Here is a 144,179-nt window from a genome sequence, read left to right on the forward strand (position 1 = left end):
TTTTGGCTTCTTTCTTTTTCTTTTTTTTTAAAAGAATTTTTAAAAATGTTTATTTATTTTTGAGAGAGAGACAGAGAGACAGAGTGCGAGTGGGGAGGGACAGAGAGAGAGGGAGACACAGAATCCGAAGCGGGCTCCGGGCTCTGAGCTGTCAGCACCGAGCCCGACACGGGGCTCGAACCCATGAACCATGAGATCGTGACCTGAGCTGAAGTTGGACACTTAACTGACTGAGCCACCCAGGTGCCCCGGCTTCTTTCTTTTTCTGATCATTTTTCGTCATATGTGTCAGGAAGCTCTCTTGGCTCTTCGTGTGCTCTGTGTGCTCCATATGCACAGCAATGCTCTTGGCCAGAACCTTGTGCTTCACTCGCTTTGTCTACAACGATGCCAAGAGCATGCTGGGTGCGGCTGCACACTTCCTGTTTTGCCCTGGTAACATTTGTGGGGACCACATCAACTTTCTTGTAGATTCACATGTATGTGGCCAAGGAGCAGCTCAGTGTTTTCTGAGAGGCCCAGAGAACGATCAGTGTTGCCTCAGCTCTGCCCCTTTGTGTTGGCCATGTTGGCCTGTTACTGAAAGACAGTGAGTCAAGAAGGCAAGTTTTGGTATTTAAGAAAAGATTTCTCACTGTGGTGATCAATGGTGGGTAGGGGAAGCTCTGGGAGGCTGGTGACCGTGCGGTGACAATAGTGGCAGGGGACGGAAGGGGAGAAAATGGTGAGAGATTTGTAACCGAAAGTCGGTGAGGCGTGGCTATTATGTCTGGTGGGAAGAGGGGGAACTATTAGGTGTCTGGTTTTTTTCTTTCTCTGTTAACAAGGATTTGCTGAGTTACAGGTACTCCAATCAACTCCTGTCTTGCTAACACCCTCCAGGTTACTGCTTGTATCCTGGCTGCCATTTGTATCCTGGACCACCTCCTCTGTGCCTTGCACAGCCTGGGCGGCTGCTGGGAGCCCCCAGACCCATGCATTTGGAGACATTTCACCTTCCTGGTCTCTGTCCAAGTCTCGACAGGTCTACAATCTTGTGCTCTTTTCACTAGTTTCCCTGCCACATTCTCCATGGCAGGTTTTATTTATTTTTTTAAAGTCTCTTCTCTTAAACCCCCTCCCACCATACTTCCCGCTCCCCGTTCACAGGTGACAACCTTGCCTTTGGCTTCACATTGAAATTCAAGTCAATGCATGAAAAATCCTTCAGTTGCTTGCCACCAAGTTCCCAAACTTCACAGCAGCTGTTACTTTATTCCTTCTGTCTTATCCATAAACGGTTGTCTCTTTTCCTCTCTAATGTTAGTATCTGTTACCTGCTTTCTTTCCCTGCTTCAGAGATTCTCGATCCTGATTCTTCCACGTTTCCCTGGCTATTGACTCCTCAAGGCTTGGTTTATTTATTTATTTGGCCCCATGAAAGAAGGAATAGAAACCAGAAAGCGTGAGCCTCTTCTCGAACTGGCTAACTGAAACGCTTTGGAATGAACACTGGACAGCCACGCTGGAGAGAGGCCTTAGACCAGCCCCAGAGTTGAAAGCACCAGAGAAAATCAAATGCTTTCGACTCAGCGAGAGCTAACCCTTCATGTGTGCCCTGACCCCTCCCCTCCTACAGGACCCACATCATAACATGCTTCTTCCTCCTCTCACGATAGTGATACGTATACTTTTTTTTTTTTTTTTGCTTTTATGTAATCTCTACATCCAATATGGGGCTCAAACTCCCAACCCAGAGATCAGGAGTCACCCCCAATGATACTCAGTCCACCGACTGAGCCAGTCAGGCACCCCCAGTGATATTGTGGTAGGGTCCCCTCCCTAAGGAAAGAAAAAAAAAAAAGGAAGAAAGAAAACCTCAAGGCAACCTGGTTATACACATATGTGATAACATCCCTCATGACCTTGTAACATGAGACCACTTCATCAGACTACATGTTTGTATGTTACCATATATGGCAGACAAAGTAGTAAAAAATACATAAAAAACTACACCACATGGCATTTGGGGCTCACTTTTTCGGGTACAAACCCAACTGAGCGATGCTGGCAGGAATAAAGTTGCTTCTTGGAAAGAAGAGCCTCGGTGTCACGACTTTCTGTGTGATTATCCTGCTAACGATATGTATTCTTAATTTCATTATTTTCATTTGATTGAAATGACACTATATAAAATTTCCATTGGAAAGTTTCTCTGTCGTTTCTAGTTACACAGCACAGTTTAGAAACTTGTCTGAGACTGACCTGATGAATAATCTAATCGTCAGTGATCATATCAACATGTATGTAGTCATGCATTTTGTTTTACTGGGCTCACCTGGGACCATTTCAAGGATGCAAATTGTGTCTCTGGTTTAGGTGAAACAATCCTAGGCTTCTCAGAAACCTTGATAAAGTATTCGACAGTTCCATACACTGGACATTTTAGGAATTACAAATTTTGAGAGATACATCGGTTCCTTATCTATTTTATTTTTATTTTGTTTAATGCAGCAGGGCTTAAACAAATGGACTGTGGTCTTTGTTTTAAAGATTATTACAATGTTGAGGTGTATATACATATAGCTCTCCTCAAGGCTCACGACTTTGCCACACTGCAGGGTGGGATCTCCCATGAACACATATAAAACTACGGGTTGATTTTTCTGGAGTGCTTTATACTGATAATTTTTTTTTTTTTTTAATTTTAGACAGAGATAGAGAGAGAGAGAGAGCACAGGGGAGCAGGGTAGAGGGGCACAGAAAGAGAGGCTCTGAAGCAGGCACCATGCTCAGTGTGGACCCGACGCGGGCTTGATCCCCCCACCCTGGGATCATGACCTGAGCTGAAATCAAGAGTCAGACGCTCCACTGACTGAGCCACCCAGGCGCCCCTGTACTGATAACTTAAAATCTTGAACATTCTTCCCTGGAATTCACATTTACTTTCACTGGCCAGTCTCTCTCTCCCCTTGCACAGCCTAATTCAAAAAACTGTCTGGATTTTCTGTCATTAGCGCTTTACTTACTGCTGTCTCACATCCACTCCTACTGCTCCAACGAAACTGCTCTAATCAAGGAAGTCGGTGTCCCTTTATTGCTGAATTCGAGAAATGCCTTCACTCCTTAGCTTAACCTCTCTGAGGCACCTGAAGAGGCTGCCTACTCCCTTTTCCCTGAAACAGTTTCTTCCCTTGGTTTCCATGACAACGCACTCTCCTGGTTTTTTTTTTTTTTTTTCTTTCAACCCCTTCTAATGCTTCCCAGCCACTCTCTCCCCATGTCTCCCGTCCCCTGCTGCCAACTCTGGGAGACACGAGAGAGAAATGACACAGCAGTCTGACAACTCTGTGTCAAGACAGCCTCACCCACTAGTGTTTCCTTTCTTTATTATTCCAATTTTCTCAAATATAGACTACAGACAGTTGCCAGACTGCTGATGGTCGTTTGAGGCCACCTCCTAAGAAAGTTCTGCAAAGACAGTCCAGATGCAAGATTGTTGGGGGTGTCTGGATGGCTCAGTCGGTTAAGCGTCCAACTCTTGATTTCGGCTCAGATCATGATCCCATAGTTTTGGGAGTTTGGGCCCTGCACTGGGCTCGTGCTGACAGGTGCCTGCTTGAGATTCTCCCTCTCCTCTCTCTCTGCCCATTCCCTGATGGTACTCTCTCTCTGTCTCTCCCAAAATAAATAAACTAAAACAAACAAACAAACAAACAAACCCAAAAAACTTAAAAAAAAGAGAATATTGTGGGGCACTTTATCACTTGTACTCCATCTTGGGACTTTAGTTGAAATTGGGGCAACAGGAAGAAAAATCTCATTTAGTGTCTTTTTTTTTTTTTTAGAGGCAGAGAGAGAGAGGGCGCAAGTGAGTGAGAGGCATAGAGAAAGAGGGAGAGAGAGAGAGAAGCGTGGCTCGTGCTCACCCCAAGCAGGGCTCAAGCTCAGCCGATGTGGGACTTGAACTCATGAACCATGAAGTCATGACATGGGCTGAAGTCATGGCTTAACTGAGTGAGCCACCTAGGCGCCCCTCATTTAATATCCTGTTAGATATCTGATCATCTGAAAAACAGTCTCTTCGAAGTCTTCCTTTTTATTCCAAACTGTTCTTTTCTCTAAACTTTTAAGTGCAACTCTCTATGCTGTTTGACAAGCTAGACAGTTTGCTGAAACAAAATTTTCATTAATATCTCAGTTATAAAAATTCTTCTTGATGGACACGGGAATGTGTCCTTGACTGAATTACTAAGTGAGGCATGAGTATTAAATAGTTCCAAGAATCAGGATAAGTTCAAGAAAAAAAAAAATCAGGGTAGATTGATCTCATTACATTTTTTAAAAGGTTGTTAGGTATTTCGGGCAGTGTTTACGGATCCTGTGAACACGTGCTTCGACCAGAGGTGTGACAAGAACTCTTGTGAAATTCTTGAGAACGTGATAAAGACATTGTCTCAGAAGCAAGGACAATTGGGATTGAATGCCAGTGTGCCAAATGTAGATTAATCACTGATGTCGATGGGGAAGAGCTTTTCTCGTGTTGTTCTGTGTGTGTGAGTGTGTGTGTGTGTGTGTGTGTGTGTGTACGTGCACACATATGTATATGAATGTGTTTCCCCATTGCAGAAGGCAGTCCAGTCAAGTGAATGTGAGCAGTGGATCTGGTTATCCTGGGTGTAGATCAGGATGGGGATATAGAGCGCTGGTGTGCACAGCACAGCTCTTGGCACTTAGAAAGCCCTCAGTGAATGTTAGCTACATTTTTACTAACACATCATTAGCTGGGTTTTGGAAAGATGTAGCAAGTAGGCTCAGCCAACTTCCAGGTGACAGAGCATGAGAGACCCCAAATACTCTGAGTGACAAAATCATATTGGGAATGATTTTAAGAGATTGGAATGATCATCAAGTGACCTCATCAAAGATAGATGTAAAATAAACTTAGAGATCTCCAAAACCAGGGGCGCCTGTGTGGCTCAGTTGGTTAAGCGTCTGACTTCGGCTCAGGTCATGTTCTCACAATTTGTGGGTTTGAGTCCCATGTCAGGCTCTGTGCTGACAGCTCAGAGCCTGGAGCCTGCTTCGGATTCTGTGTCTCCCTCTCTCTCTCTCTGACCCTCCCTTGCTCATGCTTAGTCTCTGTCTCTCTCAAAAATAAAATAAACATTAAAAAGAGAGAGAGAGAGAGAGATCTCAAAAGCCAACTGAGTATTATAGGATGGGGATGGCGTACTTATTGAGAACATTCAGTTCAACATGGGTCAGGATGTGATCTAGAAATACAGAATCATGAACTACGTTCTCTACTATGTGTCCACTAAAAATGATAGTAGTTCAATGAAATAAAATAAAAATGTAGTTCCTCAGATGTAGTAACCACATTTCCAGCACTAAATAGCTAAGGGTGGCTAGTGGCTCCTGAGTGGGACATTCCTGAGTAGGACAGTGAAACCATAGAACAGTTCTCTCGTTGCAGAAGGTCGTGTTGGACGGTGCTGGTGTAGAATGCTGAGGTCACGCTTTCTTTCTTTCTTTCTTTTTTTTTTTTTTTTACAATTTAATGTTTTTTTAATTTTTATTTTTGAGACAGAGAGACAGAGCATGAACAGGGGAGGGTCAGAGAGAGGGAGACACAGAATCTGAAACAGGCTCCAGGCTCTGAGCTGTCAGCACAGAGCCCGACGCGGGGCTTGAACTCACGGACTGCGAAATCATGACCTGAGCCAAAGTCGGCCGCTCAACCGACTGGGCCACCCAGGCGCCCCTGAAGTCACGCTTTCAACACTGCACTGGTGAAGCCACGTCAAGGGGATGGTCATGTTAGGATCTGAGTAACACGTTTGGAGGGAAGTACACCAAAAGGAGCATGTCAGATCAGAGGGCCCGGAGAAAGAGAGAAATTAAAACCATATCGTATGAGGCCTTTTGAAGGACCTGTGTGCTCAGCTGGGAGAAGAGGGAGAACCTCTTGTATGCTAAGCACCCAGGCTGTCGTGTGGAGGAGAAATTAGTTGCTCCTGTGGCCCAAGGGGGTAGACCAAGGACCATTAGTAGAAATTCAAGGAGGCGGGAATCATTATGGCATGCAGACTCCATCATTTAATGAGCTTCTGGAGTCAGACTACCTGTGTTCAAATCTTGCACCGTCTCTTCCATGTTGGATGACCCTGGGCAGGTTACTTGACCTCTCTAAGCCCCAGTTCCTCATCTGCAGAACAGGATAATATTCATGATCTTCCTCATGGCGTTATTGAGGAGGATAAACTATTGTATATACAAAACAAAGTATCTAACATCAGATGGCATGATTACATCACATCCTGGCTGATATAAAGAAGAACCATCTAAACATTGAATGAGCTGCTTTGGAGTGAGTAAGTTCTCATCACTGAAGTGTTTAAAAGTGTTGATGACCTCTTGGCAGTGAGTATAGAGGGCACCAAAGCCCTGAATAAGATCAGAGATTGAACTGGAGTTTTAAGGTTCCTTCCCATATCAGGATCTAAGATTATTTTATTTTGTTGCATTCCCTGTTTATTTTCACCAAAGCCATACCCAAGCCTTGAGCTTTTTTGCCTTGGTCAGGTGACATTGGATAGCTTCTTGCTGACTGTGTGGGACAGGCAGGAGGGAGAGGAATGGAGGGAAGAAGAGATGAATGAAAGTCTAGGATGAGCCTCTGTGCCCTGCCCAGGGCTTCCCGGTCACTGTACCTTGAAAACAGACTACATAAACTGTGAGGCCTGTCCTCAGAACAGTATTCTGGCAAGAATGAAGGTTGCAGGGGACTTTTCTAGAGGGTTCTGAGAGATGTCCAAGGAGGCGTGTGCCTACCATCTAAATGTGAATTTGTAGCAGCCAGCAGCAGCTCTAGGAGCCCCCTTTGAACTGAATTATGGGAATTAAGGAGTAAGGCATGTGAGAAAAGTCCGTCAGGTCAGCAGCGGGATGACCGGATGCGTGGGAAATATGTCAATTATGTACGGGTGAAACAGGTGCTGACGTAAATACTTAACACATAAACACATATTATGTATTCACAAGTAAGATCCTAGTAGAACACCAGAAACTTTAGCCGGGCCTCAAATATAATTCTCACAGTAGTAGCTTAAGAAATTTTAGTTTGTGATTATTGCATTCTGCCTTAAATCTGTGCGTCTTGCATCCAACGTGACGCCTCTTTGCCCATTTCCTATCATTTGTATTTACCTGCTCTCCTCTTGATGGAGGAAGCAAACATGTACAGCTCATTAGAATCTGCTTGGTGGTGGCCGGCCACACAACGGCTGAAGCCCCGTAGTCTCTCAGCGGGGGGAGGGCTCCCCTCGGGGTGTTCAGGTTCTGTTGCCAGGGGTGCCCGCTGTATGTTGGGTTCTTGACTTACTAGGGTGTTTACTTACTAACTTACATAAGTATGCATGTATGTATTTCAAGTAGGATGTCATTAGATACTAAAAATATTGACAAATGGGGCACCTGGATGGCTCCGTTGGTTGAGTGTCTCTCTTTCACTCAGGTCATGATCCCAGAGTGGTGGGATGGAGCCCTGTGTCAGGCTGTGTGCACTGAGCAGGGAGCTTGCTTCGATTCTCTCTCGTCCCCCTTCTCCCCCTCTCTGCCCCCCCCCCCCACCACAAGGATGCTTTCTCTCTATCGAAAATAAATAAATAAATAAATAAATAAATAAATAAAGTAATGACCACTCCTAAAAAAAATATCGACAAATGTACTTTATTGATCATGGTCAGAAATGTCCTATTAACACACGTAGCAGAGTTTGTGAATACAGGGAAAAGATCTAGCACTTTGAGAGTTGTCCTGGAAAGGTTTTATGAGAGCAGGCCAAGAGGATGTTTAGGACATCTGCAAAGCAGCTATTTTGAGCACAAATCCTAAATATGTCATTTGTTAATTGGTGACTAAAAAAAGAAAAAAAAGCCCAACAACAATAAAGAAGTGATCATAACTTCTTTTTTTTTTTTTAAGTATTTATTTATTTATGGGAGAGCACAAGTGGGGGAGGGGCAGAGAGAAGGCCACAGAGGATTCAAAGCGGCTCGGTGCTGACAGGCTGACAGCAGCAAGCCCAGTGTGGGGCTTGAACTCACGAACCACGAACCACGAGATCATGACCTGAGCCAACAGTGGACCCTCAACCGACTGAGCCACCCAAGTGCCCGGATGACTTCTTAACCTTAAGCTTATGGACAGTGGCAATAGACCTCAGGGAAAAATGGAAAATTCAGATACCCCAAATTCCGTTCTCTGTGGAATAAATCCTGGCTGGGTTTCTTGAGTGTATTTTGTCAGCTCTGGATATAGGTTCTTCCTCTTTCCACTGTTTGCCTTGGGTAGGCCATTCATACTTCTAGCCCTAGTGCCTCGCCCAGTGTCCCGTACAGAGCAGGGAATAACCGTGTTCTACGTTCAACTCTGCACCTGGTGGCTTGCCCACTTCTCACGTAAGTGGAATACAGCCTGGGTCCCAACTGCAGCTTGGTTTCGTTTGGTCGGAGCAGAATAAACTTCCTTGAGACCTTTTCAGCCTAACTGTGGTAAACAGTCACTAAATTGGCAGAAGGCCTGCCTGATCGCGGCACAAAGGTGGTTTTCAGGCCCGTTGCTGGGTGACCAGCAGGCCCGGGGAAGGCTGGGCCGCCGGCTACGTCCCCAGTGCTCCAGTAGGTGGCACTCGTGTTCTCTGAGTGCTGAAGCTGGCGGCAGCGGCGCGGAGGCTGTGGGTTTGGGCAGGCAGGAATGCAAATCGTCGACTCAAAGCAGCTCTTGGGCAAGCGGCTGTACAAACCCATTATCAGTGCGGTGGCAGCTGCTGCTGTCGGTCCCTGCTTGCGGGCGGTTTCAGAGTAAAGGCCTTTGGAATCTGACTGGGACGCTGGAGACGCTGGGAAGCAAACCACCGTCTAAAATAAGCTGGTTGGGAGGCATTTATCTGCTTCCCTGCAGATGGTCCGGGAGCAGCTTGGAGGCGGAGGCCAGACCCCGGGCAGCCCCTTCCCTCTTGTGACTCTGGTCTGGAAAATCTCTCAAAAATGGCCAAACTTTAAAGCCCCCTAACTTGGAACCAAGTTGGTGAAAATCGAGGGGATCTTGAACCAGTGACAGAATTGTCTTTTTTTATACCTTTGTGCTGGGTTCTCCTGGTCAGTCTTGATTTCTAATGTTCTGTCTTACTGCTGATACAAGAATATTAGCCCTTGACAGACAGTGCCTCTACCTGGGGTCTAGAAAATACGGCCACCATAGTTACCTCCATTTTCTGACAGCTGAATTTCAACCAGTGTGATGGACTGACTGTGTTCCCTGAGCATTCATATGTGAATTCCTTTTTTTTAAAAAAAATGTTTATCTATTTTTGAGAGACAGAGAGAGAGAGAGAGCATGAGCAGGGGAGGGGCAGAGAGAGAGGGAGACACAGAATCCGAAGCAGGCTCCAGGCTCTGAGCTGTCAGCACAGAGCCGGACGTGGGGCTTGAACTCATGGACCATGAGATCATAACCTGAGCCGCAGTTGTAAGCTTAACTGACTGAGCCACCCAGGCGCCCCACATATGTGAAATCCTAACACTCAGTGTGATGGTATTAGGAGGTGGAGTCTTTGGGAGGTAAGTAGGTTGTAAGGGTGGAGCCCTCATGAATGTAGTCCTGCTCTTATAAAAGGCTCCAGAGAGCCTTCTGCCATATGAAGACACAGTGAGAAGATGGCTACCTATGAACCAAGAACTAGGTTCTCAGCAAACACCGAATCTGCCAGCACCTTGATCTTAGACTTCCCAGCCTCCAGAAGTGTGAGAACTAGATTTCTGTTGTTTATAAGCCACTCAGTCTATGATAATTTTTTATAGCAGCCTGAATGGACTAAGACAACAAACAGGATGTCCCCTCTTTTCTAATTCAAACCTATTTTTTAAGGATTATTTTTATTTGAGAGAGAAAGAGACAGAGAGCAAGTGGGGGAGGGGCAGAGAGCGAGGAGAGAGAATCCCAAGCAGTCTCCCCACTGTCCACACAGAGTCCAATGCAGGGCTCGAACTCATGAATGGTGAGATCGTGACCTGAGCTGAAATCAAGAGTCAGATGCTTAACTGAGCCATTCAGGCGCCCCTCTAATTCAAATGCTTATACAAAGTGATGGGAACCCATGAGCCCTTGGGATTTGGTTGTCGCTGCTCTCTCAGTTTATGGGAGGAATACCTTTCGTGTTAGCAAATCCTTACCCACCTTTAAGAGGGAGGCACTAGCTGTTGTGTCTCTTTAAAATTTAAGTGGATACAAAGCAACTTCTCAGATGAATTCATCTTGTGGATCGTCTCTTCTGTGGACCGTCTCTTCTGTGGATCGTCTCTTCTGTGTCTGACAAATGCTTGGCACATAGGCTTGCCACCACGCCTCTCCAGGATAGGCATTGTTAATTTCTCAGGCACACTTGCCTGCTGGACTAGTTGTGGCCTCCAAGTTTTTTGGCACATAGGATAAAACTTATTTTTCTCATTTCAAACCATGGTTCATCTTTAGTATTTTCACTATATAAGAACAAAGGACAAAATATTAGCTAAAACAGCAAAAAGGATCCCTCATGGTTGGTTTTTACACGAAACAGAAACTCGAAGGAGGCAAAGTCATAGGGAATCATTTAATTTAAAATTTTTTAAGTTTATTTATTTATTTTGAGAGAGACAGAGATAGTGTGGGCAGGAGAGGGGCAGAGAGAGAGGGTGAGAGAGAGAATCCCAAGTAGGCTCTGCACTGTTGGCCCAGAGCCTGATGTGGGGCTCAAATTCATGAAATCGTGAGACCATGACCTGAGCTGAAACTGAGAGTCAGACACTTAGCCGTCTGAGCCACACAGGTGCCCCCGGGGATCATTTAATTTTGGAGCTCAAAGGAAATACAATGAAACTCCAGAATCTCAAGATAATGAAGTTGATGCTCAAAAGACAAGATGAGTGGGAATTCCACTTTTGGTAGAGGTGGAATCACGTGTTGTAGGGGTAACTTTCTGTCCAAGAACAATTAGAAAGGCTGGAGAAAATACATACAACATCTATTTAAAAGCATTGGAAAGCTACCCGGGCAGCAAGATTGTGAAGGGATAAAGTCCTCAAGAAAGAGGAAAACAACAACCAAACTCCCCCCACGGAGAAATGAAGTGACATTCAGACTGGTTTTCCCCTCCAGGAATTTGCAAATATCCAAGCTGTGGCTGAGAGGCTGAGCAGCTAAGCAAAGTTTCTTACAGTTTTACAGGGTATCAGAAAAATTAAAGTTTAGAGTCAGCCAGTGATTTAGGGTCCTGTCAAACACTGCAGGTTTGGGGTTGGGACCCTCAAATGACTACACAGTAAGAAACAGATGACTCTTTAAAAAGGAAAAGCTTAACTTCAAATCACTTCAATTTATGGTTGGATGAGGTAACCTGCTCCACCTTAACTGCCTGTTAGAAGCAACAATATACTCCCTTCAGGAAGATAACACTGTCCAGAGCTATATATCTCAAAAAATTTTAATAGAAAATGCCCTGTATTCAAACAAAAATCATCTAGTATATCTCAAGGCAAAATAACTGAAAACTGAGGAGAGGAAACCCTTAAGAGGTCCAGGTATTGCAATGATCAGGCATAGACATTGAAATAATTGTGACTAGGATGTTCAATAATTTAAGTGATGAGATAGAGAAGTGCACAGGAAACTATGTCTGGAAACTAAAAAATCAAATGGAACATCTAAACTCGAAAATTAATATCTAATATCAATAATTAAGAACTCAGTGGATTGGTTTAACATGGCTTAGATATAGTTGAAGAGAGAGATCATAAACTGGAGGATGAATCAGAGGAGGAAGAAAGAGATTGGATGGAGTTAAACATACTAAGGTTTTGCTTTGACCAGGAAATGGTAAGTGTATTAATAGTAATTAATAGTTAACAGAGGGGAAATATAATACAAATAATAAATATTCATAGTCCAAAAGAAGATATGAAAAGAAGGGTAGGGGGAGAAAAAGAAACACAAAGCAGATGGAACAAATTTTAAACAAATACCAAGATAGTGAGTTTAAATTTATATATACCAGTTATAACATTATATGTAAGTGAATAAAAATTCTCATTAAAAAACAAAAATGGTCAGACTGGACAAGACAAAATAAACAGACAAAAAAAAAAAAAACCCCAAACCAAACTGAAACTCAATTCAATGTTGTACACAGTGCATGGTGGACATTACAAGAATTCAGAAAAGTTGAAAATAAAAGGATGGAAAATGACATAACATGTATATATTAGCTGAGTCAAAGCTCAGTTACCTATATATCAGACAAAGTCGACTTTAAGGCAACAAGCATTACTAAGAATCAAGAGAGATGTTTCATAAAAAGAAATGGTCATTCCAACATAAGGATATCGCAATTATATACCTAGTAAGATGTAAGGCAATACCGAAGAACAAACTGGAAAAATATAAAAATATGCAGTTATATTAACTAAAAATTTAAGAAATTAATATGCAATTATAGTAGGATATTTTAACACCCTTACTTCAGTAACTGACAGAACTAGTGACCAAAAACCATTAAGTTAATCAAACAGGATGAAGATTTGAACATAATCAATAAAACTGACCTCTTTGATATACATAGAGCATTGCACTCAACAATTGCGCATGGAACTCTTACCAAAACTGACCATATACTGGGCGATAAAGTTTCAAGAAATTTCAGATAAATTAAATCATACAGAATATGGTTTATGATCATAGCAGAATTAAGCTATTAATTCAAAGCTAAAGATAAATAGAATATTTTCTGCTTAGAAATGGATCAAATAAAATATATTTAAATGCATGTCAAAGAAAAACTAGTGGAAATTAGAAAATATGTTGAATGGTGATAAATAGAACAGGTCAAAGCTTGTGGGATGCAGTTAAAAAGCCATTCGTAGGTAGTTTTAAATACATATGTTAGAAAAGAAGAAAGGAAGGAAATTGGTGATCTAACCATCCATCTCAGGGAGTTAGAAAAAAAACAGCCAATTAAACGTGAAGACATTAACACAAATCAATGAAACAGAAAACAAAATGTACAACAGAGAAAATAAAATAGATAAAACCAAAGACAGTAGTTGGTTCTGTAAATAATGCACCGTAATTGATAACACTTGGGTAAGACTAATGAAAGACATGGACGAAGGTATAAATGACCACTATCAGGAGTGAAAAATGCTACAGATACTGCAGAATTTTAAAAACTTTTAAAAAGATATCATGAACAATTTGTGCCAACAAATTGGAAAATTTAGATGCAATCAATTAATTTCTTGAAAAATACAGCACCCAGTAACTGATACAAAACAATGGGAAAGTCTATTGAAGAAAAATTAAATCCCTAACTTAAATCTCAGATAGCTTACCCAAATAGTTCTTTTAAACATTTCAGGAGGGAAGAAGATTTACCATACCAATGCACTGGTGGTTGAAACAATCTGTACGATCGTTTTGGGAAACTATTTGGTAGTATCTCCTATAGCAGAATGGACCCATGCCATATAACCCAACAGTTTCTCTAAGTTTATACTTAGGAGATGTCACAGCAACGTTATTTATAGTGGCCAATAATTGGAAACAGTTTAAATGTCAGTCCACATTAGAATGGATAGATTGTGGTATAGTCATACAATAGATTACTATATGACAATGAAGATGAATAAACTACTCCTACAAGCCCCAATGTGGATGAATCTCACACATAGAGTTTGAACAAAAAGAAGGCAGACACAAAAAGATACTTTTTTTTTATAAAGTAAATGAAACACACACACACACGCAAACTCACACACCACACAGAGGCAAAACAAATCCATGTTGTTATTCATCAGCAAAGTGGTTTCCTCTGGAAAGGAGGGAGGGGGTAGTGATGCACAAGGGAAGGGGGGGGAGGGTTTCTGAAATGCTGGGCTGTGTTCTATTTCCTGACCTGAGTGGTGGGTTACAGGAAAGAATTTACATTATACGAATTCATCATTTTTACAATAAAAAGCTTCTAAAGGGAAGTTGAAAAATTAAAGTGAGAAATGAGATTTAAAAAAAAAAAATTAATGTTTATTTGTTTTTAAGAGAGAGAGAAAAAGACAGAGCTCGAGCAGGGGAGGGGCAGACAGAGAGGGAGACACAGAATCCGAAGCAGGCTCCAGGCTCCGAGCTGTCAGCACGGAGCCCCACATGGGCTCGAACCCACAAACCGCAAGATCATGACCTGAGCCGAAGTCGGACGTTTAACCGACTGAGCCAGTCAGGTGCCCCAAGAGATGAGATTTTTTAAAACACTCTAATATACACTCAGTTATTACAATTTTAAACTCTTCTTTTTGGTGTGCCATACTTCAGCTATTTGCGCGTCTCATCTTCCTTGCTCAGAGTTCTTTGGATGCAGTAGACTAGATTGGACCCTTGGTGGTAAAGTTTAGGCATGCTGGATTGGAGGGGCTTCAAATGCCCACAGACCCCAAGGTAACACAGGAGTAAAAACAGTGTGGTTGCCTTGAAGCAAATGCAACTTCAAGACAAGTCAAATAGCCTCCTGCCCTTCTTTCAAGCAGATTGTAGTCCAGAAGCTTCTCAGTGGGAATCCTGGAGCGGGCGCTGTCTGAACTAAATACACTATCAAATGTTGCGCTGCTTTAGGCCCAGCCCTGAGGCCAGGACTGGCTGAGGGGGTTAGGACTCTACTGATGATCCCTTCCAGGCTACAGGTATCGAGGGCAGAGTGCTTCCTCCAAGGAAAAGATGTGGGTAGGCGAGAGCCGTATGTCTGTTCTTTGCCAAATGTTTATTTTTGCACATTAGGAAAATTTAGTACATACTGCCAAATTGCCCGTCAGAAGAACTCCTACAAATGGACAAGAAGAAGACAGATGACTTAATATTATACCAACAGTTTTTGAGCGTATCTATTTGGTCTCACCCTTGCTAATATTGGATATTATGAATATTTAAGTTTTTGTCAGTCCAAAAGTGACTTCTATCCAGAAGTGATAGAATATCTCCTTATTGTAAATTGGCCCGATATGTTTTGGTCATTTGCGTTTCTTCTTCTGCGAACTACCCATCATATCTCATGCCAGTGGTACGCAAATGGGGGACACATAGTGGGAGTGATCATCTCTGGCAGGGAGGACAATTTTACCACTGGTCTTATTCAGGGTTGCTGTGCATGATGGTCGTAAAAAGCAGACTGTCTTGTAGTTGATTTTATTACTGTTTTTAAATTCTGTAGAGACAATGCCCCTGCCCCTCATCACCTGCTCCAGGTAGGCTACACTCCCTGCCTCTCTCACTTTCTTCTGTGTTGTTTGTCTTTTCTTATTGCTTTCTGTGATTTCTGTTGTATCCTGGATATTAATGCTCTATTGTATTTGTTGTGACTGTTTTCTCCCATTCTGTTCTTGTGTCAAATATGCTTTATGTTTAGTTGCTTTGTTTCCTTTAACTTTTGAAGATCATTAGTTAACTTGTATGGCAGGCAACTAATTTGTTATAAAAAGCTTTCACTCTCCTTCCTTTGGGTATTGCTTTAAATTACTCCCAGACTGATTTGGAGGACTTCTGGATCAGTTTTCTAATAATGGGCAAGGGAGAAGCCAGATGGTCCAGCTATGACAGCATAGCTAGTCAGTACTAGATATTTTTGGGAGATGAATTGCGTCACAGCAAATAATCTCCCTGCACAAAGGATGAGTCATGGTCATGACTGATTGGCTGGTAGCATCTGTAGTTAACTCTGGTTTGCTACCTTCTGACTCACGATTTAAGCGTCAATGGATTGGGCACTTTCTCTCTGGTTTTTAATTCAGAGAAACATTCATAACATTCATAATATTCAGGGGTTTGGTTTCAGCTGGATGATAGTGTATATATATATATATGTATATAGTGTATATATATATATATGTATATAGTGTATATATATGTATATAGTGTATATATATGTATAGAGTATATATATATATTCTCTGCTCAAGCTGTGACTGGTCTATGTGAAGAATAGTCCTGAGAATTTCTCAAGACATAGCCTTGCCTTGCCTGAAGATGACAGCTGTGTGTCAGCAGGGGCCATCACCTTGGCCTTGTAGTGTGTACAATTATTTCATGAAGAGCTGTCGCTGTATCTGCAACCTCACCCACCTGCCTGTTTGCTTAGAAGGCAGATTGTCAGCCAGAAAAGAATGGGCTCTATGCGCTGTAGGCAAAAGAGGATTAGTTGTGCAAACGAAGTCTGCAACAAGACCTGATCTTATGAAAAACAAGCTGGCCACGTGACTAAAATCACATCTGTGGTGTTCAGGTTTTCAGTTCCCAGTCTTATCATACACATGTCATAAACTCACACACAACTACACACACTTACACATAGGCTCATGTTGATTTATTATGCATAAATACTGACACATATAATTACAAACACTCACACAGAACTGTATGCATACGATGGGGCGCCTGGGTGGCTCAGTTGGTTAAGCGCCCAACTTCGGCTCAGGTCATGATCTCACGGTTCCGGAGTTCAAGCCCCGTGTCGGGCTCTGTGCTGACAGCTCAGAGCCTGGAGACTGCTTCACGTTCTGTGTCTCCCTCTCTCTCTCTGCCACTCCCCCGTTCATGCTGTCTTTCTCTCTCTCTCAAAAACAAATAAACATTAAAATTTTTTTTTTTAAAAAGAACTGTATGCATAAGACACACACAAAAGTACACATATATACTGGCACATATTACACATATATGCTCATACATATCCTCACAAGTATGCACTCATATATATTCACATAAATAACTACATACATATTTCATAAAACCCTCCTATTCGGGGCACCTAGGTGGCTCAGTCGGTTGAGAGTCTGACTCCTGCTCAGATCATGATCTTGTGGTTAGTGAGTTCGAGCCCCGCATTGGGCTCTGTGCTTGGGATTCTGTCTCTCTCACTTTCTCTCTGCCCCTCCCCTGCTCATGAGCTTTCTCTCTCTCAAAATAAATGAACACACACACACACACACACACACACACACACACACACACACACACAAAACCTCCTTCTCTGCAAGGAACACAGCTTTTCCACTTGGAGATCTGGGTACCATTTGTGATGAAAATGCTGCTGGAGTTCACCATCCTGCTGTTTGGTTGTGGAACTTTTGGGGGCAGGTGGGGTCTCTCAGCACCTTTTGCAGCCCCTTCCTTTGGTACTGAGTCCCCAGGGATCCTCGGGCCCAACCATGCCCTCTGGCGCTGAGCAGATCGAGTCAAGATATGGGTGGTTCTAAGCTCCTTTGTTCAGGCTTGTAACCACTGTCATCTCAGGTGCTGGCACAGAACCTCACACACAGAAAGTCTTCAGTATTTGTTGAAGAAATCCAAGAATTTGTGATTTCCTTCTTCATACTTCTAATTTTTAAAATTAAAACATTTTTTTTAATTTGGGTAATATCTTGTCTCTTTCCCCTTGCCTGGCTTTTAATAGAAGTGCCCAAAGTGATGTGTAGATTTCTTAGAATAAATCTCTCCCTGGGGAGGGGACAGTCCTACATAACTTCTTAAGTCTCTTGAGGATTTAGCCAGAGATGCCAAAACGCTCAGACATCATTTATAGGTGAACTATTTTATAGGTTCCCATTTTATAGGTGAACTAACTGAGGCCCAGAGATGTTAAGTGATTTCTCCAAAATCACCCAGTTAGTTAGCAGCAGAACCAGGACTAAGGGCTCAAATGGCCTGATCCTAGGACTAGTGCTATCCCCCACTTTTCACCTTGATTAGACTCCAGCGACTTTTATTCCAGGGAATAACTCCCTGGGAAAAATGTTAAGAAAACAAGAGAATTGAACATGAATTCTTTACCCAGAGCATTACAATAGTCTGTGAGGGATTATACTGGTTTGGCCAGAGCTTTGCAGTGTCCTAATAAATCTAGTCTATGCGGTCACATGGGTTGTGCTCCCATCCGACATATTTTCAACTTCATGACTTTGGGCACGATGAAAGGCATCCTTATTACCCTATTCCTATAAATTCAAGACCTGACTTTCAAATTTTTTTAGCATATAGGATCTCTGAATGGTCCACGGCTGGTTGCCTCTGCCTGGTGGATGCCAGAGCAGTCTCAGGTTCGCGCTGGTTCTCAGCCTTGCCCTACTTGTTGTGTTGTAGCTAATGTTGGTGACCACCATTTCATTAGAACAACCAAAGCTCTGTCTCATTCATTTTGAAGAGTTTAGATTTATTTCAGAACACTGACCTTTATTTAGCCAAGGCTGTGATTTATGGTAATACCGTATGTTTCTTGTCACTTCATAAACCCGAGTTTGACTCTTTCTGTTGTTTGTTTTCTTAGTTACTGTGTTTGTTATCACTCTTGCATTGGCTATTTATTTATCGAGCTGAGTTAACTCTAGCTATGTCCAGGTTTACTTGGAAACTTGGTATATGTGCGGTGGAGCATTTAAGTGCAGTGCGTGGCATAAACTTTCCAAACAACATGTAAGAATGCTGTGTATTTGTATTTGCATAGTCGTGTTTATTCTATAAATAACATAATATGCTTCCATGTTTATATGGTAAAGTGCATCAAATTTGAATACATGGTGTAAACAGTCAAATCTGGCAGCTGTTAATAGCTATGACTCTCAGTTCAACTACTGTTCCCTTCCCCAAAGACAAACTAACATGTTAAATACAAATGGTAGATAAGATAAAAATGGATAGGACGCAGTGAACACTGATAGCGGTTAAGTTAGGGTGATGGAATTAACACTCATTTTCTCTCTTCTCTGTTTTCTGCATGTTCCATGATGTAATTTTATTTATTTTTTATTGAAAAGAATGCATTTATTATTTTAAACGAAAGGCAAACAAGAAGAAAGACAAGAAAACAACAACGCTGAGAAACATGTTTGTAAGAATCCCCCAGGTGGAGGGTGTTGTGTGGGAGTGTATTAATGTCATTGTGGCTTTTGTCGTCTGTTGGCATCCTGCTTTCACAAAAAGGTCCCACCCATTTATGTTCCTCTTCCTTTTATTGCTCTTAAGGTTTTATCTTTTTGTTTTTCATTTTTGTAATGGCTGTCAGATTGAAAGTCTCTTTTTCTCTCTCCTGTCCCTCTCTTAACACAATATCTTCTTACTTGGCTTCCATTGTGGTTTCGTGTTCTTTGACATAAAATGTCACATTGACTGTCCGCACTGAAATGATGAGTTTTATGCCCAGGTATGTTTTAATTATGACATGGAGTAATTGAATGTCATGATATATCATTTTGTCAAAAAATCATTATAAAATGGGATAGACGTTGCTGGTCGTGGAGGCTTTAAAATCCAGCAGGAAGAAGGACTTGCACTTGGCTGTTGCCAACTCGATTGTGTTGTTGGTGATTTATCTCATCTCTTATCTCCTGGAAGAGTGAATCAGCTTCTGTGAATAATTTTTGTGCCATGGATCAATGAGCCTGTAGGCTTATTTTGTGAGTTAAGTGTTTCTATCAAATATCCTTATTTATACAGGAAATGATTTCTTTTTATAGTTTGTCCTTGTCAGGAAAGATAATAGGAATATCCTTTGAAAATATAGGTGTAAAGGCCCACCAACAGGAACAGCATTAAATCTAGGACAAATTTTATACATGTGCGTTTATGTGCGTGCATATGTGTGTATGTGGGAACATTCACACACATGTACAGCAGCAATTGGCATTTGCACAACTCTCAGGATACCACCGAGGAGACTTCACTTCGAGTGTGGAAGGTACAACTTAACAAGATTGGGGGAGATCTTTATCACTATCATTTATGAATGCTTCTATTCAAATGGAATGCCCTTATGGTTGATCTAATGATAACTTTAACTTTTAGGTTATAAAGTACAGAAATATAAATGGTTTAAACCTTGTGAAGATTTACCCAGATACTTGACTCGAATCCTAAATCTTACTTGCCAGTTTATGGTGGCAACAAATTTTAGAGGCCAGAGTCATCATTTTTATTTCGTATCTTCTTTTAGGAGATTCTTTACGTTTTGTCTAAGCGCCATACCCAGCGTGGGGCTTGAACTCATGACCCCGAGATCAGGAGGAGCATGCTCTTCTGACTGATTCAGCCAGGTGCCCCAATTCTTTACATTTTAAATTACTTTTATGTATCCTAAGTACTGGATTTAACTACTGGTTGGAGGGGAAGGAGCTGAGGATGTTTTCCTGAAATGATTTCTCCCCTAATGATATCTTAGTCTTATTGAAAAGCAGCTTCAGTTTTGCAACGAACACATAATACTTTATTAGCTTAAAAAAAAAAAAGAGCTGTTTAAAAATGTGTATTGGGGCACCTGGGTGGCTCAGTCGGTTAAGTGTCCGACTTCGGCTCAGGTCACGATCTCATGGTTCTTGAGTTCGAGCCCCTCATTGGGCTCTGTGCTGACAGCTCGGAGCCTGGAGCCTGCTTTGGAATCTGTGTTTCTCTCTCTCTCTGCCCCTCCCCTGCTCACGCTCTGTCTGTCTGTCTCTCTCTCTCAAAAATAAGTAAACATTAAAACAATTTTTTAAGTATTAAAAAATGCATATCTATACCATGCAAAAAGGAGCAAAAACAGCCTTAAGGGCAGGGTTTAATTTTTTTCCCAATTTTAGCTAACTAGTTCTCTTCTCCAAGCATACTAGGAAATGCTTTGTTCAAGAAGCCTCTCCTGGTTGAAGATAGACTGGGAAGAGAGAATAAGTGAAAGGCAGAATAGTTGGGCCTCTTTGGCTCCTACTAGGGAGAATTCTTGGAGTAGTTAGAAGGACTGGGTGGAAATGTCCATCAACTGATGAATGGATAAAGAAATTGTGGTGTATATACACAATGGAGTACTACGTGGCAATGAGAAAGAATGAAATATGGCCCTTTGTAGCAACATGGATGGAACTGGAGAGTGTGATGCTAAGTGAAATAAGCCATACAGAGAAAGACAGATACCATATGTTTTCACTCTTATGTGGATCCTGAGAAACTTAACAGAAACCCATGGGGGAGGGGAAGGAAAAAAAAAAAAAAAAGAGGTTAGAGTGGAAGAGAGCCAAAGCATAAGAGACTCTTAAAAACTGAGAACAAACTGAGAGTTGATGGGGGGTGGGAGGGAGGGGAGGGTGGGTGATGGGAATTGAGGAGGGCACCTTTTGGGATGAGCACTGGGTGTTGTATGGAAACCAATTTGACAATAAACTTCATATATTGAAAAAAAAAAAAAAAAGAAGGACTGGGTGGAGGTAAAATATGCTGACACGTTCTACATCTGCCCCTTTACTCCTCAGAGTATTTCTGAAAGCTCCCATGGCAGAGAAACCTATGGAAATGGTCTCATTGGAGACCGGCACTGAAGGGAGACATTGGTCATGGGATAACTGTGCCAGAAGCTGAGGACTGGGCAGGGGAGCCGGGGTTTTGCTTTCTCATTAGTTCCAGGCAATCGTGTTCTGTCTCTTTCCCTTGTTTCCCTCCTTCTCTCTCTCACACACACCACACACACACACACACACACACACACACACACGCACGCACACACACACACACACGCACCCAAGATGTTCACAGTGTTCATTATATGTACATTCTACTCAGAGACCAGAAATTTAACGAACAACAAAATAAAACCATAATCTTTGTTAGGTATTATTGAAACATAGAAGTAACAAAAGTAAGCATGTGGGAAGAGAAGTAACTTTAATAGATACATAAATTATAGTTATTTAATTAAGAAAACACAAACAATACTGGTGTTTCTGGAAAAGTAGACTTGGCATCTCTAGAAATAGTTACACGAACTTGATAAAGAACAGAAATTCCTTACTCTTTCAGGTCGTATGAATTATTGTGATAATTAGCAAGGCCGAATTCTAACACAGACTATAATAAAACATTCTTTGAATATTAAAATAATCCTTCCAAAGTCTAAATTAAGCTTTGCAAATTTTAGGTAAGGTGTTGTATTGAAATTCTGCCCAAGATATACACAGTAGTGAGTAATGTGTTGCTGTGAAAGCTTTTTGGATGAAAAAAATGAACTTTGGGTATTAGAATACTTGATTTACCAGATTTTGGCTCCTCTCCTGCCTGTTTCTCTTGCTAAACATTCAGACTGAGACTTTACTATGATTATCTAATCTTACTCCATTCTTGGAAGTTTACCTTCTGTAAACAGAAGGAGACCCTCCTGGATTGTTATGGTGAGTATTTAGCTCTGAATTAAATGAATGTTTAAATCTCTAAGATTTCCAGTAATGTTGAATTTGGCTGGATAGTCTGTGGTTATAATATTGCAAGCCTTCAAAAATACATGGAAAAAAATAAATAAAAATACATTGGTTCTTCAATAGGGATATGCTTTTTCTCCTGATTAGCATTTCGTTATTACCCTCACTGTCGACTTCAAACAAATTTTATGCAGTTTACAATTCTTGTAGCATATGGTTGCTGCCTACAAGCATTTTGTGTTCCTTGGCAGACAGCCACATGCAACACTGAAGAATGATTTTCTGGATGAATAGTAGAGAATCTTGCTTTTATCCATTTTTCTACTTGAATTCAACTTTTGAGGTAGGGCTGGGTTAGACCTTTTTTTTTTTTTTCCTTTTCTCCCTCCTCTCCCTTTCCCCGTTCCTTCCCTCCCTTCCTTCCTATTTCTTTGTTCCAGTCTCCCTTTACCAGATTTACTGGATTTACTGGGTGTTGGTAAATCTGGTAGAGTAATTTATGCTGTCAGTTGTATTAGAGGTTCTTGTCCAATAATAATGTAATACTCCTGTAGACCATCTAACTTTTGCCTCCTGCTGAATCCTCACCTGTTTTTCAAGCCGTTTGTACTTCTGGTTGTAAAGAATTCCCCAAAGCAGATAATATATTGTTTGGTGCACCTCATCACTCATCTTGAGACCCTATGTGGACTTCTGTCTTGTAAAAATAATAGCTTTTACTTATCAGTTATTGAGATGAGGACGGGGTATAATTTCCTGTAAAGGGTGTGAAGGTTGGAAAAAATGTGAAGATGCTTTGAGAATATAGATTGAGGCAGTGACAGCAAGAAATGGTGGGAAACTCTCTGGAGAGAGCAGAAGATGACAGCGAGAGAACTGAGGACGTGGCCGGGCCAGGCGAACATTCCTTTTCAAGACTTCCATAGCACAAGAGCCAGGGGACGAGAGCATAGCCTCGTATCAGTCCCTGGGCACTCAATCCCTCCATGCCCTTGCTTGCTCTCCCACTTCCCACCCTTTCCTTGCAGGTAGCCATGAGTGGGCTGCCCCACCACGTGGGGTGGCAAGGCAATGGGCCGAGCTGTGTTGGAGAGGCCGCTGGCAGAGATGAGCCATCGAGGGCTGTGATTGTTCCCCTATTGTGTCTATTGCCCCTTGTGGCACCTTTGTGTCTATGTGTTCTGCAGACTTAGAATCTAACCCAACTGCTGTTCTATCTTTGGACCAACTGATTGAATTTATTGACTTACCATTTGGTTACTTGTTTTTGCCCTACATTACATGGCCTAAATGCTCGTATTTTGAACCTACTTCTGATTCATAGAGCATTAATCTACTGTCATCCCAAGCAAGTAAGAGATAATTTTTTTGATTACTGTCTAAATATTTTGCATGAGAGAATTCCAAAGAGGGATGAAATGTATGTGTAATATATATTAGTATATAATATATTTGTATATATATACACACACATATATAATACACACACGTACATATAGGTGCATAAACTCGGATAGGTATATATTCGCACACATACGTATACATTCACACATGTATACATATATATACACATCTACACATATGCACATATTATGTAAATGTTGCTTAAATGAAACCTGGACATCCATAATTTACTATAGAACTTATTAAAATATATAGGGAAATAAATAACAATCACTTTTTATGCATTTACATATTGTAGGAGAAGTCTTTAAACACCAAATCCTACTGTTGATTAAAAAATTGAAATAAATACCATCTCAGTGGAAAATTCGTATGAATTTGCTATTTGTATGTTTTGTTGCCATTTGGGAAAATTGTACTGTCAACCAACGTTAAATAGAAAAGCTCCAAATCAGTTATAAATTGAGAACAAATAGCACAGGCTGAATGTGCTCTGCATAACATTTAAAAATGTCTTGATTCTAATTAAGTCTCTTCCCTTAGACATCCCTGGCCCTTAATGCCTCTTTCAGAAGACAATCTGTCGCGATGAAGACGTGAAGCTGGGAAGGCACTAAGCTCGGAAGGCACCACGACGAGGCTTAGTCTACTGCTTCCAGGTTGGTGTCAGCCACCTGGGGCAGCTGGGGCTCCACCGAGACCCCTGTTGGTGGTCTCAATGCTGCTGCTTCCAGTGGGGGTGGCTGCCTACTGGGCCCACATCTGAGCTCCCCAACTAGAATTTGCTCACCTGCTGTGGGTGGTGGAGCAGGACCATTTGCCTCCATCACTGGTAGGGAAGCCTCTGCCGGGGACTGTGGGGCCTGACTCGAAGCTTCTGCCTCTGGCTTCTGGGGCTGCTGATCAGCCTGGGCTGCTGGAAGGAGACCCTGGTCTTGGGCCTCTGCTGCCGACCCCGCGGGGGGATTGCTGGGCCTGGGGGGCGGTTCTGCCTCATTGCCTCCTTCGGCCTCAGCCTGAGGAGTTGGGGGAGGCAGGGAAATCTCTGAGTGGCATAAAGGGCTCAGAGGGGATTGTTCTGGCTCCTTGAGGGCCGAGTCACCAACCCCTTGAGGACTGCCGGATTCTGGTGGGATTTCTTTGGGCTGCTCGAAGGTCGACTCCGGATGACGGATGACCATGAAGGCTGTGGCCAGATTTTTCACAGCATTGTGAACACTGTCGGCTTCCTCTGCATCAACCTCGCCGCCCACAGAAACGGCAGACTCTAGCTCCTCGTCGTCGGAGGTGTGCTGACTTTGGTCATCTTTTTCAGGCATTTTTGCTTCTCTGATTTTTTTGTAGAGCTCGTTTCTCTCTTCTTGTAAAGCTCGACAGAGGTTCTCCAGCCTCCCAATTTTCATCACGAAGCACTCATATTCCTTGGCTCTCAATGCTTTCTGTGAGTTGAAAACACACACACGTAAAACACCAGAGCAAAATTGCCAGGATGCCCTCTGGAGACAAGCAAAACCATTTGCCCAGGAATTTGTCTGCCAGACTCTGGAGCCACCGCAGACTGGTGGCTGAACAGACTCCTGGTCAGGGGGAATCACTTCCGTTTTTTTGCCTTGTGGGTGAGACCCTGGTAGAATTTTAATCCCTGTATCCTTTTCTGTGGGAAAGAAAGATGGCAAAGCATCTCTCTGCTTCAGTCCAAGGCCTCCGGAATCTTAAAGTAGATGCATTTTCTGCTTTTAAGTCTTCCAATGGCACAATGAATGCGATGGACTGGGACCTGGCTGTCAGCAGAGCCTTATCTAGTCTATAGATAAACTGCTGTATGCTAATCTGGCAACTGGTTGATTTATGTCAGTGAATAATAAGCCCATCTCTTTGGAATTGGTTGCTATTTGGGATGAATTGCTAGAACAGTAATTATAACGACAGAAACTCCCCACACACTAATTCATGATGCTGCCTGCTCAAACTGTTCAGTTCTTCTCCATTTCTGCGGAAATGTTGGTGTGTTTGTGCATGAAATCGTTCCTAATCGTCTCACTCCTTGCCCCCACCTTTGTGCCACTCTGTACCCTTTGAGGGTTTTTCTGTTGCTCGTGCACATGGGGAGACCTTCACCTGTAAGCTCTGCCTCTCAGGTCAAGGGCTATATATCTTTGCCTTTATTGTCTCAACACCTACAGAGCCTGACATAATATCAGTAATTAAATGCCTGTTGGAAGAATTAGACAATACATCTCCATATCTGTCTATACAGTAGTACATACCCTGGGTGCTGGGGCTGGTGTCTTCTCTCAGTATGTTCAGATTAACTCATTAATTTATTCTGCACCTGCTCTGTGCTAGGCACTGGGGAAATTCAAAGACAAGTAAGACACTTGTCTTTCCTTTACAGAATGAAGTTGCGCAGGCATGATGCTGATTTGGCATCAGCTGTGGACTCAGCACGTAGGCATGTGACTCAGGGTCACAAAGCTCTTTGTGAGTCTGGATCCAATTCTCTTTTGCTCTAAATATTTTTATTACAATTTCACATATCACACCTCAGAAAAAAAAAATCAACTCTTTTTCCAAGATAATAATTCGCACTATTAGGTTATAATTACTTTCGGAATATGAATATTTGGACTAGGTAGGGGAAAATAAGCTAGCGGCTAGGCTTCCTTACCTCTTCAATCATGTCCAACAGAGCTTTGTTACAGTTCTCAAACCGGGCTTTCCACGTGGCTGTGTCCTTCTCCAACTTCTTCATTTTCTTGGTTGTCTACAGAAATTAGAGTATTTTAATGTTAATCCTGAAAACTTAACATATCAAAAAAACTACTAGTTCCATATGTGATGCCAAGAAAAGTCTCTTTGTCACTAGCTGCTGAAACAAACAGAAGTTTGATGTCACGGAATGAAGACTGAGTGGGAAGAGTCCTATTTATTCCTGAATCATCTAGGTTCGTGGTGAACAAACTTACTTGCACCAATTCAGGAAAAAGGAAACTACTTAGAGTTACCCTGTTTTGTCATTGCTTATTCTTTAAAGTAAAAGTAGCTTTATTTAGTCCCAAGAATAAGCTTGCAATTTAGATTCTTTACTGAATAGAAACTGCAAGCGAGAAAGCTGGTCTGGCTTTTTAGCCATTAACATATTGGGACTATCTGGGCACATCTGAGAAGTAGCTACACAAAGCTACAGCTTTCTATTTTCTCAGTCTACATTTTTTTTTTTTAAAGTTTTAATTTAAAGACTAGCTAGTTATCATACAGTGTAGTATTAGTTTCAGGTGTTCCATATAGTGACTCAACACTTCCGTGCATCACTGGTACTCTTCACAAGTGCACTGCTTAGTCCGCATCGTCTCTTTAACCCATCCCCCCATCCACCTCCCCTCTGGTAACCATCAGTTTGCTCTCTATAGTTGAGTCTGTTTCTTGGTTTGCCTCTCTCTCTCTTTTTTTCCCTTTGCTCGTTTGTTTTCTTTCTTAAATTTGACATATGAGTGAAATCGTATGGTATTTGTCTTTGATTGACTTCTTTCACTTAGCATAATACTCTCTCGATCCATCCATGTCATCGCAAATGGCAAGATCTCATTCTTTTTTATGGCGGGTAATATGATATTCATATATATATGTATATATACATGTATGTGTATATATACACACCACATCTTTACTCATTCGTCAGTCAGTGGACAGTTGGGCTGTTTTCCATTATTTGGCTGTTGTAGATAATGCTGCTATAAACATTGGGGTGCATGTATCCCTTTGAATCAGTACTTCTTACTTTTGTATTCTTTGGGTGAATACCTTGTAGTGCGGTTGCTGGATCATACGGTAGTTCTACTTTTAACTTTTTGAGGAACCTCCAGACTGTTTTCTACAGTGGCTACACCAGTTTTCATTCCCACCAACAGTGCAAGAGGGATCCCCTTTCTCCACATCCTCGCCAACACATATTTCTTGTGTTGTCGATTTTAGCCATTTTCACGGGTACGAGGTGATATCTCACTGCAGTTTTGATTTGGATTTTCCTTATAATGAATGATATTGAGCATGTTTTCATGTGTCTGTTGTCCATCTGTATGTCTTCTGTAGAAAAATGTCTGTTCATGTCTTCTGCCCACTTTTAATTGGATTATTCATTTTTTTGAGTGTTGAGTTTGATAAGTTCCTTATATATTTTGTATACTAACCCTTTATCAGATATGTCATTTGCAAATATCTTCTCCTATTCCATAGGTTGCCTTTTAGTTTTGTTGATTGTTTCCTTTGCAGAAGCTTTTTATTTTGATGTAGTTCCAATAGTTTATTTTTGCTTTTGTTTCCCTTGCCTCAGGAAACATACTTAAGAAGTTGTCACAGCCAGTATCAAAAAGTTACTGCCTGTGTTCTCTTCAAGAATTTTTATGGTTTCAGGTCTCACATTTAGGTCTTTAACCCATTTTGAAGTTATTTTTGTGTATGGTTTAAGAAAGTGGTCCAGCTTCATTCTTCTGCATGTTGCTGTTCAGTTTTCCCAACACCATTTGTTGAAGAGACATTCTTTTTCCCATTGGATATTCTTCCCTGCTTTGTTGAAGATGAATTGACCATATAGTTGTGGGTTTATTTCTGGGTTTTCTATTCTGCTCTGTTGATCTATGTGTGTGTTTTGTGCCAGTACCATACTTTTTTTTTTTTGATTACTATAGCTTTGTAATAGAACTTTGAGTCCAGAAATGTGATACCTCCAGCTTTGTTTTTCTTTTTCAAGGTTGTTTTGGTTATTCAGGGACTTTTTTGGTTCCAGACACATTTTAGGATTGCTTGTTCCAGCTCTGTGAAAAATGCTGTTGGTATTTTGATAGGGATTGCATTAAATGTGTAGATTACTTTGGATAGTATAGACATTTTAACAATATTTTTTCTTCCAATCCATGAGCATGGAATGTCTTTCTGTTCTTTGTGTCATTTTCAATGTCTTTCATCTATGTTTTATAGTTTTTGGAGTACAGGCCTTTTACCTCTTTGGTTAGGTTTATTCCTAGGTATCATTGCTTCTGTTCTGTTTCTGTTCTGCAATTGTAAATGGATCCTTAGTTTTTTTCTGCTGCTTCATTATTGGTGTATAGAAATGCAACAGATTTCTGTATGTTGATTTTGTATCCTGTGACTTTAATGAATTTGTCATCTCTAGACATGTACAGAGCATCATGTCATCTGCAAGTAGTGAAAGTTTTACTTCTTCCTGGCCAATTTGGATCCCTTTTCTTTCTTTCTTTCTTTCTTTCTTTCTTTCTTTCTTTCTTTCTTTCTTTCTTTCTTTCTTTCTTTCTTTCTTTCTTTCTTTCTCCCTCCTTCTCCTCCTCCTCCTCCTCCTCCTCCTCCTCCTCCTTCTCCTTCTCCTTCTCCTTCTTTTTTGTCTGATTGCTGTGGCTAAGACTTCCAGTACTATGTTGAATAAAAGTGGTGAAAGTGGACATCCCTGTCTTATTCCTGACTGTATAGGAAAAGTTCTCAGTTTTTCCCATTGAGGATGATAGTAGCTATGGGTTTTTCATATATGACCTTTAGTATGTTGAGGTATGTTCCCTTTAAATCGACTTAAAGTATTGAGTGTTTTTATCATGAATGGATATTGTACTTTGTCAAGTGCTTTTTCTGCATCTATTGAAATGATCATATACGCTTCTTATCCATTCTTTTATTAATGTGATGTGTCATGGTGATTGATGTGCAAATATTGAACAACTCCTGCAACACAGGAATAAATTCCATTTGATTGTAGTGAATGATTTTTTAAATGTAATGTTGGATTTGGTTTGCTAGTGTTTTTTATTGAGAATTTTTACATCTATATTCTTCAGAGATATTGGTCTGTAGTTCCCTTTTTTAGTACTGTCTTTATCTGGTTTTGGTATCAGGGTAATGCTGGCTTCATAGAATGAAATGGAAGTTTTCTTTCCTTTTCTATTTTTTTTGTAATAGTTTAAAAAGAATAGGTATTAACTCTTCATTAAATTTTTTTTTAATGTTTATTTATTTTTGGGAGAGAGAGAGAGACAGAGACAGAGACAGAGTGTGAATGGGGGAGGGGCAGAGAGAGAAGGAGACACAGAATCCAAAGCAAGCTCCAGGCACTGAGCTGTCAGCACAGATCCCTATGAAGGGCTTGAACTCACGAACTGCAAGATCATGACCTGAGCCGAAGTTGGATGCTTAACCAACTGAGCCATCCAGGTACCCTTGTATTAACTCTTCTTTAACTGTTTGGTAGAATTCTCCTGTGAAGCCATCTGGTCCTGGACTTCTGTTTGTTGGGAGTTTTTTGATTACTGATTCAATTTATTTGCTGGTTATCAGTATGTTCAAGTTTTCTATTTCTTCCTGTTTCAGTTTTGGTAATTTATATATTTCTAGGAATTTATCCATTTCTTCTAGGTTGTCCAATTTGTTGGCACATGGTTTTTCATAATATTCTCTTATAATTTCTGTGGTGTTAGTTGTTATTTCTCCTCTCATCTGTGATTTTATTTAATTGGGTCCTTTCTCTTTTCTTTTTTTTTTCTTTATATTTTCTTTTTGAGAAGTCTGAATTGAGGTTTATAAATTTTATTAAGTTTTTCAAGGAACCAGCCAGCTCCAGGTTTCATTGATCTGTTCTGTTGTGTTTTTAGTTTCCACATCACTTATTTCTGCTCTAATCTTTATTATTATTTTTTGTTTTGAAAGAAATGTGGACTGCCACAGTCAGCACCTCATTTGGATGTGTCTGGGTTCTTGGAAGCTTGACTACCCTACGTTTTCCTACAAATGGACCTAGAGAGCTTGTTTGGAAGTTCTAGCAGGGGAGCGCAGGTACTTATACACCCCTGACTAAGAAGGATGGTCTTTCTCTATCTGGACACCCACCTAACCAGCCAGATCAGTTGAATCAACCCTGGTGATCAATGGAGTGACAAATGTCTCAGCCAGATCACCCTTACATTCTCTGCTCTAATCTTTATAATTTCCTTCCTTCTGCTGATGTTAGGCTTTGTTTGCTGTTCTTTTTCTAGTTCTTCTAGGTGGAAAGTTAGGTTGTTTATTTGAGATTTTTCTTGCTTCTTGATGTAGACCTGTATTGCTATACACTTCCCTCTTAGGACCATTTTTGCTGTATCCAAAAGGTTTTGTATTGTTATATTTTTATTTTAATTTGTTTCCATGTATTTTTTAATTTCTTCTTTGATTTCCTGGTTGACCCATTCATTGTTTAGTAGCATGTTGTTTAACCTTCATGTATTTGTGGTCTTTCCAGATTTTGTCTTGTGATTGATATCTAGTTTCATAGCATTGTGGTCAGAAAAGGTGCATGGTATGACTTCAATCTTTTTGTATTTGTTGAGGCCCGTTTTATGACCTAATATGTGACATCTATTCAGAATGTTCCATGTGTGGTATAAAAGAATATGTATTCTGTTGTTTTAGGATGGAATGTTTTGAATGTATCTGTTAAGTCCATCTGGTCTAGTGTGTCATTCAAAGCCACTGTTTCCTTGTTTGTTTTCTGTTTAGATGATCTGTCTGTTGATGTAAATGGTATGTTGAAGTCCCCTACTATTATTGCATTATTATCAATTAGTTCCCTTATGTTTATTATTAATTGTTTTATATATCTGGGTGCTTCTATGTTGGGTGCATAAATATTGACAATTCTTATATCTTCTTGTTGGATTGTCCCCCTTTATTATTATAAAGTGTCTTTCTTTGTCTCTTGTTATAGTCTTTTAAAGTCTAGTTTGTCTGATATAAGTATTGCTACTTTGGCTTTCTTTTGACATCCATTTGCGTGATAAATGTTTCTTCATTACCTCACTTTCAACCTGCAGGTGTCTTTAGGTCTAAAATGAGTCTCTTGTAGGCAGAATATAGATGGGTATTTTTTTTTTTTTGTATCCATTATGACTCCTTATGTCTTTTGATTGGACCATTGAGTCCATTTACATTCAAAGTAACTATTGATAGATATGTATTTATTGCCATTTTATTACTTATTTCGTGGTTGTTTCTGGAGATTTTCTCTGATCATTTCTTGTCTTTCTCTTTTTCATGTTTTGCTTATTTTCTTTAGTGATATATTTGGATTTTTTTCTTTGTTCTTTGCATGTTTATTAGTGATTTTTGATATATGGTTACCATAACCTCTTCTGCAAATAGCAGTCTATATGAAGATGATGTTCACTCAAGGTTGAACTCATTCTTTTTTCCTCTCCTGTCTACATTTTAGGTATATGTTTTATTTTATACCATTTAGTATGTGAGATCCTTGACTGATTATTACAGAAATATTAATTTTTACTGCTTTTGTATTTCCTGCCTTTAAATTGTCACTTTTGGTCTCTCTTTTCTACTTGAAGGGTCCTCTTTAATATTTCTTGCAGGGCTGGTTTAGTGGTCATGAACTCCTTTAGTTTTTGTTTTTCTGAGAAACTCTTGATCTCTCCTTCTATTCTGAATGGTGGCCTTGCTGGATAGAATATTTTTAGGTGCAGATTTTTCCTACTCAGTACTTTGAATATATCATTCCATTCCCTTCTGGCTTGCCAGGTTTCTATTGAGAACTTTCCGGCTAGCCTATGCGGTTTCCCTTGGAAGTTGAAGACTTCATTTGTTTTGCTGCTTTTAAGATTTTTTCTTTATCACTGTATTTTGCAAATTTAATTATAATATGTCTTGGTGTTGGCATGCTTTTATTGATTTTGATGGGAATTCTCTGTGTCTCTTGGATCTGGATATCTGTTTCCTTCCCCAGATTAAGGAGGTCTTCAGCTATTATTTTTTCAAATAAATTTCCTGCCCCCCCCCCCCCCCCGTTTTTTCTCTCTTCTTCTTCTGGCACTCCTATAATATGAGTGTGATTACATTTGATGGAGTCACTGACTTCCCGAATTCTATTCTGTTGTTACATAATTCTTCCTATTGTCTTTTGTTCAGCTTCATTACTATCCATTACTTTGTCTTCTAGGTCACTTCTTTCCAGCTTCTAGGTCTTTCCACTTCTAGGTCTCCTTCTTTCCAGCCTGCTCTTTACTGCATCTAGCCTTTTTCAGACCTTGTTTGTCCCATTCTTCATCTCTGATTGATTCTTTTTAAACTCTTTTATCTCTGTGGTAAGGGTCTCACTGATGTCTTCCATTCTTTTCTCAAGCCCAGTGAGTATTCTTATGATTGTTGCTTTAAATTCTCCGTCAGACATGTACTTGTATCTGTTTCACTGAGATCTCTGGCTGTGACCTTATCTTGTTCTTTCATTTTGGAGAAATTCCTCTGTCTTCACATTTTGTCTAAGTCTCTATCTTCTTCTCTGGGTTAGAAAATCCAGTTAGGTCTCCTGCTCCTGAAAGAAGCAGGAGCTTCTTTATGAAGAAGAGGTCATGTAGTGCTGAGACCCTGGCGCTTCAAGGAAGTGTCTCCAGTGTGTGCTATGTGAGCTCCGCTGTTGTGTTTTGGTTGCTCTGTCCTTCAGGCCAGTCATCTGCAGAGGCTCTCCCTTACCTGCTGTGGGCAGTGTTTGGTCCCTGGTGTGAATGTGGTCAGTTTTAACTAAGTGTGTTCTTGTCTGCTTGTGAAGTGAGACCTGACCACCTCCACCAGAACTGAAGCCCTACAGAACTCTCTGGTCAGAAGATGTGGTGCAGGCAGGGATTTGTGCTGGTCTTTGAGGGGAGGGACCTGCCATGCTGAGACTGAGGCAAGTGTGATTGAGAAGAGCAGTTCCACTGGGGTGCAGGGAGGGGATGTGTGGGGCTTGGTGTAAGCAAGTTAGGCAGCCAGTGTCCCTGCTGTGCTGCTTCTTGCAGGTGGCTCTGTGTATATGCTGAGGGGCAGGGGAGGGAAATGGTGTTGGCCACCTCCTTTGTTCCTAGAGACATGTCTCCATGAATGCTGCCTCTCAGAGACACACTCTGAGAAGAGGGAATAATTTCCCTACGGTGTTCCCCAGGCACTCTTCAGATAGTTGTTTCCACATTGTCTGCCACAGGTTTTTTTGTATACCTTCTCTCCAGGAGCAGTATAGTACCCTCCAGGTCTATCCTATCCAAGCCTACTGACCTTTAAAACTCCAGGCTTTAAGACCTGCTGGTTGCAAGAACTTCCAAAATTCAGCCCCTTTCATTTTCCAAGCCAATGGCTTTGGGGAAATGTTCTCCTTGTGTATTTCCCTGTGTACTTCTCTCTCTCTCTCTCTCTCTCTCTCTCACTCACTCTTCTCCAAGACCACAGCTTCTTTTCCTCCATAGCAGCTGTGATCTATTTCTCCCCCAAACGATGGCTTTGCATTTATTACCATCTTTGATTTGGCCTCTTCTCTCCCTTTAGTTGTGGAGTGCATTCTACCAGTTTTCAGGTCAATTTCTGCGGTATTTAGGATGATTTGATAGTTATCTAGTTGTATTTGTGGGAAAGGTGAGCCTAGGGTCCTCCTACTCCACTGCCATCTTCCTGCTCCCTCTCAATCTTCACATTTGTAGAGTGTGGTGGGAGTCACAGAATGTGATTACACACATCATTCATTTCATCTTTGAAACAGTCCCATAAGGAAGGTTCTGTTTTCACCTCCACTCTCACTGAGGAAACTGACGCTCAGAGAGGTGGAAGAATATTCAGGCGAGTTAGCAGAAGAGTGGAACTAGAGTTATTTCATTGCATTTAATGCAATGTGTGAAGAGCATCTGCTGGTCATCAGTGGGGAGTTGGGTGTAGAGGGAACAGAAGTGGATAAAATGCAGCTCATCTTTTTTGAAACTGAAACGGTTGGATCTCTGCTCTGCTTGGATGCAGCAAAGGACAGCAATGTAATCATCAGGTTGTGTTCCCCTGGATGAGCCATACCTGGGCCCTTGCTGCTTTGTGCCATGCTGCCTGAGGCTGAGTACACTTGGAGGCAGGAGGTTGGGCCCGGGCTAAGCCCCTGGGCTTTATAGAGAAGCTAGGTGAGCCTTGAATGGTTTTTAATTTTGATCATTTGTTAACCAAGTTTAGTAGTTTTAGTTTAAAAGTCATCAACCCCTTTAAGGATTTGATGGGACCATACTCAAAGAAATGCAATATGCACATCATTTTTTTTGCTGGTTTTTTGTTTTTTTTTTTTTTTTTTTTTTTGCTAATTGTGAGTCAACTTTAAAAGTCTATAAATAAACCCCAGATTTAAAACTCCTATTCTAATATTTATTCCAATCTTAAAACTATGTAATTTTGAAATAAATAAAAACACTTCTCTTGCTCTAATATTTATTCCAATCTTAACACTCTATAATGAAGAGAGGTTTTTAAAAATGGATAGATCAATCCCAGAGTGAGAAAGCTATAACTTCTAACAAGTGTTGACCTACTTATGTTTGTTCACTGAATTGTGAAATTTATCATATAATTTTAAGAAAGTGGTTTTAAAAGGATCCTTTTTGCACTTAAAAAAGGTTAATGCCGGGGTGCCTGGGTAGCTCAGTCGGTTAAGCGTCCGACTTCGGCTCAGGTCATGATCTCGCGGACCGTGAGTTCCAGCCCCGCGTCGGGCTCTGGGCTGACAGCTCAGAGCCTGGAGCCTGCTTCTGATTCTGTGTCTCCCTCTCTCTCTGACCCTCCCCCGTTCCTGCTCTGTCTCTCCCTGTCTCAAAAATAAATAAACATTAAAAAAAATTAAAAAAAAAAAAAGGTTAATGCCTATGCCCATTAAGAAGCACAATTCTGATGGTGATTTTGTTTTGGGAAAACACTGGATTAAATAAATTTTGAACATATGTCCAATAATATTTAGCACCTTATATTTGTAAAAGAGTGTAAGAAAGTTTAAAACCCTTTAAAAATATATTAATATGGGGCGCCTGAGTGGTTTAGTTGGCTGAGCGTCCGACTTCCGCTCAGGTCATGATCTCGTGGTTTGTGAGTTCGAGACCCACTTTGGGCTCTGTGCTGACATCTTAGAGCCTGGAGCCTGCTTCAGATTCTGTCTCCCTCTCTCTGCCCCTCCCCCGCTCACGCTCTGTCTCTCTCTGTCTGTCAAAAATGAATAAACATTAAAAAACATGTATTTGAACTTTACAATCTGTGTATTAGGCAAGGGAAATAGTATGTTAATTTATAGATAAGAAAAATAAAATTGGAGGGACGTTAAGTGGATCATCTAGTACTACATGAGGAGAAGAACACACCCAGAATTTGAATTTAGGCTTCCTTTTTCTCATTCAAGGCTCTGTCAATTATATCATACTACATATATTCTCTCCGAAGAAGGATTATATGAAATGGTATTTTCTACTCTAAACTTCTTCTGTTGCACATTTGTATGAAAGTTGTTTTTTTAATCTTTAGAAATTAGATTTTTAAAAATTTCAGTATAAACAGCATAATGTTAAATTGCTAGCTTTTGTCTTTTTTTTCTTAGCTCTCCATGGACTAGAAAAGGAAAATATTTTTTTCTCAGAGTGAAAATAGATCCTGGTGTTTTTTGGACTCTTCCTAAGATTAATTCACCAGATAATTACCAATAAAAAAACACAGCCCAAATCTTATTTGCATGTATAAATGTTTCATTACTTCATGAAATGCACCAAAGGATTTTAACGTGACAGAAATGAACTCAAAGGAGAATTGCCTGTCGAAATAGAAAATGTCAGTATTTTGTGGGGGATAAGTACTACTCACTTTATCCATTTCCTGTTTGAAAGTGGCAAACACCTCATTGCTTTTTGTCAGTGTGTTCTGGAACTCTTCAAACCTTCCGGAATAGAGAGTAAGCTGTAAATAAGGGGAAAAGTACATCTATTTTAGAGCTGCTTTAAGCATGCTTCCAGAACAAAACAACATGGCATCGTTCATTATTTGAGAAGAAAGTTGATTTAAAGGAATCCTCAACACAATGTTAACAATGTGTTCTGTTCTTTTGTTTACTGTGATATCAACCTAAGTCAGTGAGTATGATTGAAGTACGTCTTTAAAGAAAGAAAAAATGAAATAAGAAAATGTGTCATCACCATTTCATTACAGCCTAACTTTTCCCAACACACTTTTACTGAGCACCGAACATACACATTGACTCTATGTGCAAAGCATTGAACATGTGGCTACTGTTTCTGAGAGACATGCACACGTGATGGGAAGATAATCTCAAAGACAACTTGATGATGGGACAGGGAATACTACAAAGTGCCAAGTCTGTTCAGGATGGTGTCAGTCAGAGAAGGAAGTGAGCATGGCAGGTGACCACGTAAGCCATGTTTTTGTGGAGACGGCGAACCTTGAACTTGGTCTTGAAAGAAGTGAGAATGTAGAGAAATGAAAAGAAGTGGTAGAAAAGGTGGACCCGACATGGGTGGCTGCAATCATACCCATTTCAGTCCATTTGGTTTTGTATGTTTAGAAGACAGTGTTATAGCCAATAGCAGTTAAATGTCCCTGTTCATCAAAATCAGTTTATTATACGAATTTTCTACAGATGGAAAGAATGAGTCTCGAGGAAGGAATGCCTTTTCTAATATGCACACAGTATAAAACATCGTATGGGTTAGCATTGGCAAGCGTGTGGTTCACTTCAGGAGTACTTTCTACCTCTATATCCTTATTCCAAGGAATAAGGTAATTTGAAGTAGGAATAAAGCAGGACAGGGAAGGAGAGTGTGTTAAGTACTTGATTGCTAGAGACAGCAATACACTAATTCAATCTTGCTTTAAAAAATGATTTTAGAATAGCATGCTATGAGTGGAGATTTAATATGGATGACACATGTTAGGAAAGCCTCCATTTTCGAATGAGTATTTGGTACTGTTGAATGCTGGAGCAAACCCCAGCTCCTCAAATGGGCACCAAATGACTAGCTGGTGGTACCTGGGACACTGTCTTTTTGAAAGAGAAAAACTACTAACTGGAAGCCAGTAGACTGGAGAGTTCCCAGTCTTGGGGGTGAGAGGTAGAGAGTATGGGAATCAGACTACCCCTAGAACCCAGAAAATCTGCTGATCGAGAAGGGGTCATTCTCAAATGTTGTAGAATAGCAGAGATTTCACTGCAGTAAACAAGAACAACGGAATGATAATGTAAAACCTTTCTGCAGGATAGATTTTCCAGAGAAAAGTGAAACAACATCTGAGTATCGTTTTGAAATCACATGTTGGTTCCATGCATATGTGACAGAGCTTGGGGGCAACTCTGGTGGCCTACATTTTTTTTCTCATGATTCCTTGGCACCCAGATGAAAGAAGACTGAATAAAAGGGCACCAGGGAGTTCATGGCCAGGAAGGTGTAGTAGGGTTTTACACACACACACACACACACACACACACACACACACACTGCATAAGACAATCCTTAGTCATTATGTGCAACGCACTCTTGACATATTCTGTTTAGTTCTGTTTCACTTTTTTTGAAGTAGTGGCTGGGATCCACTGAATTGATTTCAGGGCCCTTGAGTAGGTCAAGTCCTTAATCTGAGGATAAACTTCTACTGGACTGGCTATCTATACTACTGCACATAATCTAGTGGTCCAGGGTGAGGACAGCTACTCCCAGCTGATCCTCTCCACCTTCATTTGCATTCTTGGTTACATATCCCGTGAAGTTGCTTTTTCTTACTTTCTCTCCTTTCTTTTCCCCACTTCTCGGGAATTCCTGCAGAGTTACGGGAGGGTGGCAGATACTACCGTCCCTGGAGCAGGTCCTCTCAAAGCCACTCACGCAGCCGGGTCATTGCAGGCTGCAGACAGGCAGAGCAGGAGTGGGCGCGTGCACAGCCCATCTTGCTGGCACAACCTTGACAGTATCAGCAGGAGCAACCGTGCCCACCTCGGCCAGCTTCTCCCCTTCCTTTGGGCAAAAATGGTCTTTTGGGTGTATACATCGGGCAGGTTTTGTTTCCTTTCCTCATGTTTTCTTGTGGCATGGGGGAAGGCAGACACACCCAGAGGGCCAGGAGGAAGTGTCTCATTTCATTACCACTTCTTCTGGCCTTTTTCTAGTGACTGTTTTTTGTTTTTGTTTTTTTTTTTCTTCTCTCCACTGTTGTTCTTTCTTTTTAATTGGGGCAAATACATGTAATGTAAGAGTTACCATCTCAACTATTTTAAATGTACGGTTCGGTATTGTTAACTGCATCCACACTGTCGTGTAACCAATCTCCAGAACCCTTTCATCTTGCAAAACTGCAAGTCTCTACCCATGAAACAGTAACTCCACATTTCCCCTTCTAAGTACTGTTTTTCATACTCAGCCTTTCTTCCTATTTGACCTCTTTGTGGCAGGTGGCAAAACCTGTGTGGATTATGCTTGTCTCAGGTAAACAACTCTAAAACTCTTTACTTGTGCTAACTCAAAATGGACACTTCTTGTTTACTTTGTGGATATTTGTTTGGTATATGTTCCCTCTCACTATCACGCTGACATGATGCATGTTTGGTTTCATGTGTCATATTCCTGCTCTTATTTTGGTATTTCAGAGAAGCATGGAAGGGACATCCAGAGGTCATCCACAGCACTCCTGCCAGAGGCAGAAATAGAAACGGACTGTTCTAGGGTGAGTCACCACAACAGTTGCTGCAACATTTTCACTGTTATGTGGGTGAGCGACTCATACGTTCTTTTAATGGGGCACCAAATTTTAATTACAAACGTTCACAGCATACAGGAAACAAAAGCATGTCCAGGAATTGTCTTAGCGAACTTGTGGTATTTGATTTGGGAACACGTCCAATTATAATAGCAGTTGCAGAGTAATGTCCTCTCATCCTAGATACATAAGGTGAGGACTTCCGGTTTAAAGGCTGTGATTGCTGTCCTTAATTTACCAAAAAAAGGAAGGAAAGAAAGAAAGAAAGAAAGAAAGAAAGAAAGAAAGAAAGAAGAAAAAAAGAAAGGAAAAAGAAAGAAAGAGAGAAAAAAGAAAAAACTAAATAAAGCCAAACCAAATTTACTCAATGATCTTTCCCCTTGGGCAGTGTTTTTGCGGCTGCGTGGCTGCGTTGGTATTGCTGACTTTCCACATCCACCATCTTCATCCTTATCGATCCAGTGAACACTCTATTTGTAGTGGCAGTTGTATTCCATTGATCATTTCTGACATTTACTCCGTTGCCATGGTTTGTATAATTGAAAGCCAGACATCTCTTTGCTAAGTGAGAATCATGCCCCAACCTGGCAAGCTGTTGTCTTATGGCTGAAGGTGACTTCATCTAGTTAAACGTAATCTGTCCTTGATATTTCCTTAGCTCAGAATGTGGAAATGGGGACTTGAGCCCTCTTGCCTCCTACCACCCCACTCCTTTAAAGCAGTTCTAAACCCGAAGGAAGGGTTCAAGTGCTCTGCAATCAAATCTGTGATTGATTTTGTTTTTCAAGGTCTAAAGGTTTTAAAGCTACAACATCGACAGTTTTCAAGAGGAATTTTTAAACATCTTTATACATAGGGTTTGGGGGCTACTATATTCTTCTTGAAGTCATTGTTGAAGTTTTGAAAAGTGCCTTGAAGACAGGAGACAAAGGGGTGTCCTTGCAGAGAGAGCCACACGCCACAGAAAACAAGGCAATGGAGGAAAAGGCGGGGTTAGCCCAGCTTAGGCCACACTGCTTCTGCTCTGGAAGCTGTCTACATTCAGGAACTAGAGCTGCACAAGGTCTCGAGATCATCTTTTCCGGGGGTTCATAAACTTTTTTGTAACCAAAGACTCCTTTTGTCTCATATATCTCTACGTAGATCCTCACCTATGAAATAATAGTAATGTTAGCTCATACACTAATTGTTAGCATTTTTATTAGTAGTATTATCACTGTGTTTAATTAGGTAGGGACTTTTGATTCTCTTATGGATTAGTCTATCTCCAGCACCTAGAACCTTGTCTAGCACTGAGTAGGTGCTCAATAAATATTGGTTGAATTAATTATGCTAATTATGGGCCAGGTATGGGGCTAAGTGCTTTGCATGCATAACTTGAAGGCAAACTGCATATCTTACATATTCATGAACTCATTTTCCTTTTATAAACTTAACCAAACATGTGAATAACTGCCATATAGCTGCTGAGTGAGAACTGATATGTCAAAAACAACTATATCTTATTTTCTTTTATCATCTTTTATTTTTATTTTTAGAGAGTGTGTGTGAGTGGGGAAGAGGTACAGAGGGGGAGATAGAATCCAAAGAAGGCTCCATGCATAGTGTGGAGCCTGATGCGGGGCTCAATCCCACGACTCTGGGATCATGACCTCAGCTGAAATCAAAACTTGGGCACTCAACTGACCGAGCCACCCTGGCACCCCCCAAAACAACTATATTTTAAATAGTAGCTGCTGTTATGCTGTTATGTTTTGGAAATACTGAAAAGTAATGAGCCTCCCAGAGGTTAGAGAACTCCAACTTGGGATCATGGGTGCATTACAGTATTCTTATTTTACAGGCAAAGAAATTTAGGTTTAGGGAGATTTCGATGAATTACACAAGGTCAGACAAATTCTGAGCAGAAGAGCCAGGACCCTGACCCTGGTCTCTGGACTCTGTCAATATCAAGGAATGAATGAGGAACATTGGCAAGTCTAAAAACTCCTGGTAGATGCTTTTTCAAATTTGAGGTGTGGCATTGGATCATACCCTTATGTTTCATTCCACAGGTCATTTAAGGCCTAGATTCTGATGCCAGCCGAATGAATGACTCTCTAACCCCATGTCTAATGGTATTAATCTACTCTTCTCAAGTTCATTATCACCATTTATCGAGAGGAGTAGAGATTGCTTGTCATAGATGATATGAACAATGAATAGCTTCAAATATTGTCTCTCGTACCCCTCAAGGCTCTGTGCTGAGAATAGTACAGAGATAGGGCCAGGAGCCCTGCCTCAATTCTCTGGAGTCTCTTCAAGACTGTGAGGTCCTTTCCCCCTGCCTGCCTCTGTTTAGAGAGTGGCCGCTGCCTACCGCCTACCCCACAACCATGATGTGATGGTTCTGGGATTCCCTAAAGGATGACCTTGAGTTTGTAACTCTAGATTTTAGTTTTTTAATTCTGGACCTGCTGATTTTATTAACAGTAAGAAACATGGTTCAAATCTCTATGTAATTAGTATTTACAAATGATTTTGATATGTTATTTTATGTTATTGAGGGAAAACAATTTATCAATACATTCGGGACACACACTGGAAAAACTATGCATTAGGAAGGTGAGCTATGAAAATGCGATCTGCATTTTTGTCTGCAGTGGTATAATTTGTGATTTTATTACCCACAAATAAATTTATTTGTGAGTGTCTTATCTTTTCTCATATGCTTTGTAAAAAATGAACAAGTATTCATACAAGCAAGTTTTCAATGAACTTGTTCATTCGTATAATGAACAAAGTTTTTGTTTTTGTTTTTACAGTGGACAAGTGTATAGCAGTCAGCACATAAACATTTACAAGTGAATTATCCAAATCTTAAATTAACAGCTGCCCAGCTCGCCAGGCTTCTGGTTTCCTCACTTTCTGTGAATTTGCTCTACGTGACTTTACAGTGTCTTTAGCATTGGCTCATTTCTCCCAGCAGGGGCGCTAGTGTCTCTCTCTGGCTCAGACCTAGGATGCCTAACCCAGAACCCGACAGGCAACTTTTGCCAGAAGGGGCAGAGCCCCAAGGGCAAGGGAGGGATGGATAGAGTCATCTGTTGCACGAGGCTTTTTATCTTTGAGTCTGAAATATGAATTCTTGTAGTCTAATCAAAACACACACATGACATCACAAAGCCAGATCAAAACTGTTCCCTACTTGTCCATCATCCCTAGTCATTTATCACTGACAAGGCCAACCTCCGATAGCACAGGAACTTTGGTGCTGACTTTATCTTCCTCATTTCTTTTGATTATAAATAATATCAAATAGGTAAGGATACTTTCAGTATTGAGAGTTCTAGATGGTGCATGTGATCCGTTCACATTTTATTCTTACTTTAATAGGATCACGGGGAGGAGAGAGAGAGAGAGAGATGACGTATTATGAACAGATAGGCAGGAACCAGGACACCAACTCATTCCGATTGCCCGTCGGGGGCCCTCATTCGTATGTCAGCAAACCTTTTGACTCGATGTTGTTGTTGCGGACCATTTATTTTTCTCAGGTATAATGTGGTGCTTTTATTTTTACTTTAAAATAATAAATATGAAGTTATTCTTCATTTCTAACTCCTGCTCCCCTCGCCCCCGCCACATGTTAAGGCCTGGTGGAGAGTACCTTTGGTTCATAGCCTGTTAATGTGGCAACAAGGAGAGCACACCCCATGCATGGTTGTCCCCCCGCAACCCCCCATTTCACCTGAGCCTGCAGGACTGTCTCTTGTTCCTTCAGCACTTTGGCTTGAAGTTTCCACTCTGCTGCCTGGTTCAGCAACTGTGAGAAGAGAGAACACGTGGAAAGATTGTCAGATTGCTCTTTACGTTACCATTTGGTTATAATTTGTGGATGAAATGGAATAACTTGCTAATTAACCCTCTTAAGTAGTTTTTTGGGAGCTTGGCAAAGTATCTAAGAAAGCTAAGAAAACAGCGTCTAAAAAGTTGGATTCTCAACTAAAGATTTGTGGTTCTTAGGGATAAAAGAGAAAAATAATCTTCAACTCAAGCATAAATCACACAAAATTTAACCTCCCACCAAATTCTGGAAAAGTCTAGCAATCCTGTTCAGTCATCATTCAGTCCCTGCTTGAACATTTCCAGAACCCCCCCTCCCCCTGCCAGATCATTATTGTGAGCAACTGTTGCTTTATGTTGAACTCAAGGTTATTCTCCTAGACCACAGTTCTCCACCATAGCATGCACCAGCGTCTCCTAAGGAGCATGTTAAAATGCAGATCCCTCTCAAAGAATGTAAGTTAGGAAGTATAGGTGTGATTCAAGTCTGTAGTTAGAGCAAATAAACAAGATGGTTTGGGATTTGGTGGTCCATGGATTATATTTTGAGAAACACTGAGTTACAAACTTGACCTATTATTCCAAATCTTGTATAAGATTTACAAAAGAAGTCTCATTCCTCTTCCACGAGGCAGCCTTTCAAATACAACCAAGGCTCTCATATCAAAGATAATCAGAACTGGAAGCTGACAGATTAAATTGAAAATGTTGTTCTAGACATAAATATGACATACACATATGTAAAACATGTTATTTGAACTTAAGATATATGTTTACTTATTGATTTTTATATAAAGCTATGGTCTTTGTTTTGGGTATGGGTCTTCTTTCTTTTTAAGTAAGTTATTTATTTATTTATTTATTTATTTATTTATTTATTTATTTATTTATTTTGTGAGAGAGAGCAAGAGAGAGTGTGTGAGGAGGGAAGGGGCAGGGAGGGAGAGAATCTTAGGCTCTGTGTCATGAGCACAGAGCCTGATGCGGGGCTCAATCTCATGAACTGTGAGATCCTACCTGAGTCAAAATCAAGAGTTGGATGTTTAACCAACTGAGCCACCCTTGGGTATGGGTCTTCTGACTGGCATTCAGAGAAGCTTTTTGTTGTTGTATATACATTAGTTTTTTAAACAATAGTACTAGGGGCGCCTGGGTGGCGCAGTCGGTTAAGCGTCCGACTTCAGCCAGGTCACGATCTCGCGGTCCGTGAGTTCAAGCCCCGCGTCGGGCTCTGGGCTGATGGCTCAGAGCCTGGAGCCTGTTTCCGATTCTGTGTCTCCCTCTCTCTCTGCCCCTCCCCCGTTCATGCTCTGTCTCTCTCTGTCCCAAAAATAAATAAACGTTGAAAAAAAAAAAATTTTAAACAATAGTACTAAAACCTAAAGACTTAAGATTATTTGTGAAGAAGCTTGATTGGATAATTCTCTAGAGTTTTACCACTTTCTCCAAGTCCTTTATAGCTACTCCCATCTAACTTGACAATTGTTTTGTGCTATTTGGCATTTCAAAGCATTAAGCATCATTTTCATAGAAACAGTTCTTTCTTTTCACACATACATTTCATCAGTTTCTACACCATTCTGTTGGTTTTCATAACACAAAATCAAGAAAGAAAAGGTTTGGGTGCAAAGAGCTGATTTGTGGTCAGCGCCGTCTTCCTTAACTTGGGAACCCATGTGTAGACACTGGAGTAGCTGTCCAGTCACAGGATTCAACATACTGAGGGATCTGTTAGTGTGTTTACAGACAGAATGGTGGACATCATGAGTTAATCTGATTAGTCAAGTAGGTGGCCATCAGTTTAAGAAGTTTCTACTCCAGGGGTGCCTGGGTGGCTCAGTCAGTTAAGCATCCAACTTTGGCTCAGGTCATGATCTCATGGTTTGTGAATTCAAGCCCCATGTTGGGCTCTGTGCTGACAGCTCAGAGCCTGGAGGCTGCTTCGGTTTCTGTGTCTCCTTCTCTCTCTGCCCTCCCCTGCTTGTGCTCTGTCTCTCTCTTTCTCTCAAAAATGAATAAACATTAAAAAAAAAAAAAAGTTTCTAGTGGTTTTGAAGATGGACTGACTTATATATTTTTTCTTTATGCCTATTTAAAAAAATGCCCATTTTTTTGGTGATCAGAACAAAAAATGAAAAAATCATTACATAAAAAAACTTGGAGGCATCTCTTTTCTTATCCACGTTTATCTTTTGCTCATGGCTCAATGCCTCCATTTGTGAAAATGGGTTGTATCTCTTCCTCCATGCCTCCCAGAGAACAGTGAAAGTTCATTGTTATAGAAGCGCCAAGACCCACCCCATGGAGGTCTAAGGCAGCTGTGGAGTACAAGACCTGTAGGGTCCCCTCTGGCCATCTGAGCATGTGGCACGTTCTTCACTAAGCAGGCTCAGGAGCCCAGTTGTGGTGGGTGGTTCCCTGGCCGAGAGAGGAAGATGGCTGCCTGTTCTGCTTGGGATGAAGGAAGCCTCCAGCTCCAATTTGCTATTTCATTACTTGCAAAAAGAAGCATCATCGCTGGAATCTGGGTAGGTGGCCATCTTTGAAGAACTGAGGGGGCTAATTTTTTTTCTTTTTCTTTTTTTTTTACTTAAATCTGCTGTTTTGCTAAACCAGGGTAGAAAAACAGGGGAGTATGTTAACTTCTTGCTAAGGCTGGGTCACCTCAAAACGACCCCTACTCTCTTTCAAATGAATCTCTGCCTAGTTATTCCTCTGTCATGTCTCATGTGTTATGTGCCAAATGTAATGATATCCTATAGGAAGCATATTTTGCCTGACAGGGCAATTATGCCAATAGTGGGGTATCTGTTTTCTTGAATTCTGAATAATAATTAAATGCTTTCTTATTTTGAGAGGTGGGTTGTAGATGGATTTAACAACTTAATCTTTTGTTAAGAGCGCATGGGCTTCTGCTTTGAGATTATCCAACGTCCACCAGGTTATGTTCTCCAAAATTCGCCCTTTTGCTGCCATGTGTGATAACCATAGTTATTATTAAATTGCTCTTCTAGTCTGATTTTCGGTAATTGCAAAGTTTGTGATCAATTACTAAATGGCCAAATTTGCATGATTTGCCCATTGATTGCATTTTAAATCCCTTTTCCCAGCAGCAGACGCACACTTCGACTCATGCCTCTGAAACACATGTCTGAGTGTGATGTATTATCACAGAGCTTGGGCTTTGGAGACAGACACATTGGAGATGTGATGTGTTGGGCAGTGTGACCAACACATATCCATCACTTAGCAGTGTGTGACCTTAAACAAGTGGTATATCTTCTTTGAGCCTCAATTCTCTCCTCTGGAGACGGGCCCTACAGCTGGCTCAGAAGGTTTGGGGTTAATGAGATGTCATTAAAAGCCACCACTCAGTTTCTTAAACTCCAAAACTCAGGAGTCATCCTTGACTCTTCCCTTTCCTCACTGCCACCATCTTCAGTATAGAGCACCGACTGTTGGTTTTGTACTGAAAACGTAACTTCTGTCCGTGTCCAGTTCTCCTTATCCACTGCCATGTCCCCAAGCCAAGCCATCATCGTGTCTCCTCCAGATTGCTGCAGTAGACTCCTTGTCCCCTTTTAGTTCACTTTCCACCCAGGAGCCAGATTCATCGTTTAGAGATACAAGGCAGATCATGTTACTTCCTTAGCTAAAACTACCCAGACTTTCTCAGTATATTTAGAATAAAATCCAGGGGCGCCTGGGTGGCTCAGTCGGTTAAGCATCCGACTTCAGCTCAGGTCACGATCTCGTGGTCCATGAGTTCGAGCCCCGCGTCGGGCTCTGGGCTGATGGCTCAGAGCCTGGAGCCTGCTTCCGGTTCTGTGTCTCCCTCTCTCTCTGCCCCTCCCCCGTTCATACTCTGTCTCTCTCTGTCTCAAAAATAAATAAACGTTAAAAAAAAAGTTTTTTTAGAATAAAATCCAAACTACTTTCCCAAGCCTATAAAGCTACACAATTTGGCCCCTGCTTATGTCTCCAACTTCATTTGGAATCTTTCTCCTCCTGGGTCTACATGCTCTTGCTACTGTGACATTTTTCTGTATCTGGGGGACCCCAAGCTAGTTCCAGCATCAGGGTCTTTTTTGCTGCTACATACTGCTGCTGGAGGCCTCCTCTCTGCCTCCCTGTCACTAGGCAGGGCTCAGCTCAAGCATCCTCCCCTCTGGGAGGCGTCCTGGCCACCCAGTCTAATATAGGCTCTCCCTCCTTCTGCCCCTTTGCAGTTCCTCCTTATTTCTCTACTAGCACCTATTGTTATCTGAAATTTTACTTCTTTGTTCATTTCCTTGCTTATTGCCTATCTTTTCTTAGTTAGATTCTAGTCTCCATGCTGGGACACGCCTTTTTGGTCTTGTTCACTGCTAAACCCCGGTGCCTCGGGTGATGCTTAGCACAGGGCAGGTGCTTGAAAAAGATTTGTTGAATGGGTGCATGACTATTTTATGTAAAAAACCGTGTGGGTACAGTGCCTTCTACTGGCTGGCCAGTGTAGTTCTCCAGGGAAGCCCAGGTTCTCCCCATCGGTCTAGTGCTCTGTGACTATGATCAAAAACAACTTTCTCAGGGGTTCCTGACCCCCAGGCAGACTAGACAAGCACATTGACTAAACGATAAGTACATATTCCTTCTCGCGTTTGTGTCGCTCCTCTGCTTCCTTCATCATTTCTTGTGCCTGTTCCAGTTTTGCATCCACCAGCTTCTGCTGCAGTTCTCTGTGTTTAAATATTTTGTCCAGATGCTAAGGAAAAATAAATTGCACATATCAGGCTTGGCTTATTATTGGTGCTGAATAACGTAAAATAAAAAAAATAGCATCGACACACATGTTCTCCGGGTTTCAGGATTTAAAACACGGGGCGGGGGGGTTGGGGATAAATGCATCGGCATCACTTATGGCTCTATATAAAAGTCATAAGTTGGTGCAGTCCTCTGCATTTTGCATTATGCAAAGGTGGCTGCAAAAGGCAGAGGTGCCAAAGTTCAGTAATGTTAACCCCAGAAGCTCCCAGCATTATTTTTCTGAATTTAGCAACAGACTAGATACGAAGGTTAGTTATGATGCTAGATAGCAAGGTGATGCATACTGCAAGGAAGGGCTATGGCACCATCACTCAGTATCTCGGTGAGATCTGTAGATATAAAACCACCTTCAATCACATTAATACAATTTGTTGTAGTGAACTCTCTTCCACATTCTTGTCTCAAGGGTTGTGAGGCAGCTCTGGGGTACCAGCATGTAGCCCAGAGTCTGGGACTGGGTGGGGAGCCCCCCACTTCAACTCTGTTGGATGCTGGGCAAAACAAGGCTAGGGGTCACAGGTGAATTGATATGCAAATTGCTACTTCCTCCTCTACCTCTTTTGACCTCTCAACTGGCTTAGTGAAGAGAAGCTTCCAATTCTACTTTAGTGCAGAGAATTTCTTAGTCATTAGGAAGTCTAATCGGCAAGAGGATGCAAGGAATTCTAGCCTTGGGGCTCATCTAGAACCGATCCCAAGAATATACAACTGGTCTACTGGGTCTATTCTGTTCTTCTCTGGGATCCCTCTGAAGAGTATGGATTTTTTTTTTTTAGCTTCCTCCCTTTTGCTTCTGCCTGAGCCTCCACGTGGTGTAGGATTGATCTTAGTGATAAGACAAAACGGTAACACGGCATTTTGGTTTACTGTAAGGGGTTTCCTCAACTTATCTAACTGCTGCTTCTGTGTGCAACTGGCTCAGTTTCTTTCTTGATAAAATCCTCATGTTGCCAACAGAGCCACTCTGATTATGTTATGTGACATTTAAGGCAGACATTTTAATATTTGGGTGGGAAGAGGAAAATAATATATATAAAGATCTTGAGAGGGCCTCAGAAGTCTTCAAAATGTATTAAATATCCAGATATAACTTTGAAATAATAAAGGGCCCTTTTAATCTCCCTAATGTAAACTATTGAAAGCAAAACTCTTTTGGCTTTTGTGACAATGGGTAGGTGATTAACCTCATAGCCTATGCCTCCCATCTATATAATGTGGGTAATAGGGTATTATCTAGGGCATAAGGTTGTTGAGACCATGTAATGACACATTGTATGTAAAGTGCGGTACTCAGCACCTTCCCTGGCACCAATTCAGCACTGAATAAATAATACCATTAATATTATAATTATTACATCATTAATACTATTATTGGCTTGTGGAGCATATAGAATACAGACCCTTCATTTACATGACATGATGATTCTTAAGAAGGAGTGTGTGAGATATTTCTCTGTTCTATAGACAATGTTTTTTAAAATCGACAGATGCTATTTTCAAGGATAACTGTGCTGATGGCCTACTACTTCCTATTTATTGCTTTGCTCTGCAATGATTCCAGTTTTGAAGAAATCCCGTATGACTTTCAGCCAGGTATTTTGCAATACCTCCTGTTTTAATTTTGGCTACCAAAAGACATCTGATCCTAAATACTAATCAATTGAGAGGGCTGGCCATAACTTTCTTATTACCAAGTTCTCCACCTTCACAGCCCAGATCTGGATCTATATATAGTGCCCCTAAGTTGTTTGATGTGTTTCTCACCTCCTCTCTGAGCTCATACTGATCAATGATGCTTTTCAGTTTCTCTGCAAGCTCTGTGTTCTCCTGACACAGCTTCATGTTTCGCTCACTCTGCTGTTCAATCTGGGCCTGGATATCCGTCAGAGTAGTCTGGAAATGACTTGTGATCTCCTTCCTTTTCTCTTCTTCCTCACGTGCCCTCTGAAGGGTTTCCTCCTGTGGATAAAAAGCAAAGTCTTTTGTTATGCTGGTTTGCATGCACCTGGGTTTATAGAGCAGGGTTAGGTCCATAAAAGGAGGTTAGTGTGTAGGGTAAGCAGGACATTTTTTTCTCAGTTCTCTGGAGCTAACCTTGCTCAGCCCCAAAATAAATGTGTGAGCAAAGGTTTCAGTTGTAAATACACAGTCACTCAGAGCAGGTGCAATGAGGGCCTTGAATTTGATAGTTGGTGATGAATAGGCTTGTTTTAAAAGATGACGGGTCTCCTGCTGAGTGCATAAGCTGTAGCGATTCCTAACAAACACATAGTAACACGGTTTTGATTTCTTGTCTGTGGCCTGGAAAAAAGGCCACTCGGCTTTACTGATTGATGAGACAGATCCTGTGTTTCCTTGGTTTGGTGCAGCAAGAAGAATAATAGATCTTATATTCCTCTATAAAAAAAAACTACAGCATGTTAACTGCATAATTGTGTTACCCAAGTTTTGTAAATAGAAGTGATCGCAATGCAAACTTTCTCTTAGTAAGAAAAACTTTATCAAAAAGCTTGAAAAGGAAACGAAGATGGCTATAGATCAATTACAGCAATTCAAGAATGTAAAAAGAAATCTTAGAAAATTTGCTGGATGTTTTATTTCTGAAAGAACAATCAGTCCATGTGTCACATAGGGTAATTGAGATGTTCAATGTAAATTTTGAATCTGAAAGCAATATTATGTTTCAAATCTTTTTTAACTCTCAAATGAAACATCTAATTTTCCCCTCTTCCGCTTTGTTAACATGTAAGAATTGGAAATTAACTTTTATATCATTTCTGTTCTCTTTTCTCCTAAATCCAAACTTTGCCTTCATTGCTAACTACCAACAATGTGCCCAAATTTCCCCCATATCTATATTGAGAATTGTTTGCTTTGTGATGATTCCTCTCATTCTTTTAGAATCAAAGGGTTTAATCTTGCTCTATCATACCAAAGATAGAGACACTGCTGAAAAGTGATCCAGACATTTTAGGATGCCTTTCACTTCTGATTAATTGTTATTATGAGAGCTTGTTCATGGTTGGCAAGTAAAATTATACTACATTTAGTTGCCTCCCAATGATCAAATTATGTAATAGGAATTTTAAAAAGAAATAATGATTTGAATAGAAGGAATTGTGCAAATCTTTTTTTATGATAGTTGAATAATGTGATCAAAATAAAAACGGATGCTAAAAATTATGCTCTGGAAATATAGGAATTTATCAGTAAGTGTCCTTTTTACGCTACAATATTAACATATTCTCCAACTCTTATAGAATTCCTGATATCTGAATCATAATTAAGTCATGGTGTAAACATTGAATGACAACTTTTTAGGGGTATTATAGGAAATACCTACCCTTCTTAATCTGAGGAAATTAACTGAGGTATTGCCCTGAACTTTGTAGGCTAGCGCTTACTATATATATTTCGCTAAGAATGATTATGGCCAGCTGCTAAGAGTCACCGAATATACCTATGATAGTGATTGTCTCCTTACTGCTCCAGATTAGCTTAGAGGTCAACGGGTTCCTAGTTCTAGAACTACAGACTATTATCTGAATGCCATTTGCATTTGTATTCCATCCATTAATGAACGAGTAAATGAAAGAACCATCCCGTGATAGTCAGCAAGTCTGAGCTTGTCACTGGCAACTGGCTACCGAAAGGTGTGGGTGTTAGTGTGGTATTAAACACAGGTCAAACCATCATAGCACCTAATCCTGGCCCAAAAAATAGCATTTTGCATTTTATAGTAGTTTCTTTTGAGAGAAAAATAAGTCTAGCAAAATTTTATAAAATTTGATTCTATGATAAAGAATTTGTAATAATTTGGACAGTGTCAGAGGTAAAATTTTCAAAGTGGAAATTCAAAGTGGAAATTAGTAATGCCAGTAAGATTGAGAGGCAAAGTCTGAAATAACTAAGAAAACAGACTGAGATGCATCACTGTGCATCTCAGAACTGGTGCTATGCTCTGGCACATCCTTCATAAGTATACAGTAAGTGTTTATTCAATGAACCAATAAATTAATAATTTACATACAGACATGAGTAACTTGGACTAGATGAGTCCTATAGTCCTTTCCACTTAAATTCTGTGATATTCTCATTTACTAAATATTTCATTTACTAAAATTGTGTTTCCTGAAACACTTAGCCATTGCTTAGTGGACAGTTGTTTCTCAGTATAGTTTGAAGCTCACATTTATTGCTTCAAATATATGAATATTTTGTTGAAATAAACCCATGTCTCAGAACTTCACTTGTCTTTTTCTAAATTATTCTAAATTATGAGCTTTTGTGGGGTTTTTTTTTTTTGACTCACTGAAGAATCAATTTTAATAAAGAACAATAATAGTTAGGGGCACTTGGGTGGCTCAGTTGGTTGAGCGTCTGACTTCAGCTCAGGTCATGATCTCACGGTTCATGAGTTTGAGTCCCACATTGGGTTGGCTGCTTCAGGGCAGAGCCTGCTTCAGATCTTCTGTCCTCCCCGCCCCCTCCCACCCCTCCCCTGCTCACCTTCTCTCTCTCAAAAATAAGCATAAAAAAATAGTAATAGTTTTTTTGGTGGGAAGAGCCTGGCATGCATTCTTTTTCTAGATCTTCCCAAGCTCTCAGCATATGGATTTTAGATGTAGATATACTTAGGTTGTTTCACTAGTATGGCTAAGGAAGCTCATACCACTTTGACCCTTCTACAGATAATAACTATAAGGTCTGGACAAGATGCAAGAAACAACACTTAGAAACACTGGAGAACTGAAGATAGAATCAGGCAGATGCTAGAAGGAAGCTGACCCCTGTAAAAAAGAAATAGTATACTGTAAGTTTCTCAATTTTTTAAAACAGCTTTTAGCTTGAATGAAGACTGAAATTGGCAGTTGCATAGGATGGGTAAAATTCTCATCGAAAACCTACCTACCATGTTTCTGGTCCGAGGAATGAAGAGTTACGGGCAACTACAGCCACTGAAAGATGATAGGAGGAACACTTGGGTGGCTCAGCCGGTTAAGCGTCTGACTTTGGCTCAGGTCATGATCTCACAGTTTGTGGGTTTGAGCCCCACATCAGGCTCTGTTCTGACAGCTCAGAGCCTGGAGCCTGTTTCAGATTCTGTGTCTCCCTCTCTCTCTCTGCCCCTCCCCCACTCGCACTCTGTCTCCCTCTGTCTCAAAAATAAACAAACATTAAAAAAGACTAAAAAAAAAAAAAAAAAAAGAAAGAAAGATGAGAGGAGATTCTCAAAAAAGAGAGAGTCAGAGAGAGAGCCTTAAATTCTGTGAATAAATTCTGCCCAAATCTTTGGGTGACCCTGAAACACACATGTGCAGGGCAGACTCAAAGCAGCCTAATTAAGAAAAAAAGAAATGAACTGAGTTTGAGCTGCTGCCCAAGAGAGAGAATTTGCAGTTTGACTCTAATCAAGTTAATTGCCTGCTTAAAAAGAACAACAGCAACAACAATAACGTTCTTCAAAGGGTATAGTAGAATCTATATGCTACACAACACAACAGCTGCAACATCCAGAGTATAGTCTACAGTGACTAGATATATAAAGAACTAAGAAAATGTGACCCATTCTCGTAAGAAAAGATAATCAGAGGAGGCCTATTCCATAATGACCCAGATGTGGAATTAGCAAGGGAGAATATGAAAATAGGTGTTATAAGTATGCTTAATGATTATAAAGGAAAGTATTATCTTAATGAATGAAAAGATAGGAAATCTAAGACAGAAAAAAATCTATAAGAAAGAACCAAGTGGAAAGTCTGCAGTTAAAAGTTACAAAATATGAAATTCACAAATCACTGGGCAGACTTAGAGCAGAGTGGAGATGGCAGAGGAAAGAATCAGTGAATGGGAGCTAGACCAATATAAACGATCTAATCTGAAGCTAGAAGAAAAAGGATTGGTGAAGAACATGAAGAGAGACCAAGGAACGTGTGTGGGACAATAGCAAAAGGTTGAACACACATGAGGTTAGAATTTTAGGAGGAAAGGAGAGAGAATGAAACATAAAAAATACTTGAAGAAAAATGGTTGAAACTTTACCAAAATTGGTGAAGGACATAAATTACAGATGCAGAGAAGCTTGGCAAATCCCAAATAGGATAAATATGAAGAAAACTGCAGCTCAGCATATAAAGTGGTCAAAACTCTAAAAACCGATGATCAGTAGAAAAACCTTGAGAGTAGCCAGAGATAAATGGCATTATTGCATACTGGGGGACAGCACTTCAAATTATTGTTGATTTTCATCAGAAACTATGGGAGGTTAGATTACAGAATATAGAACCTATAAAAGGCTGAGAGAAAGAAAAAAAAGAAAAACAGGGAAATCTTGCCAATCCAGAATTTTATATCCAATAACCATAACCTTCAAAAATGAAAACAAAATAAAGACATTTTTAAAGATTAAAGATAAATACATAAGAGAATTAATTGCCAGCACACTTCTATGGCAAGAAATAGTAAAGGAAGGTTTTCAAGCTGAAGGGAATGACGGCAGACAGAAAGTTGAAGCTGCAGAAAGAATAAAAAATGTCCAAAATTTAAATATACGAGTAAGTAAAAAACAATTTTTACCTTTAATTTTTATGTTATTTTATTTATGATTATTATTTTTAATGTTTCTTTCTTTTGAGAGAGAGCAGGGGCAGGGAAGGGGCAGAGAGAGAGAGGGAGAGAGAAGATCCCAAGCAGCCACCATGCTCAGCACTGAGCCCAATGTGGAGCTTAATCTCACAACCATGAGATCATGACCAGAGCCGAAATCAAGAGTTGGACACTGAATGGGCTGAGCCACCCGGGGCGCCCCTTTGCCTTTAATTTTTTAAAAAATGCATATGATCATTTAAAATAAAAATGATAATAGTACCTTATGGGCTTTTTCAATGTATGTGAATGTAATACACATAACAATTATAGTTTGAAGGTGGGAGGCAATAAATGGACCAATTTAGGTTGCAGTGTTTCCACACCTTATGTGAAATGATAACAGTGTTGACTCCAGGTAGGCTGTGGAAAGTTAAGAATGTATAAGTAATCATGGAGCAAACACTGAATATACAAAGAAGTATAACTGAAAATCCAAGAGGTAAATTAGAACGGGATTTTATTAAAAATATTCAAATAATCCAAAGGAAAGCAGGAAAAGAACAGAGGACCCTAAAGCAGAGATGACAAATAGTAAATAAATAATAAAATAGTAAAAGTATACCCAACCACATGACCAATTACATTGTATGTTAATGGACTAGTACTCTAAAAGTGAGGTATTGTAAGAATGAAAATAAGTAAGGTCCAGCTATATACTGTCTACAAGAGGCTCACTTTAAATACAAAGGTACAGGCTTAGAAATAATTATGGAAAGAGATATACCATGCAAACAATAAGAGAAAACTGGAGGAGCTATGTCAACATCAGATAATATAGACATCAAGATAACAATTATTACCAAAGGACATCTCATAATGATAAAACAGTCAATTTATCAAGGAGACATAACAATCATAAATGTGAGGGGCACCTGAATGGCTCAGTCGGTTAAGCGCTCTACTTTGGCTCAGGTCATGATCTCACAGTTTGCGAGTTTGAGCCCAGCATCAGGCTCTGTGCTGACAGCTCAGAGCCTGGAGCCTGCTTTGGATTCTGTGTCTCCCTCTCTCTCTGCCTTCCCCCACTCATGCTTTGTCTTTCTCTCTCCAAGATAAATAAACATTAAAATTTTTTTAAATAAAAAACAATCATAAATGTGCATACACACCATATTAATACTTCAAAAACATGAAGCAAACATTTACATAATTAAAAAGATAAGTAGACAATTCCACAATTATACTAGGAGATTTTCTCAGCAGTTGATAGAACAACTAAACAAAAATTCAGTAAAGACAAATGCTCCAGAGCTAATTGTTGCTTGTGCAACATTACACCGTGGGCAACTGATTAGGATTGCCAAGTCTCAGTTTATTCACCAATAAAATGGAGGTGTTAACCCTTGTTAAGTTTATTCTGAAAATTAGATAAAATGACCTATGTAAGGCACTTAGCACAAGTCCTGGCATAATAATGATATTTCATTGTCCGCAACTGGAAGCTGTTAGTGAGGGCGTGGACCCTGTAGGTACAGGGTCTTTGCCACTTCCATCATTCTGTCTTTGAATGCTACCCAAAGAGCCCAAGCCACCCCATTTCATTCTTTAAATATCTTTGTTGATATATCTTTCTTTCCACTGTATCTGATTTAATTTTTATCTCCTTACAATGCAACACTACTGAAAGCCAGACTTAGGTAAACACAGGGTGCTATTGACTTGAATATGTGTCTGAGTTGAGAATGATGCTCCCATCCCCAGGCTGCCATTTACCCCGCGTTTCCGATTGTCCCTAGTGCAATGATTGAAGAGATGCCAGGAGTCCTTCTCCTACACCTTGTGATTTGAGAGTTATAGTTCATCACACTGGCCTTCCATTTCCCAGATATCAAAAAACCATCTGGAATGTGCAGAGCCATATTCCTTCCCAACTCTGTTGTGCAAACGCGGCAGTGATCTTAATCTCTCTGCTTCTTAAAGTATCTTCTTTTAAACACATGTGACAATAACTATCTCACAGGAATACTGATGTCTAATTAATTACTGTTTGTCAAAAGCTTTAAGATCTTCAGCTGGAAAGGGGACCGTGGACGCATGCGGTATTATCTTGGAGAGTGCTGCATCTTGCTTTGTTGAATGAAACTAGTGTCTGTGTGTAATCAAATTAGGCACATTGCTAGAGGCTTGCGCTGTAATTAACGAAACCCATGCAGCCTGAATGAAGTGATCAGTCTATTATTTTTAGATTGAATCATTAAGTCTGAAGAGTGTCAGTGTTTTTTCAAGTAGCTTCTGTTTTCAGCGGACTATTGACATTCTGGCTCTCAATCTTGCTCTATGGGGTCAGTTAGTTTTTGCCCATTTTTCTCATGTCATGCAGATTTCATTACAACACAAAACTCTGATTTTTGAAAATTTGTATTTTCAAGTGTAGAACTAAGGTCTGCCTTGAAAAAAATAATACAGACTCAAGGTAAGAAAAAGGTAAGCGGGGATGCCACACGTTTTACTGAGAGCCTGTTCTGTGTCAGGGCCTGTGTAGCACTCTCAGTATATGACCTCACTTAATTTCCCCCCCGCCACCCAGTGACGTTGGTAGGATCCCCATTTTAGGGCTGAGGAAACAGGCTTGGGGAGGTAAAATGATTTATTGAAAGTCAGAAACTTGCACTCTTGCCATGAGTAGCAGAAGGCTGTGTCTGTGCAGCATGCAAGCGTGTTATTCAGACAGGTGGTAGTACACACCTTCAGCGTCTTGTTGTGTCTCTGCAACTCCCGGCATAGACTCTCCAGTTTGCTTCGAGCGAGGATGGCTCTGCTGTGTTCCCCTTGCAACTGGTCCTTTTCTTTTTGCATTTGTACCTGTTTCTTTTGTAAGAGCTTTAACTTCTTTTGCTCAGTGCGATGTTCATCCAGCTAGACGTGAGGGGTACAGACATGAAAAACAAAATGGCGGGGATCACTTTTGAGTGGATCGAAAAGACGCAGAAGAGGAAGTACCTAAAGACCCCTCTGTGGTTGTTGGAAACGTTTTTTGCTGTCATCACTGCCCCCCTGTAGTCAAATAAACTTCACAAATGGGACTTTGTAATACTTGTAGATAACGGGTTTTAGACCATGTCAGTGATAGGTTTTTCCTTATCATTATGGTTATAATGATCTCTTTTTGCTCTGATCTTCTTTTTGGTGGTCTAGAAATAGTTTTCTTTCTCTTGATTCTATCCAGTGATTTGAGTCGATATAGAAAGGCATATCTTGGAATCTGTAAGCTGCCAGAATCCATGATAATGCCTTGTGTTGGGGCAATGGTCAACAGTGTGTCTGCTCAGCTTATATTTTGTTCTCAGAATTCTTTCTCAAAACAAGCTTATAGCAACTATCTTTTTAAAAAATAAAAAAGGATAAACCAGCCCCCTGGTAAATGGAAGGTGAAGTCTGGGGGTCGTGAAAAAGGGTGAGAAGAGAAAGTACCTATCGACTATCTACGATTGGTGATTTTCCACCAGTTTCAGAAGTAGCCACTGCACAGCGTGAAGGGCAAGTATCTGTAACATGCCCTGCCCTCCAGCCACCCCCACCCTCCATGCTTATGGCTAGTAAATCAGGACACTGGCTTTTGCCAACCACAGCTGGGGTCTCTTCTCACCCTCCTCCAACAGCTACCACGAAGTATTAGGGATGGCATGGAGAATGATACCCATGTTCCACTGGACTTTCCATCTTGGGATGCTAAAGTTCTGGGATAGGGTTGCAAGATAAAATGTAGGACACCCAGTTAAATTTGAATTTCAAACAAATAAATTAAATTAAATAAACTTAACTGGGTGTTCTGTATTCTTTTTTGCCAAATTTGGCAACATTTTAATGGAATTCTAGTTCTGGTGGGAGGAGTTTGGGGATCTACCAACAGAGCCACCAGAGCCTAGCATGTTCCAGGCATTTCGATCTCAGACTGACAATCAGTGAGACTGTATGCAAAGGGCAGCCCTTTGTCCAGAGCCCTTCCTTTGCTGGGCTCGGTTCCCTGCCTGTCTGAATGGTGCTTAATCCAAGTAGGTGCTTGTCCTGGTTAGGACCTTGTGGGCTCAAGAGGAGGAAAAGCCCCGGGGAGTGACCCCAGGTGTTCCTAGAGCCTTGAAGAGCCTGATGCAAGTGATTACAAACATGACATGAGCCCTCGTTTGTACCTCAGTTTCCCTGTCTTGAAAAAGCATTTGTTCTTTCTGAACTAGCTGAACAGGACTGTTGCACTTTTTCCAGTTCACATCTTATTTTACTCCCTTCCTCCCTCCCTCCTGCCACGCTAAAATGACCATTGCCAGATCAAGCTGGGGATATCCACACAAGATATTCTGTCTTCACATTTATGGGCAATTTGTATTTATTAGTGAGAATTAGCATCGGGAAAAACTAGACCTGTATTACTGTAAACATCGATTGAAATTGATATTTTTCTTGAGGTTCAATTGGAAAATCATTGATATTTTATTATATGTTTCTCATGCAAGCCTCCTGTTAGGAGGATAGATGAGGTCTTTTCATTTTGCACCACGGTTATATTTGTGCTTATATTTGCATTTTAAATGACCTATTATCTCTTGCTGAAATTTATATTGTTATTATTGTTATTGCCATTATGATTTAGTCTTTATCTTTTGAAGATTAAATCATATGTCAGGGTTTCTCAACCTTAGCACTTAGACATACTGGGCAGCATAATTTTTTTGTGGTGGGGGGGCTTCTTGGACATTGTAGGCTCTTTATCAGTATCCTTGTCCCCAACCTATTGGAAGCAAGTAGCACCCCCCAATTGTGTCACCCAGAATATCTCCAGAAAGATTTACTCTTGGCCCATGGTGAACAAAACTGCCCTTGACTGGGGAACACTGCCCAATATGGATTTATCTGAGCATCAGGAGGAAGATACCCTACCTGTGTTTCATAAGTTGGAAGAGAGGGCTTGCTTGCTTATCAACCATGTCGTGTACTCCAAGGTCATACACATTTGACATTTAGCTGGGTCTATCTTGCTTTGCTCTAAATAAAAACGCTTAACTTCCTGACACTTTTTAAAAGAGTGTGGGTAATTTTGTTCAAGTACTTCAGACTTGTGAACACATATATGGTTTCTTAATGAACAGAACCAAACGTATTGCAACTGAGTCAACTTCAGTCAAATACTTGCTGGCTTAGTGTTTTAATAATGCACTTAGACACAGCTGTTCTGTACAATTGTAACAGGCCGAATGGATTTTCATTTCTGCTATTTTTCTTTTCTTCTTGTTTATTACTAAGTTAAAAAATAAAATTAATGTCAATTACCAAATCACGATAGTGTTAGTGATTTGTTGTAACTACATTAAAACTGAGGAAACTTAGAAAAAATACTTCTCTTAGGTCACTTCCTCATTTAGTCATGAGGTATCTTTATTTATTAATGAAAAGAGTAGTAGATTATATTACAGGATTCAGAATCTGTAAGGGTGAGTTAGCTAGAGAGGCTGTTTGATTCACAGCTTTGAATTTGATGATTTATTCTATGTTAACACCTACACATCAGACATCTCCTATATATATATATATTTATATATATATTTAATATATGAAATTTATTGTCAAATTGGTTTCCATACAACACCCAGTGCTCATCCCAAAAGATGCCCTCTGCGGGGCGCCTGGGTGGCGCAGTCGGTTAAGCGTCCGACTTCAGCCAGGTCACGATCTCGCGGTCCGTGAGTTCGAGCCCCGCGTCAGGCTCTGGGCTGATGGCTCGGAGCCTGGAGCCTGTTTCCGATTCTGTGTCTCCCTCTCTCTCTGCCCCTCCCCTGTTCATGCTCTGTCTCTCTCTGTCCCAAAAATAAATAAAAACGTTGAAAAAAAAATTAAAAAAAAAAAAAAAAAAAGATGCCCTCTTCAATACCCATCACCTTCCCTCCCCTCCCTACCACCCCCCATCAACCCTCAGTTTGTTCTCAAAACATCTTCTATATCAAATCAGTGAGCAATGGAATAGGTTTTAGTCTCCAGGTAAAAGATTGAAATTATTCAAAATTTTTCCTTTCTGAAAAGGAAATGTAATGGGTTTGGGGCCACTTTTCTCCTATACATTTTTTCTACAATGATCTTCTGGGTTTTAAAGTTTATATCGTGTCCTATTACAGGACAGGACATAAATGCCAAGGTAGAGTAAGTAAGGCTTGAATTGAGTAGGCTGTCTGGAAAGAGAACCTCGTGAGGTGACTCTTGACTAGGAGAGTGAGTAGGTGGAGGGAGATCCCATGGTGAACAGCCCCGGCTCCAGAAGAAAAAATCTTGGACTGACGGGCAAAGTGATTTGCTGCTGTGGGCTGCGGCACTGAACATGGCTTCCTGTGTGAGGCTAGAATGCTGCTCAATCCAGCCAAGTGTGGAGCAGAGCACTAGAAACTAAACATGAACGACCTTGGCAGGAGGAGGTAAATTGAAGGGGCAAAGGGAGAAAAACGATGTGGAAAATACTGAAAAGAGCAAGGATGGACAGGTCAGAATGGGGGCCTTACTTTTGGGAAAAGTATTTTTGAAACCTAACTTACTTTATGGCATCGAAATTGTTCATAGAAGGTTAATAGCTAATGTTAAATAAGTTGCAATAAAAACAAGTTGATGCACTGATGCCTGCTTCATAAATTTCTACCATTCTTTTGGAAAGTAATATGACCGTTAAAAAAGCCCAACGACAAACAAAAGGCATTCATGATATTTGATGCAATAATCCCAATTCTGGAACTTTTCCCAAAGATCATAAAATGAAGAAGGAACAGATGTAAAGCATGACGGTGTTCACTGCCGTGATATTTGGTAAAGCAAACAGTGGAAGGAATCTAATGTCCCCAAATTAGGGAACCGGTAGATAATGGCTACTTAATGGAAAATAACATAGCTTGTTACAAAATATAATTATAAAGACTAAACGACATGGGAAAATGTCCTATGAGACAAAAAAAAAAAAACAACAAAAAAACAAAAAACAAAAAACAACAACAACAACAAAAAAAACAAACCCAAAAAGCTCAAGAAAAAAACCCAGCCAGATTCCAAAGTATAAGTACCTTATAGTAATTATTATAAAAAGTATCTCTGCCTATGTAGCAAAACTGGGAAGGAAGAGGGATAAATCCAAGTTTGTGTTTAAGGGTTATGGGTTTAGAGATATTTCTGCGTGTATTCAGTATTTCTTATATCATCATGATGTGGGGTTTATGTGATTATAAGCCAGTTAAAAAGTATTGGCAGAGATAAACAACCAGGCAGTCCCTCAGGGCCTCAGAATTCCTCTGGGTCTACTGCAGGATAGTTCAGCACAGAGAACGCGTCAAGGTGAAAGGAAGAAAAGGAAGGACGGGAATCACAGGACGAAAGTCCAAGTGAAAAAGAAAGACAAGTCACTTGTTAAACTCCACTCCATCAATAGGGATAAGACAAGGAGTTTGGAGGCCCCCTTTTTTAAAACAAAACACACAAGCAAAAAAACAAAACAAAACAAAAAAAAACACACACACCAACACCAACAAAATCATGAAAACAACACAGACACATAAAAACCCAAAATCAAGAAAAGAGAATTACGTCCAGGGTCTCAGAAGGGCCCATACCAGGGAGAGGCTCTGAATCCAGCTGCTTTAGTGGTAAAGGTCCATCTGCCTTCAACCTGCCGCCTGGAGGAACTGTTTTGCTGTGTGTGGACTTAGTTTCATTCTCCTGTGACAGCTTGTCCAACAGGAATAAATGAAACTTTTTTTTTCTTTTAAGGAAAGCAAGCAGGAATGAAGGAGAAGCACGTTGGCTAGCCCCACTTGAGAGGATGTCACATCCCAGCCGCGGGTTCCATAAGGGAGTCCCCATGTGGGAGTGGTGTTTCCCTGAACCCGCCTCTTTTTCCCAAGTGGCCCCATTGTAGGAGTACTGGCTGGGGGACCAGGCACTTCACGGATTCTCTGATATCTGTGGGTGGCTTCCCTGCCTTCCAATGGCCCTCTCTTATCCAGAGGGAGCCTGCACGAGGAGGTCTTAGAACTGGGCACAAAGTAATCCACATCAGACACTTTGCCACAGTGGGGGCCGGGAGAAGAATGTAGATCAAAGAGAATGAATGAATGGTTGAATGAATGAATGAATGAATGGTTGATTGAATGAATGAATGAGTGAGTGCACAAATAAATTTTTCAAGACCAAATGAGAATGTGTCACAAATTGAGAGTAACTCATCCCTCTGCCTTCCTGAGGGGGCCCCTCAAAACACCTAGGAACAAGAACTGAACAAAAGTTTGCCCTTATGTAGAGTATATTTCTGTTATATTACAAAGCCAAAAGAACTTCAAAATATCCACAGCTTTCAATTATCTATAATTCTTTCTTCCACCCCCCCAAGTTATACATATAATTGAAGGCAGAGTAGACTCCAACTCTATCCTCTTTGTTTCTTTCTTTTTTAATGTTTATTTATTTTTGAGACACAGAGATAGAGCATGGGGGGGGTGGGGAGGGGGAGAGAGAGGGAGACACAGAATCCGAAGCAGGCTCCAGGCTCTGAGCTGTCAGCACAGAGCCCAACATGAGGCTTGAACCCCCGAACTGTGAGATCATGACCTGAGCCAAAGTCAGCCGCTTAACTGACTGAGCCACCCAGGCGTCCCTGTCCTCTTTATTTTGCTGTTTGCCCTCAGTTTTTGTTTCTTTTTCCTTTAAAAAAAAAAAACTCTGCTTTTCCAGATCCCCGCTCTGGCGTATGTGAGATAGCCAGCTACGGTCTATAATGAGGTACAGGAAAAGCGAACGGCCTCCTTTTCTCAGCTCTAACCAGAGCCTGAATCTTTCTGACAAAAAGAGCTAATCAGAGATCTTACCAATTCAGCATACTTCTTGAATAAAAAGTCAAATTTTTCTTCAGGTGTTTGCAGCTTGGTCAGCGTTTGCATGAGCAAGTTGCCTTCTTTGCCTTGAAAGAAAACAAAAAGCCATAAAGACATTTAAAAAAATAAGGGCTTTAAATATTTTGAAAATATTCAAAAGAATAAAAAACACTGACTTTATATGTGAATAAATCACCCATTTCCCTGCATTGATTAGTTTAAAAAAAAAAGAAGCAAAACCACCATCGAAATTTCTGACTACCACCAAACTGCCGGCCTGGAGATGTGCAGTTTTAGAATTCCAGCCCAAAGCACGGAAATTTGACAGTTCAGTAGGCCGCTTCTTTCTTTGTTTTGTTTTTGTTCCTTCAGTCCCTCTCTTCTCTCTTTTTTGGGGGAACCAATTCTCTTGCTTTTGTGCAGGAATGCTTTCCGCGAGGTTTGGGTGGGAGTGTTCTGATCATGCTTCCTACGAAGCAGAGAATGAGTTAAGATCAACCTAGAAGGAAAAGCGAGCCAAGACACGGCAGAGGACCTTCTCCACAGGGCCTCTATGTGTCGCTGTGACAACGGGATCCGCCTTCCTGGGCCTTCCTTTCCGCCACCCAGGTCTTCATCTTTGTTGGCGGTCTCCTTTTCTGGTCCCCGTGGAAGTTCATGCTACATTTGAAGACTCATCTCTTCACGATTATCCGCCTGTGAACCTCAGCTTCTCCTCTTTCCTCGTTGTTCTTCCTTTTGTCTTCTTCAGCCCAACCTCCCACTTGCCTTTCTGTGGGCCTGGAAATCTGGTTTTCAAGTCACCATTGGGCTGAGTGTTGGTGGGGAGGAGTGGGACCCTGAGCTCTGCAGGTACCACTGATTATATCTTTTCAAACAGTCTGGTCAAGGTGGAACAGAGTGACGAGTCGGTCTAGTTACGATAGGAAGGTCAAGGCACACAGTAGAGGTCATGGTTCCTGATGTAAATCTATGTAAGAATGTTAACAGCTTTGACAACCTTTCCCCAAGAACGGGCATTTCCCTTTTGCTGGAATATCTGCTTTTATCCCGGATAGGCATATGAATCATGGAATTAGGCTTGCCAGATGAAATACAGGACGTGGGACGTGATTGTACTAAAGAATTTTGCATTGTTTACCGAAATTCAAATTTCCCTTGGCCTCCTGTATTTTTATCTGCTAAATCTGGTAACTCTAATGGCATCAAAGAATTTTAGGTCTAGAAGGACTTTAAAGAGCATCCAGCCAACTGGTTCAATTTTATAGATTAAAAATCGAAGCCCCAGAGAAGCCCAAAGTTACATAATTAGTACTGGCAGAGCCAAGGCTTGAGTCCAAGGTTTGTCTGCTTGCTCTAAATCACTCCCTTCCCATGTGGAATTTTGATGCCAGGAAACCCAGAGAAATAATAAGAAACTTCTTCTTAAAAAACATGACCTCATTCCTAACAGCTGGTTTTGTCCATCTTTGCCCAGTGAGTCAGTTCAGATTAGAGATGTGGCTTAAGACAGGGGAGAGGGTGGGTGTGAGAGGGGCCCCACCAGCTCTCCGATTATGGGCTGCGGCCTAGCGTGCTGCGTTTACCCTGGTCATCACTGCCGCCCTTCCCCCACTGCGCCTGTGCCTTGAGTTATTTCTCTAGCCGCAGGGACGGACGTGCCTTGGTCAGGACATCCCTTCACCCTTGCCTTCAGTCTGTGGAAGGGGCCCCCGTGAAGCCTTTGTCATCTGTTAGAGGAAAGAGATTGCTGAAGATCACATTTGGCCCAGGACGCTGCATGGGTCTGTTCTGTGGCCAGTGCTCAGGAAGGGTTGGTAACAACGGAACAAAGCCAAGCCAAGGCGTGCACACTAGTGCCACGTAAATTAAACGATCAGTGTCCTAAAGACAACTTCATGATGGACCCGAGGACAGATGGGTCTTACTCTCCCCTGGGACATTTACTGTATGCCTAGGATCACCCCCCAGTAAGGGTACCGACGTGTAAAACCATATCATCTGGGGGAGATGGGAACATTTTTGTCTTCACATGAAGTATCTTCTTTCCTTCTTATTTTCTTTAACTGCGAGAAGAGGGTTTTTGTCTTGTTTTGTTTTGGTCCCGTTGAGGTTTCTAATATTCGGTTCTAATATTCTGTTATTTTGCATAGAAGGTTAACATTCGTGGGGCGCCTGGGTGGCTCAGTGGGTTAAGCGCCTGACTTTGGCTCAGGTCATGATCTCACTGCTCATGAGTTTGAGCCCGGCATTGGGCACTCTGCTGTCTCAGCGCAGAGCCTGCTTCAGAGCCTCTCATTCTCTCTCTCTCTCTGTCTGTCTCTCTCCTGTGTGTGCTCTCTCTCAAAAATAAACATTTAGAAAGTTAACATTCGCAAGCAACAGTCTATCCTTCCCAAATGATTTCTCCCTTTAACCACAACAACCAAATCCAGGAAATTGGAGACAAGCATGTGCAGAATTAATAAACTCGTGACACCAGAGAGCTTAGTTTGTAAACTTGCATCGGTTTTGCTGGACTAGAATGCTGTGGGGGATTACCGTGGCGGGGAGGAATAGACGAAAAGATTGCTCCGCTTCTCATAAAGGCTGTAATTACAGTTCCACAGAAATGGGGTCATTTGGTGATAGCGTCAGACCCAAGAGACAAACTGACTTTTTCCAGGGACAGTTTACTGGGAGGGAATGACTGCCTTTCCCCCCAGTGTGTCATTCCAAAGCACTGTGATTGTGAGATTCGTCATAAAGAAAGCAAGGGACAGACCTGAGTCCCCATTCGAGCTGGGGGAGGCATGTGAAGGGCATTCGGTCACCCCTCCACAAAGTACGCATTTAGTAGTTGGTCCCCAGGAAGGTAGGACCACCTCAGCAACAAGAACGGGTGTGTTGCACCTGTGGCACGGTTGTAGACCGAGGGAGTATTGTAATATGAAGACGTGATTCTTACATCAAAGATATTAAAACACTTAAGATAATGAAGTCAGCTATATAAATATGACCTGGGATTTTTCTTAAACTTTCAGCATAGCGATAACCATTTAAACTAAATTTACACAGACTTTTTTAAGTTTATTTATATTCAGAGAGACAGAGACAGTGTGAGTAGGGAGGGGTGGAGAGAAAGAGAGAGAGAGAGAGAGAGAGAGAGAGAGAGAGAGAGAGAGAGAATCCCAAGCAGGCTCTGTGCTGCCAGCACAGGGCTCAATGTGGAGCCTGAACTCATGAACCATGAGATGGTGACGTGAGCCGAAACTAAGAATCAGATGCTTAACCGACTGAGCCACCCAGGAGCCCTCTAAATTCATGCAGATTTGATGAGTGTCTAAAACCTTGTTCTTTCTCTTCCAAAATTATCTTTTAGAAATTGGGGGCTAAAATTTCATCTTGGTTACACACATGTGCCTTTCTCCCCCCTCCCTAATTTCCATGTGTTGTGGCAGAAGCTTAAAGCTGGAAAAAGATCATGAATATTCTGTTTCAGTGTTAGACCCAGATTCGTATTTTTTTTTAATGTTTATTTATTTTTGAGAGAGAGAGACAGACAGACACACTGGACTAAGGATAAGGTCTAGAACCTGAGTTCTAGAACTCACCCTGCCATTGAGAAGTTGAGTAACCATTTTTACAGAGTCTTAACCTCTCTGGGCCTAAATTTCCCTGTCTATAAAATTAGTAAGTTGACTAAATGGGTTCTGAGTTTAGCATTTAGGATTTGTTGATTCCATGACTAGAGTAGTTTTAACCATTTTTAGCTTAATTTAGATAACAACAAAAACAGCAATGTTTGGATGGTATATTTGTCTTTCCAAAATATTTTTGTCCACTTTAAAAATTTATCAAGATTCTCTTATCCTTCATTATTTCCTCTCATAGTCTGGTTTTGTTTGTGCTGATTGGTTTTAATGACCTACCAGTTTTGAAAATACTACCTGCCCTGTATTTTCTTGTTACATTGTTTTTATTTGGCCAACATTTCATATCTCTTGTGTTTTTAGTCACCTTGTTGTATGCGTTTGGAACTTCGACCTCTTATTCAGTTGGGGAGTGGAACTGGACTTCTTTCTTTCTTTCTTTTTAAGTTTATTTATTTTAAGAGAGAGAGACAGAGTGAGCAAGCATGAGTGGGGGAGAGGCAGAGAGAGCGGGAGAGAGAGAATCTCAAGCTGACAGCACAGAGCCCAACACAGGGCTGGATCCCACTAACCATGAGATCATGACTTGAGCCGAAATCAAGAGTCAGAAGCTTAAATGACTGAGCCACCCAGGGGCCCCTGGACCTGGACCTCTTATTAGATCAGGCGGTGATATGTTTAAACTGTTAGCGATTTCTTGGCTGTAACTATAAAGAAAACTTTCTTAAAAGGAAAAACCTTTAAGAGTCTAATAATGAGGAGGTTACTCCAGGGAAAACAAAACAAAACCTTATAATGAAAGAAAAATACCAGAAAGAGCAGGAAAAAATGAAAACATCTATTCCTAATTCTGATCAAAAGAGAATACTAATCATTTTGCTCAAATTGTATTTTTCTATCCTATTCTACCCACTTCTCTAAACCCCTCTCTCCTTTTAGGACCTGGCCCGAGATCTAGTGTTCCTGTGAATCTACTCATGAACCTTTCACTCTTTGCTGATTCCTCTTTCCCCTGAATTCCTCTGGTCTCCTACCATTTCTTCCTAAATAAATAAATAAATAAATAAATAAATAAAATAAATTACCATTTGTATCAAGGCAAAAGTTTATTCCTCTTTCACAGTGAAACTAGAAATCAAGCTAAAATGGATGAAACACATCTTCTGGGAAAGTGCTCATTCTAAGGAAGAGTAAGTAAATGACTTTCTAAAGACATTTCAGAATCCATTGTCCTAGTCAAGGTCCTTAGATGATAGAACTGAAAGTCTACCTGTAACTAAAGATGAAACCCATTCACTGAGCTCTAATAAATGCTCCTCAACCAGTACCCCATTTAGTTTTTATGTATCTTCGGTCCTGCAATATTAGTGACTTTAGTTCTGCTCCCTTGCTTTCTTTGTGACTAATCTCACAGTCGCATCAACTAGTTGAGTAACCTCTTTTGCAGACTCTTAAACTCTCTAGGCTTCAATTTCCCTGTCTATAAAATTAGTGGGTTGACCAGATGTATTCTGAGCTCAGACTGGACCTGTGGATCAGCTTTGTTTTCCTCCTAGGCTTACACTTCAAACCTATGCTTTCCTACTCAATCAGTTATCTACCTAAATATCAGAATGGACATTATATTCTGTCATTGTTTTGTGCTTAATACTATGTGGTGCTTGTGCAACCCACGTCCTGTTGGCAGACAAGTGATTATTAAGACACTTGTGAGTCTGGAGGATGGGGTGGAGGAGGCAAGGGGGAATACTTAGATGCTGACAGGGCGTGCCATGGTGCTGTCTAATGTTTTATATGTTCTTGTTTCTTTCAGTTCAAATGCCAAGGAGAAAGTGACTCTACCAACTAAAGAGATTTAAAAATGTTTCCCCAACTGCTTTGGTGCATAGTGTGTTGCTTGTGAGGGGGTATGCAGTCTCTAAAGGAAAAACAAGTCCTAGATACTTGGGTTGTAGAGACATTTCCCAAATATTCAAAGTGTTTGGGAAAGAAGGGTCTCTTTGGTCCAATAAGTCTAGGAAATGTTGTAAACTATGCCCATCACTATTGGACATTTTCATTGTTGTATACATTAAAGGTCAGAAAATTCTGGCAGTAATGAAACTTTAGCTTTGTTGAAATCTGAAATGTCCCAAAATATATACTATGGGAAAAATTTGGGTTAGAGAGCCAGAACATTTCAGCATCTCAAAATACCAACAAAACAAATATTATCTGAGAAGCATGCAATAATTAAAGAGTCATCTTCGATTAAGCACCTAAGCAAAGTCTAAGGATATCTTTTCAGGTACTGGTCAAATGAGTTACTAAAATTCTATAAAAGTCCAAATAGATTCTAACGAAGACCATAGTCAACACTTCACTTTTTTTTTTTTTTTTTTGGTCTCCAAGAGGGCGGAAGAAGCACTTTCTAAAGCATCAGAATCATTGTTCCACAATCTGTTTGTATCAAAATTACCCAGGGTGCTTTGGTTCCACTCCATTCCTACAAATTCTAAATTTCTGTGCTCAGGAATAGCATTTTTTATAAATTCAGTATTCAATTCTAATGCACAATGAAGTTTAAGAACCACTGGTGTAGATGATAGTACAGAGCCATTTAATTGATAAACAGCTAATAAGCCTGCTAACGCTACATGCAGATGGCTGAAATAGTGTTTAAAATGGTGGTTACAACGGGCGCTTGGGTGGCTCAGTTGGTTGAGCATCAGACTCTGGATTTGGGCTCAGGGCACGAGCTCACGGTTCATGAAATGGAGCCCCTCAATGGGCTCTGTGCTGACTGTGCTTGGGATCTGTCTCTCTCTCTCTCTTTCTCTCTCTCTCTGCCCCTTCCCCACTTTTATTCACTCTCTCAAAATAAACTTAAAAAAAATACATCGGTGGTTACCTATTTCAATTAGACTAAAAAAATTTTTTTAACATCATAACGTAGCTGAAACACTAGTGGTTAGAAGAACGTACTGATGGTGTTCAGGGGAATGGCATGGAAGGGTCAGCATTTATACACGTGCGGTTAGAGTGGACACGAGTGGGCACCCTGCTTCACAAACATTGGTTCTGACCACAGGCTCAGTTGAAATCTGGGAACTTGTAGATAGTGGGAGGATTAGAATTGTGGAATTTTTTTCTTTAAAATGGTTTTGACTGTTTGGTAATTAAATGGTTAATATGGATTTTGAAATAACTCCTGGAAGACAGAGAAGAAACCACAATTGGTCTTCTTTGACTTTACTCCTATTTTCTTCATATCCTCTCAATACAACACAGACACATTCCTCTATAGAAGTTGTTTTAGAGTGAGAAAGCAAAAGAGCTTTCCTGGGTAGGAACACTTGAAATCATTCACCTCTGAGACGTGACTTTGTGTTGTCTTATGGGAAGTTACACAGGGACTAATCCAAAAGGGACTTTCCTGAGATGGCTTGGATAGATAAGGAAAAGCAGTGTTGGAACGCAGAGCAACTTTATTCTCTTTCCCAAAGATCCAAAAACACTTGAGGGATTCCAATCTTGCACTTTGGAACTGGGTAGATATTTTCAAGGTATTATTTGGGTTATTTTATTCTTTATGCTGGGTGGGCCAAGTGCGCCATTTGAATGTGTCTTTTAGCCCTTCTTGAAATCATTGCCAGCAGTGGGTTTAAAGCACCATAGTCATATCCCACGCATTGGCATATTTGGGGGGTTATAGATAGCTCGTTATTGGAGTCCGAACCCCGCACTGACTCCAGCGCCCATGAGTTTTCACTTTGCCACATTATCTTCCAGAAATGAATAAGACATTACAGCTTCTCCTGATAGATTCTCTACCTTCCTTGGGAAGCAGGTATATAAACAAATGATTGCTTCAGAAGATTGAATGGAGGACTAAGAAAGGTGATGCCAACTCTACCTGGGCATGTCAGGGAAGGTACCGTATAAGAGGTGGTATTTGTGGTGTCACAGTGGAATTCACCAAGGAAGACAGGCAGGGGGGCTATCCTGGGTATAGTAACATGCTTCCACCAGTAGCTAAAAGCTTAACCCATTCGCTCTTTTTTCACAGCCATTTCTGGTATAAAATCCCTCCCAACAACTTTCCTGTGCCTGTTCTTAGCACTTCTTCTATATAACAATTAGATTAAATGTCTGTTTTTCTCTCCATACCTACAGCTCCTTAACCAAAGGTCCATAATGACTTATTTATCTTTGTGTACCTAATGCAGTACCTCATAAGGACTAGGCATTCATAAATATTTGCTGAATCAATAAGCGAATGAGAGTAAACATGTTTTCTGCAATGTTTGACATTCTATAATTGATTTCTAAAGAGTTTTGTTAATAAAAAATATTTCATGTAGTAATAAAACGTACTAAGTGATCTAATTGGTGATCATTTCATGTACAAACCATCTCTATATTTATATTTTGTTTAAATCCAGATTCCACTAGCTTTGCTTTAAACAATTTCTCTTTCATTCATTTACTCACTCATTCCTCCTTGTAACAAGTATTTACTGAGTACCTAGCATGTGCCACCCACTATCTTAGATGCTAGGCATCCAATGGCATCTGAATATACACACAATCCCTGTTCTTGATCGAAAAAAGCTAGCCAGGAAGACATGCATTAACCACATAATGGCAAAAAGGAAATGCACACTCTCAAATGCTGCTAAATGCTAGGAAGGAAAGATACATGGTACAATCGAAATAGAAAACAAGAAGACCTTATGTAGGGTTGGGCTAAGAAAATGCCATTTGGATTGTAATCTAAATACTAAGTTAAGTGCCCAAAGGGCTGAATGGGTAAGGATTTCTAGGTAGAGGAAATAGGATGTATGTGGGCTTTGTGGGGGATGGAACGCATGGTGTGTTCAAACAAAGGAAAGAGAAGATCAGAATGATTGGCAATTAGGCAGTACTCATTGTGGTGCTGATAGGGGCAGAGAGTTCAGAAAAGGGGTGTTGTGGGCAAGAGTGATGGGAGATAAAGCTGGGAAGACTGGTTAGGGTTAGACCATTAGGGCCTGAAAGACCATGTTAAGAATTTTGGTTTTGCCCTAAGAGCAGTGGGAAACCATTGGAGAGAGAGGGTAGGTGAGTAACATGTTGAAAAGTTTGCTTTAGCTCTTTTGCGGGGAAGTGGCTAAACACAATTATAGCAAGGGAAGTTTAAGGAGACCCTGAAGGAAGCTATTACAGTAATAGCCAAAAATGAGATGTGGCTTTTAGTAAAGGTTGGAGAAAGTGTCCCTTTTTAGGAACACCTCAAAGAAAAGTCATGCATGCATTAGAACACAACTACTTGCCTAATCCTTTCAGGATTTTCTTTTCCAATTTTTGCTCTTTATTACTGACAGGCTCTTTGGCTGTGGCTGGCTCTCCAGAAGCTGTGGGTTCTCTCTCGATCTCTTCAGTGGTCTCATCACAGTCCCCGTCCTCATGGTCGGGTGGTTCTGTGTTCTCAGGCTGCTCCTTTGCTTTGGTGGGACCCTCTTTTTCAGTAGCAGACCCATATGTGTTGATGATGTCTTCTAGTTGTCGGTTCAGCTCCTCAGAGATATCATGAGCTCCCTGTTCAGTCCGCATACCTGCCTTCCCCTCTGGTGCTTGGAGTAGGGTTGAGGAATCCTTCTCATCTTGCTTCTCCAGACCATTTTGAGTGGGTAATGAATTGTCCCCTGGAGGTGTTGATTGGGGTTCCCCCGAGAGCTGTACAGACTGATTCATCTCCATACTGGGAGCAGTATCTAGTGGTAAGCATAGTCAGGTTTTATGTAGTTAATACAGTTACATGTAAAATGTAAGGGTATCCCCACAAGGGCACCTACTGATTACAGTTTCTAACATAGAATGAATGTACTTTGACAAGACATCAATATTGCAGTTAGTTAAGGTAGAAACAGTGGGGAGCCATTTTTCCAAAGTGGGTCATACTACTAGCATATTTTTGGTTTTGGTCTTTAAGTTCCAGAAGAAATTCCTATTATTGACACTAATGGAGTAATTCAAGATATTGTTTTTCAGGTTGTATTTGTCATGTTGCTTAAGCCAATTTGTGCTACCTCTCTCTGACATTATTCTATACAGCCTTACAATCATTGGAAGGACATGAATGTCTACATTAAAAATGTTTAAAGTGGTGTTATTTTTTCAAAGTTAAGACATTTAATACAAGAGCCACTGAACTTACTAAAATCATTCATAACAATTGCAGTCCTAAACTCTGTTTTAACCCATAAGTGAAGAGTTGATAAATATGAGTACATTGATGTAAATGAATTATTATACTGCATACAGGAAATACTTTCTGGCTTTTCTGGTATTTTCCTTTTCCCAGATGAGCAACACGTAATTATCCATCAGGAAGACACTTTTTCTGAGGTTCAAACTAGCTTCATTTCTGGAATAAGATGGAGAATGAAGGAGGGTATAAATTAACCAACAGACTAATATGGGACCATGGTGATGGTCATGATAACAATTTCTTGAATTTCCATAACACTTTTTTGTTCCAATGTAAAAACAGGCTTTCTTTTAGAAAAAAAAAAAAAAAAAAAACAGATTGCAAATCTTTTCTCTCAGTCAAGAAGCTCTAGGATAACTTCATAATTTTTAGGAAATAGCAATGTTCCCAATATTACTGGGAAATAATCGACATATAATAGGGGCTGTTTGGAAATAGGTGCTGAAGTACAAGTTGAGTCAAGAATTCCAGGGTTTCTGGATATCACCGTTTCTAGGTTACAGTGGAATTGACTTAGGCCTTTAAGTTACGGTGCATTTTATTTGTCAATGGTATTTAATGGTGATGCTGCTAATTCTTAGCATAAAAATATGACAGGCTCCTCCTAGGGCATAGGTTCTGCTGTGGTGGGGGGATGAGAGCAAAAACAAAAGCATACTGTTCCATGCCTTGCACAGCTTCCTCCTCTTGTTCTCAGGGAAGGGCAGGTCAAGTGCTTGAGCACCAACAAGCATGAAAAATTCAACCTACAGTCATTGTCACCTACTTATGGCCCCCATCAAGTACTCCTTAATTTCGAAAGAAACACTTTTTTCTTGTATCCACTTTAATTCACCAACTTGATTATCAAATGATACAGTAAACAGCCTTAATGTTTCCATCACCGGCATTTTTTTGTGTCCTGACCCCTACTTGTTGGGCACACTCATCTATATATAACTCCTGCCTCCCCTAAACTCCAAGAAAGACGCACAGCACCCGCTGTCCAGCCAGAAGTTATTTTAAGCTCTTCTAAAAGTAGCCGTGGCATCTGGCACTTCTTTGAAAATCAAGGGAAGCGAATCCTTTTTAAATCAAAACTAAAAGCAGTAAACATTTACTGGCTTAAATACATATGTGAGTTTTAACGTGTTAGGGAGGCTTCTTGGGATGAAATAAAATCTAAAGTAAACCCAACTTCAAAGCAATGAATTTAAAACTGTTCACAGGAGTTTTAATACGGTTAGTCTAAATGCAAAAGTTTGGTTGTATTTGATTTATTCTTCATTCCTCAGAGGCCACAGTCATTGATGTTTTTAATATTAATTCCATGGATATCCCTTAAACTCATATCCCACATTTACTTTAAAACAGAGTTGACTGAGTCATTGTAAACCACGAGACAACTCAATTCCTAAAAGTAGCCTCAGGATAAATCAACAAGAAGGGGGAAAAAAAAAACAAATTCAAGAAACTCTGCTACTTTTAAATTGTCCCTTTCACTATGAATAACTTGACAGCAAGAAATTATTTCTAAATTTTATCTTCTTAATAAACTTTATTGCCTCGTTTTCTTTATTTTTTTCTCCTCTAAGAATTTTTCACTTGTATTGGTAGTCCAGCCAATTATCACACGCATCCCTTTCTGAGCAACACATTTCAATTATAAATAAAACAATGGAAAGTTCTTCCACAGTTCACTGGCAGTCTCAAAGTTGCAAGTTTTGAACACCACAAACCGCACCCTCCAGCTTCTCACAGGGCTTGGGGGGAGCATTTGTCGCACTTACCAGAAGGCAAGGAGCTAAGCAGAAAGAGAAGAGGCAAAAGGCAGCAAAAAGCTAGTGAGAGGAGCCCCGACAGCAGGAGACAGGCAGGCAGGCGGCTGTGTTCTTACAAGGGAGAGAGAAACCACACACACACACACACACACACACACACACACCACAGGCACAGCAGGAGAGCAGCGAGGGGGTGGGGAGGGAAAGGAACAGCGTGTGACACAGCAAGAGAGAAATACACCCAAGTTTCAGTAGCTGCCTCCTGGGCAAACGTCTTGAGAAAAGAGAAGCAGCTGGTATATCTTATCAAACTCTCTGTGTTTTGTCCTTAAAAAAATTTAGCTCTCACTAGATGCCCCTCTGTTAGAGCGATTTTTCACCCGTGTTCTTTCGGGCAGAGATCAGTTTTTCTTATATCTGGGTTTATCTCCAGTGTGGTCTATGAATCATCTTACTTTTTTTTTCCTTCTTATGCTAGTCTAATTAGTGTCAGATTTCTTATGGGAATCATGGGGGGGGGGGGGGCGGGGGACAATGGCATAACAAAAAGGAGGTGGTAGAACTCCTTAAATCCTGATGTCATTAGTTGGTTTGTAAAATTTGAAATAAAAATCGAAGTGGTGTCCTGGAGCTGGGTTTAGTGGCATCTTCATGTACACAGTAATTGGCGTGGCCTCACATCCCACGTCTTACTGACGTCACTGCCTTCACATCTATTTTAGATAAGCCCTATGGGGAGGCAGTCACTTTTTCTTTTTGAGTTGGAGACTTTTCCACTGCTGCTTTCCCAAGTTTTTCCACCCTTCTTAGGTCTTCAACTTGCTCCGTAACCCTCCTCAGAGAAAGAACCTTCTGCCTCTTTCTCTTGACTTACAACCATGCCCTTTATTTTCTGTTTCTGGAGAACGTGTTCCTCCATTAGAGTTTCTGTTCTGGGACTGGGTGGGCATAATGACACCTGTCGTGGTATGCAGAATAGTGCCACCAGAAAGATGTCCACATCCTAATCCCAGAAACTCTGTGAATTCGTTACTTTGCAAGGTGAAAGAGACTTTGCAGGTGTGATTAAATTAAGGATCTTGAGATGGGGGAATTATCCAGAATTATCTGGGTGGGCCCAATGTAATCACAAGGGTCCTTATAACAAAAGAAAGAAGCAGGAGGGTCAGTGTCAGAAAAAGACACCAAAAGAGGTCATAGTGCTGTGGGGCCACAAACCAAGGGATTTGAGAAGCTTCTTGAAGCTGGGGAAGACAAAGAAATGGATTGTTCTCTAGATCCTCCAGAAGGAATGCAATTCTGCAGACACCTGATTTTAGCTTAGTAAAATTCATTGTGGAGTCCTGACCTCCAGAACTATAAAATAATAAATTTGTATTGTTTCAGTGCTATCAGATTCATGGTAAATTGTTACCTTAGTAAAGGAAAACTAAAATATCCTGCCCCCAAACATTTTCTCACCCCCTTCTCTGAGTTTGGGGGAGGAGGCATAAGTTATATATCAGATGAGTGTTCCCAACAAATAGGGGTCAGGATAAAGAAATTACAATAATGAAGACAATAAGCTGTTTACTGCATCATTTGATGATAAGGTTGGTAAATTAAAATGAGTGGGAGAAAAAAAGTACCTCTTTCTAAATTAATGTGTTCTTGGTGAGGACCTAGAACTGGGCGGCATACCATACTGGATTGCATTAAACTGACCCAGTTAGAATTCTCAGTAAGTATAAACAGTAAGTCAGTGCTTCTCAAATTTAAGTAATGTACATATTTTTTAACAGAATTTTTAATAATGAAATTAATTTAAAGGAAAAAAAAGAACTCAAACTCACCGTGATTGAACTAAGTTACTGTATTATCATTTGTAGCAGTATGTACTAATATAAAAGTAGATATAAACATCTGCTGCTTATAATTATTATATGGTACCAATTTTAAAAACATCATTTAAAGAACCTTATGAGATGAACAAGTATAATTCAAATGAAAATATTACTTTTATGTGGCAGATGGTATTTTGCTGAACCCAAATTGCCACTTGCAACACAAATATGGTACTGCCTGCCGGTCCTATTGAGTTCATGACACTCTTCTACATTGTGCCTGAGAAATGACTCAATTTCTTCAACACTTGGTCCATTCAAATTATTACATAAGTTTCATTGACCTTAACTGCCATAATTTCAGTTGGACTTCCTTTGATTCTAACATCATTTATAGCTGTTTCTCACTTTCTTTTTCTTTTTAAAGATTTACTTTCTTTTCGTATATATTGAGAGAGCACACGAGAGGGGGAGAGGGGCAGAAAGAGAGACAGAGAGAGAAAGAGAGAGGGACAATCTTAAGCAAGCTCCACACTCAGCACAGAGCCTGATGCAGGGCTTGATCCCATGACCCTGGGATCGTAACCTGAGCCGAAATCAAGAGTCAGATGTTCAACCAACTGAGCCACTCAGGCGCCCCTCATTTTCTTGCAATTATTAAAGTAGTGCTACTTATATACCCTCACCTGGGCCATAACCCTAACCCTAAGATCTGAGAAAACCCTAACCCTAGATCTGAGAAAAAATAAAAAATAAAAAAGAACGGAATATTACTCAGCCATAAAAAATAATGAAATCTAGTTATTTGCAATGACATGGATGGAGCTAGAGAGTATTATGCTGAGCTAAATAAGTCAGTCAGTATATTATTTCACTCATCAGTGGAATTTAAGAAACAAAACACATGGGCACAGTGGAAAAAAAAAAAAAAGAAAGGGAGAGGCAAACCAAGAAACAGACTCTTAACTATGGAGAACAAACTGATGGTTACCAAAGGAGATGTGGGTGGTGGGGGGATTGGGTCACATAGGTGATGAGGATTAAAGAGTGCACTTGTGATGAGCAAGGGCGTTGTATGGAAGTTTTAAATGACAATATCATACACCTGAAACTAATATTACACTCTATGTTAATGAAATGGAATTCAAATAAAAACTTAAAAAAAAAACGTAGTGCTACTTGGAGCTAAGTTGATTAGATGTGCACATAATAGAATAGTGATGGCACCAAAATGACAGTTATCCAGACGATCCAGAATAGGCTTATACATTTTCAATTATTATTGAAATGAATACAAACACACAAACTTGTAGCTCTCTAGAATCCTTCTGTGGCCTGGTAGAGGCCCAAAGAACTGGGAAGGTAAAGAAAACAAATCAATAGAGCTGAGTGTTTTATTATAAAATAAACCTTTGAGCTATTGTAAGGAATATATATTTTTTGAAAATAACATTTTAATTTTTATGCAAATATTACAAGAAAATAGGAAGTCACTGATGGTAAGTTTACCACAAGAAAAAATAATCCCTTGTCCTCCTCTTCACCCTGTTCCTCCAACCTTGTCATATTCCCCAGGGGTAATAATATTAAACTGTTGCAGGTATTTCCCCAGTAGTTTACTTTCTCATTTATAAATAAGATGCTGATATTGCTGTCAACTCATCAGTTTTTGACATTACCTATTGTCTTCCCATAATAATAGATAAAGATTTTAGCTATACCCCCTTTTCCTCATTTTCTTCATTAAATTACAACTCAATTTTTAATTCATATTCTATATTTTCATTATTGAAATAATGTTCACTGCTAAATTGGGTAAAGCACTGACTATAAATAATTCCATACTTTTGTAACTTTTTGTTTTTCCTGGAGTTAATGATTACTTTTTCTTTTCATTTGCTTAGTATTGAGGCTATTCTGTTTTCCCAAACTGCACAAAAGTTCTGTAAAATGCTTGCTATGCACTTTTCCACAAGATATAATCTATCAGATAATTTATACATTCTAGTATTTTCTTGAAGATATCACCCCCATATACAAACATCCCCAGAGCCTTGACTTTCTGCTATGGTCTGGTTTGGTGACTTTCTCGGCCTGCTGCACAGCTGTGGTCCTAACACTTCCCCTGATGTCATCCTGGGAATTCCCTTTACCTTTCTCTTGTTTCCTGATTCCCATTCTTCCTCTTTCTTGGTGTACTTCCTCATTTAGTAAAACATGCTGTCTGTTGGCTTTCTGAGAAAGCATTTATGGGGGACTTTGTACGTCTCAAATGCCTTTTCTCTACCCTTATACTTACTTGATTGCTTGGCTGGATGTAAACTTTTTTACAGAACGTAAAAATTTTTTTTTGATAAAACTGTTTTACATATCTATTGAATTTTTAAAGGCATTATTCCCTTGTCTTTTAGGTTTCATTTTTTTTTTTTTCTTAAAGGGTAAGGTCATTTTTATTTTTGATCTCTTGTATGATCTTTTTTTCTTTTTTTTCTTTTCCTTCCCTTTGTGGAACCTTTAGAATCTTCTCTTTATCCTTTATATCCTGAAGTTTCACAATGATAAAATTTGATGTGCATTTTTCCCCATTTATTGTGTTGGATGCTTAATGGTTTTTAAATCTAGAGACTTACAGCTTTAACTTCCTTCCCACTTTATCATTGTTGCTCACCCTCTTCCTCCTCTGGGCCTCATAACTCTGAGTGCAGTGTTTCTGGTGAAGCTTCCCCAGAGAACAATCCTCAGGTATCCTGAAAGGATGGAGAGAGGTTACTTTACTTTTTTAGGTGCGACTGGGGACGCTTGGGTCTGACCATTCTCCTAATTAAAAACCAACAACCAAAACCCAATCCATAAAATCAGCTCTACTAATATTTTTGATAGTACCTCTACTTGCTGAATATTAACCTCAAATTCTTTAGTTTTTTCAAAATATACCAAGAAAAGGGGTGCCTGGGTGGCTCAGTCAGTGGAATAGGCTCAGGTCATGATCTCATGAGTTTGAGTCCTGGGTAAGGCTCTGTGCTGACAGCTTAGAGCCCGGAGTCTGCTTTAGATTCTGTGTCTCCCTCTCTCTGCCCCTCCCATGCTTGCACGCTCTCTCTCTCTCTCTCAAAAATAAATAAAATAGGGGCGCCTGGGTGGCGCAGTCGGTTAAGCCTCCGACTTCAGCCAGGTCACGATCTCGCGGTCCGTGAGTTCGAGCCCCGCGTCAGGCTCTGGGCTGATGGCTCAGAGCCTGGAGCCTGTTTCCAATTCTGTGTCTCCCTCTCTCTCTGCCCCTCCCCCGTTCATGCTCTGTCTCTCTCTGTCCCAAAAATAAATAAACGTTTAAATAAATAAATAAATAAATAAATAAATAAAATATTTAGAAAATATTGAACAAAACAAAACAAAATTTACCAAGAAAATGATATTGCTTCTAACTTTCCCACTGTCTTTCCCTCATCCTGCTAAACCATTTCTGTGAAGCACCCTTTTTCTGTTGGATCATTTACTATTATGTGTTTTGTTCTAGTCTTCATTATGGTTTGAGATTTACAGATTCAATTCTGGTTTCATTGATGTTACAGTTTCTTTTTCTTTTTCTTGTTCTTGTTTGCTATAGAATTTTAGAGGAAAAAGAGATCAGAAAAATTTTTACAATGCCATCTTGGAATCAGGGAGATCTGTTTAATCATTACAGTGATCCAACAATGACATGAACTATTACCCAAAATCAGAAGCTCCAGTACCAGAAATATCTCATAAAGTCTCGGTTGTTCTTTCTTTTAAAGACACTGAAGAAGAAATTCCTACCTGGGGTGGGAGAGACTTAGATTAAATGACTCACTTAATACATCTTTCAAATATAAGAGTTTATTAATTCTATACTTTTTTACTATGGATTTAAGGGAAGCAGGAATCATATAATAATTAAGATTATATGCCTGAAAATCAGGCAGGTTGCATATTAATTCTAGATCTGTCTTTTACTTAGACTATATTTTAACTTCCTCAGTTTCCTTCTCTGTAAGATAAAGACTACCTATTTTATATGACTGTTATAAGACAACACAACAAATGTGGTCTATATAATGAATACATAATCTATGTTAACTAATTCCAATAATGATATGCTTAACCTGTGAAATGGAAATTAATATTTTCTACACTAATAGTATTTTGGAATTGTTGCCGTCTAGAAACGTTTATATCTGAGAATGTATTGTATTATCTCTTGGTCATGGTATGCCTGGGTTAGATTGGCTTGTGGTGAGGAGCAAATCTTTGTAAATTCTGTTCCTACTCATCAGACATCATCTCTCTGTTTCTGGAAAAGGGGAAAATGTAGGACCGTGGCCAAGCAGAAATTATTTTCAGTTAGTCTAAATTCAAAAGTAGGCAGCAGGTCACAATGGCTCGATTCTTATGGTGATGCCTCTTTAATTTGCACTAGCTGTGCACAGGTGGTCTTCAGAAGTGCAATTATGATTCACTTCCTATGAAAAGAATTTGGTTTTATTAATTATAAGCAAGAATTAGGCAAACAAAGATTTTCTCTAGACAGGGCAATGTGAACCTAGCTTTCATGAATAAAATAAATCATTCGAAACTTGCATAAATACTGGGTGCTACACTTGTGCTTGGAAAGAGCTCCTCTTTTTAAGTGGCCTTATTTGATTACACTTAAAATTTTTTTCATGATAACAATTTAATCATGGATTTCTTCTTATAAATAATGCGGATAAATTTTAGAGTCAACTTCTTACATGGATTCTCTGTTTAATCTGAATTATGATTTTGCTGCATGGATTCTACAAGGGAGACTTGGCTTGTGTCAATATTTTGTCCAAGGAAGACAGAATAAAGTCTGTCACATTGTATAACATTGGATATTTCATCTTGGAAAAGCCTCTCCCTACTTCATTGCCGAATGTCGTAGAGATCTGGGAGTGTGGGACTGTGTGTTGCCTTGTTCATCTATAATGTGTCCACTGAGGGTAGAGCTGCCCAGGTCTGCAGCAATGACATTCTCCTGGAACAGGCTTCACTGTTCCAACGTCTGAGTGCCAGCAAGTGGGCTCAAAGGCCACATGGTTGAAGCATGGAGACATGTCTCCCCTTAGTCCTGTCTAAAACGTGTGTCATCAGCAGTTTGCCCAGCAGAGTTCTAGGATGTTCCTTGGGTGGGGGGTCTGCTTGTTGTTGCAGACCAGCAGGAAAATCCTGCTCACATTTGAATATTCGTAACATAATTCTGGGGGCAGAAGCTCCTGAACTCCAGGGGAACTGTTACTTTCACATCCCCCATCCTCTGGTTCATATTCCCTAGAGGAAATGTGGACTACACACCCCATTTGAAAGAGCTATGATCACAAGATACCAAAATTAATGGCAACAAGAAGGCAGTGATGAAGGTTGAAAATGCCAATTGCTGATGGTCCCAACTTTGAGGTTGCCAAGCCCACCCACGGTTTTGGACCGTCAGGTGTATCCTATCCCCCAACCCTCCCCCTCTTCTCATGCTTCCTTTTTCTGGGATTTGATGGCTTTTGCAGCATCTGCAGAATCTTGACAAGGGAAGGGACCTCACAGATTACCTTGTCATCTCCCTTGGACTCAGAGGTTTTGTCCAAAGCCACCCTGACCTGTCCTGAGGTAGACGACATTTTGAAGAAAAATAAATCAGTCCTTCCTAATAAGCTAGCACTACTTGTCACTAGTTAAATAAAGGAATACTTTCCCAAAATGATAGATCCATTGTGTTTTACCACAAAAGCAATTGTGCCTCCTTTCAAAGATTTGACAAAGGCATTTCCTTCAAAACCCTTTTTTGAGGTTTGGTGACTAATGACTACAAGGTTCATCTTTCTCTTCTCTGTTTAGTATCAAAGGTTCTTTTGATTCTTCTTCATGAGTGTCATGAGGCTCCCCTTCCCCTGCTGATCACAGAGCAATTCTCAGAAAGGGTCTAAGGTTGAACTTGTGTTTAAGGAAGACTGTCATTTTGATGTGTTAAAAAAATAGGGGTGTGGTGGTTTTCTAGCGACAAGCTGGTGGGTTCTCTTTTCCTTCCCTCTTGCAATGCAGTTCTTAGCATAGAGTCTGGACCTATTTTTTTTTTTAAGTTTATTTATTTTGAGAAAGAGAGAGAGAGAGAGAGAGAGAGAAACAGAGAGAGAGGGAGGAAGAGAATCCCAAGCAGGCTCCATGCTGTCAGCATAGAGCCCGATGCTGGGATAGAGCCTGTGAGATCATGATCTGAGCTGAAATCAAGAGTCAGACGCTTAACTGACTGAAGCACCCAGGAGGCCCCATGGATCTGTTTTGAAATTCTAAGCATGTTATTTTCCTCCCAATAGTTTGATGTGGGTATGATAGGATCTGGAACAACACAGACCCTGAGAATGGCAGAGGTGGTCAGTGGGATAAGATCGGGTGGGCGAATGCTTAGACTCTAACACCTTACTTTTTGAATCCTTCTTATTATGTCTCTTCCTTACTTCCTTTTTGTGGTATGGGATGCCTAAGCTTTGTTGTTTTAGAGACAGACCATTAACTGAGTTTGCCTGTCTATCTAGTCTTTAAGAGCATTTCTGGCTCTGAATAATCTCTTACGTGACTGGTTGTTCCTGGACTAGATTAAGTTACCATTTGTGCTCCTTGGTTCAGTTTCAAGGACTGGGGAGGAAGCACCTTACCTTTCCCATTCATCTTTAAACGATTTTGTGGACCCATTCTATACCCATTTGGATTTGAATTAACCAGCCGTGGTCCCATATTGTAGTTGGATGCTGTCAGAGCTGGCTTGCTGCCTAACTCCAAGGGTCATTAATGAATCAAAATAAAGGGTCCCCACCCAGCTTTGTGCATCATGGTGGTCCTAGGTTCACTATGGCCAGATGGAATCATGGTATCTGGGAAGGACAAATTCCTAAGTGTCTTTCTCACAGGTACCCAAGAGAGGTTGCAAAAGCATTAAAAACATGAAGAAAAAATTCAAGGGGATCTTCTCACGTTTCTGTAGAGTGCCAGCAATCGCAAAAGGTAATAGCGTTAAGCACTTTATTGGGAAAAATGTCCACTATTATTAAAAAGTAGTGATACTCGGCTGCCGAGATATGAGTGCCTCAGCGAATCTCTGAAACCTCTGCTGTTGCTCTTAGCCCTGCATCTACCTTCCCGCAGCATCCCTGCAAACCACCATATATCCCTCCTGCAGGGATCCCAGGAAGCCTTCTCTTGGTTGTCTAGAAATAAAAATAAGGCATGATCACTGTATCCCCATAGATTAGAAGAGGACAGCCTAAAACTAACAGGTTTGAGTTCTCACCAAAGGAAGTGCTGTCCTGGGTGTCCCCCAGTGAATGAGACAAGGGATGTTCACCAGAAGGAATCTGTTCACAGGAATGAACACTTGAACACTGCCTGAACCTTACTTTCAGAGTCATTGGATGGAGATAAAGATCAACTAACTCCCCCCCAGAGTGCATATTAAAATATGTATCATCATAAACTATACATTAACAAGAAGAATTGTGCCTTTCCTTAAACAACAACAACAACAACAACAAAGCAAAACAAAATAGGCAACTAACGTAAGTTTTTAAAATTCACAATTTAAAATCCAGAGATCTTAGAATCTAAAGAATGAGTGTCTTTTGAGGGGAGGCAACAAGTAAACAATTAAAAAAAACATACACTTGGGGCACCTGGGTGACTCAGTAGGGTGAGAACCTCACTCTTGATTTCAGGTCAGGTTATGATCTCATGGGTTTGTGAGATCAAGCCCCGCATTGGGCTCTGTGCTGACAATGCAGAGCCTGCTTGGGATTCTCTGTTTCCCTCTCTCTCTCTCTGCCCCTCCCCTGCTCATGCTCCTCTCTCTCTCTCAAAAATAAAGTAAATAAACATAAAAAAAATACACTTAATTGAAATTATGAAGCTTTATTGGTCAAAAGTGTGTATGAACAATTTGTATTTGAATATTTTGCTTGAATGGCATTATGTGTCAATGTATGTAGATAAATATTATATGAATTACGCTGCTTTAAATGAATACTTTTTTATACCATAGATTTAAGCTCAAAAAGAGACATTTGACTTTGTGCTAATAAGAATGAAATAAGGCCAAGGAAGGGATGGGAAGCTTGGGCCTGAGTAAAGTTCTGAGATGGGAAAAAAGTGGCTGTTTAAAATGTGTCATAGTAACAAAAGCCCCAGTTCTGGAAAGATAAAGGTTGAGCAATAGCAACAACAAAAAATAATCTGGTCGTTTTTCCAAATTGGGTCATTCTAGATTAAAAGCCCGTTAAATTTTGAAGTGTAACCTTCCTACATCATATAATGAAACTGGGAAATTTAATATGATTTGTGGTTTTCTCTGTAAGGTTAAGTGACATAGATTAGATTTCTGCATAAAAACAAGCAAAAATAGGGGCGCCTTGGTGGCTCAGTGGGTTGAGCTTCCGACTTTGGCTCAGGTCATGATCTCACGGTTCGTGAGTTCGAGCCCTGCATCGGGCTCTGTGCTGACAGCTCAGAGCCTGGAGCCTGCTTTGGATTCTGTGTCTCCTTCTCTCTCTGCCCGTCCCCTGCTTCTGCTCTCTCTCTCTCAGTCTCTTAAAAATATATATAAGAAAACATTAAAATAAGTTTAGGGGCACCTGGGTGGCTCAGTCAGTTGAGCTTCCGACTTTGGCTCAGGTCATGATCTCCTGGTCCATGAGTTTGAGCCCCGCATCGGGTTCTGTGCCACAGCTCAGAGCCTGGAGCCTGCTTTGGATTCTGTGTCTCCCTCTCTCTCTCTGCCCCTCCCCTGCTTGTGCTCTCTCAAAATTAAAAACATTAAAAAAAAAGTGAAAATATGCAATTTTGTTAGGTAAATGTGCATAATATTTCTACCAAACTGTCCAATTTTGATATATTCTGCATATTTTCTGATATTCTAAAGTAGTTTTTGGAAGCTTGAATTCATAACATTTTAAGTAACAGATACTTTTATTTATTCAGAGGCCTCTGAGAAACTCGAGTTCTATACTGGTATCATCTGTAATTAAATTAAAGACATGTATTTTTGATTGATAAGTGAAATTTTATCAGATGATATATTCAAAATATATGAATGTTTGATCGTAGGTCAAAGGAGACTTTGTGTCTAAGCCTGCAAAGCCCAAGTTTACATGTAATGTTATTTGCACACAGCGCCTTTCCTTGATCTCTCTACAGAAAATTAAACACTTTGAACTGACTTGGTCCTAGAATGAAGTGGGACTTAGAGAATCAATTGGGTTCCTAAAATGCAAATAAAACATTCTGTGATCTGTTAAGCTGCTAAGGAAATGAGGACACGGTGAATGGTATATACAAGGAAGTGCTTGGGGCTCAGGAAGGGGGGGAGATACATTTAAAGAGTATCAGGAAAGGGCAAAATTTGAGAGAGCTAAGTTTTAATTAAATGTGTGAAATAGAAATTACTAGAAATTAGAGAGGAGTAAGAAGAATCAATTTGCGCAGCATGCACTCATGCACTTAGATAAATGAACTTGTATTTTTAATTGCACAGTATTAGTGGACCACAAATTAAAACTCTTTCCATCCTCTCAGAGTGGACTGGACTAGTTTTGTGCTGTCTTCTGAAGCTGAATATTAGCATTAGCACCAAGAAAGGAGTAGTGACCCAAAGCCTCCACTTGCCAAGACGCGGAATTGGCAGCTGTGAGAATGCCGAGGAACTCAGACTCTAAACCAATTGAAACAAGAGAAATAAACCATTTGTCAAACAAGCATCTACACAGCTATGAAGAATGAAGGCTGCAGAAGGAACTTAGAACCAAGTAGCTGGAATGCACATCCTTTCCAGGATCCCCTTTCGAAACAAAAGTAACTACATATAGAATGGTGTACTCTATTCAATACTTCATGGCTCCTATTGATGTTAGGGTGAGTCTTTTGGGGCTCTTAGTCAAGTAAAGAAGATAAGAAATTATTCTTACTTGTATAAGAGAAAAGGTGCTATGATTATAGGATTCCTCAAATTAAGGGGGTACATCATAATTTAAGAACAGAATTAGAAATATTAATGTGAACTTTAAAAGAAAATTTTTGCAGGGGCACCTGGGTGGCTCAGTCGGTTAAGTGCCCAACTCTTGACCTCAGCTCAGGTCTTAATCTCAGGGTTGTTAGTTCAAGCCTGGCATTGGGCTCCACCATGGGCCTGAGCTTTAAAAAAAAAAAAAAAAAAAAAAGGAAGAAAACATTTGTAGCTTTGATACTGAAATAACCTAGGAGCAACATTATCCCATGCTGCGAGCTATTATGTAATTCTTGGTCTCTCTGTTTTTTCACTAAAAGAAACTAAGGGTCCTTGGAGAAATATCTCAGTCTATGCATGATCTAGGTATACAACTTGGATAGTTGTGCCAGACAGAAAGCTTTCAAAATAAATAAATTCATATCTAAAAGACAAGAAAGTGCCTAAGTGAAGTGCAAAGTTGTGGCATTAAAAATGATAATAAATCCTTCAGTCCCCTTAAATACATTTAATCTATTAAAAAGCTATGATTCCCTAATGATGAACAAAAAGAAAAAAAGATAACATTAAGTATTTGAAAAAAGATGAAGGGACTAGAATTTATTATTGCTGAGCCTTGTTATTTACTTGGCATTATTGGCTTATTTATTGTACGTATAAAGATGACAGAAATGAGTTAATCCTAAATGTATCCGTTAGAAGGCATTTTCTGACACAAGGTAGGAATGTCATTAGAAAGACTCCATAACTTGTGACTCTAAGACAGAAGCCATGGGGAATATCCAAAAGTCATTGGCATCACTTGTTTTAAAGTTTTTTTAAAAAAATTAAATTTAAGTAGCATTGGTTTCAGGAGTAGAATTTAGTGATTCATCACTTACCTGTAACACCCAGTGCTCATCCCAACAAGTGCCTTCCTTTATGCCCATCACCCGTTTATTCCATCCCCCCCCCAACACCCTTACAGCAACCCTCAGCTTGTTCTCTGTATTTAAGAGTCTCTTATGGTTTACCTCCCTCTCTTTTTATTTTATTTCTTCTTCCCTTCCCCTGTGTTCATCTGTTTTGTTTCTTAAATTCCACATATGAGGGAAACCATATGATAATTGGTCTTTCTCTGACTTATTTCACTTAGCATAATACACGCTAGTTCCATCCACATTATTGCAAATGGCAAAATTTCATTCCTTTTGATCACTGAGTAATATTCCATTGTATATATACACCACGTCTTTACCCATTCATCATTCGATGGTCATTTGGGCTCTTTCCATAGTTTGGCTGTTGTTGATAGTGCTGCTACATTTGTATCGCTCTTTAAATGATGCAAAGAATGGGAAAGAATGTATACCATGCAAATGTCTTTAAAAAGCAAAGGTAAGAGGCAAATACCACCATGGGGAACAAAAGAGGGTGAATTCAACAGGAGGAGCGGGACAAGAAGAATTAAAGGGGCAGTGGCAAGGCTGTCAGCCAAGCCTGCTGGTGAACATTGAAGCAGGACAGGACAAACCTTAGGGCAAAAATAAATGCAAACAAAAGAGAAGAGGCTGAGGTGGCTCACCAAGAAACTATAGAAGACTGCCCTGCAGAAGCCAGAGAAACTGAAAGTGAAGTCCAGTTAGTGTCATATACCCGGTCTCACCTGTGGTCCTGGCATGTCTCTTCTTGTTAATTCAGAGGTATTTGTACCAATCCTCTTATAAATGCAAATTTTTTGGTAGCTCTAGGAGGACAGTTTAAAGAGAAAAAAAAATCCCACCCCTTATACTACCTTTTTCCTTCTTTTTACATATTTAGGTAAGTGCTTTTTTTCCTTTCACTACAAATCTTCTTTAAAAAGTGAATGACTGTCTTGTGTTTCAACTTAACATTCCATAGGCTGCAGAAGTGAAGTCTCAATAGCCATGATATGCAGTATAACTAAATAGCGATTTGAAGCCATAATCATGTATTCAGCATGACAAGTATTTTAAATGACTTACTTTTTTTTTTTAAAAAATTCATTTTGAAAGTAGAATTGCTTTCCCAAATGTCTCCTTCCTGTGCCATCTTTGGTGGTTGTACTCCAGTTTTCCTTATTACTTTATTCATGTGCTGTCAGAGAGTGGAAATTTTTGTGTGTGTGCATTAAGTTGTAATTTGGAGGGAATTAGGTCTAACAGCTCATTGATATTTTAAAATCTTGGTATTTGAGATCCTCTATTTAAGAAAAAATTTGCCTACACATTGTAAGATGGAAAGCTACTGGAAAAATTGCTATGGATCACAACTCATGAATTGTTAAATTTTCAGTGTTTATATTAAGAATTGCTTGCAAGTAGTTTCATAGCATCTATGGACTGATCATGGAACAGAAAACATTGATTATGAAAAAATTAAATGGGAAGGCATCTACATATTTTATGATGTTTTCAATTTATAAGTCTTTAGACTCAAAGAGATATTTACATAGCTTAAGAATCCCAAGCACATCAGATGGGGCATCCTAGATAGGATCTGTAGATTTCTGTAGGTAGATGAAAGAATTAGAAATTGTTTATAATATAAATCCAGGAAAGTGGGCTAGGTGATAACTACTATTAGAGTTATGGAATTATTAGCATGATTACTATGAGTAGAGTTGTGCATTAATTCTCAGGTCTTGGGAAGGATCTAGATCTTCCATCGGTCTCTAATAGTAATAAATAGTAATAACTAGTAATAGTAATAGTAATTAATAGTAATAGTAATAAATAATGGTAATAGTAAGCTCAATTAATTAGAAAGGGAACCATCTTTCTCAATAGGTATGCATCTTTTAATCCCCAGAAGACTTAGAATTAAGTTTAGAAAAATTTAGAAGAATCAAAACAATTTATTAATACTAGTGTCAAGCAGGAACTGTAAGATCTACCTAGGAGAATAGCCATGATTACGGCATTTCATCCAATTTAATTACCATGGTCTATTTGCTTATAACCCCACTGGACTTGGGAATAAAGACAGCGTGCTTTATCTCAGCAGTCTTAGCCCAGTGCCTGGCCCAGAGTCAATGCTCAGTAAATTTGTAGGAAGAAAAAATAAGGTCCTTTGGGTTGTAGAGAGATTTAGTTCTCTCCATATGTTCCTCTGAGGAGATAGAGAAAAGTGTCTCATTCCAGTACCTCCAGGCTGCTTCCATTTTGGAGGCTCCCTCCTGCAGCCATTCTAGAATGTAATAGAAATAGAGGGAAAAGTTTCTCTGACGTTTTTGATGTTTAGTCCAGGGCATGTTTCCAGAGGGGAAGGGTCAGACTTCAAGGATGCCCCAGCCCTTGACGTTCTCTGTGAAAGGATGTGCTGTACAAAGATCTGCCCGCCAACAGCTGTGCTTGAAAACCATATGGTAGAGCCATGGTGACAGTTTTCCTTTCAGACCCTGAGTAGGCATTTGGTATCAGGAGCGATAGACAATACATTTCAAATCACTTCCTCATGACAGCCCTTCAGATGTTTGAAAACCTTATCCCTTCTGGGCAATGATTCCTGCTTCAACTGTTCGCCATCTGACACAGTCTTCAGACCTTTCCTCCCCTAAATTTTCTTCCTCTGTTTTGTCCATGTTTCTTCTATGTATTGCCTCAAGGGTCTAGAAATAAACAGCATATACAGGCTGTAGCCTGACCGAAGCAGAGATCAGGGGACCGTTGTTGCCCTTCTGGCCACTCCACATCCATTGTGGCAAAGATGTCATCATCTGCTCAGCAGCCCTGTCACGTTCTTGACTTTCACCATACTTGTGGCCAACTCAAATCCCTGTGTTTTGTCTTATGTTGTTGTTAATGTGGTGTGTTTTAAATATGATTCTCTAATTCTGTGCTTGTGTATTTTGAACCAAGCTGCTGCTTTGAACCTAAGGATTTAACTTGTATTCCTACTGAACTGATAGGTTTGGCTTGCTATTCCAACTTATGTTGACATTTTGGAATGATGATTCCACCATTAAATGTTTCCCATTCCAAGCTTTTGCCATGTGTACTTTTGATAAGCCTACTGCCACATTTTCATCCAAGTTACTGAGAAAGGTATTGAGTGAGACAAGTCGAGGAAAGAGCCCAGAGCACACCACATGCTCAACAAATAGTTACTAATTAAATCATGACTCTGATAGGAGGAAAAGTTGTAGACTGTGGTTATTGTCTCTACTACTATACTCAGGCAAGCATGTGCCCCTTTATTTATCCTCAGAAAAGCATGCACTATGTTTTTCAAAGGGATAGTTTTCTTGCTCTTCTAGAGGTTTCCAGGACAATCTTATTGTTCCCATTCATTCTTTCTCCATCCCGTCCATCCATGTGCAGACAGGATTCAATATTAATAACAGAGGATATTGGTAGCATCATCTATCAGATATGCTGTATACGAAAACACCCCAAAACTTAGGAATCTAAAACAATGACTATTTATCACAGTTCTGTTGGTAGGTTAGTCATTTGTGCTGCAGTCACCTGGACTTAGTCACACGGTTGCACGTAGCCAAGAGACCCTCAGGGTGCCAGACTCAGCTAGGGTGAGTGGAATGGCTGGGTTTCTCCCTTCATGTGCTCTTTCATTTTCAGGGAGGCCTACTCAGGTTTTTTCATCTGACACTGGCTGCGTTTCAGTGGGAGAAAGTCCTGTGTGCAAACCCAAATCAAGCTTCTGCTTGAATCATGTTTGCTGTTGTCTCATTGGTCAAAACAAGTCACATGACCACATTCCGGAGTCAGTGAGGACAGGGACAGCCTAAGGTTGGATATAGGAAGTGAGATTTATTGAGGGACATTAATGTAAGAATTCGTCACAAGCACACATGTTTATAGCACTTTCAGAATTTAGTTTATCATGCCTCGTAATTTATGTTTCCTTATAATTAGCTTTAGTGGGAATCTCTATGGCTATAAAACTTAGCATGTAATACTAGAGTTTTATGAAAAAGGACTCAGTATTGGGTAAGGATACAAAAGCTGAAATTAAAAATTTCCAGTTTAAGTAGCACTTATACATATCTGCTAATATTTGAATAATATTTTCCATTAGTTATTATCTTAATGATTAATATATCAAAGTATCCACCTTGCTCTGCCCATGCTGTAGTTATAGTGGGTTGACTAAAATAGATTATGTATCTTTTTATTCTTGGAGAATCTGAACAAGTAGTTTTTTTTTTTTTTTTATGTCAAGTTTTTATTTATTTATTTAGCTTACAAAAGAAGTTTAATATACTGTGATTGCTGAACAGAAAACAAATACATATTTTATTTTTCTTTGGTAATATGAATATTAAGTATTATTTTAACATAATTGTAAAAGAAACAAATTATATTCGTTTTTAACTTATTTGAATATACAGTATTTGCAAAATAACATAATTGTTATTTTTTTCACATACCACATTAACAACAACATAAGACAAAACACAGGGATTTGAGTTGGCCACAAGTATGGTGAAAGTCAAGGATGTGACAGGGCTGCTGAGCAGATGATGACATCTTTGCCACAATGGATGTGGAGTGGCCGCAGGATGTGAAATAAATCGGAACTATGTTTAATAAAATGCACATTTATATTTTAAAATTAATAAGGACTTAATTTGGTGTAAAAGTTGAAAATAAAACAGATTATAGTTCAGAACAACTTGCCACAGGAAATTTCATGACTAAATGTAAAACTTAACATGTCCTTTCTCTAAAATACACAATGAAAAAGCAAATGTATAAAACAAAGCAAGATGCATAAAAACATTTATAGGTAAGTGATATGGAAAATAAACCCTACAATTTGAAAAGTCATTGCATATACCAGGTATCACAGTAGAATTCACAAATGCCGGAAGTCATTTCAATAAAGAAAAGAAAACCAATTAGTTTTTCCTTGACATAGTCCCAATAAGCACACAGACTTCACACTTTCTGAGAAGGCTTTCATTAATCCCCTACCACACTCCTTTTTTTTATTCTTTGTTTCCACTCCTTTCAAAAAAACGTGAAATCAATGAGGAAACATACACCAAGCATTACGGCTTTCATTTTCACATCAAGGTCTAAAGGGAGCTGGATACCAAAGCTATCAGCATCTGTAAATGCCTCTCTCCAAAACCAGTCCACTGCTTGGAAATCTTGCCAACTGTAGTTTCTTCATCCAGAGATTTAATCTCAAAGTCAACATCTGCACAACAGCTGCACCCAACACATGGACCAATAACTTTTAGTGCATCCTCTCTCCTCTCATTTTGAATTGTAAACCTTGGCAGGCATGGATGCCGGGTCTGAGTAACATAACCTACAGGTACACGAGGAGGAGCGTGGACTTCAATCTCCTGAAGGCAGCAAGGGCAACAACGGCTGTCACACCTTAGTGGTCTCTCCGGAGTTATAGCTTCTTGGCCCATATTGTCAATAATCCTCATGGTAAAAGGCCGAGAAACCCCACAGCAATTCCGGGTACAGCAGTCTGTATCCTCTGCTGCAGAGTAAATCTTCTGTCCAAAGCTGTTCTTAATTTCATATTTGTTATTAGTTTCAAAACCTGCTATGACTTCCAGAAGCTCAATTTGTTGATGAACCAGCATCTGATCTATCTGACTTAAACACTCCAATCCGGGTGGACAGCCTGATGGAGGTGTGGTGCTGCCATCCATGGTACCCTCGCAGGTCCACCTGGTTGATTATACACAGGCTGGGGTTGGACAGGAAACCCTACTGGGCCAGCACCTGAATAACCAGCTGGTGGAATTGAGTAGCCAGCCTGAGGGCCAGGAGAGCCCTGTATTGAGTAGCCAGTATGTCCTGCAGGTCCTCGGGGTGCTGCTGAAGGACATTGAGGGGGATAGTCAGATGGTAAATTTGTTCCTGGGCGAGGAGCATTCATTTGTCCATTTTGCTTTTCCATGATTTATGGAGTTCTGTGGCTGTGGGTGCTCCATGCTGCCGAGAACCTCCGGGGTGTGGGAACGCTCTTGGTTTCGTTTCCTGGATCCTAGGTATGCCACAAGTTTTTACTTAAATTCTAGTTAGTTAATACATATGGTAAAATTGGTTTCACATATAGGATTTAGTGACTCATCCTTAAGTATAACGCCCAGTGCTCATCACAACAAGTGCCCTCCTTAATACCTGTCACCCATTTAGCCCATCCCCCATCCACCTCCCTCTATCAACCCTCAGTTTGTTCTCTGTAGTTAAGACTCTCTTTGGGTTTGCTTCCCATTCTTTATTTTTTTCTCCCTTCCCCTATGTTTGTCTGTGTTGTTTCTTAAATTCCACATACGAGTGAAATCATATGGTGTTTTCCTTTCTCGGATTGACTTATTTCGCTTAGCATAATACACTCTAGCTCCATCCACATCATTGCCAATGGCAAAATTTCATTCTTTTTAATGGCTGCGTAATATTCCATTGTATGTATATACCACCTTTTCTTTATCCAATAATCAGTTGATGGACATTCGGGCTCTTTCTGTAGCTGGGCTATTGTTGATAATGTTGCTATGAACACAGGGATGCATATGCCTCTTCAAATCAGTATTTTGTAGCCTTGGGTAAATACACAGTAGTGCAATTGCTGGATCGTAGGGTAGTTCAATTTTTAACTTTTTGAGGAACTTCCAGGCTATTTTGCAGAGTGGCTGCACCAGTTTGCATTCCCACCAACAGTGTCAGGAGGTTCCCTTTTCTCCACATCCTTGCCAGCATCTATTATTTCCTGTGTTATTAATTGAACAAGTAGCTTTCTAAAGGCAATATTGAATTTACTTTCAAAATTTTAATTCTTCAAAATGTAGGAATTTCAAAGCCTAAGAAACAATAGTGTCATTTTAGCTGTATAAATGTCTTAAAAACATTTTTGATAAATTAATTTTGCCCGGACATGTGTTTTAAGGCAAACTTGCTCCCAATTAGACAAAACACAAAGGTCTGGGAACCAAGAGTAGAAGTGGGGGTGTCCACTGATACCTGGGCTCTGTTGCATTCAAGATTTTAGAATCCACGAGAGCAGTGCCCCCACAGGACTGCAATGGTTCTATGAAAACTAAAGCTGAGACTCGATACCTGGCTACTTGGAGTTCTACGTACTATTGAACAAAGAGGCAAATAGGCAAGGAGAAGGGGAACTGGTTGGAGTCACTGATCTTGGCTATCAGGGACATGTAAGGTTGTCACTGTGTAATGGGGACAAGAGAAAGTATAGATGGAACCTAAGTTGTACATCTGCCAAGCTGCAAAGAATTAATGAAGACAACGACATCGTTATATTGGAAGGGCCCCCAAAGCCAAACCCTGGCCAAATAAGATGCTCTCTGAAAGAAAAGGGAAAATGAAGTAGATGGTGAAGAGGAAAGTCACACGTACCATGTATCATAAACAGCTTGTGAAAAGTTATAGATGGGACTATTGTTGCCTTTACTTGTATTTACTTCTTTATTTTGCCATATATTTCAAGTAATTTTCTCCCTTTCTTTCCTACCACACTGTTGTGTATGTGTTGTTAGGGAGGAGATTATATCATCACTAGAGGAGAAATAAAATACCACCAAGAATAAAATATTCAATTTGGAATTGACTGCAGAAACTATTGAGACATTGGGCCATTTCCCTTTGGGAAGATGAGCACATTTTTTTACCCTATAATGGGTCCGTGTTATTAGGCAGGAGGATTATTTTAATGTGTAGATGTTTATTTTAACATAAGTGACAAATGGTGCATGTGGGTGTTAAGAAAGCAAAGTGGTAGATAGCAGGGAGTTCTTGCCATTTCGTTGGGTGCCCAGCATCTGAATCTTTTTTTTCCATTTCAAACCTCACTCACAAATGAATCAGTCTTGGTGGGGGCAGAGTTCCGCCTGCCCTTGTTATGGTAAATGGGACATACATTCCATTTCTTACCTGGCTTCTAGGAGTGAGCATATGACCTAGCTTTGTCCCAACATAAGCCCAACTGGAACTTTGAATCTGGGGAAATACAGGAACAAAGTTATGCAGGGGACGAAGATTATTTCCTGGGGTGGTGGTAAGCGTCCAGTGGGTAGGGTCCAGCAGTCTCAGTGCTAGTGCAAGAGGTTTTAGCAGCATAATCTTAATCAGAGTATTTCTGAGCCAAGACTCTTCTGCTTACATTTCCTTGATTCCTTACCATTTTCCAAATCCAGTTCTCCATATTTCTTAGAGTCAGTAGGTTAACTATTAATTTCCTTTCTGTTTGAATATGCCAGAATCAGCTTCTGTCATCCACAACAGGATCTCTGAACAGTATAAAACACAAAGTACACATCACAGGACTTTGTAGAAGCACATTAAACAGTGATGTCTTTGCCCCCTTCCTTTCCTTCTTGCTCCCCTCCCAGTTGCATTAAAAGCTCTTTAGATGCTGATTTCTCTAACCCCTCCAAAAGGAGTTTAGTATGTTGCTTTGTACAAATAGCAGTTAATATTGGCTCGTGCCTAAACTGCACACTTAGCGAAGTGGAATTCATCACTAATTCCTCAAAGGTTCTAGATAGTGGGAGAAATAAGCCCACCGACCCAATGCAAGGAGGGACGAGTTGGCCCAACCTGAAGTGAGGCTTTAATCAATGTTCTTGCAAGAGCGGGTGTCTGATGGACAGGCACGATCTGGGCAGTCACAGCAGACAATTTATCTCCTACTGTGCAAGTCCCTCCCCTTAATCCTCATTGGCTGAGTACTACAGCGGTTATAGCCTTACCCGGAAGTCGCCTAGGCCCATGTAAGGCAAAAAGTACATTCCTTGAGGTGACACACAGATTTCAGTCCTTTGGCGCATGCCCATTGCAAAGCCCATGAAAATAAGCTGGGAAAATAGAGAGGGGAAGATGAACCAGAACCAGGAAGTGAAGTGTCCAAGGGTTTGGAACTCCATTTTTGGCGGGGCGAGGCGGGGTGGGAGAGGGGAAGGTTGTAAACCCGTTGTTAACTAGACCGCACTGCTTTTATTTGGTATTTCTGAAAATGAATCCTCTCACTTACCCCTCACAGATAGCATGCATGATAATACAAAAATGCACTGGCAAGCAAACTGAAAACAGAACTGGTGATGTAGTTGTGGCTAGCTTCTTTGGTTACAATGTTTATAACGCTTAGATGGCAGGAAGAGTTCAGTATGTGTATTTTTACCTAACAAACAACATGGGAATTCCTTCTTGAAATTTTGCTTGGAGCCATAAATTTCTAAGAATGACTGATTAAAAATGATACTCCTACACACAAAAGAGGGGAAAAAATAAACTGTGGTAAATTTTTTTCTTTAGTGATGTGCTTGAAAATTACTTCCTTTCTTTCTTTGAAGGCTGTGACAATGAGAAGCCATCTTGGAGGCTGCCATGAACAGGAGGGTTTGAGAAGTCCTCTTTATGGAGGTCACACTTGAATGGAAATCCAAATGATTAGACAGAATTAGCCATTCCAAGCACCAGTGCAGAGGGTCCAGGCCGAGGAAGAGCAGGTATACCCCCAGCATTCCTGTCCTTGACTCCTACCCTCCCCTTTTGCCTTCCTTATCCAGGCTTTGTGCTCCCCCAACATTTTTTCCTTCTTAGGCTATGGAACTTACATTCAATTTGGAGTTAAAACATCCTTCATTAGAGATGTGCTACTTTCCACAGCACAGTCTTTAACATTATTATTGATATTTTTAATTTTTTTAATGTTTATTTGTTTTTGAGAGAAAGAGAGAGAGAGAGAGAGAGTGTGAGTAAGGGAGGGGCAGAGAGAGAGGGAGACACAGAATCTGAAGCAGGCTCCAGGCTCCGAGCTGTCAACACAGAGCCCGACCCGGGACTTGAACTCACAAACCGCAAGATCATGACCTGAGCCGACATCAGACGCTTACTCAGCTGAGCCACCCAGGCGCCCCAGTCTTTAACATTATTAAACAGAATACTTAGTGTCTCAGCATGAAGCATTTGCAGCTGGTTTCTCCAGCCATGCCCAGAGATATCCAAAGGGAAATGATTAGGTTCTTGACTTTGAAATGCTCATTAAAGTGACACCTTGCAAAAGATGATATCTACCCTAAAAACAAATTCCCATTCCCACCACTCAATCTATCAGATGTAAATTTCTGGCAGCTGAAGTATCGCCATTCCATCTATCCTTCCAATTATGAAGCTTTCAGAGCGAGTTCAGACCACCCAGCTACCTAATGAAGAAGAATTTTAATTATTAAAAGGGACACTTCCGTGTCTTTTCTTTTTGGGTAACTTTTAGTATCATTGCATGGTCAACTAAACTGCCATTCTGCTTCACTGCCAGACATCGTCAGGTCTTACTGCATTTTTTAATAACTAATGAAGTCATTATTTAAATAACAGTTAATCGAAGGCTAAGGCAAGAACACAAGTTTTCCCACCTCCAGAGGAGCTAGCTGGCTCTATACCCCACTGACCACGCTGCTTCTTGTGTCATTGAGAACACTGGTTGACAATGCAACTCTAATGCTTTTTGAAACCTCGATCAGTAGAAGCTGGAAAAACTTTTTAAAACGTAGCAAACATTTCTGCTAAAATAGAGGCTCAGCTTATTTCTGAGCCATACTATTATTTCTCAAAAACCCTCTTGAATGGATAATTGAGTTATACAAATGTAAATCAAGCATCTGTGGGTGGATCTGCAGGCGGGAGGACATTGTTGCAGAATGCTCTGTCTGGTGATGCAAAATGTACCATGTCCTCAAGCCCAGGCCATGCCTCTGAGACTTGGCTTTGTGAATTTTTTGGAGGGTTTCTAAGATTATGAATGGAGAGCCTGCTGCTGACAAAACTCTTGCGTGAACTTGTGAAGCTGCATAGGCTCTTCCTTAAGTAGTTTGTGGGGGTTAGTTTTGCTTTTGCATGCGATGCACAGACCTGGAGTGACACTGCGTTATTATGTTTGGTGTCATTGTGCTGATGGGGTCATGATGCAAGGCCACCCTCCTGTGGTCAAGGGCAGGACTTTCCTGTGAAGGAGACATTTCTTCTTTAGTTATTCTTGAGCAAGAGGAGCCAATCATAGGACCTTAGACTTGAAGAAGGGTAAAAATCATTCTTTCTTAACTTGTCTTAAGTGACCTATACTCCTAGGCACAGTTATGTTCAGAGCATTCCTGGGGTTAGAATAATTTGACCCTGACTCTATTCACTTTGGCTGGGAGCACCCAAATGGACCCTGAAAACAAGTTGACACTAAACTGTAAGAGTAACCACCTCTAGTAGCATTTGTAAGACACCCTTCAATTGGGGGCCACGCATCAAAGAGAAGACAGTATACTTTCATCATCTGCTGCAGTCTGAACTTAGCTGCATCCCTTAGTTAAGGGAAGGGTCTGTCACCTAGGCTGGTTAAGCGTTAGCAATGGCCATTTTCCATAGTGTAGCTTCTTCTGCCAAATGGTGATCTCAGAGCTCCTACCAGAAGAGAAAGGGAAAGGGTGACTTCACCAGGAGTTTAGTTTAGGCCAGAATAACCACATGTGGGGTCTGTTGTGGAGCATATATGACAAAGCTCTGTGGTGCTTTCAGAAACAACTGGAGGAAATTTGATGTGGGCAAGTCCCTGCTGTTATGGTAAATTTTTCTGGTGATATCCAATTTATTTTTTTATACTTATTTTTTAAGACTCCTGTGTGGCAGGCAGCCTTAGTATTCATTCATAAGATTTTTCTCCCCCTACAAAATGGGGCTTCAAACCTTATAATAACTTTATCTAGAACAATACTATACTAAGTAGTTTTTTTTAAAGACCTTGTTACTGGCATGAAAGAGACTATGTTATTAGTAAAATTCATGATCTTCGCATTCTTTGGATGAAGCCTGCATCCGTGTAATTATTTGTTTGTCATCTCTCTCACTGAGAATACTACTTACATGAATGACATAATAAAGAAGCAGCTATTTGAATATAAATTTTATAGAAATAGAATATTTATGGCATCCCAGAGAAGTTTGAGTTTCAGATTCTCTTCAAGCGAAATGTATTATAAAAACTGTTAAAAGCAAGGATGGATATTCAGGCAAGGGAGCTTGAAATTCTTTTGAGAATAAAACAAATGATGAACGGAAAAGAATTTATTCTGGAACGAACAAAAGGTATGCAGGCCATTTTTTTTTTTTTTTTTAAAATCAGAGTTCCTTTTGTGTACTGTTAGAAATAAGCCATTTAATCAAGAGAACTGCAGGGGATACTATTTTAGACACGGACTTTACAGAGAGAATTTGGATTATGAGATTGAAGTTGCAGGCCAAAAAGAAACAGAATGTATAAATGGTATAGGTATAAATAAATGGAAAGAAATTCAAGAACTAAATTTTATAAAGTAATGATAATAGTAAAGTCTCTTTCATCTGAAATAATAAGTGAAACATGACAAGGGGAAAATATATTTGGTAAGAATATATAGAGAAGAATGCAAACATCTTGTAAAGAAATTTCCACTTCTAGCTATGCCAGAGTAGTTTATATCAGATTGACTCCCTTCTCTTGACAAGAATAATGACCAAAAAAAGATAGTAAAATGTATTAAAATTTAACAGTTCCCCTCTCCAAGCTGTTGGAGGCATCAGAGAAGAACTAAGGCTGTTAAAGATTAATAGGATAAAGTCCTGGAAAGAAGAGCAATGCATTGATGCAAATATGACATTCTTTATTGGTGATCCTCTCAAGTCATTTTCTAGTAGGTAGGTAGCACAGGTGAGATGCTAGACAGAGAGAAAAGTCTCAGAACTTTTGATGCTCACAAAGCTGGGCATTAGAGCTGGGCAAGAGTCTGGGTTCCATATGATCAAAGTAGCTAAGACTTTAGAAATCAAGATCTTGGATTAAAGGGAATTACAAGGAAGTGAGCCCAATATTCTGCAATTCTTTTTTCTTCAGTGTATTTGATAAGCTGCACAGGGTGGGAATATATGCAACAATGCAGAAAGTGGAAACTAAGTTTAAACAGTTTCACAGTGTTTGGAGAGATAGAAACACTGGATTCAGACATTTCCAAAGATCTCTTGGATTTCAATCATCTCAGTCCCTGATTGGATCAAAGTGATTCACAACTCCTTTGACTATCTCCTAGGAAACAAATAAACAAAACACCCAGCTTCTTTCAAGGAGGATATTATCCAGAGCCCTTATAATTCATCATTTACAATGACTGGCATTCAATCAAAAATTATCAGACGTTCCAGGAAACAGGACAAAATGGCCAATACAAAAGCAAAAAGAATACAAACAGACCCTTGGTTGATCTATATATCAGAGTTTTTAGACAGTCTTTTAAATAATTGTAACTAATAGGTTTAAGAAAATAGATAAAAAGAAAATTCTGCCAGAAGACTGGGACCTATAAACACAGTCCAATCGAGGTTCAAGAGTTGGTAAAAATTAGATCTCATCAGATGAGTTTAACAGTAATTAGAGCAGAGGGTCACTGAACTGACACATTAAAAAGAAAAAGGTGTGGGGCACCTGGGTGGCTTGGTCGGTTAAGTGTCTGACTTCCACTCAGGTCATGATCTCGTGGTTTGTGAGTTCGAGCCCTGCGTTGGGCTCTGTGCTGACAGCTCAGAGCCTGGAGCCTGCTTCAGATTCTGTGTCTCCCTCTCTCTCTGCTCCTCCCCTGTTCATGCTCTGTCTCTGTCTCAAAAATAAATAAACGTTAAAAAAAAAAATTAAAAAGAAAAAGGTGAAAAATACAAAAGAGAGAAAGATATATATAACAAATGGTGAGAAGTTCTTGCATATGTGTAATTGGGGCCCCAGAAGGAGAAGAGGGAAAGAATTGGGGAATAAGTAGCAAATGAAGAGATACTCATGGAGAATTTTCCAAAATTAGTGCAAGATATCAAGCCAAAGATTCGAGAATCTCTGTAAAACCCAAGCACAGCCAGGTACATTATAGTAAAACTATTCAAAATTAAAGACCAAAAGAAATTATTAAAAGCATCTAGAAGACAAAACACATCTCTTCCAAGGAGAAATGATCAAAGTGGTGAAATCCAGATAATAATGGCATGCTATATTTAACTTGCTGTAAGAAAACACTGCTAACTTAGCATTCTACAAGGCAGTGAAAGTATCCTTCAAAAATGAAAATACAGTAAAGACATTTTTTTCAGACAAAATCTGAGAATATTTCTTGCCAGTAAACTCACATAAAAATTGATTGAGGTAGAGATACCCACAAATATTAAGTTACATAAATGGATAGACTAAAATGATGCATTCTCAAAAGAGAGTAAACTTTTGGGGGGATTTAAGAAAGTGTAACTTTACTCAGGATTTATTAGGTTAGTTTTCTTCTTTATAAGAGGAAAAACATGAGAACAAATAATCCTCTGAATGAGTACTTTACATTCATTGATAAATGACATTCTGGGCCAGCTTTTAAAAATTTATACAATTTGACAAACAATTGTAACAGGAAATGATGGGCAAATTTAGAAAGACTTAGCAATAAATGACATACTAAATGGCATTTAGCTGGATGAAAAGTGAAAACATTATCAGCTTAAAAAATACCTTTCTACTACTTTCTACATTTATAAATATTTTGTTTATGGCAATAATAGAGAACTGAAATATTTTATAACTTGTGGTGGATACAGTGCTTTATGTCTTTATTTAAAATTAAGTGGGGGGGATCCTGGGAAGATGGCGGCGTAGGAGGATGCTGGGCTCACCGCGCGTCCTGCTGATCACTTAGATTCCACCTACACCTGCCTAAATAACCCAGAAAACCGCCAGAGGATTAGCAGAATGGAGTCTCTGGAGCCAAGCACAGACGAGAGGCCCACGGAAGAGGGTAGGAAGGGCGGCGAGGCGGTGTGCGCTCCATGGACTGGCGGGGTGGAGGGGCCGCCCGCCAGCCAAGCAGAGCCCCCAAGACTGGCTGGCAAAAGCGGAGGGGCCAGACAGAGTGTGTTCCGACAGCAACCGGAACTTGACAGCTGGAAGGTTATAAGTTAACAGCTCTGCTCGGAGAATGGGAGGGCTGGAGGTTAACGGGAGGGAGAGTTGCTGAGCCCCAGGACGACAGAGCTCAGTTTGGCAGGGAACAAAGGCGCTGGCCAGTGCCATCTCCCTCGCCCATCCTCCAGCCAAAATCCCAAAGGGAACCAATTCCTGCCAGGGAACTTGCTTGCTCCGCGCAAACATCCAACGCTGTGCTTCTGCGGAGCCAACCCTCCGGCAGCGGGTCTGACTCCCTCCCGCTGCCACAGGGCCCCTCCTGAAGTGGATCACCTAAGGAGAAGCTAGCTGAGCCTGCCCCTCCCGCCCCCGTGCACCTTGCCAATCCACCCCAGCTAATACACCAGATCCCCAGCACCACAAGCCTGGCAGTGTGCAAGTAGCCCAGATGGGCCACGCCACCCCACAGTGAATCCCGCCCCTAGGAGAGGGGAAGAGAAGGCACACACCAGTCTGACTGTGGCCCCAGTGGTGGGCTGGGGGCAGACATCAGGTCTGACTGTGGCTCTGCCCACCAAGTCAAGTTATACACCACAGCACAGGGGAAGTGCCCTGCAGGTCCGCACCACTCCAGGACTATACAAAATGACCAAACGGAAGAATTCCCCTCAAAAGAATCTCCAGGAAATAACAACAGCTAATGAACTGATCAAAAATGATTTAAACAATATAACAGAAAGTGAATTTAGAATAATAGTCATAAAATTAATCACTGGGCTTGAAAACAGTATAAAGGACAGCAGAGAATCTCTTGCTACAGAGATCAAGGGACTAAGGAACAGCCAGGAGGAGCTAAAAAAATGCTATCAATGAGTTGCAAAATAAAATGGAGACAACTACGGCTCGGATTGAAGAGGCAGAGGAGAGAATAGGTGAATTAGAAGATAAAATTATGGAAAAAGAAGATGCTGAGAAAAACAGAGATAAAAAAAATCCAGGAGTATGAGGGGAAAATTAGAGAACTAAGTGATGCACTAAAGAGAAATAATATATGCATAATTGGTATTCCAGAGGAGGAAGAGAGAGGGAAAGGTGCTGAAGGTGTACTTGAAGAAATAATAGCTGAGAACTTCCAGGATCTGGGGAAGGAAAAAGGCATTGAAATCCAAGAGGCACAGAGAACTCCCTTCAGACGTAACTTGAATCGATCTTCTGCATGACATATCATAGTGAAACTGGCAAAATACAAGGATAAAGAGAAAATTCTGAAAGCAGCTAGAGATAAACGTGCTCTAACATATAAAGGGAGACCTATAAGACTCGTGACCGATCTCTCTACTGAAACTTGGCAGGCCAGAAAGGAATGGCAGGAGATCTTCCATGTGATGAACAGAAAAAATATGCAGCCGAGAATCCTTTATCCAGCAAGTCTGTCATTTAGAATAGAAGGAGAGATAAAGGTCTTCCCAAACAAACAAAAACTGAAGGAATTCGTCACCACTAAACCAGCCCTACAAGAGATCCTAAGGGGGATCCTGTGAGACAAAGTACCAGAGACATCGCTACAAGCATGAAACCTACAGATATCACAATGACTGTAAACCCATATCTTTCTATAACACTGAATGTAAATGGACTAAATGCGCCAACCAAAAGACATAGGGTTTCAGAATGGATAAAAAAACAAGACCCATCTATTTGCTGTCTACAAGAGACTCATTTTAGACCTGAGGACACCTTCAGATTGAGAGTGAGGGGATGGAGAACTATTTATCATGCCACTGGAAGTCAAAAGAAAGCTGGAGTAGCCATACTTATATCAGACAAACTAGACTTTAAATTAAAGGCTGTAACAAGAGATGAAGAAGGGCATTATACAATAGTCACAGGGTCTATCCATCAGGAAGAGCTAACAATTATAAATGTCTATTCGCCGAATACAGGAGCCCCCAAATATATAAAACAATTACTCTCAAACATAAGCAACCTTATTGATAAGAATGTGGTAATTGCAGGGGACTTTAACACTCCACTTACAGAAATGGATAGATCATCTTGACACATGGTCAATAAAGAAACAAGGGCCCTGAATGATACATTAGATCAGATGGATTTGACAGATATATTTAGAACTCTGCATCCCAAGGCAACAGAATACACTTTCTTCTCGAGTGCACATGGAACATTCTCCAAGATAGACCACATACTGGGTCACAAAACAGCCCTTCACAAGTATACAAGAATTGAAATCATACCATGCATACTTTCAGACCACAATGCTATGAAGCTTGAAATCAACCACAGGAAAAAGTCTGGAAAACCTCCAAAAGTATGGAGGTTAAAGAACACCCTACTACAGAATGAATGGGTCAACCAGGCAATTAGAGAAGAAATTAAAAAAATATATGGAAACACATGAAAATGAAAATACAACAATCCAAACGCTTTGGGACCCAGTGAAGGCAGTCCTGAGAGGAAAATACATTGCAATCCAGGCCTATCTCAAGAAACAAGAAAAATCCCAAATACAAAATCTAACAGTACACCTAAAGGAAATAGAAGCAGAACAGCAAAGACAGCCTAAACCCAGCAGAAGAAGAGAAATAGATCAGAGCAGAAATAAACAATATAGAATCTAAAAAAAATTGTAGAGCAGATCAATGAAACCAAGAGTTGGTTTTTTGAAAAAATAAACAAAATTGATAAACCTCTAGCCAGTCTTCTCAAAAAGAAAAGGGAGATGACCCAAATAGATAAAATCATGAATGAAAATGGAATTATTACAACCAATCTCTCAGAGATACAAGCAATTATCAGGTAACACTAAGAAATACTATCAGGAAATACAAAATGGATAAAGGACCTAAAGGACTATGAAAAATTATATGCCAACAAACTGGACAACCTGGAAGAAATGGACAAATTCCTAAACACCCACACACTTCCAGAACTCAAACAGGAGGAAATAGAAAACTTGAACAGACCCATAACCAGTGAAGAAATTGAATCAGTCATCAAAAATCTCCCAACAAATAAGAGTCCAGGACCAGATGGCTTCCCATGGGAGTTCTACCAGACGTTTAAAACAGAGATAATACCTATCCTTCTCAAGCTATTCCAAAAAATAGAAAGGGAAGGAAAACTTCCAGACTCATTCTATGAAGCCAGTATTACTTTGATTCCCAAACCAGACAGAGACCCAGTAAAAAAAGAGAACTACAGGCCAATATCCCTGATGAATATGGATGCAAAAATTCTCAATAAGATAATAGCAAATCGAATTCAACAGCATATAAAAAGAATTATTCACCATGATCAAGTGGGATTCATTCCTGGGATGCAGGGCTGGTTCAACATTCGCAAATCAATCAACGTGATACATCACATTAATAAAAGAAAAGATAAGAACAATATGATCCTGTCAATCGATGCAGAAAAGGCCTTTGACAAAATTCAGCAACGTTTCTTAATAAAAACCCTCGAGAAAGTCAGGATAGAAGGAACATACTTAAAGATCATAAAAGCCATTTATGAAAAGCCCACAGCTAACATCATCCTCAATGGGGAAAAACTGAGAGCTTTTTCCCTGAGATCAGGAACACGACAGGGATGTCCACTCTCACCGCTGTTGTTTAACATAGTGTTGGAAGTTCTAGCACTAGCAATCAGACAACAAAAGGAAATCAAAGGCATCAAAAATTGGCAAAGATGAAGTTAAGCTTTCACTTTTTGCAGATGACATGATATTATACATGGAAAATCCGATAGACTCCACCAGAAGTCTGTTAGAACTGATACATGAATTTAGCAAAGTTGCAGGATACAAAATCAATGTACAGAAATCAGTTGCATTCTTATACACTAATAATGAAGCAACAGAAAGACAAATAAAGAAACTGATCCCATTCACAATTGCACCAAGAAACATAAAATACCTAGGAATAAATCTAACCAAAGATATAAAACATCTGTATGCTGAAAACTAGAAAGCTTATGAAGAAAATTGAAGAAGATATAAAGAAATGGAAAAACATTCTGTGCTCATGGATTGGAAGAATAAATATTGTCAAAATGTCAATACTACCCAAAGCTATCTACACATTCAATGCAATCCCAATCAAAATTGCACCAGCATTCTTCTCGAAACTAGAACAAGCAATCCTAAAATTCGTATGGAACCACAAAAGGCCCCGAATAGCCAAAGTAATTTTGAAGAAGACCAAAGCAGGAGGCATCACAATCCCAGACTTTAGCCTCTACTACAAAGCTGTAATCATCAAGACAGCATGGTACTGGCACAAAAACAGACACATATACCAATGGAATAGAATAGAAACTCCAGAACTAGACCCACAAACATATAGCCAACTCATCTTTGACAAAGCAGGAAAGAACATCCAATGGAAAAAAGACAGTCTTTTTAACAAATGGTGCTGGGAGAACTGGACAGCAACATGCACAAGATTGAAACTAGACCACTTTCTCACACCATTCACAAAAATAAACATAAAATGGATAAAGGACCTGAATGTGAGACAGGAAACCATCAAAACCCTAGAGGAGAAAGCAGGAAAAGACCTCTCTGACCTCAGTCATAGCAATCTCTTACTCGACACATCCCCAAAGGCAAGGGAATTAAAAGCAAAAATGAACTACTGGGACCTTATGAAGATAAAAAGCTTCTGCACAGCAAAGGAAACAACCAACAAAACTAAAAGGCAACCAATGGAATGGGAAAAGATATTTGCAAATGACATATCAGACAAAGGACTAGTATCCAAAATCTATAAAGAGCTCACCAAACTCCACACCCGACAAAAAAATAACCCAGTGAAGAAATGGGCAGAAAACATGAATAGACACTTGTCTAAAGAAGACATCCAGATGACCAACAGGCACATGAAAAGATGCTCAATGTCGCTCCTCATCAGGGAAATACAAATCAAAACCACACTCAGATACCACCTCACGCCAGTCAGAGTGGCCAAAATGAACAAATCAGGAGACTATAGATGCTGGAGAGGATGTGGAGAAATGGGAACCCTCTTGCACTGTTGGTGGGAATGCAAACTGGTGCAGCCACTCTGGAAAACAGTGTGGAGTTTCCTCAAAAAATTAAAAATAGACCTACCCTATGACCCAGCAATACCACTGCTAGGAATTTACCCAAGGGATACAGGAGTACTGATGCATAGGGGCACTTGTACCCCAATGTTTATAGCAGCACTCTCAACAATAGCCAAATTATGGAAAGAGCCTAAATTTCCATCAACTGATGAATGGATAAAGAAATTGTGGTTTACATACACAATGGAGTACTACGTGGCAATGAGAAAGAATGAAATATTGCCCTTTGTAGCAACATGGATGGAACTGGAGAGTGTTATGCTAAGTGCAATAAGCCATACAGAGAAAGACAGATACCATATGTTTTCACTCTTATGTGGATCCTGAGAAACTTAACAGAAACCCATGGGGGAGGGGAAGGTAAAAAAAAAAGAGGTTAGAGTGGAAGAGAGGCAAAGCATAATAGACTCTTAAAAACTGAGAACAAACTGAGGGTTGATGGGGGGGTGGGAGGGAGGGGAGGGTGGGTGATGGGAATTGAGGAGGGCACCTTTTGGGATGAGCACTGGGTGTTGTATGGAAACCAATTTGACAATAAACTTCATATATTGAAAAAATAAAATAAAATTAAGTGTTCTTAAAATGATTAAAATCTAATGTGGTATTAAATTTTTAAATCTTTTAAGTAAATATGAACAACCTGTTACCAACTTTCCTCTCCCCCACTTTATATAAAATTTACCTATGTAACACATTTTATTTTTTATTTTTTATTTAAAAAAAAATTTTTTTTTTCAACGTTTATTTATTTTTGGGACAGAGAGAGACAGAGCATGAACGGGGGAGGGGCAGAGAGAGAGGGAGACACAGAATCGGAAACAGGCTCCAGGCTCTGAGCCATCAGCCCAGAGCCCGACGCGGGTGTCGAACTCCCGGACCGCGAGATCGTGACCTGGCTGAAGTCGGACGCTTAACCGACTGCGCCACCCAGGCGCCCCCTGTAACACATTTTAATTGGAAACTAATTCTATGTGTTTCCCAAAATATTACATAAGTCCTACTTTACCAATTTGGGAGTATAAATTTCTCTATTAAAATTAAATTTTAAAATTAAAATTATAATAATTTGGAACACTTCTCCATTCTTCTTTAGATTTCTGCTTCCAAATCTCTTCTAAAACCACAAGGAATATTTGTACATGAATTAAACAATCTCCTTTATTACTAGCTGTAATGACTGTTTCAGTCCTGGAGAAACACAATTGTTGCCAGCAACCTCTGTTTCCTTTCCTAACATGCTACTCTCATTGAAAATCCAAATTCTTGGACCTGGATTGGAGAAGAGGCACTGGAAATCCGAACGAAGTTTTTCTCATATTCTCTTTTACTAAGAATGTAGAGGAAACTTAGCTGTAAGTGTTTCTACTTTTTCTTCTGGAAATCATACAGGGCAATGAGGAAAGTGGGAAAACATTCTACATCTGACCATAATGGATGATAGACTGACAAACAGAGAGTACCTCTACAGATCTAGGAGACATTAAAAAGATAATAAGAGAACACTAAAAAAAACTTCATGCACATAAATTTGACAACTTAGACAAAATGGACCAAAATTTTAAAATCCAAAAACTACTCAAACTCACCCAAGAAAAAACAGGACTGAACAGTCCTGTAACTATTAAAGGTATTAAATTTGTGTGTAAAACCTTCTGAAAAAGAAATGTCTAGTCTCATATTGTTTCACTGGCAAATTACATTAAGCATTTAAAGAAATATCACCAATTCTGCATAATCTTTTCCAGAAAATCGAAGAGGAGAGAATGCTTCACAGTGCATTTTATGAGATCAGTTTTATTCTGACACCAACACTAGAAAAAGATGGTGCCCAAAAAAGAAAAGCAGGAGAAAACTGTAGATGTAAAAATTATCCAGAAAGTATTAGCAAATTGAATTCAGTAATATGTAAAAAAAAATCACTAGAACTAAGTGAGGTTTATCCTGAGATTGCAAGACTGGTTCAATATTTGGAAACCAATCAATGCAATCTACCATATAAATAGTTTGAAGAATTGATACAGAAAAGCATTTGACAAAATTCAATACCCATTCATGATAAAAAAAAAACTTGTACATGAGTGTTTATAGAATTCTTCATAGTGCCAAAATACTGGAAACAATTCAAATGTCTTTCAGTGGGTGAATTGATAAATAAACCTGGTATATCTTTATAATGGAATACTACTCAGCAATAAAAAGGAACCAACTATTAATATATGCAGCAACTTAGATGAAACTCAGAGGCATTATTTTGAGTGAAAGAATCCAGTCTCAAAATTTATATACTATGATTCCAATGATTCTCATTTTCTAAATGACAAAAGTATAGTGACAGAGAACAGATCAGTGGTTACCAGTATAAGAAGGGTGTGATTACAAATATAGGACAGGAGAGATTTTGAGGGGGGGGTGGCGGAACTGTTCTGTATATAGATTGTGCTGGTGGTCACACAAATATGTGTTAACACTTGTGGAATATGGACTTTTACATATTGGAATTTCAATCCCTCAAATTCAATATTACTATATAATTATTTTTGAAAATATCATTTCAAAACACATTACAGCCACACAGTCTTTAAGAAACAAATCCTACAAACTCTGTAATAAATGGGGATATGGCCCAAAGTAATTGAGATCATAAAAACCTTCATGGGCATCCTAGGTGAAGAATTGCATTATGGAGAAAGATGGGAGGTGTGAAGAAGGCCAGTTGGGGAAGATATTAGAAATTGTCTTCAATATTCACTTTCAAAAGAAAGGGGCACTTCTCTGAGCGAGCAGGAGTGAGAACAAATAGGAATAATTGCTGAAGAAGACAGAGAATATGCTATGGCACATGCAGAGATGGGGGTGCAAAATGGCAGACCCTAGAAAGTACCACTTTTTAAAAGGGAACACATGGGGGCACCTGGGTGGCTCAGTCAGTTAAACCTCCACCTCTTGGTTTTGACGCAGGTCATGATCTCACGGTTTCATGGGTTTGAGCTCCATGCTGGGATTCTCTCTCTCTCTCCTTCTCTCTGCTCCCCCCTACTCGCACTGTCTGTCTCTCTCAAAATAAATAAATAAACTTAAAAAAATAAAATAAAAAAATAAAAGGGAACACATGGTTTGTTTCCCTGGGTAACGGTTGCCAGTGAAGAAACCATCACTTCCACCAACACTTTATTGGCAAAAACCAGTCCCATGGCCTCAACTTCCAGGGGAAGTATAGATCTACCATAGGGACAAATGACATCACAGTCCACCTCTCTGGTAATTAAATTCAGTCTACTTTCTTCCCTGCATGCAAAATACACTCAGCCCTTCTCTGAGGGTAGTATCCTTAAAGTGCCACCCAATCATGGTATGAAATTCAATCTCCAGTGTCTTTAGTGTGGGGTTGTTTCTTCACTAGGGAATGGTTCACAGGGGACTCTACATGAAATCTACCTGTGGCCCCTCTTAGACTGGAAACCTAAGAACTAAATGACAAGATTATCTATCTCCTATTCCAAACTACACTAATGGACTAAGGACAGGAGAGCTTGGAAGCACTCCAAGTAAGAAAAGGAAATGAAAGGAGATACATGGAAGACAGTGGCCCAAAGCTACATATACAAAAAAAAAAAAAAAAAGAGTTTGGGCAGAATATGATTTCCTTCCTAAAATGTTGTGTATGAAAATTTATTAATAACACATTCCTAATGCATACATAAAAATTGATCACGATTTCTAGTGATCAGTATGTCAAAATATAGCACAGGCTTTACAAATATTCACTTCCCAGGATTTAGTTATTTTGCTTCTAATAATTCTGAATAAACAATTGGCAGAAATATTTACAGCCATGAGAATGTTCATTGCAGACTTATTTATAATAACAAAAACTGAAAGCAACTGAAATTCCCACAGGATAAAAATAAAATTATTACACATTTATGATTGGGAATGTTTTGCAACTCTTAAGGACTATTTTATGACATGGGGATATGCTGATGATAAAAAAATCAAGGGGCGCCTGGGTGGCACAGTCGGTTAAGCGTCCGACTTCAGCCAGGTCACGATCTCAAAGCTCCTGAGCTCCAACACTGTCTGTGCCAGGGTTTCCACACTTGCTGTCTACTCTGTCTTAAAACTTGTTTTCCCAGATGTCTCTAAGGAGAGATCCTTACCTTTCTCCATTTCTTCATACAAAAGCTACCTTACTAGCAAGTGTCTCCTTGTCACCTCTTTGAAATATCAATGCCCCCACCCCCAGCTTTGTATTTCCATCATTTGCTTTGCTTCATTCTTTAGAAATCATCTAACCCAGAGTATACCTTACTTATTTACTTATTCTACATTTTCTCTTCTAGTCTGTGTGTTCCATGGGGCAGGAATTTTGGTCAATTTTTCCCCCTGCTGAATACTCCATAAACATTTGTTTACTGAATAGTGAGTGTCCTAGGACAGAGACTCTTGGGGCAATCACTTTTTGGATGTCCGTTTCCCTAAATCCTTTTATCTCCTCTGGACCTTCCCTCATTTTCAAATACTAAGCCAGGATTTCTATGAGGGATCAGGAGGAATTTCAATCGTCTTTTCAGTAAGAAAAGACGTGTCAGTGACGATGAATTTTCTTCACTTAAAGACACAGGAAATCATTTTCTCAGTGTTGATGTTTCTGGTCAGCAGAAGACAAAGTGGAGATTTGGATTAGTGTATGGTTAGTACTTCTTTGTTTGCAAGGTACCTCTAGAGATTTATTATAGTGACCCCAAGAAAAAGCATTTGTTGACTTTTAAACTTACTTATATAACAATTAGGACACATACAGACTTGAGCCGGGGATGGATGAGAAAGTCACCAAGAATCACGAGGCACATAGTTTGTCTCTCAGCATCTTCTCTCTGCACATCTGCTCCACTTTCCTCTCTAGACTTACTGACTAACTTCCGCTGCTTACTCATAATTTCTGTTTCCTCTTCAGTTTGCAGAGGCTGTAGTCTACTTCAGGGCTTCCTTTCACATCTGCTCCCATCCCTCACTTCTGACTGATTCAGTCTCTATTTCTCAAAATCTGTCCACTCTAGTTTTCAGGAGGGGACAGCCCACGGATTGTTCTCGTCAGGACGCACCCCGTGTCCAGGCCAGTGCCTCCAGGGTTTTGAAAGGGTCCCGCAAACCAAAATAAATCCTCAGGAGCTTTGAGCAGAGAAAGTGAATCAAAGTCCCCCTTCCGCCAGCTGCCCTGCCTTGTTTATTGTCATCTCCATACAGATGGGTTCCTTTCAGATTATTGTGTATTTAACTCTTACAACGCCACTTCTGACTTTGAAAAGCTCTCTGGGACACTGATATTAACTTACGATGTCCACCTTTGATCACCATATCCTAGCGCCAAATGTTAAACATGCAGCCTTAGTGCTTAGCTTCACTTTGGTTTTGGAAACCCCTGCCCAAAGTTTGTCCAGCTCCCTTTGAAGCTCAAGGGACAGAGAGTAGTCTCTGTTCGACTAGTATACTTAGTACATATTTACTTTTGCACTGTGATTAGGTTAGGACCACAGTTCACAAAATGCCTTGCTTTGTATATTATCGTTTCTGGAAATGAAGGTCTATTAAAATTATTTTAATTTGAATAGAGAATATTTTTTAAGATTAAGGCCTATTTTGAAAAAAAATCCTGAGTTGCATTCAAATGTATGCCAATACTTCCCAGAGTCAAGAAATATTAAGAGACTGTTGTTCTCGATCACATGACATCGAGAAAATTCTGGCATATTCACATTCTCAATCACACAGATGAACCAGTGCTGGAATCTTGTTTTCTGCTACTGCAAAGAAACATACATGGAATAATATGTGGATGAGAGCAGAGCCCACAAATATGATATCTGCCTATTAGTCACATGTCAGTTTTGATTGGGAACATCATCCGTGACTGGAAGATAAAATAAGTTCCTTTTTTTTTTTTTCTGTGCTTTTATGATACTATCTTTGATTCCTCATGTTCTGAAAAATGCTAATCTGTGTTTTTGCGCAGTGCAAACTAAAATATATATCCTCTAAGGAAACAACAGGCTGAGCCCAACTGTAGAAATTATATTTACTTTGTAAATCAAATTTGTTGCTAGCCTCTGCCTCTGTGGTCAGAGACCGAAACAATTTACTAACTGTAAGAGTCACTTCCTCATTCTTCAAGGGGTGTTAATTTTTATGCCTGCTTATAACCACCATTTCCCTCAAATGCAAACACGCAGAGTCAAATCATCTGACATTTAATTGTCAAATATTTTATACTGTAGTAAAACTACAACAACAAAAACACCCAAAAACCGTTTTCTTAAAAAAACTCAAACTCTAAGCCGAATGATTCTCCAAGTCAGTAGTACCTTCATTTCATGAGGGCAGTAAAATGAAGCATAGCTGGGTCACCAAGAACTGGGAGAGATTTGCTCCTGGCAAAACGGACGTGGTGTCATCAGAACAGCCCCTCTCCCCTGTCCATCCGTGTCCCTCGGGTGGGGAATATTTCCTTCTGGATTTGGGCTCCTGTCTAGCCTTCACAACTGCTACACCCACAGAACTGTGGGCGCTGTTCCCATTGCTTTTCTGTCATCCTTCCTCCGAGGAATGGCCACCCCACCACTGCTGCTCTCTGAGAAAGTCCCAAGTGTCTGCTTGCTTGTCTTTATCTTCCCCAGGCTGCAGGCTGTGTGAGGGCGGGAGAGGTGTTTATCCTATCCGCCTTTGGATACCCAGCCCCAGTACGATAAATATTTGTTGACTGATGAGACAACATCTTGGCCTCAATTAGCAGCAAGCAGTCATGTACTCTTGTCTCTTTAAGAAAACTCACTGTATTAAAACTTATTACCATATACACATATGGTAATTTCTACTTCAGTCATTTAATAATGAGAGACTAAGAGCCATCAGCCCGTCATATCTATTGCTCTCTGCCCCCTTGTTGGCTTGATTTGCCTGACCTGGTGGCTGAAACAGGTGTTCATGTCTATACCATGCTTCTGCGCTCTACCCTCACTCTTTAACCTGAGCCATACTGGTCTTTCAGTTCCTCAAATGTGCCAGCCTCTTTCTTGCCTCTGGCCCTTCTGCCCGCTTTTTCCTCTGCTAGGAATATTCTCCCTCGTGCCCTCCTTGACTGGCCAACTCATACTGTTCTTTCAGAGCCCAGCATGAGTGTCATTTTTCTGAGTTGCTTTCCCTGATCCCCTGATATAAATCCCCTTCCCTGTGTTCTTCCGTTTTGTTTTCGAATTCTGCATAGCACTTACCATATTGTAATGATATATTTGTCTGACATTTTTGTTCTGTTTAAATGTCTGTCTCCATACGGTTGTAAGTTCCATAAGAATAGGGTTGAGAATGCAGCGCCTAGTACATAGTGAGTACTGAATAGATATTTGTTGGAAGAATGAACGCATGGCTGGATGAATAGAGTGCCCCTTTCCTCCCTCACAGTTCCATGTATGTGAAAGGGCTGACCTTGTCTCAGAGGCAGAGGGAAACCACTTTTTCTCCCCCTGACGGCAGTCTGTGTACAATATAAAACAAGGAATGTATAAAAGCAAAATTGAGGGGCGCCTGGGTGGCGCAGTCGGTTAAGCGTCCGACTTCGGCCAGGTCTCGATCTCGCGGTCCGGGAGTTCGAGCCCCGCGTCGGGCTCTGGGCTGATGGCTCGGAGCCTGGAGCCTGTTTCCGATTCTGTGTCTCCCTCTCTCTCTGCCCCTCCCCCGTTCATGCTCTGTCTCTCTCTGTCCCAAAAATAAATAAAAACGTTGAAAAAAAAAATTAAAAAAAAAAAAGTAGCCAATGGAATGTAAATATCCTAGCAATTTGATACCCACAAATATCTATTTTTAAAACATATGAACAACTGGGGCGCCTGGGTGGCTCAGTCGGTTAAGTGTCCGACTTCAGCCAGGTCAAGATCTCACGGTCCGTGAGTTCGAGCCCCGCGTCGGGCTCTGGGCGGATGGCTCGGAGCCTGGAGCCTGTTTCCGATTCTGTGTCTCCCTCTCTCTCTGCCCCTCCCCCGTTCATGCTCTGTCTCTCTCTGTCCCAAAAATAAATAAAAACGTTGAAAAAAAAAATTTAAAAGCAAAATTGAGAGTACCAAAATCAAAAGACATGTAGCATTTCATTTCAGGTTACCTCATTTACTATTAACTGCCACTTAGATATGTTTCCTCATCTGTCTTTAGGAAAAAGCTTAAGCCTTTGCTTTATAGTTTATAAACTTCCACACTACTCTCCATTTCCACAATGCGTTTGGCTTTAGTACCAGAACGTTCTTATACATAACTTTATTTCAACTTTAATTCAACCGTATATGAATTAAGAAGGTAACATATATTTATTTTATTTTATTTTTTTAATTTTTTTTTCAACGTTTATTTATTTTTGGGACAGAGAGAGACAGAGCATGAATGGGCGAGGGGCAGAGAGAGAGGGAGACACAGAATCGGAAACAGGCTCCAGGCTCTGAGCCATCAGCCCAGAGCCCGACGCGGGGCTCAAACTCACGGACCGTGAGATCATGACCTGGTTGAAGTCGGACGCTTAACCGACTGCGCCACCCAGGCGCCCCAAGAAGGTAACATATATTTAAAATATGTTATTTTACCCTTACTTACAAATGAAATTTGGAAATTTCATACTATGAAGATATTTCCCAGACATAAGGCAAAGCAGTTAATATGAAGAGTAAAAGAATGGCCAGAATTTTAATAGAAATAAATTTACTGCTACAGAAATCTAACATTGTATCAGAGCAATACAGTATATAAATAGAATTTAACTTAAATTTAGCAATAATGTATTTTTTAGTTTCCTGGTAGACAAAACCAAAAAGGAAACCTGATAGGTTCTAGAATTCTCTTTAGATGTTATAAAGGAAATATATGTATACAGTCAGAAAACAAACAAGCAAACAGTATTCCTAACACTGTATAACAGGCAGGAATTCTGTTCTAGGAGGAATTTCTTGCATGGGTCCATACAGAGGAGCAGTGGATAACAGTGAGCATTACCTTTAAATATTATTTTTTACAGAAGATGCAAAAAGTTCTATGAATGACCATTTTTAGGTATTGACCATTGACAGATACTGAAAGGATAGTATTAAACTTTTGCAAAGGCTTTTCAGTGAGGAGTTAAGATAATATGTGTATGTTGCTTTTTGATGAACTAATCTGACAGGAAAGCAACGTTTATTAAGAAAAGAGATAAGGGGCGCCTGGGTGGCGCAGTCGATTAAGCGTCCGACTTCGGCCAGGTCACGATCTCGCGGTCCGCGAGTTCGAGCCCCGCGTCAGGCTCTGGGCTGATGGCTCAGAGCCTGGAGCCTGCTTCCGATTCTGTGTCTCCCTCTCTCTCTGCCCCTCCCCCGCTCATGCTGTGTCTCTCTCTGTCCCAAAAATAAATAAACGTTGAAAAAAAAATTTTTTTTTAAAAAAAAGAAAAGAGATAAGTAGGGGCGCCTGGGTGGCTCAGTCCGTTAAGCGGCCGACTTCCGCTCGGGTTATGATCTCGCACTCCGTGAGTTCGAGCCCTGCGTTGGGCTCTGTGCTGACAGCTCGGAGCCTGGAGCCTGTTTCGGATTCTGTGTCTCCCTCTCTCTGACCCTCCCCTGTTCATGCTCTGTCTCTCCCTGTCTCAAAAATAAATAAAACGTTAAAAAAAATTAAAAAAAAAAAAGAAAAGAGGTAAGTAGAAATCAATATATACTTCTTCAAATAGCACTTATGATAATAGAACCTTAAAATGAGCAGAAAAAAAATTGTTCCCCTTTATGCCTCCTACCCAAGTTTTCACCCTGAATTTCTGGGTTTGGTAGGGCATTGTTGTAAATCTGATATTGGTTGGAATTATACTCTAAGAATGATTTGTAGAACACACCATTAACTTCTGGATAAACTGACCTGATACGTAGAATTTTCTTTTTATTGTTCATGTGGTCATCTTCCTATTCAGAAGGCTTGGTAGACATTATTTCATTAAGATCTAAATAATACCCGTTAGGGGTGCCTGGGTGGCTCAATTGGTTAAGCGTCTGACCTGACTCAAGTCATGATCTCATGAATCGTGAGTTTGAGCCCCCGCATCAGGCTCTTTGCTGACAGCTCAGAGTCTGGAGCCTGCTTCGGATCCTGTACCTCCCTCTTTCTCTCTGCCCCTCCCTCTCTCTCTCTCTGCCCCTCCCCCGCTCACGCTCTGTCTCTATCTCCTTCAAAAATAAATAAACGTTAAAATAAATAAATAAATAAATAAATAAATAAATAAATAAAACCCTTTACACACACACACACACACACACACACATAAATTGAAAGGGCTAAAATGCAGTCAGTTTTGAAAACATTAAAATAAAACTCTATCTATCGGAATGTTACTCTTGTCTGTTCCCATTTTGCCGGAATGTTAAAATCCCGGCTGGAAAAGAATTCAAAGGCTGGTTTCTATACCAAGATTGTGCATGTGGAAAGAACACCATTTAAAGTGATGGATAAATGCCAATATGATTCCGACATTCATCTGAATACTTCAAGAGACTGAAGGAAAAATAAGGTAGTATTTTGTGGTCAGAGGGTCATGGTTTTGTTTTTTTGGTTTTTCCCCTCCCCTTGCGAAAGAGTGAGAAACCCGGACCTGGTGTCTGAAATCTGTCCTACACTTTCAAAAGAAGAAAACGCATGGAAGAATTTGTAACTTGGAGTGACTACAGAATGATCTTTTGTGTAGAAGATTGATTCCATAGGGTCCATTCTGAGGAAACTATACCTGAGATACTAATGAGAATAAAGAATTGGCCGGGATGGAGACTTGCCACCCAAGATAGTTTCTAAAGTATTCTATAAGCAAAAGATTGTCTTTTGCGTCTCCATTCTTCTTAAGGTGACTGAGGAGATATCATCCTCCAGCTGTAAATGTTTGCTCAGATGAACTATCAAACGGGAACATGTCTTAGAGCTTACAGAATGAGGAGAGATGATTATAGCATGTAAAGCTGAGTAAAATAACTCAGTAAAATTGTTGGCCAGAATTGGAATTTGTGTTTTCATGATGTTCTTGTGAAACCATAGCATGGGAACCATGTTCCTAATCCACCCTTATTATTGATCCTATTGGCTATTTTCAATGTAGTTCATTACAGTTCCTTTTTTAAAAAATATAGGGGCGCCTGGGTGGCTCAGTCGGTTAAGTGTCCGACTTCGGCTCGGGCCATGATCTCATAGCTTGTGAGTTGGAGCCCCACGTCAGGCTCTGTGCTGACAGCTCGGAGCCTGGAGCCTGTTTCGGATTCTGTGTCTCCCTCTCTCTGACCCTCCCCTGTTCATGCTCTGTCTCTCTGTCTCAAAAAAAAAATAAATAAACGTTAAAAAAATAATAATAAAAAATATAAACACTTGAATTTAACACTTTGCAACTTAACTATGAAATTGATTGCTATATATGTAATTTATAAATTACATACATAGCTATTTATGCTTTGAGGTTGTTTGTTTTGTCTCAGATTAATGAAAGTTCCCTTTGAAAACTTGCTTCTAACAATGATTTAATTAAGATATAAAATGAACATGTTGCTTCTTGAATAGTGGAGAGGCTCACATACCAATTAGGATATTTTTTTATTGCGGATATTTGAAGATTGAACTGATCTAGCATTTAATGATTCTTTTGATGAAATGGAGCTAATTTTAGGGATTGCTTGATTCTGTGCTCAGACGGTACCATGAGCGTCCATTTCTAGGTTCTACTCTGTGGCCCACAGGAGATTCAGATCCATATTATTCTACTCTTAAGTTCTGCAGAGGGGGGAATCACTTCCTGTAGCTTCATAATTCTAGAGATGTACACACATTCTATCTCTGGCCCCCCGTGGGTTACTGGGCCCATCTTATCCTTCAACTAATCACTGTGGTTGTGGGTGGGTGGGTGGGGAGTATGTGGTAAAATGAGCAAGTTGGCTTAGGCCCCACATCCAAAGTAAAGTGGAGGGACTAGTCTTACTCAGAAGGAGTGGGGATGACTTTGTTCTCTCAGAGGAAAATTGAGATAGTCTTACCTACCACCCAAATGGGGAAAGGATGCTGTAGGCAAAAAGAACAAATATCCACTCTATGATGGAACATCGGTGTTCCAGGGGTGGGGCTGGCCAGAATCTGAAGGCGATAACCTTATAAGCCTCTTCATGAACCCCTTCTTCTGATCTAGGGCTTTAGGGATAAAGGGCATTAATGTTAGTTGAGGTTTTAAGTATTGGTGTATCGTGTTCAAGAAATAATGATTCAAATAACTTTTCTTTTTTTTTTTTTTTAATTTTTTTTTTTCAACGTTTATTTATTTTTGGGACAGAGAGAGAGACAGAGCATGAACGGGGGAGGGGCAGAGAGAGAGGGAGACACAGAATTGGAAACAGGCTCCAGGCTCTGAGCCATCAGCCCAGAGCCCGACGCGGGGCTCGAACTCACGGACCGCGAGATCGTGACCTGGCTGAAGTCGGGCGCTCAACCGACTGCGCCACCCAGGCGCCCCCAAATAACTTTTCTTAAAAAGAAAAATGTTTATTTATTTTGAGAGAGAGAGCATGAGCAGGGGAGGGGCAGAGAGAGGGAGAGAGGGAATCCCAAGCAGGCTCTGTGCCGTCAGCACAGAGCCCGACGCGGGGCTCCATCTCATGAACCGTGAGATTATGACCTGAATCAAAATCAAGAGTCAGACACTAAACTGACTGAGCCACCCAGGCGGCCCTCAAATAACTTTTCTAATAGTCCAAATATTCTTGTGGAACACAGTTATCCTGGAAAAGGTAACCAAGTGTTTGTAGGCTAAGAACTTCCACATATGTATAAAGTTTCTTTCGACTGTTGAACATGTTTTTCACATATCAACTAACAATGGTATTGCACAACCCAATCTGTGTTTTGTGGACAACCACAAAGCGTCTTGATTTGGAAATATATACATCACATAATCCAACATTATTGAATCTCTTGGAAATGTATTTTATGGGGAAACTAAAGGTCTCACATTTCAGTCATTTTGTCAACAACGTCTCTATCTGAAGTAGTTCACTCCTGACGAGAAAGCTTTATTTTTCAACATCAAGTTTATAATTTAAAGCATTTCTTTCACAGCCAATATTTACCTGTTTTGTTTTTCATTTCACATTCTTGGCTCCCAGATTCCAAGGATTAGGTGAACAACGCAATTATGTTAGCTGATTCTGCATAAGCCCAAAGAGAAGAATCCTATTTTAGAAAAATAATTTAATTCTAAATCTGTGTCTGAAGAAATGTCCTGTGTAGGTTTTAGTTGTGGAACTCTTCTAAGAATATAGTGGTATTCCCTATGGTCTCAATTGTGTTCTTCCTGAAAAGTTTCAATTTAATCGTAGAAGGGTTTGGGTCTTTTGAAAACAGCAAGAAAATCAATTATCAGGGTTTCAATTTTCTCCGGGCAATTTTCACCATTTCAGCATGCCCAAGAGAGAAACGGCCTATAATTTTGTTATGCTGAAGAATTTGGCAAGCCAGTTAATGGTCTTACTAAAAGTAAAGAAATCCCTTCGGTGGCATATGCAGGAAGTTATGTCTGAATCATTTGAAGCCATTGTAGAGAAGCTTTTGTTCTTGAAGAGATCCATGGGGATTTTCTTGAGAAGAAAGGTGTCTGAATATTCTTAAAACTTGGACAGATTTATCAAATTTGTTGTTTCATTTAAACCTTTGCCAAATGTGACTCATCTTCCAACAAACAGACCTTTCCCTAGGCGTCTTCATCTTCAAAAAAATCAACACTAAAAATCATCTTATGTTTCTTTCATGGCTGCAATGATGAAATCTGTCTCAAAAGAAAAATATTTGTATTGATTTTATAATCTTAGAGGCTATAACATACGGGCAGGGCTGTTACTTAGAAACATACTCTCAAAAAGGTTTTTTGGGAGGGTTGTTCTGTTTTTGTTTTTGAGGGGGGTCAGGGAAAGCTGGATGGTAAATGGAGTGGCCTGAAAGCATGAATCAAGGTAAAACACAAGAATAAATTAAACTGAAATCATTGAACACTGGTGAATATAGAAAGAGATTGAGTTAGGCTACAGAAGAAAGTGAGTAAATTTAGTATCCAAAAATACTTTTAATGGGAAGTTCTATTAGTTTGTCTCCCAACAGAGGTAGGTGAAGTAATAGTCTCCAGAAGGTGGGGCCATTAGCTCTGCTGGCATTTAGAACTCGTCTGAACAAAGCACCTGCAAGATTTATGTGACGAATAACACTGTAGACAGGAGCTGAGAAAGCAAGTATAAATATTCCTCTGACTCCCTCTGACTTCCACCTAGTCATGTATAGCCAGTTCAAAAATCCTGCCTCCTCTTTCCTGACAATTTGAATACAATTATTCATTGGTGGTCAGAAAACTGATCATTTAGGTATGAAATCCTCTTTCTATTTTTTTGGTTGGTCCCTTAGGTTTTCCATGTCACCTGGCATCCTGCTAGATGGTTATAATCTTAAATAAAGTGTGTTAAACCCTTGCTAAGGTCAGGTGTTTACAGATGCTGGCTCATATTTCAAGATCACTGTAATCTCCTCGTTTACATAAGGGGCCATGATGCCACCAACCAAGCTGGTGAATTGGATTTCAAACCCTGGGCTACCTCTTCTGTAAGAGGGAGAACATGGGTTTGGATTCAAACAAACTTGGGTGTGAATCTGGGTTAGATTCCCATTTCTGTCCCAGAGCCTTCAACCAGCTTGTTCATTAACCTCCTTTATTCTTGCAGTGGAATTATTTTAAATTCTAGCCTGAGATCCTTATCTAGGGGCTTGTAGGATTCACTCCATTCCTGTCCAAATGAGACAATCCAGGAGTCTGGTTCCTCCTAGCAGGAAAGGATGCTATTTTAGTGGACACAAACATATCAATCTATGACACAATTGTGCATAAAATACAGCTTAAACTTTTTTCATCCTCAAATATGTGTTATGAATTTCATAAATGTTAATTTCTAATTAATTTCAAAATATAATTTTGCCAATTCAGAATAACCTAATCAAATCAGGACTTTAAAAATCTTATTTCAGAGTAAACTCATGCAACTTAGGCTTCTTCCCCTAAATTTCAATCTTGCCCAAGATTTTTGATATCTAATTTTAAGGATGTGTCATAGATTAGGTAGCCCCCATTGTGTGCATTTCTTTTTCTGAGAAGGGAATTAGCAAGGTGTAAGGTGGCTAGTAATTTATAAAGGAGTGTTGGGAGAGGTCATTGATAGGAAGTGACCCTCTGTTGACCCCTGAGCTGGACTGGGCAATCAGGTCCCCCCCCCCCCACCCTTCCTGGAATGTGGGTTCTGCTTGCCTTTCTCTCTCCCAGAGGTGCTCTAAGGACAACAGCCTTGAGACAGTGATGTGGTGCTGAGATTGTCTGCAGGGTATATGTGACTGAACCCAGCTAAAGCTTCTTTATAAACATTTAAGATTTGGTGGACAGATGTAGGGCTCCACCCATCTTGCCTCCCAAGATAAGCCTCGTACGTACCTTTTTTTTTTTTTTTTTTTTCTTTTTAAATCTGCCACCTACCAGCCCGGAGTAAGTTGCCTCTCTCTTTAGTCTCTCTGCCTTCCGAGTGCAGGCGCTGGTTCCAAATTTCACCCATGAAGCTCCAGAGAGGGTTTCAAACCAACAAAAAGTAAGCAAGAGTATCTTCTAGGATGTAAGCCAGCTTGCTGCAAATGCGTGTTTTCAGTTAAGTGCCGAATTGTATAACATCAGCTCCAAGGAAGACCCTGAAACTGTGCCAGCGGAAGCCACCATAAATTTGGCAGTGGCTGCTATAGCCTTGAGGCAAGGTAGGTCTTTGCCACTGGATCAAAAGACAGTCTTTAATAAGCTATGGGCTTTTGGCTCTTTCCTTGTAATTAAAGTTATTAGAGGATTGGAATTTTGTTTAGAAGCTTCTCTATAGCAATAAAAAAAAAAAACAGTACATTTAACAGGGGTTTGACTGCCCATTTGCTTTAAGATGACTCTAAAATGGACAATTTGGAGAGATATCTAGAGTTCACCCCAAAGCAATCACTGTGATTCCAATTTGTCATCGATGAAATAGTGCCATTTTGTCAGATGTGTGCAAGAATTTGGGTAATGATGATATGGCATCGACGAAGCAGGAGTGGCTTGGCAAAAGTACAAACGTGAACGGAGGCTGCCCCTGGGAAAGAATCGCGGTCAGTTTAACGTGTTGATTCCATAGCTCATATATCAAGCCCTAATTAAGCCAGTGGTTGTCCATCTTGGGCAACAGATTTGCTAATGTGTGGTCTTCAGCAGATAGAATTTGTGGAGATTGAGCTCCCAGATTAACTCCCAGGGTTGTAAACACAGAAAAGAAGAAACACAAACCTTGTGAAATTTTTCGATGGTGACTTAAAATAAATTTTATCCAATGGGAAACATCAGCTTGTAAGATTTTTATTAGCAGCTATGTTGAAGTATAATTGGCATATGTAACTGCATAATTGCACATAACTAAAGCATAAAAATTGTGAGTTTTGACATACATATGAATCGATGAACAAATCCACAATCAAGATAATGAAATATCTATCACTTCCTGAAATTCCCCATGACTCTTGGTAATACTTAGACTATTATAGATGATATAGATTATTATAGATTAATCAATGTCTTCTAAAAATTTACATAAGAGGAATATAGTATGTATTCTTTCTTCTCTGTCTTCTTTCACTCAACATAATTATTTTAAGGAACAACCATATTGTGTATGCCAATAGTTCATTTATTTTCGATGTGTCTCCCATTATATGGGTATTCCACAAACTATGTATCCGTTCACCTCTCTATGAATAAAGGAGTGTTTTCTAGGTTTTTGCTATTACAAATACATTGCTGTGCACGTTCACATACAAGACTTTGTGTGTACATATGCTTTCTTTTCCTTTGAGTAAATATCTAGGTGTAGAACAACCTCATTTTTAAGAAACTGCCAAGCTATTTTTCAAAAGAGTCTTACCATTTTACATCATTTTTTAAGTGGGTTGTTATGGATGTTCTTTTTCTAAAAAAGTTTTTAATGTTTATTTATTTTGGAGAGAGAGTCAGAGCATGAGTGGGAGAAGGGCAGAGAAAGAGGGAGACACAGAATCCAAAGCAGGCTCCAGGCTCCAAGCTGTCGGCACAGAGCCCGATGTGGGGCTTGAATTCACGAGCCATGAGATCATAACCTGAGCCGAAGTCCGGCGCTTAACCAACTGAGCTACCCAGGCGTCCCTGGATGTTCTTTATATAATCTGAACACATATGTTTTTTCAGATATATTATTTGTAAATATTTTGCCCAGTCTGTGGCTTCTCTTCTTATTCTCCTAGTGTCTTTCAAAGAACAGAATATCTGAACTATTTAAAAAAAGTATTTTACTTTTGGGGTTATATCTAAGAAATCTGGCCTAACCTAAGGTCACAAAGATATTGCTCTATATTTTCTTCTAAAATTTGCATAGTTGTAAGATTTACATTTAGATCTATGATTTCATTTGAGTTAATTATTATATTGGTAAGATGTATAGATAGAAGTCCATATTTTTGCATATGGATATCCATTTCAGCATACTGGTGGAAAAGATTACCTTGTCTCCTTTGCACCTGTGTTGAAAATCAGTTTTCCATGTATCTGTAGGTCTGTTTCTGGACCCTCTATTCTGCTCCATTAATGTATTTGTCAATCTTTATGCTAACCACATAACATTTTGATTACTGTAGCTTTATACTGGGTCTTGAAATCTGGTTATCAGAGTCCTCTAGCTTTGTGCTTTTTTTTTTTTTTTTTTTTTTTCAAATTTGTTTTGGCTGTTTCAGCTCCTTTGAATTTCTTTTAAATTTTGTATTTGAACTTTGAAATAAACTTGTCAATTCCTATGAGAATGCCTGCTGGGATTTTGATAGGGATTGCACTGAATCTATAAATCAATTTGAGGAGAATTGGCACCTTAGGAACACTGAGTTTTCCAACCCAGGAACATGGTCTTATCACTTCAAGTATGTAGGAGATCTATTACATCTCACAGGAATGTTTTGTGGTTTTCATTGTATAAGTTTCTCACATCTTTTGTTAGACTTATCCCAGTTTCACATTTTGATGCTGTTGTTAGTGGTATTGCTTTTTAAAATTTCTGATTGTTTATTACTAGTAGAAGAACTTCAACTGAGTTTTTGTATATTGATCTTTTATGCTGAATCCTCGTTAGTTCTATTTAGTCAGGTTTGTAGCTTTTTAGTCGATTCCGTAGGATTTTCCACACAGACAGTCATTTCATCTCTAAATAGGCTTTTACTTCTTCCTCTTAAATTTGGAGATCTTTCGTTTATTTGTTTTTTCTTTTCGTCTTTGGCTAGAATGATGGTTAAAAGTGGGAAGGGTCCACACTTGTCCCATTTCTGATCTGAGGGGGAAAAAAGAATTTGTTTTTCATCATTAAGAATGAAGTTAGCTGTAGGCTTTTCATAGATGTCCTTTTTCCCTTTGTTAGTTTGATAAAGTTCCCTTGCTGTGAATTTTTATCAGGAAGGGGTGTTGGATCTTGTTAAATGCTTTTTCTGCCTTTATTTAGATTATCATGCATTTTTTTTCCTTTTGTTCTGTTGATATGGTGAGTTACATGAATTGATTTTTGAATGATACGCTATTGTTATATTTGTGGGATAGCTCCCTCTCCCTTGGTCATGATGGCCTTTTAATATGGTTTTGAATTCCATTTGTTGAAATCTTTATTTAGTAATTTTACATCTATGTCATGAGAAGTATTACTCTTTAGTCTTCTTGTCTTGTAGTCTTTGTGTTGTGTTAGTGCAGTATAACGCTTGCTTCATTTGAGTAGTTGGGAAGTGTTCCTTTTTCACTGATCTTCTCCAATATTTTGTGTGTGATTGGTACTGTTTCTTTCTTAGATGTTTGGTAAATTTTACCAGCAAAAATATCTGGGCCCAGTTTTCTCTGTGGGAAAGTTTTTAGCTCCGAATTCAATTTCTCTGAGAGATATAAGGCTATTCACGTTACCTATTTCTTCTGAAGTTTGTGTATTTCAAGGAATTTTTCCATTTTATCTAAGTTGTCAAGTTTATTGGCATAAAGTTTTTCATAATATTACTTTATTATTCTTTCAATATCTGTAGATTCCAGGCTGTTATTATCTCTCTTTGTGGATATTGGTAATTTGTGACTCCTTTCATTATTTTCCTGATTAGTCTGGCTAGAGTTTCACTAATTTTATTGATCTTCTCGAAGAACTAGCTTTTTGTTTCATTGATTTTCTCTACTAGGTTTTCGTTTCTATTTCATTGCTTTCTGATTTGATTTATTGTTTCTCCCTTTGTTACTTGGATTTCACTTTCTAATGCTATAAATTTCCCCTAAGTACTGTTTTAAACACATCCCACGAATTTGGGAATAGTTTCTTTTCATTTTTACTCAGCTTTAAAAATTTTTTTTTTCAATGTTTATTTATTTTTGGGACAGAGAGAGACAGAGCATGAACGGGGGAGGGGCAGAGAGAGAGGGAGACACAGAATCCGAAACAGGCTCCAGGCTCTGAGCCAGCAGCCCAGAGTCTGACGCGGGGCTCGAACTCAGGACCGCAAGATCGTGACTTGGCTGAAGTCGGACGCTTAACCGACTGCGCCACCCAGGCGCCCCTTTACTCAGCTTTTAATACTGCCTAATTTCCTTGCTGATTATTTGTTCCATGTGTTATTTAGAAGTGTGTCATTTAGCTTCCAAATATTTGAAATTTTATAGAAATATTTCAGTCATTAACTTCTGGTAATTATATTATGGTCAGAGATCGTCCTTTGTGTAACTTAAATCTTTTCAATTTATTGAGACACTTTTTTATAGCCCAGAATATGGTCTATCTTGGTAAATGTTTCATGTGCACTTAAAAAGAAGGCATGTTCTGCTTTTGTTCGTTGGAGTGTTCTATAAACGCCAATTAAATCTATTGATTGTGTTGTTAATTCTTCTATGAGTTTACAGATTTTTGGTCTATTTTTTCTATCAACTATTGAGAGAAGAATATTGAAATCAACTATTATGGATTGGTCCACTTCTGTAGTTCTATCAGTTTTTGCTTCATGTATTTTATTGGTTACATGAACATTTTTTTTTTCAACGTTTATTTATTTTTGGGACAGAGAGAGACAGAGCATGAACGGGGGAGGGGCAGAGAGAGAGGGAGACACAGAATCGGAAACAGGCTCCAGGCTCTGAGCCATCAGCCCAGAGCCTGACGCGGGGCTCGAACTCCCGGACCGCGAGATCGTGACCTGGCTGAAGTCGGACGCTTAACCGACTGCGCCACCCAGGCGCCCCTACATGAACATTTTTTAATGCCTTCTTTATGGATTAACCCCTTTATCTCTTTGAAATAACCTTTAAAAAAATACTTATACTACTCTGCTTTGAAATCTATTGTGTCCAATACTGACATAATCCCTCCAACTGTCTTTTAATTAGGGTTAGCATGTACATCTTTCTCTATCCTTTTCTTTTGTGTATATATAATTTATTTTGAACAAGAGCTAGAGAGTGAGCAGGGGAGGAGCAGAGACAGAGGGAGACAGAGAATCCCAAGCAGACTCCGCACGGTCAGCATGGAGCCCGATACAGGGCTTGAACACACAAACTGTGAGATCAGGACTTGAGCTGAAATCAAGAGTCAGTGCTTAACTGACTGAGCCACTCAGGCGCCCCTTTTTCTATCCTTTTCTATGGAGTGCTTATATGTAACATATAGTCAGATCTTACATTTAAAAAAACCAAATCTTATTTGACAATCTCTACCTTTCAAATGGGATGGTTTGACAATTAACGTTTAATGTGATTATTGATCCACTTGCCGTTTGTTTTCTGTTTGTTCCAATTCTTCCTTTTCCCCTTTTGTCCTCATATGTTTGCCTGAAGAACCTCTTTTAACATTTCTAATTTTTTTTCTTTTAACATTTCTTATATAGCAGGTCTGTTGGTGATGAATTTTTTTCAGCTTTTGTACATCTGGAAGTCTTTATTTCACTTTAGTTATTTTTTTAAAAATTATTTTAATGTTCATTTATTCTTAGAGAGAGAGAGAGAGAGAGAGAAAGTATGAGTGGGGGAAGGGCAGAGAGAGAGGGAGACCACAGAATCTGGAGCAGGTTCCAGGCTCCTAGCTGTCAGCACAGAGCCTGATGCAGGGCTCAAACTCATGAACCATGAGATCATGACCTGAGCCAAATTCGGATGCTCAACTGACTAAGCCACCCAGGTGTCCCTCACCTTAGTTCTTAAAAGATATTTTACTTAGTATAAAATTCTAGGTTGACGGGTTTTCTGTTTTTTTTTTTTTTTTCTGTCACTAAAGATGTTGCTTCATTGCCTTCTCATTTGCATCACTTCCTACTAGAAATCTGCTGTCATCCTTATCTGTGTTTCTCTGCACTTAATGTGTTTTTCTCTGGTTTTTAATTGCTTTAAAATTTTCTATCACTAGTTTAGAAAAATTCAGTTATAATGTGCCTTGGTGTATTCTTTCTTCCTATATCTGGTGCCTTGGATTGATTGAGCTTAAGTATACAGAAACACAGTTTTCATTTACTTTGGAAAGTTACTGGCCATTATTTCTTCAAATTTCTTTCTGTCAACCTCTCTTCCAGAGACTCCTATTACATATATAGATAGATATGGCATCTTCACATTGTTCAAAGCTCACTGATCCTGGGTTTTTTTTTTTTCATTTTTTTTTAAATTTTAGAGACAGTGAGAGAGAGAGAGAGAGAGAGAGAGAGAGAGAGAGAGAGAAAATCCCAAGCAAGCTCCACACTGAGCGTGGAGCTTGACCTGGGGCCCAGTCCATAAACCCTGATATCATGACCCAAATCCAAATCATGAATCAGATGCTCAACTGACTGAGCCCCCCAGGCATCCCTCACTGATACTCTTATTTTAATTGTTTTCTCTTTCTCTGCTTCATTTTGGATAGTTTCTATTGCTATGTCTTCAAACACACTACTTTTTCTTCTGAAATTTCTAATCAACTTTTCAAAACAATTTTTTGTTGTGGTGAAAAAGAATCACATAAAATTTACCGTCGTAACTATTCTTAAGCGTACAGTTCAATGGTGGTAATTATATTCACGCTGTTGTGAAGCATCTTCTCTATTCTCTTTTTTCTAATCTACTTTTAATTCCATCCAATATATTTTTCATATCATCACTTTAAAGTTATTATCACTAGAGTTTTGATTTAGGTCTTTTCTATGTCACCCATCTCTGTACGTAATGTTTGATCATATGGAAAACCCTTATAACTGTTCCAATGTCCTTGTCTGCTAAGTTTAATACTTGGTTGTTTTCAATTGATTGACTTCCCTTCTCATTAAAGGCTGTATTTTGCTTTTTGGATGCCTCGTAATCTTTTATCAGATGCTGGACATTATAGATTTATTCCTTGTTCAGTGTTGGATATTTTTATATTAGTAAAAATATTCTTGGGCATTGTTCTTGGATGCGGGTAAGTTACTTGGAAAAAGTTTGATTCTTTCACGACTTGCTTTTAAGATGTGCTCAGCAGTCCTAATGCAGTGTTTAGTCTAGGGTTAAATACTCCAGATTACCGAAGCGAGATGCTTTACCAAAAGGTGTGTGAGTTATGAGGTTTTTCAGTCTGGTTAGTGGGTACAGGCACTATTCCCAGTCCTGGGTGGGCATCAAGTGTTGTTAGTTCTAGTCCTTTTGGGTGATTCTTTCCCAGCAGCAATCTCTAATACTCTGCCCTGTAAACTCTGCCACCTTGTTTTCCGATGACTCTGAGCTTTATCTCCTCAATGCAGGACATTTGCATTGAATTCCTGGGTTCCTTTTCTGTGGTGTAACTTGGAAATTCCTTAAGGCCATAAGCTCAGGCAATCATAGGATTCACCTTATTTGATTCTCATTCTGTTATCAGTGTTTTTCAGCTGATGTCCTATATCTTGAAACCTGTTTCTTCATATATTTCGTCCATTTGTTTTTAGTTGTTTAGGCAAGAGAGTAAATCTGTTATCTGCTATTCCATCTTGGCCATAAGCAGAAGACCATGGTGACAGTTTTTGTCATGGACTTAGACTTACTGGTATTTTATCTGTTGATCATTCTACATTGTTTTCCCTTTAATCAACAAGGGATGTTTATGAGAAGATATTACAAGATAAAGTTGACATAAGATAGAGAACACTATATCACCAAGAATTTTTTGTAGTGCAGATCTGATCAGAAAGTTCAAGATATAAATGAATAAAATATTATTTTCTTAGGAAAAAATAAAAAAGTTTTTTGTTATTTTTGGAAGCTGTAATTAAACAATATTTTGGACCCAGTGCATGATTCATCTCTCCAGCAGAGCCCAGGAACTTCAAGCAAAAGAGACAAACAAGGCCCTGAGGAATGTACACAGAAGTTGTCTGGCTCAGCGGTCCTGGTCTGTGGCAGGAAAGTTAGAGGTGAACCTTGGTAAGTCCTCCAAACTGTGGAAAGCTTCCTCTTTAAATAAAGAAACCAGTTATAATATAAATGAACAAACTATATAAAATTATAGAAACGGGAGAACATTTCAACGGAGATGGTCTCTCATTAGCAGAAACGACTGTACAGTTTTCTATTGTTCAGTTCGGTTCTAGGATATTACAAGTGGGAATGGTCTTTGGATCGGTTGATTTCTTCAAGTGAGGGTTGATGCCAGTGCTGTGATGTCTTTAATGAAGGAGGAATCGTGATGTGAGTCATAAGACATTTTAAAGTTGCACTTGGAGGTCGTTCTTACGGTTTCAATTTTGTGTGATTGATGGAGGTGGTTGGTCTGTTCTAATCTACTAACACATTTTAAGCCCTATGTAATGTCAACTATTATTATACATTTAAGCAATGAAAACTAGCTCTCCAGACTGTAATCTGCATTTATGGCAATGCGCATTTGTGTAGCATGCCCCAAATGTTCTCCACTGTACTATTCTGAGTTGAATTGACTGTGTTGCAACATGGTAGTCTTCTCTGTGGCTTCTCTTTAAGTTGTTTATTTTGTACTTGGCAAATAGATTTGATGACATTGTTCTAGAAAAATGAAACAAAGAAACCTCATACTGGGTGTTAAAATTTGAGTTTTACATTGACTAGAAAAGTCTTCAAAGAAAGTTGTGGAAATAGACAGTTAGGGATTGGTGATGGTCTATGATGAAGTAGACTATAAGCATAACTGCAATAGGGAAGGTCTGACCAGAAATTAAACAAATGAGAGTGAGAAAAAAGTGCTCCAGAAGCACGTCATGGGGAGAATGGAGAAGGGGAGGGTGAGTACCTTCTCGTAATGCTGGGGAATGCATCTTTATAGGGACCATGTTATAATGATGTCAGCCATAGCTGATGCAATTAACACTCATTTCTAAATGCCCATCCCTTGTACTTGATTCAATCACGGTGTTTTGATTTTTAAAATCCCTGTTTAAGACAGGATGTGTTGGGGGGAGAATCAAGATGGTAGAGAAGTAGGGAAACCAGAATTAACCTTCTCCCTCAAACACAGCAGTATGGAGGTCAGAACAGTTGGAATTCCAGGAATCCAGGCTACAGAGTGACAGAAACATCTCCATGTGTGTACAGGTATACAGAGACAGCTTGGGGGGACAGAGGTGCATGTTTACCAACTGGGTTGATATAAAATGGGTGGCGTAGGCTTGGAGGAGGGGATCCTCTTCAGCAGAGAGACAAAAGGAAGAGAAAGAGAGGCTGTGGAAGTGTGGGATTGTATTTGGACAAGAGAAAAACCTCTCTAGACCATGGATCGGGGAATGAAAAATACAGAGAGAGCCAGTGTATACCTTGCAAACAGCCTTAGGAGTGAAGATCAGTTTTCAGAGTTGTGTGACTTTCTCTAAACTAGAGTTGCCACTGTGTGTGTAAGCTTTCCGGGGGAGGGAGAACCAGCTCAGGGCTCAGTAGCGATCTCAAGGGTGCACTGGGAGACAGCAGTGCCCTCCCCTGATTACTGTGGGAAGAGGGTATATTACTCTTCCAAGGATAAAAGATAGATGCCAGCCAGAAGCCCTTTGCTGGCTGGGCAGACTAGCCCTGCTCCAGAACTGGGTCCATGTGGAGGGGGATCCTGTAAGACATTGGGTTTTGAATCCCAGCCGAGCACCTAGGAGGCACGGGAGACTGTGGAGCAGGACAAACCGGCCCGTCCACACTGCTCTGTGAGGACTGCCTGAACATTGTGGTTTGGAACACCTAGTCTGGGGAGGAGAGATTGGGGTGTAGCCATTTTTCTCCTCATCACCAACACAGTGGGGCTTCAGGGAACAAGACAACAGCCCCCCGTGGAGGGCAGACCCTCCTACACCAAACCTTGCCCCTCTGTGCCTGGTAACTGCTTCTCTATTCTGGTTGTTTGTTTAATCAGACATTTTTACTCTGTTCTTTCTACACCTTTTCTTTATCTCTGTCTTCTTTATTTTCCTCTCTCCCTCTCTGGATTAAGCATTGTAGTTTATTTGATTCTTTGCCTGGTCTTTTTTTGCCATCCCTGTCATTTCTCTCTTTGTATGGGATAAGGCTTCTTCCACCCTCCCCCTTTTCCATTTTTTCCAGGGCTTAATTCAATGAACAAACCAAAGCACAAATCAAACAAAACCACCACTACCAGTAGGGAGACAAAGCAATGAGAGACACAACGGAGTGTGTGCAACACACTCCAAAACACTTCCTGAAATGCCAGGCCCTGGACAGTGTATTACCACTTTTTAACATAGTAGTACTCGCAAGTTGGTGACTCATAACAAGCTATTAAAACAGGTAAAAGACAGAAAACTAGCCAAAATGATGAAACAGAAGAATTCTTCTCAAAAGGAATTCCAGGAAGAAATGACAGGTAGACAATTGCACAAAACAGATATAAACAATATATCTGAACATGAACTTGGAATAATAGTTGTAAGACTAATAGCTGGGCTTGAAAAAGCATAGAAGATAGCAAAGAATCTATTGCTGAAGAGATCAAGGACCTAAGAAATAGTCATGACAAATTAAGAAATGCTGCTAATGAGATGCAAAATAAACTAGATGCAGTGACAGCAAGGATGAAAGAAGCAGAGGGGAGAATAAGTGAAATAGAAGATAAAATTATGGAAAATGATGAAGCTGAGAAAGAGAGGGATAGGAAATTACTAGACCATGAGGGGAGAATTAGAGACCTAAGTGATTCAGAGAAACATAATAATATCTGTATCATACAAGTACCAGAGGAAAAAGAGAGAGAGGAAGGGGCAGAAGGTTTATTTGAACAAATTATAGCTGAGATTTTCCCTAATCTGGGGAAGGAAGCAGACATCCTAGTTCAGGAAACACAGAGAACTCCCTTCAAAATCAACAAAAATGGGTCAACGCCACAACATATCACAGTGAAACTGACAAAATGCAAAGAGAAAGAGAATTCTGAAAGCAGCTAGGGACAAACAGGCCTTAACCTCCAAGTGTAGACACATAAGGATAGCAGCAGACCTGTCCATTGAAACCTGGCAGGCCAGAAGGGAGTGGCAGGAAATATTCAATGTGTTGAATAGGAAAAATATGCAGCCAAGGATCCTTTATCCAGCAAGGTTGTCATTCAGAACAGAAGGGGAGATAAGGGCTTTTCCAGACAAACAAAAACTGAAGGCGTTCATGACCACTAAACCAGCCCTGCAGGAAATCCTAAGGGAAACTCTGTGAGTGGAATGCAGCAAAGACTACAAAGGACCACAAGCACAAAACCTACAGATAACACAGTGACACTAAATCCATATCTTTCAACCATCACTCTGAATGTAAATGGACTAAATGCCCCAATAAAAATAGGATATCAGAATGGATACAGAACCAAGACCCATCTGTATGCTGCCTACAAGAGACTCATTTTAGACCTGAGGACACCTGCAGATTGAAAGTGAGGGGATGGAGAACCATCTATCATGCTACTGGAAGTCAAAAGAAAGCTGGACTAGCCATACTTATATCAGACAAACTAGATTAAAAAAATTTTGTTAGTGTTTATTTACTTTGGAGAGAGACAGAGACAGAATGCAAGTGAATTAGGGGCAGATAGAGAGGGAGACACAGATCTGAAGCAGGCTCCAGTCTCCGAGCTGTCAGCACAGAGCCCGACGTGGGGCTCGAACTCATGAGCTGTGAGATCATGACCTGAGCTGAAGCTGGCTGCTCAACTGACTGAGCCACTTAGGCGACCCACAGATAAACTAGATTTTAAACCAAAGACTGTAACAAGAGATGAAGAAGGGCATTGTATCATAATTAAGGGCTCCATCCATCCAGAAGAACTAACAATTGTAAATTTTTAGGCCCCCAAAATGAAGCAGCCAAATATATAAACCAAGTAATCACAAACATAAGCAAATTTATTGATATAATACTGTAATTGTAGGTGACTTTAATACTCCACTTACTTCAATGGACAGATAATCTAGGCAGAAAATCAATAAGGAAGCAATGGTCTTGAATGATACACTGGACAGATGGACTTAACAGATATATTATTCAGAGCCTTTCATCCAAAAGCAGCAGAATACACAGTCTTCTCGAGTGTGCATGGAATATTCTCCAAAATAGATCACACACTGGGTCACAAAACAGCCCTCAACAAATGTAAAAGGATTGAGATCATACCATGCATATTTTCAGAACACAGCACAACACTATGAAACTTGAAATCAACCACAAGAAAAAATTTGGAAATCCTCCAAATGCATGGAGGTTAAAGAACATCCTACCAAAGAATGTGTGTCAACCAGGCAATTAAAGAAGAAATTTAAAAGAATGTATAGAAGCACATTCTCCCTCTTTATCTCTGCCCCTCCCCTGCTCATGCTCTGTCTCTCAAAAATAAATAAATGTTAAAAAAAAAGAAATTAAAAAAAAGGGGCGCCTGGGTGGCTCAGTTAAGCGTCCGACTTCAGCTCAGGTCACGAACTTGCGCTTTGTGAGTTCGAGCCACGCATCAGGCTCTGTGCTGGCATCTTGGAGCCTGGACCCTGCTTCGGATTCTGTGTCTCCTTCTCTCTCTGCCCCTCCTCTGCTCATGCTCTGTGTCTCTCTCTGTCTCTCAAAAATAAGTAAGTGTTAAAAAAATTTTTTTTAAACATGTGGAAGCACGTGAAAATGAAAACACGACAGTCTAAACCCTTTAGGATGCAGCAAAGTCAGTCCTAAGTGGAAAATACATTGCAATCCAGACTTATCTCAAGAAGCAAGAAAGAACCCAAAAACATATCTTAACCTCATGCCTAAAGAAACTAGAAACAGAGCAGCAAAGAAAGCCCAAAGCCAGCAGAAGAAGAGAAATAATAAAGATGATAGTAGAAATAAACAATATAGAATCCAAAAACAAACAAACAAACCCAAAAGCAAAAACAAAACCAACAACCAAACAAACAAACAAACAAAAACAGTAGAACAGATCAATGAATCTAAGAGCTGGTTTTTTGAAAGAATAAACAAAATTGATAAACCCCTAGCCAGAGTGCTCAAAAAGAAAAGAGAGAGGACCCAAATTGATAAAAATCACAAATGAAACAGGAGAGATCACAACCAACACCACAGAAATACAAACAATTATTAGAGAATACTATGAAAAATTACATGCCAACAAACTAGACAATCTGGAAGAAATGGACAAATTTCTAGACACTCGCACGTCACCAAAACTCAAATGGGAAGAAATAGAAAATTTGAACAGACCCCTAACCAGCAAAGAAATTGAATTGGTTTTCAAAAATCTCCCCCAAAATAGAAGTCCTGATCCAGATGGCTTCCCAGGGGAATTCTACCAGACATGTAAAGCAGAGTTAATACCTATTCTTCTCAAGCTGTTCCAAAAAATAGAAGCAGAAGGAAAGCCTCCAGACTCATTCTATGAAGCCAGGATTACATTGATTTCCAAATCAGACAAAGACCCTACTAAAAAGGAGAATTATAGGCCAAATATCTCTGATAAACATGGATGCAAAAATTCTCAACATGATACTAGCAAATTGAATTCAAGAGCATATTAAAAGAATTATTCACTGTGATCAAGTGAGACTCATTCCCGGGCTGCAGGGCTGGTTCAATATTTGCAAAACAATCAATGCAATACATCACATTAGTAGAAGGAAGGATAAGAACCATATGATTCTGTCAATAGATGCAAAAAAAGTATTTGACAAAATACAGCATCTTTTCTTTTTTTTTTTTTTTCCAACGTTTATTTATTTTTGGGACAGAGAGAGACAGAGCATGAACGGGGGAGGGACAGAGAGTGAGGGAGACACAGAATCGGAAACAGGCTCCAGGCTCCGAGCCATCAGCCCAGAGCCTGACGCGGGGCTTGAACTCACGGACTGTGAGATCGTGACCTGGCTGAAGTCGGACGCCCAACCGACTGCGCCACCCAGGTGCCCCGTACAGCATCTTTTCTTAATAAAAACCCTCAAGAAAGGTGGGATCGAAGGAACATAACTTAACATCAGAAAAGCCATATATGAAAAGACCACAGCTAGTATCATCCTCAGTGGGGAAAAACTGAGAGCTTTCCCCCTGAGATCAGGAACACGTCAGGGATGTCCACTCTCACTACTATTGTTTAACATAGTGTTGGAAGGTCTAGACTCAGCAATCAGACAACAAAATGAAATAAAAATCATTCAAATCAGCAATTAAGTCAAACGTTCACTTTTTGCAGATGACATGATACTCTACATGGAAAACCCACAAGACTCCACCAAGAAACTGTTAGAACTGATATATGAATTCAGCAAAGTTGCAGGGTATAAAATCAATGTATAGAAATCAGTTGCGTTTCTATACATCAATAATGAAGCAACAGAAAGAGATATCAAGAAATTGATCCCATTTACAAGTGCAGCAAGAACCATAAAATACCTAGGAATAAACCTAACCAAAGGGATAAAAGATCTGTACACTGAAAACTATAGAAATCTGGGACGCCTGGGTGGCTCAGTCGGTTAAGCATCCGACTTCAGCTCAGGTCGTGATCTTGCAGTTTGTGAGTTCAAGCCTTGCATCAGGCTCTGTGCTGACCACTCAGAGCCTGGAGCCTGCTTCAGATTCTGTGTCTCCCTCTCTCTCTGCCCCTCCCCCGCTCATGTTCGCTCTCTTTCTCTCTCTCTCAAATAAATAAACATTAAAAAAATTTAAAAAAGAGAAACTTTTAGAAAACTTATGAAAGAAACTGAAGAAGACACAAAGAAATGGAAAAACATTCCATGCTCATGTATCGGAAGAACAAATATTGTTAAAATGTCGATACTACCCAAAGCAATCTACACATTCAATGCAATCCCAATCAAAACAGCACCAGGATTCTTCTCAGAGCTAGAACAAACAATCCTAAAATTTGTATGGAACCACAAAAGACCCCGAATAGCCAAAGTAATGTTGAAAAAGAAAACCGAAGCTGGAGGCATCACATTCCTGGACTTCAGCCTGTAACAAAGCTGTAATCATCAAGACAATATGGTATTGGCACAAAAACAGGCACACAGACCAATGGAATAGAATAGAGAACCCAGAAATTGACACAGAAATGTATGGCCAATTGATCTTTGACAAAGCAGGAAAGAGTATCCAATGGAATAAAGACAGTCTCTTTAGCAAATGGTGCTGGGAGAACTGGACAGCAACATGCAAAAGAATGAAACTGGACCACTTTCTTACACCATACATAAAAATAAATTCAAAATGGATGAAAGGTCTATATGTGAGACAGGAAACCATTAAATCTTAGAGGAGAAAAGAGGCAATAACCTCTTTGACCTTGGCTGCAGCAACTTTTTACTGGACATGTTTCTGAAGGCAAGGGAAATAAAAGCAATAATGAACTATTGGGACCTCATCAAGATAAAAAGCTTCTGCACAGCAATGGAAACACCCAACAAAACTAAAAGGCAACCAATGGAATGGAGAGAAGATATTTGCAAATGACATATCTGGATAAAGGGTTAGTATCCAAAATCTATAAAAAACTTACCAAACTCAACCCCCCGCCCCCCGCCAAAAAAAAAAAAAAAAGACTCCAGTGAAGAAATGGGCAGAAGACATGAATAGACACTTTTCCAAAGAATACATCCAGATGGCCAACAGGCACATGAAAAGATGCTCAATGTTGCTCCTTATCAGGGAAATACAAATCAAAATCACATTGCGATACCACCTCACACCGGTCAGAATGGCTAAATTTAACAACTCAGGAAACAACAGATGTTGGTGAGGATGTGGAGAAAAGGGAACCCTTTTGCACTGTTGGTGGGAATGCAAACTGGTGCAGCCACTCAGGAAAGCAGTGTAGAGATTCCTCAAAAAATTAAAAATAGAATTACCCCACAACCTAGCAATAGCCCTACTAGGAATTTATCCAAAGGATAGAGGGGTGCTGATTCACAGGGGCACATGTACCCCCATGTTTATAGCAGTGCTATCAACAAGAGCCAAATTATGGGAAGAGCCCAAATGTCCATCAACTGATGAATGGATAAAGAAGATGTGGTATATATATATATATATATATATATATATATATATATATATATATGGTGATGAAAATGAATGAAATCTTGCCATTTACAACAATGTGGATGGAACTGGAGGATATTATAAGTGAAATAAACCAGTCAGAAAAGGACAGATATCAGATGTTTTCACTCATATGTGGAATTTGAGAAACTTAACAGAAGACCGTAGGGGAAGGGAAGGAAAAATCAGTTACAAACAGAGAGAGAGGCAAACCATAAGAGATTCTTAAATACCGAGAAGAAACTGAGGATTGATGGGGATGGGATGGCAGGGGAGGCGGGAAAAATGGGTGATGGGCATTGAAGTAGGCACTTGTTGGGATGAGTTCTGCGTGTTGTATATAAGTGATGAATCACGAGAATCTACTCCTGAAGCCAAGACTACACTGTATACACTATATGTTAACTAATGTGACAATAAAATTATTAAATAATAATAATAGAATTTAAAAAGTAAAAAAAAAAAAAAGACAGGATAGGTTGAGTTATACTAGAAATAAGAAATTCCCCATTTTCTGCAGCTGATCAAAATAAATAATTATTTCTTATCAGTGCAAAATCTGCCATGGGTCTAAATGACTCCAGGACAGCTGCTATCTATGTGGTTACTGAGGCAAGATCTTGTGACCTGGAACCCATGACCTCTTCAGTTAAAGGTCAGAGGAGAAGAGAGACTGCCTTAGCCTGGAAATGCTGCATATCACTCCTGTTCACATTTTAGTGGACAGAATTAATCACATGGCTCTGCCCAGTTACCAGGGAACTGAGCCGTAGAATTCTCTGTGAATAGAGAAGAAAAGGAGGACTGGATACTGGAGAACACTAGGAACTCGCCTTTCTGCCTCCAGGGCTATTGCATAGAGTGCCCTATGCCTGACTTAGCCCTCACTTTGGCTTTGCTAACACTAATCTTTCTAGCTTCAGGTGAAATGGTTGTTTGCTTCCCATAAAACTCTACCACCAGACTGTAAACTCTGCATTTCTCGTTCTGATTTCCCCAGCCCCTAGCACACATAGTACCTAGTATCTAGTTAGTCTAATATTTATAAATAAATAACTACTTTGGACGGTAACACAAACATCTGCAAATTTCCCTCTTGATATTGTCAGTAATTTCTGTTTTACTAGCTATGGAAACATTCCAACATTATAAACAAACATGTCATAAGCGGTAAGCAAGAAACTGGGAGACATTTACATGCCTGTAGGGCATAGGCACAGTAGATTGTCAACAGCAATTCTAGTTTCTGACATTGGGGTAGTGTTTCATGTGTTCATCATTCCTCCGGATAATATTGTTATTTTTAAGAAAGATAGATTATTTAAAAATTCTCTTCAACTTTTTCCCTGACTTTAAATGTAATATGTATATATCATAGAGAAACTGGAAAGTACATCAATATAAAAAAAGTTTTCATTCCAGTGTTCAAACTCCAGTGTATTATCATTTGACAGACTTTTTTTCCAGACTTTTAGCAACACACAGCTTTACATGAATTTCAGCTTTTCATTAAAGTCTGATAAAGAACATTTTAAGTGGCAACTACATTTTTCTTTCATGTCTAAACCGTAATTAACTGAGCCATTCCCTTAACAGTAGATATTTAGATTATTTCCAACAGCTTTTCACTGCCTAAAATGCTGCAAAAATACTGTAATGAATAAACATTTCTCTATATTTGGACTACTTTCTTAAGATAGATTCATAGAAGAAAAACAGATAAATTAAAAGACAGGAGTATTTATAGAGTCATAGGGTCACCTTTAAATTGGTATAGTTTTAAACAAATGCTTAAGAATCTCCCAAAGTGCTTACTGCTTTCTCGGTCAGAAGTATGGAATATGAGCTCTGGGGGGTTTAAAATACTTACTCTTTTTATGTAGCAGTCAAACAAAAAAATCTTTAAAAATAACTTCTATACGATCAGCATTATCTCATTGGGTGGGACCATCATAACATGTCCAGCATTTCCACACTGCCTTATATGGTAGGTACTTAACATTCAGAAGAGATACATCTGAACCCATCTGGAATCCTTCAAGTTACAGCGGGACTTTAACATATAGTTTTATCCCTACAAATTTCCATAATTGCACTGGCTAAAGCACTAGATGAAATAGTTTCTTTTAATCACTTTTTTCTTCATTCTGTATTCAATAAATATGGCAGAGCCTTTCACATAATAGAGTCACTAGTCATGGCCAAATTCAGGATTCCAGTCTTTTTTTAATTTTTAATTTTTTTTAATGTTTATTTTTGAGAGAGAGAGAGAGAGAGAGAGAGAGAGACAGGACATGAGCAGGGGAGGGGCAGAGAGAGAGAGGGAGACACAGAATCCAAAGCAGGCTCCAGGCTCTGAACTGTCAGCACAGAGCCCAATGTGGGGCTCGAACCCATGAACTGTGAGATCATGACCTAAGCCGAAGTTGGACGCTTAACCAGCTGAGCCACCCAGGCACCACTAGCATTCCACTCTTGAATATATTGAAAACTTGATTTTTCTCACTAATAATTATTACTTTTTAGCTCTCTTTACTTTGGCTTCAATTTTTCTGACAACACTTGCATGTGCTTTGTTTTGGCTCAGTGTCCATGTTTAACAAAGATAGAAAGTTTCTATTGCTCAATGTGAATTTTTGCTGATGGGAAGGGAACTACAAAACTTGAAAAAATTAGTTATTGGACAGTCCAGGTGCTGAGGCATGCTAAGTGACTCAGGTATCATCCTTAAACATCTATTAATTCAAAATGACAATCTACTGAATATGTCAGGGACTTTCAGGGATTATGTGTGAATGCATAGTCATGAAGATTAAATCCATACATTCCAATGATCTCCTGTGATTTTTCAAAGCACATTAATAAATGGAACAGTTATAATTTTCCCCTTTGTCTAGAAGAGGTAGCTGAAGCCAATGAGAATGCAATTGTCTAGGCCAAGGTCATATAGTCCATAAACGAGACTGCTGGATGAGACTCAGATTCAGGAATAGAACACTTTAGAAACTGAATCTTCATTATATACATGAACAGATGGAATGGAGCTGAGTAAGACACTATTCTTGAGAGTCAATGAGATGCAAATATAGGTGGAAACAAGAGTAGACAAGACAATAGGAAATCAAATCATCCTGCAGAATAATCCTTACAAAATAATGACTGCACAAGAGATGACCTCAATTCACTCATGAAGGGAAGAAAAAAAACATACTGATGTTTCTGCCATATGCTGGCTGAAGACATGTAGAGGAAGTAGGAAGCTGATTTGAGTTGAAGGTGCATGGCAGGAGCTGGCAGAGCAATTTCTTTTCCCATCAATTTTCACCCCCACCCCCACAAGGGACCTGCCAAAGTAGACATCCAAAATAAGTTTATCTCAGTTAAGAATAGAATGTTATGCCATACAACTGAGTAGAAAAGGAAATAGGTTTCTGTTAGGATCCAGCTTTTATCTCCTGTGGAACTGTGTAATTGTAAGTAAGATCCTGATAGAAATTAGAGATATTTATGATCTAGAATGTAATATATGTACTTATCTGTTCAAAGGTGGGTATAATTAATTGGTCGAACTTCTCTCTGTTTTTCTAATTCAAAGTTTATGTTCAGATACATCATTTCTGAATAATATATGCAATGATATGAGATCTGCTTGGTAAAGATCGACTGACTTTTACTGAGACCCAAACTAACTGTGCTACTGGAACTAAGAATGTTATCATCTTATTACTACATAAATCGTAACTCTCAGTTGGTAGCCTTCAGAGACAGACCTCATTCATAGTCCATGTGAATTCTAATAGTTTATAGGACGGCAGTGAAAGGAAGAAGACTTCATTTTAATTTTTGCTTTAATATGTAGGACCTCTAGACCTCAGTTTCCCTCTCTGTGAAAGGGAGGATACAATATTTACCCTCCCTACCTTCCAGGATGATGTGAGGATCAAATAAGGTAAGAGCTAGTTCATAAAACACTATAGTGATGTATGATATTATTAGTGTTGGTATGATTGTTACTGACTATAGAATAGGTCTCTTTCTCCATAGATTACTTGTGAGGCAGGAAGGTGGTTGGTTCACTTTGGCCCTTCCGAGAGCATGGGAGAGATTAGATTTTGGCACAGAGGCAAAAGGGCAGGCTCTTTCCTCCCTCATATTCTCCCAGACCAAAGCAGAGTTCCTAGTGAGATCTTGTGTGCTCACTTTGGTCGATTATTCTATTTTTTTAATGTGAAAAACAGGGGATGATAAAGGAGGTTAATGAAGAGAAGGAAGGTGGCCGTGGCAAAAGTGGAGAGCCTTCACATACATTTTATGGTCTAGCCCAGTTCACATACATCTCTTTCCATTCATCCATCCGTCCGTCCATCCATCCATCCACCCAATGAATCATCTACTGTGATGAATGAATCTACCCAACGAATCATCTACTGTGTGCCCATTTGGGCTTCCTTTTAGTTTTCTTCATCTGGACATGCTGCTGAGTTGTATGAGAACAACTGCTTACATTGCATGTGTCCAATGAGACTGTGTGTTCATTAAGGGCAGGAGATACACCTTATACTTTTATTCTCTCCTCTGTAATGCTTAGCAGAATGCTAGGGAAATTTAAGGAGCCATTAACTAACCATTGAGCTTTTCTTAAAGGGCCACATCATATCTTTATGGTTTAATGATGTTTAAAAAGCACCGTGTTGCAGGTTGGGTTTCTCAGAGGGCGGCCTCTGAGGTGGAGATTAGC

General features: G+C 39.9%; 1 protein-coding gene and 1 pseudogene across 1 annotated transcript; both read right to left on the reverse strand.

Moving 5' to 3' along the window:
• Positions 1-21,710: 21,710 nt before the first annotated feature.
• TXLNB (taxilin beta) lies at positions 21,711-75,128 on the reverse strand. Its single transcript, XM_025925593.2, has 10 exons — positions 74,959-75,128; positions 72,252-72,692; positions 63,320-63,411; positions 57,183-57,353; positions 49,614-49,808; positions 47,668-47,787; positions 42,949-43,023; positions 36,321-36,413; positions 26,332-26,427; positions 21,711-25,102 (listed from the first exon to the last, which is right to left on the reverse strand). The coding sequence occupies exons 2-10, from the start codon at positions 72,676-72,678 to the stop codon at positions 24,305-24,307; spliced, it is 2,067 nt and encodes a 688-aa protein (XP_025781378.1). The 5' UTR covers positions 72,679-72,692; positions 74,959-75,128; the 3' UTR covers positions 21,711-24,304.
• A 17,591-nt stretch (positions 75,129-92,719) lies between these two features.
• LOC112862418 (phospholipid scramblase 1 pseudogene) lies at positions 92,720-93,763 on the reverse strand (annotated as a pseudogene).
• Between the last annotated feature and the right edge of the window lie 50,416 nt (positions 93,764-144,179).

Source organism: Puma concolor, chromosome B2 (genome assembly GCF_028749965.1).
Source record: "Puma concolor isolate L17-30 chromosome B2, mPumCon1.1.hap2, whole genome shotgun sequence".
NCBI lineage: Eukaryota > Metazoa > Chordata > Mammalia > Carnivora > Felidae > Puma > Puma concolor.

What these genes read in the sequence shown, in the direction of transcription:
- TXLNB (XM_025925593.2), bottom strand. Translation starts at nt 72,678, where the DNA reads ATGGAGATGAATCAGTCTGTACAGCTCTCGGGGGAACCCCAATCAACA. An exon ending in AGACAGTCCTGCAGGCTCAG is followed by an intron (nt 36,414 to 42,948) that starts GTGAAATGGGGG and finishes CCTTATTTACAG; the next exon opens with CTTACTCTCTATTCCGGAAG. An exon ending in TCAAACAGGAAATGGATAAA is followed by an intron (nt 26,428 to 36,320) that starts GTGAGTAGTACT and finishes TAATTTCTGTAG; the next exon opens with ACAACCAAGAAAATGAAGAA.